Consider the following 144,179-nt stretch of genomic DNA (forward strand, 5'->3'; position numbering starts at 1 on the left):
TTTGACCTGTCATATGACAGGCCGGCGCCATTTTGTTTTTTTTGTCCCCCGACGTCAGGAGCATAGGAGATCGCTCCCGGACCCCCGCTGGACCCCCAGGGACTTTTGGCCAGCTTGGGGGGGCCTCCTGACCCCCACAAGACTTGCCAAAAGTCCAGCGGGGGTCCGGAACGACCTCCTGCAGTCGAATGGTGTTGCCGAATGGCCGGCGCCATTTTGCGCAAAATGGCGCCGGCCATTCGGCAACACCATTCGACTGCAGGAGGTCGTTCCGGACCCCCGCTGGACTTTTGGCAAGTCTTGTGGGGGTCAGGAGGCCCCCCCAAGCTGGCCAAAAGTCCCTGGAGGTCCAGCGGGGGTCTGGGAGCGATCTCCTACGCTCCTGACGTCGGGGGACAAAAATAAAATGGCGCCGGCCTGTCATATGACAGGTCAAAGGTAGCTCCGGCGCCAGTTTGTTTCTACAACGCACGGAGATCCGAGGTCCGAGAGTAAAAGATCACACCGGGACCTTTCCTCTGGACCCCAGGTAATTTAAGGCATTTTGGGGGGGTTCGGGAGGGTGGGGGATTTATTTTAAAGGGTCGGGGTGGGTTTTAGGGTTGTTTTAGTGTGCCGGTTTTCCCGCCCTCCCCCTTCCCCTGATTTACGATTTTTTGACGATAAATCGGGGGAATTGTTATTGTATCGCGGCTCTAACGATTTTTGACGATTTAAAATATATCGGACGATATTTTAAATCGTCAAAAAACGATTCACATCCCTAGTTGTTACATCCAACTGTTTGAGATCTTTATCTGGCCAGTCTACTATTCCAAAACTGTAGAAGCGTGCAGGGATTGCAAGTTGATTAGTAGCAAGTTTCTTATTCCATGCTATTAAAGCACTTTTCAATATCATTATCAATCTCCTATAGTATTCTTTACCGGTCTTTTCTCTCAGTTACTTGTGCTGAATTGTCCTTTGTCTACCTCTACTTATTTTTATACATCTTCCTGCTCAGGCTCTTTTATGCTACAGTCCTCAGTCTAAGGTAAGTTTGAAGTTGTGCTTAGTTTTCCCTTCCTGAAGGATGTTTATTCTGCTGGTGGGTATGGGGGTGACTGGTGAGAGGGTAAGTGATTGGGGTGACTGTATGGGGTGACAGGTGGGAAAGAGACTGGTTGGAGAGGTGAGTGGTGACTGGTGAAAAAGAGTCAGCCTGGTGTGTGTGTAGGGGTGGGGGGGTGACTGGTGAGACTGGGGTGACTATATGGGGTAACAAGTAGGAGAGACACTGGTTGGGGTGGTGACTAGTGAGAGAGAGGCAACCTGTTATGTGTGTGTGTGTGTGTGGGGGGGGGGGGTGACTGAAGAGACGGAGCGTGATTAGGGTGACTGTATCATGTGACTGGTTGGAGAGAGGCACCCCAGTCACTTCCCCTCTCACCAGTCACTCCCCACCCACCCACATACACACACACACCAGAGGAATTAAATGTATGCTTATCCCAAAATACCAGGGCCCCTTTCCTAAAATATAAAGGGATTGACTAATTTAAAATATGCATTTGCATTACATGCTTTTGCTGATTAGAACTTGATACTATTATTAATTACATCACTTGTTTGTTTTAATGGGGGATTTGTAGGAGATTTGTTTATCGATGTGACGTTGTCTATTCATAGACTGATGTAAGGAATCCCTCGGAAGCCTACTGAAACATTTGTAAACAGTTCCCGTGGAGTGATGCAGTGAAAACAGTTGTGCGGCAGTTTGAATATCTATTAATAGAGAGTGTATCACGCCGGAGCAAGTGTTAGACTCATCCCCTGAGGCAGGCGGCAGGGACGCCGCCGAAACGTCATCGCGTCGGGCGCGGCTGCAGGAAGTTGAATGGGAATTTATAGTTCGTTCCGGCAGAGCATGCACATGTTCAGGAGCCGGTGAGCTCGTTGGGGCACGTTTCAGCATTGGGGCTGTCTGAGGTGGGAAGGAGGCCCTATAACGTGAAGAGTCAGCACAAGACGAATGGGAACTTTTAAAAGAAAAAATACACAGGCTCGATTTAACGCTGGCTATGCCGTCGTGAAGAAAGAGGAGTTCTTTGCATCCTGTGAAATAACATTACACATTTATATTGAGGACTGCGAGTAAAAAAACGATATTGGGTCTTGATGGACCGCCATAGGGATTCTTTAGTAAATGTTGTGGGCTATTGAATGCTAGAATGGGATAACAGTGTATTCTTTTATAATCGGGATGTTTTCTATGTGAGTGATGAATGCATGAGAATGTGTGGAATGGTAAGTAGGTGAGCGTTTGGGGGGAAGGTTTTTGAGATACTTTTGTAATAACGTTTTGAATTGAACTGTGAATGGGTTACAAAGGATTCGGAGTAAAAATAAAAGTTCTTTTGAAAACTGAAAAGAAGAATGTAGTGAGATATTTCAAATATGAGCATAAATAAGTAGACTGTCTTGGTATAGTTTTGCTGTTTACATTTGTTACCAGACACTGCCATTCCCCCCACAAAAACCACCTTGCAACCTTAGCAGCACAAACAAGTAACTAAGGAGACAGACAATTTGAATGCAGAGCCAAACCTCTAGCTAACAAACTGCTCCCCAATTGACACTTTTTAACTTAATTTTCACATTTTCAGTTAGTGCACACTAAGTCCCGTTAGCGTGAACTAAAAACGAAATTAGGGAAATCTGAAAAAACACCCCCCCCCCCCCTAATCTGAAACAAAAACATGAAAAAAAAAATCAATGCTCACCTTTAATTTCTATATTGTGCCTACCAGTTTTAAAAGAACAGTGAAAGGTGGTTCACAAGAAAATGAAATACCAATACAACATAACATTTAAAAAATTAAAAAACATCCGTATCCTCCCAATCTCACCTCAAACCATAATAGCTCTTTTGTAGTGCACACTTTTTACCCCAATCCTTCATAAGAACATAAGAAATTGCCATGCTGGGTCAGACCAAGGGTCCATCAAGCCCAGCATCCTGTTTCCAACAGTGGCCAATCCAGGCCATAAGAACCTGGCAAGTACCCAAACACCAAGAAGAACCCATGCTACTGATGCAATTAATAGCAGTGGCTATTCCCTAAGTATAATTGATTAATAGCCATTAATGGACTTCTCCTCCAAGAACTTATCCAAACCTTTTTTGAACCCAGCTACACTAACTGCACCAATCACATCCTCTAGCAACAAATTCCAGAGCTTTATTGTGCGTTGAGTGAATAAGAATTTTCTCCGATTAGTCTTAAATGTGCTACTTGCTAACTTCATGGAATGCCCCCTAGTCCTTCTATTATTCGAAAGTGTAAATAACCGAGTCACATCTACTCGTTCAAGACCTCTCAGCCGTCTCTTCTCCAAGCTGAAAAGTCCTAACCTCTTTAGTCTTTCCTCATAGGGGAGCTGTTCCATCCCCTTTATCATTTTGGTTGCCCTTCTCTGTACCTTCTCCATCGCAATTATATCTTTTTTGAGATGCGGCGACCAGAATTGTTCACAGTATTCAAGGTGTGGTCTCACCATGGAGCGATACAGAGGCATTATGACATTTTCCGTTTTATTCACCATTCCCTTCCTAATAATTCCCAACATTCTGTTTGCTTTTTTGACTGCTGCCTACTGCTACCTGTTATCATTAAAAAAAATGGAAGAGAGAAAAAAAGAAAGAACTGACATTTCGTTAAGAGCTTACCTAACCCGCTCAACTACTCTTACGGCTGATAAAAAAGCTCCAATATCACCTTCTTTCTGAAGGTCCAAGTAATTCGTCTCCACATGACTCCCCAGGCCTCTTACTGAAAAGGCCCTCCTGCACTTATCTACCTCGCGCATTTCTCTCCCAGGTGGAATCAGGAATTTGGAAGCCGAGCCATGGAAAACTGTAAGATTGCATTTGCTGGAAAAATGTTCTTCATTGACATCCTTCAGCCACTCTTTATATTCAAACTTTAAATCCTTTTATTTTTGTGAGGTTACATCCAGTCGCTTATCCCAATATCAAACAGCCTTCACAGGTTTAGTGGATGCACCACTCGGTCTTTGCCCGTAAAATCATTTTAAATACATTTCCAAGTGTTGGGGAAGGCTTGAAGGAATGCACATAATATAACAAGCAAATTAGTTAAAATGAAGTCATGCTGCTTGGGCCTTATACAGGAAGCATAATGGGCACAGGTAGAGCTGACCCCTGAGGGACCGTTCGGACATTATTCCAGCAACACAAAGCTGTTAAGGCTGGGAATCTAAATAGGAAGAAAGCCACGAGAGCAGCTGGCCCTCGGTACCCGCCCGCTGGAAAGGGCACACAAGACGCTCATGAGAAACAGTATCACAAGGCCAACGTGACGTCGAGAAGCGGTGCCTGAAACAGCTGCCTCAGGCTCAAACTGCGTGCTGGACAGATGTTTGGAATATTACCCTATTTTTTAAAGAAAATAAATAAATAAAACGCATCGGCGCTGTCTGAATTCCCAAGCGGGCGCATGGAATAAACCGCACGGAGCAGCTGTTGCTACCTTAAGAAGCTTCCTGCTCAGGCCTGGGTGCAGCATTTGGTCCTTTTCTGCCGTCACGGCCATGTTTATAGTCCCTGTCAGCCCATGACCCTTAAGACCCCCACCGGTCTAGTAGTCTTTATTTTATAGCTTGCACACCATCCGCGGCAGGGGACCCTGCCCTAATTTCAAGTTAAAATCCAGGAACGTCCATGCCCTCCCAGACCTCTCCCTCTCTTTGGCGCTTTTCATTGGTGCGCGCGGCGGTAACTGTGCGCGTATCCGGGCGGCTTTCAGAATCCGCTCTGCGTGGGCCGGCGCACCTTGTGCGCATGTCTCCCGGTTATGGCGCGCACTGGGATTTAAAATTCACCTTTTGTGTTTTTTACTTTGTGTAGATTTACGGTAACTCGCTAAATTATGGGTAATCTGGTTCTGCAGTTTGAAAGCAGTGCAGATCCTGCAGAATTCTGCTGCCCGTGTTGTTACAGAGAGGCAGGGGTCTGATCATCCTACCCCCACACTGAAGCAGCTTCTCTGCTTACCGGCTCCGCAATGTGCCAGATTAAAACAGAATGGACCCCTGCGCTGGACGCCCTTCTTAATCCCATTCCTCCCCGCCATTCCAGTGGGAAACATTTACTGGGCGCGCCCCACCTGGCCAGTGCCCGTCCGCGGGCCTTTGCTTCGGGCCTGTGTGCTGGAAAGCCTCGACTGATGATCTAGCAAAACTTTTGGAACAGTTTAAGACTATTACTTTTCAGGCAGCCTTTAATTAATTCATTGTATGGTTGCATTATTTAAAAAAAAAAAAAAGCTTTATTTTGTTAATGTCTGTGGGGGGGGGGGGGGGGGGTTTATTGTTAAATTTGTCTGTTTTCAAAGGTTGCATTGATTTATGCTTTTGTATTCCGCTTAGCGCTGCAGTGTTATAGGCGGACAATAAATATTTTAATGAATAAATAAATACACATTGCAAATAAAAGTGTCAGGAAATCCCAGTTAAGAACAACATGCCGAAGTAAGACAGGCAGTGCCTGCTGCTGAGGCCTAAAGCTCTTCGCGTTGGGCAGCCACAGGATACGCCGAAGCTCATTTAATCACTCCCCAGCCGGTCAGAGAACATATTTCACCTGTTCCCCAGCAATTACATCGGCTCCCTATCCAGTACAGGATTCACTTAAAATTGATGACCTTGGTTCACAAAATCCTTTCCTCTGAAGGCCCAGTCTGTCTGACCCATAAATTGCGAGATGTGTTCCTCCGAGCTCCCCGGGATCGGCAGATAAAGACCTACCAAGTGTTCCCACTGCTTCAATCTGTCAGCTGCAAAGCACTCGCTCCAGAGCCTTTTCTGTCCCTCTGCAGGAGAAACACTGCTGACTCAAGGTCTTTAGAAAACACAGGTAAACGTCACTCTTTCCAGGTGGCCTTCGCTGAAATCTCGTGTGGTTTACTTTTTTGTTCTCATGTAATGCTATGTTTACTCTTGAATTGGCTTTGTTATTTATGTCTGCTTTGTATTTCTTGCTTTTGTTAGCCGCTCAGTACAGTCCTCAGATGCAGGCGGTAAAGAGAAGTCTTGTAAAAGAAAGAAATAATTGAAATTTAGCCGTAAGACATTATTTTAGGAAAGCTCCCACCTTCAGTAGCTGAGCCTTCGCCCACCCTCAGGGGGCGTCCTTCCTTTTCTTGGTCGTAGGCTTTCATCGGATGGTGCCCCGGGCGTTGTGCGTTCCTTCCCGGATTTGGGATTCTCCTGGAATTGCTTGTGACTCGGTCTTCTGAACGCCAATCCTACGATTTAGGAACTCTTGCCCGATGTTTAAAAACCTCATTTCATTTTGTTAGAAAGTGAAACACAAAACTGGCATCCAAATCATCCCCTTTCCTTTCAAAAACAGGGAGGCTCCCCCAGCAAGCTGGCAGGGCTGAAATGTAAAAATTACCCCCCCCCCCCACCCGATAATGCCCCGTCTGTGAGGTCAGAAGCAGGAGAAATACTTGGAGGGTGGGGCAGGAGCGAGCCCCGGTCACTCCTATTGCCAGATGTTGCCAGATGTTGTCTGGGATTAGAACCCGATGGCAGAAGCCATTTTGATAGCAGGACCGGTGGGGCAGGAGTGACCCCATTGCCTGCTTCATGAGCTTGGGACCCCCCACGGAGAGAGTACGAATAATCTGGGGACGCTGGGGGGAATGAAGGGTCCGGGGAAGGGGGGTGTTGTAATTTGGTGGCTCTTAGGTTTTTGGCTGCGGTGGAAAGAGAACAAACGCCCCTTCCTTTTGTGTGTTTTCTTTCCATTTTTCATTTCAACTAAACAAAATGAGCAGAGACAAACATCAGAAGAAATGAAAAACAACAATTTTAAAAAAGGAAATGAAAGAAAAGCATTTTGGGTGCAGCCTGCTACACCGGAAGTGCAGAATTGAGAGCAGCAGCAGCCGGGGGACCAAGGGTCAGGGAACGTAACAACAAGATTTTCTAATCCCTACGAAGAGCCCCCCACGTTTCTCTTACCCTGTACCCCTAAGCAGGACCTGCACTGCCGTACAAGAAGCCAGCCCCCGCTGCCGGTCTCGAGGTCAGGGGAGAGGAGCCAGCCCCCGGCTGCCGGTCTCGAGGTCAGGGGAAGAGCCAGCCCCCGGCTGCCGGTCTCATGGTCAAGGGAAGAGCCAGCCCCCGCTGCCGGTCTCGAGGTCAGGGAAGAGACAGCAGCCCCGGCTGCCGGTCTCGCAGGCAGGGGAAGAGCCAGCCCCCGGCTGCCGGTCTCATGGTCAAGGGAAGAGCCAGCCCCCGGCTGCCGGTCTCATGGTCAGGGGAAGAGCCAGCCCCCGGCTGCCGGTCTCGAGGTCAGGGGAAGAGCCAGCCCCCAGCTGCCGGTCTCGAGGTCAGGGGAGGAGCCAGCCCCCGGCTGCCGGTCTCGAGGTCAGGGCGGAGCCAGCCCCCGGCTGCCGATCTCGAGGTCAGGGGAGAGCCAGCCCCGGCGGCCGATCTCATGGTCAGGGGAAGAGCCAGCCCCCGGCTGCCGGTCTCACGGTCAGGGGAGAGAGCCAGCCCCCGGCTGCCGGTCTCGAGGTCAGGGGAAGAGCCAGCCCCCGGCTGCCGGTCTCACGGTCAGGGGAAGCCAGCCCCCGGCTGCCGGTCTCGAGGTCAGGGCAAGAGCCAGCCCCCGGCTGCCGGTCTCGAGGTCAGGGGAGGAGCCAGCCTCCGGCGGCCGGTCTCATGGTCAGGGGAGAGCCAGCCCCCGGCGGCCGATCTCATGGTCAGGGGAAGAGCCAGCCCCGGCAGCCGGTCTCATGGTCAGGGGAGGAGCCAGCCCCCGGCGGCCGGTCTCATGGTCAGGGGAAGAGCCAGCCCCCGGCGGCCGGTCTCGAGGTCAGGGGAAGAGACAGCCCCTGGCTGCCGGTCTCGTGGTCAGGGGAGGACCCAGCCCCCGCTGCCAGACTCATGGTCAGGGAAAGAGCCAGCCCCCTGCCGGTCTCAGGTCAGGGGAGGAGCCAGCCCCGGCGCCGGTCTCGGGTCAGGGGAAGAGACAGCCCCCGGCTGCTGGTCTCGTGGTCAGGGGAGGACCCAGCCCCGGCTGCCGGACTCACTATCTACAAATCTGCGATATGTCCAGAGCTGCCAAGTGGTCCAGTGTCTGGTGGAAGATTTTTGGCTTTTGCCTTAGAATTTTTGCCTTTTGAATTTAGAGCCGAATGCATTTTGCAATCTGTAATCCTGCTTCTTGGATTTTAAACCAACATAAGTGCCAAGATGCCTCAGGATGGAGAGTGAATCAGCCACTTCCCGTGCAGCTTTTCTCTAGAGCCACAGTCTCCTCTAATAGTGGAGCAAGAGGTCTGAAGTCTGACACGAAGGAAGGAAACCTGGAGGCTTCACAACGCTCAATTTCTCAGGGATGGATGAGCAAAGCCCTAAGGTACTAAGAAAACATTAAATACTTGCATAGAAGTGGGAGGAAAGGGAAATCTCTAGAAAAGACTGCATGGGCCGGGATTGAAAGCTCAGGCAAGCAAGGAGACACTGACCAGGCTTGCTGACCTCTCAGTGTCTCTTATGGGACGACCTAAAAGATTTCCCAATTCAATGCTATTTGACTACATTTCTTAATTTTGACCTGAGCTCCTGATAACTCATGGGCTCCCTCCCGACACAGTCTTTTCGAAACATGACCCGTGTTGGGGACCGTTCATTCGCTGATATAAACAGTTTGGCTTCATGCTGACAATCTGATCTTTCCTGTTTGCTCAAATACAATAAAACTTTGCTTTGAACTCTGTGGACATTGCCGAATCTTTGAAGTCCCTCACTTCCTCTTATTGGTTATTCATCCTTGATGGTTGGACTGATGCCTGCTGGTAATAGACAGACCTCCTCCATCACAGACAGAGGAGATGGGAGAGATTTAATGGAGGACATTCACACAATTGCTGTGAAAGGGGAGGTGCTATTGATAGGGGATTTCAATCTGCCAGCTGTTAATTGTCTGTAGTATCTTCTAGAAGCAGGGAGACCCTAAATTATCTGCAGGGAGAACAGTTCTGTCAACTGAACCTACACTGGAGCTGGTGCAGTATCTCTGATGTTGTAGTGGATGATCATCTGGGAGCCAGTGACCACCGGATGGTGTGGTTCAGTATTAGGACGTAAGAAATGAAGTTTGATTCTAAGGAGAGGGTCCCAGACTTCAGGAAAACTAACTTTCTCAAAAGGGGGAGCACCTCAAGGAGTCGTCAGCTGGTGGGAAAATCTAGGGGAAGTAGAGGGGCAGTGAGCAAATCTAAAGGAGATATCATAATGGCAACTAATCTTTTTGTTAGGAAAGTAAATAAAACAAGAGAATAGAGAGGCTGTTATGGTTCTCCATAGAAGTAGCTGAAGAGGTAAAGGAGCAAAGGTTAGCGTTCATGAACTACAGAGATCGAAGAAAGAGGGAGACAGGCGACAACATCTGGAAGGCTAAGAGAGCTGGGAAATAGTCAGGAAGGCAACAATTCAAAGGAAGAAAAAAATAGCAAATACGGTAAAAATTGGGAGAGAAGACTTTTTTATATTATTTAACTGATAGAAGGAAAAGCAAACGTGGCAGTGTGAGACTCAAAAGTGAGGAGGAGGAGGAATATGCAGAGGTTGATGAGGAAAGAGCAAAACTGCTTAACAAATCTTTCTGTTCGGTGTTCACTGTGGAAGGGCCTGGAGCAGGAGCACATCAAGCAAACACCAATAAGATAGGAAGTGAGGTGAACCTCAAATGATTTTCAGAAAAGTGCTAACTAAACTTAAAGGGGTAGATATTCAACACAGCTGACTACCTAAGGACCTCATTCACTGAGCAATTTTCCCATAGAAAAACCTTAGTAAATCCGGCCTTAAATTAGCCAAATAGACGTATCTGGCTAACAAACAGGGTCATTCATCAAAATGTGTTATGGCATTAATGCCCGCGATAATTGCGGTACTGCTTGGTACAAATGTACATTTTTCAAAGGAATGGGATTGAGGAGGAGTTTGGGTGGGATTAGTGAAAATGAGGGGCAATATTGCACTGTGTGATAGCATTACACATAATATTGTACATTTTTATGCTGGAAATAACTACACCTATTTTCCTGGTGTTAACCTGTGCGATATGCTCGAAATGGCCATAATGCAATTTGTGATAAAGATTGTAAATTGCATTGTCGCCATTTCTGGGCTTCAGGAGGAGAGAGGGAGAGGGAGTGGAGAGAGAGCTCTGGGAGGAGGGCCAGCTAATAACTCGAGGTGAGGTTTTGCTGGTGGCTTAGGGTTTTGGGGGGCCAGTTCTTCATGGAGAGTGAGATGTACGAACAGCACAGTACACCTCGGTGAAGATTTGACGTCATTTGGAGTGAGGAAAGTCTCACAAAGATGAGATTTCTACAATGTTCTCTCGCCCTAGTTTGATGGACTATAGTACGTAAGAAGGCCAAACAGATGGATAAGCCGATGGTAAAAGCCAGAAAGCTGCTTGGCCACATAGGGCGAGGAAAGGTCTGCAGAATAAGGGAGGTGATATTGCCCCTGTGTAGGTCCCTGGTGGGACCTCACTTGGGATACTGAGTACAGTTCTGGAGACCTCACCTTCAAAAGGATAGAAACAGGATGGAGTCGCTCCAGAGGGGGCTACTAACATGGTCTTTGTTCTGAAGCACATGGGGATAGACTTAAAGATCTGAATGTGTACACCCTAGAGGAAAGGTGAGATAGGGGAGATAGGACAGAGACATTCAAATATCTCAAAGGTTTCCATACAGGAGGGGAGCTTTTTCAGTGGAAAGGAGGCTCTAGAACGAGGGATCATGAGATGAGATAGAAAAGGGGAAGGCTCAGGAGTAATCTTGGGAAATATTTCTTACCAGAGGGGGTGGTGGATATGTGGAACAGCCTCCCAGTGTGAGTGGTGGAGACAAAATTGGTATCTGATTTCAAGTTTGCATGGGAGAAACACAGGGGATCTCTGAGGGGGTGAAGGCAAATGTAAAATTAAATTAATTAGACAGATGGGCAGACTGGATGGGCCATGCGGTCTTTTCCTGCCGTCATGTTTCTATGTTTCTATTCTAAGGAAGTGATGGGAATTATAAAGCTAAATTAATTGGATGGATGGGCAGACTGGTTGGGCCATGTGGTCTTTTCCTGCCGTCATGTTTATGTTTCTATTCTAAGGAAGTGATGGGAATTATAAAGCTAAATTAATTGGGGGGATGGGCAGACTGGATGGGCCATGTGGTCTTTTCCTGCCGTCATGTTTCTATGTTTCTATTCTAAGGAAGTGATGGGAATTATAAAGCTAATTAATTGGATGGGATGGGCAGACTGGATGGGCCATGTGGTCTTTTCCTGCCGTCATGTTTCTATGTTTCTATTCTAAGGAAGTGATGGGAATTATAAAGCTAAATTAATTGGATGGATGGGCAGACTGGATGGGCCATGCGGTCTTTTCCTGCCGTCATGTTTCTATGTTTCTATTCTAAGGAAGTAATGGGAATTATAAAGCTAAATTAATTGGATGGATGGGCAGACTGGATGGGCCATGCGGTCTTTTCCTGCCGTCATGTTTCTATGTTTCTATTCTAAGGAAGTGATGGGAATTAAAGCTAATTTAATTGGATGGATGGGCAGACTGGATGGACCATGCGGTCTTTTCCTGCCGTCATGTTTCTATTCTAAGGAAGTGATGGGAATTATAAAGCTAAATTAATTGGATGGATGGCAGACTGGATGGGTCATGTGGTCTTTTCCTGCCGTCATGTTTCTATGTTTCTATTCTAAGGAAATGATGGGAATTATAAAGCTAAATTAATTGGATGGATGGGCAGACTGGATGAGCCATGTGGTCTTTTCCTGCCGTCATGTTTCTATTCTAAGGAAGTGATGGGCATTATAAAGCTAAATTAATTGGATGGATGGGCAGACTGGATGGGCCATGTGGTCTTTTCCTGCCGTCATGTTTCTATTCTAAGGAAGTGATGGGAATTATAAAGCTAAATTAATTGGATGGATGGGCAGACTGGATGGGCCATGTGGTCTTTTCCTGCCGTCATGTTTCTATTCTAAGTAAGTGATGGGAATTATAAAGCTAAATTAATTGGATGGATGGGCAGACTGGATGGGCCATGGGGTCTTTTCCTGCCGTCATGTTTCTATGTTTCTATTCTAAGGAAATGATGGGAATTATAAAGCTAAATTAATTGGATGGATGGGCAGACTGGATGGGCCATGTGGTCTTTTCCTGCTGTCATGTTTCTATGTTTCTATTCTAAGGAAGTGATGGGAATTATAAAGCTAAATAATTGGATGGATGGGCAGACTGGATGGGCCATGTGGTCTTTCCTGCCGTCATGTTCTATGTTCTATTCTAAGGAAGTGATGGGAATTATAAAGCTAAATTAATTGGATGGATGGGCAGACTGGAGGGTCATGCGGTCTTTTCCTGCCATCATGTTTCTGTGTTTCTATTCTAAGGAAGTGATGGGAATTATAAAGCTAAATTAATTGGATGGATGGGCAGACTGGATGGGTCATGCGGTCTTTTCCTGCCATCATGTTTCTGTTTCATTCTAAGGAAGTGATGGGAATTATAAAGCTAAATTAATTGGATGGATGGGCAGACTGGATGGGCCATGTGGTCTTTTCCTGCCGTCATGTTTCTATGTTTCTATTCTAAGGAGGTGATGGGAATTATAAAGCTAAATTATTGGATGGATGGGCAGACTGGATGGGCCATGCGTCTTTTCCTGCCGTCATGTTTCTATGTTTCTATTCTAAGGAAGTGATGGGAATTATAAATCTAAATTAATTGGATGGATGGGCAGACTGGATGGGCCATGTGGTTTTTCCTGCCGTCATGTTTCTATTCTAAGGAAGTGATGGGAATTATAAGCTAAATTAATTGGATGGATGGGCAGACTGGATGGGCCATGTGGTCTTTCCTGCTGTCATGTTTCTAAATGCCTTTTTATTTTGTTTTAATCCCACAGACTTTTGTCCCTTGCTGCTTCCTTTTCTGCTTTGTTTCCAGAAATGAGAGTTGTAAATGAGAGACAGAGTCATTCCCTTCCTTTGCCTTTGTACTCAGTACAGAGTGCCAAGCAACCATCACAGCAAGCTTGAATTAGCCAAACTGTTCTGGAATAATGTCTGAATTATTCATGGACTTAATCATGCATATTCATGAATAACACATGAAAATGCTCCATTATTTATGTCTCACAAAGCCCCGGGCTCAGAATCTGTTCCTTCCTGTGCTGGCTCCTGTGCATCCCGCAACAGATTTTGTAAGCAAAGAAAGAGGGGTGCAGAGACCTGCAGAGGTCCCCCCTGCACTCTCTCTCTTGTCAGCGGGAGGAAGCGCTGGGATGGGTGGGGGATGCCTTCCTCCTCTCCACGCGTGCTCTTCTGCATCCCATTCGCTCTTTTTCACCCTCTCCCTCCCTCCCTCTCTTTCTCCTTTTCTGGTTTCTGAGACTTGGCCTTAGCACGATTGCTTTTGTGGGGTGCGAACAGATGAGGGAAGAGCGCAGGTGCAGGAATGGATGCGAATGGCGCTGTGGTCCCCGCGTGCTGGAAACTGCCCCCAGGCTCCTCCCGCTCCGTGTCCCAGCCCATGCACCGCCCTCCTCTCCAGCCTTCCTGCTACCCTGTCTGTTTCACTGCAGGGAAAGGCAGCTGGAGCTGGAGCTTTGGCCGTGGCCTGATGAGGCGTATTTGGAGGACACCATCTCATGGGGGTCTGATGAATGGTAGTGAGAGCAAGAACTCAGACTGGCCCTGAATAAGGCCCTGGTGACAGCAGCCCGGCAAAGTCTGGGGAGGAAAGAAAAGGAGCAGTGCAGGGAGCAGAGACCACAAGAATTCTTTTCCTGTCGGAGATTTATAAATGGGGGAGCAAGGCCCGGCGACAGCAGGTGTGCAAACCGTGCACTTGTACAGGGCGGCTCCCCAGGTGGGGGCGGCATCGGGAGCAGGGATAGGCCCGTGGTGCCGCCAGCGGGATCAGGTCCACCGGCGGCAGAAAAAAGTCACCTCCAGGTGCTCCTCCTCATTCCTGTCTGCGCAGCCCCAGAAGAAAAATGTTGCCGGAGCCGCACAGGAGGCAGGGCATCAGCCGCGTAATGAAGAGGAGCAGCATTTGTGTCAGGGCCACTTGCAGCCATCCGAGAACAGGAGACCCCAGCAACAGGGCCACCTCAGATCCCTCCTTGCTGTGGCCCGAGAAGATCAAGGTCACCATAGAACCCACCCTGCAGTGACCTGAGAAGTGGAGGTCCAGAGGTGAGAGAGAGGCTGAGACAATGTAGAGTGTGTAGGTGTGCATGAGAGTGAGTTGAGAGACAGTGTGTGGGAGTGAGAGACTGTATGATTGAAAAGACAATAGTGAGAGCCTGTGTGTGATGTGTGAGACAGTATGCGAGAGGAGCTTGTCTGGGGTGTGTGTATGTATGTGAGAGAGAGAGAATGGGAGCTGCCTGGGTTGTGTGTGTGTGAGAGAGTGGGAGCCTGCCTGGGTTGTGTGTGTGTGAGAGAGAGAGAGAGTGGGAGCTGCCTGGGTGGTTTGTGTGTGAGAGAGAGAGAGTGGGAGGTGTATGGTTGTTTGAGTGTGTGTGAGAGAGAGAGAGAGAGAGAGAGAGAGAGAGAGAGAGAGTGGGAGCCTGTCTGGGTGTATGTGTGTGAGAGAGAGAGAGAATGGGAGCTGCCTGGGTGGTGTGTGTGTGAGAGAGAGAGAGGGAGGCCTGGGTTGTGTGTGTGTGTGAGGAGAGAGAATGGGAGCTGCCTGGGTTGTGTGTGTGTGAGAGAGAGAGAGAGAATGGGAGCTACCTGGGTTGTTTGTGTGTGAGAGAGAGAGAATGGGAGCTGCCTGGTTGTTTGAGTGTGTGTGTGTGTGTGAGAGAGAGAGAGAGAGAGGGAGCCTGCCTGGGTTGTGTGTGTGAGAGTGGGAGCCTGCCTGGGTTGTGTGTGTGTGAGAGAGAGAGAGAATGGGAGCTGCCTGGGTTGTTTGTGTGTGAGAGAGAGAGAATGGGAGCTGCCTGGTTGTTTGAGTGTGTGTGTGTGTGTGAGAGAGAGAGAGTGGGAGCTGCCTGGGTTGTGTGTGTGTTGCGTGGTGTTGTGTGAGAGAGAGAGAATGGGAGTTGCCTGGGTTGTGTGTGTGTGAGAGAGAGAGAGAAATGGGAGCTACCTGGGTTGTTTGTGTGTGAGAGAGAGAGAATGGGAGCTGCCTGGTTGTTTGAGTGTGTGTGTGTGTGTGAGAGAGAGAGAGAGTGGGAGGAGCCTGTCTGGGTTGTGTGTGTGGGAGAGAGAGAGAGTGGGAGCCTGCCTGGGTTGTATGTGTGTGAGAGATAGAGAATGGAGCCTCCCTGGGTTGTGTGTGTGAAAGAGAGCAAGAGTGGGAGCCTGCCTGTTGTGTTGTGTGTGAGAGAGAGAATGGGAGCCTGCCTGGGTTTGTGTGTGTATGAGAGAGAGAGAGTGGGAGCTGCCTGGATTTTGTGTGTGTGAGAGAGAGAGAGAATGGGAGCTGCCTAGATTTTGTGTGTGTGTGTGAGAGAGAGGAAATGGAGCTGCCTGGGTTTTGTGTGTGTGAGGAGAGAGAGAAAACAGGGTGGTGCAGGTGGATTCCAACCTGCCAGCAGCTGAAATGAAGATGAGGGCTTGGGGCTTCTGGTAGATCCCAACCAAAGAAGAGCTGGAGATGCCTGTGAGTTTGTCTGAGAGGGAGTGTGGGTGTGCGTGTGTCTGTGTGTGTATGTGTGTAAGAAAAATTAGGCCCTCCCCTGCGCGCGGGGATTATAAATTGGTGCATCCTTGTGTGCGCGCCGGGAAGCGCAGGCGCACGTTATAGTGTCTACCCCGTGTGTGTGTAAGAGAGAGAGGAGACAGCGTGTAAATCTGCTGCCCAGAGCCGCTGCACCTTCAGGACAGGGTGGAGAAGATGCAGGCCAGGCTGACAAACTGCCGGGACAGAATGAAGCAGCTCTTCCTCCTGGCAGGACCCTCCGCCAGTGCCAGTTCCAGAGGTGCAGGGGAGGATTGGGTGGAATCAGAGATGTCAAACTCATCCTGGAGGGCAGGGAAGAGGAAGATAGCAGCTGTTCCCCCATCGTATAAGAATGACCTCAGCAGCGTAAATCCGCCTCCCCGCATTCTTCAGCCGCTCGGATCGTAAAGAGAGGAGAAAAGCAAAGGGCCCGCACCTCTCAATATGCAACCCCTTACATGCAGCCCTCCACCTCTTATTAGTGGTACAGGCTATGAGGGGGCAACTGCGACAAGCTCTCCTGCCCTCCACCCTGAGGGGAGCCCGAGAGAGAGAGGGGCTACAAGATGCACGCCCTCCGCCCAACGTCTCTCACGGGCCAGCCCCGGCCTGGTGAAACCCCGGTATCTGCACTGTGACTACGCCAGGCAAACGGGCGGCCCGCAGGTCCGGAAAAGCCATCCTGCCCCGCCTGGGGCCTGCACAGCAGCCTTCCCCTCCCAGAGAAACTCCAGGAGCGAAGAAACCGTTTAAGGAGATGGGCGCTGGGAGTTAGGGAGAGCAGCGTCCGTTCAACACTGCGGCATCACATGACCCTTCCAGTTCAGTTTCTATCTGCGCGTTTGTATTTCTGCTTTCTGGTTGCACTGTTCTGTATTTGCTGAGGATCTGTTATGTTCTGCGTGTGTGACTGAGGGGAGATCATTCTCCTAATAGGAAGTGTATTAGTGTTTTAGGGCTTCCGGAGGGTCACATCACAATAGGCCCAATACCAGACGGGCTCCAGGTTTCTTTCCTGCAGGGACTTCTGGTTGGCATCACAGTGGTGCATGTGAATATAATGTAAGGGATAGTTTTACCTCAAAATACGGCACTTTGATATTTTTCATGTAAAACATAAATGCATAACTCTTACCTGGGTGTGTATAATGGGGCAGGGGGCGTTGTGCAAGGCTTGTGTACAATTCTGGTCGCCGCATCTCAAAAAGATATAATTTCGATGGAGAAGGTACAGAGAAGGGCAACCAAAATGATAAAGGGGATGGAACAGCTCCCCTATGAGGAAAGGCTGAAGAGGACAGGGCTGTTCAGCTTGGAGAAGAGATGACTGAGGGGGGATATGATAGAGGTCTTTAAGATCATGAGAGGTCTTGAACGGGGGTAGATGTGAATTGGTTATTTACACGTTCGAATAATAGAAGGACTAGGGGGCATTCCATGAAGTTAGCAAGTAGCACATTTAAGACTAATCGGAGAAAGTTCTTTTTTACTCAACGCACAATAAAGCTCTGGAATTTGTTGCCAGAGGATGTGGTTAGTGTAGTTAGTGTAGCTGGGTTCAAAAAAGGTTTGGATAAGTTCTTGGAGGAGAAGTCCATTAACTGCTATTAATCAAGTTTACTTAGGGAATAGCCACTGCTATTAATTGCATCAGTAGCATGGGATCTTCTTAGTGTTTGGGTACTTGCCAGGTTCTTGTGGCCTGGATTGGCCTCTGTTGGAAACAGGATGCTGGGCTTGATGGACCCTTGGTCTGACCCAGCATGGCAATTTCTTATGTTCTTATGGCTATAAGATTCGCCTAGGGCACCCAATACCCTTGCACCAGTCATGGTGGAGGGCGGGGGGGGGGGGGGTCAGTTTTTAAAGTTGCTATCACTGAAGGAAGCTGGGTTTTTGTTTTTTTTGCTGGGCCCGGGACAGAGAATGAATGAACAGAGGGGAAGCAGGGCAGCACAGTAATTTTTTGCACAGGGAAGCAGAAAAGCTAGCACCGGCCCTGGAGGAGCAGTCATGCCACATTATCTCCGCTTTAGGAAGGCCCCTATAATCTAGGGGAATGGGTCGATGCAGACAGAACTGAAGACATGAGGGCTCGGTTCAGGGGATGATCCTATTCAGTATTTCTGTTACCGCTGTGGCCGATGGCGTAGAGAAGACTCTTGTACAATGCGTAGAGGATACTGAGGTGGGAGCAGCTCCAGCTGCAAACAGCTGTGAAGGCTATTTTGACAAATGGGATTATACTTTGTGGGATGTGATCTATTATCCTCCAATGGGCTGAAGAGGCAGCAAGGCAGATTAAAGTTAGACTCTTTCTAACCATGAGGGGATCAGATTGCAGGAAAAGGTCCCAGAGAGGTGCTGCAGTCTTTGTCACCGGAGGGTTTAAGACCAGGTCAGACCCTTCTGTCTGGGTTGCTTTAAGTACAGCAAATCCTGGTAATTAAAAACAAAAAAACGGGGGATGGAGAGGGGAGGTGGACCTGGGGGGGGGGGGGGGTCAGGAGCGACTGAGGATCACGTCTGCCCTCATTTGGACTTCAGAGGCTCCATGGAAGAAGTAAGAAGTGTGTGTGTGTGTGTGTATAGGGGAGAGTGTGTGGGGAATGGGAGTGGGCAGTGTGTGTGTGTGTGTATAGGGGAGAGTGTTGGAGGGAATGGGAGTGGGACAGTGTGTGTGTGTGTGTGGTGTGTGGTAGGTGAGAGTGGTGGGGGGAATGGAGTGGGACAGTGTGTGGTGTGTGTGTGTGTATATTTGGGGAGAGTGTGTGGGGGAAGGGAGTGGGGCAGTGTGTGTGTGTGGTATATTTGGGAGAGTGTGTGGGGGGGGAGTGGGGGGGGGTGTGTGGTGTATAGGGGAGAGTGTGTGGAGGGAATGGGAGTGGGGCAGTGTGTGTGTATAGGGGAGAGTGTATGGGGGGAATGGGAGTGGGACAGTGTGTGTGTGTATAGGGGAGAGTGTGTGGAGGGAATGGGAGTGGGGCAGTGGTGTGTATAGGGAGAGTGTATGGGGGGAATGGGAGTGGGACAGTGTGTGTGTATATAGGGGAGAGTGTGTGGAGGGAATGGGAGTGGGACAGAGTGTGTGTTGTGTGTATAGGGGAGAGTGTGTGGGGGAATGGGAGTGGGGCTGTGGTGTGTGTGTGTGTATATGGGAGGGGGGGGGGGAATGGGAGTGGGACAGTGTGCGTGTGAGGGGGAATCCTGGTTTTGTGTGTGTGGAGGGGGGAATGGGAGTGGGACATAAAAGAACTTATATCACCTATTATATCACGGCTAGTTAACTCATCACTCAAATCTGGTTCTTTTCCATCCTCTCTCAGGAAAACGTCCATTTTACCTATAGTAAAAAAGAAACAACTGACCCTTTAGAAGTAAATTAACATCCAATTGCCTCTCTCAGAAAATTAGTAAAAATTATCAAATCTGTTGTAGTTCACCAACTATCTGAATACAAACCAACATGGTTTTCATAAGGGACATAGCACTGAATCTCTTTTGCTGTCACTCTTCAACACTACCATACGTGGCTTTGACTCCCGCATTGATGATGTCCAGTTCATAGTACCCTATACATCCTATACACCCTATACATCCATTGATGATATCTAGTTCATAGTACCCTATACATCTTCCTGGACGCACACATTTTCATGAATTCATGTATAACCTAAAAGCCATCAACACATGGCTATCATATAATCGTCTAAACTTAAATACCTCCAAAGCTGAAATGGTTTACCTATCTTCAATATCCCACTCCTCATCTCCCCACCCTCTGAATTCATATACGAAAACAGTACTGTTCCGATTGTGCATCATGCTCGAAACCGAGGGAGAATAATAGATTCCAATCTATCTGTCAAAATACATTTCTACAATAGTAAAAAAATCTTTTTAAAAGTACATTTACTAAAAAATGAACGCCTTTACCGTACGCCACTGATGTTCATCCTCTTCTTCAAGCCTTGATTCTAACGGGACTAGATTACAGTAACTCTCTGAACGTTGGCCTTCCTGATACTGCTCTTCCTCCGTTGCAGTTAATACAGAATACTGCTGCCCGCCTCATTTCTAACACGAACCGCAGTGATCATATTATACTCCAACTCTTCAGTCATTACACTGGCTCCGCATCCAACAATGCATACAATATGAAGTCTTATCAACTGTTCTCAACCTCATTTACAACCCTTCATCTATTTCGCTTTCTTCCTTTCTCAGACCTTTCCACCCGGCTCGACAACTCTGTTCACAAGGTAAATGTTTACAGGACATTCCAACAGTCAAAGTGGCAAGACTAGATCCAAGAAGAGACCATGCTTTCTCAGCTGCAGCCCCCCTGTTATGGAACTCCCTCCAACTCATTACGACTATTGCCAAACATTAAAGAGCTCAAAAAGGCTGTGGAAACACAGCTATGATCCTGATTCCTGCAAAACCATAACATTTTTACACACTCCTTTGCACCTAAATCCCATTTACACACTGGTGCTTGCTAAATTATGTTAATCTCCTTACTGCTCTTATTTTTAATAATTTATTTTACCTTTCTACCTCTCCCATACATTCCTAACATATATGATTTATTTTATTCTTTTAATACTTAATGTTATGATTTATTTTATTCTTTTGTTTTATTGTTACTGTATTTTTGATTGTTTTTGTAAACCACTTAATCTTATATTATTTATAGGCGGTATAGAAATATTGTAAATAAATTAAATAAAGTGTGTGTGTGTATAGGGGAGAGTGTATGTGGGAATGGGAGTGGGGCAGTGTGTGTGTGTATGTGTTAGGGGAGTAGGAGTGTATCCCTTGGAAGGCGTATAATGCATCTGTGTGTGTGTGTGCGAAAGTGAGAGAATAAGTTTGTCCCATTTACAAATTGGGATCCAGTAGGGCAGGTGACTGGGGATCATTCTGCCCATTTTGGACTGAAAGGGGTTAAAAGCTGTCCTGGGGGCAGGGAGTCACAAGGGAGGGTCTGAGATTTTTTTTTTTTTTTTTCATTTTGGCAGTACTTAGTTTTTTTGTGGTAGGGAGACCAGGCTGGAGTGGGCGTCTGCTATTTTTGAAACAAAATGAAAGCTCAGCAAATTTAATTGGGGATTATGTTTTTACTTTTGAAAAGAGGAGTAATGAAACAGCTGTTTGGTTGCATTTTTCACGTCCTTTCAAAATGAATGTGCACTCCTACGCCCATACTGGAATAGCAGAGGTGCTGTAGAGCAGGAATAAGATGCACTGGCAGAGCTGTGTGTGAGGGTCTCAGTACTGAATAGCAGGAGGTGCTGCAGGGCAGAGCTGTGTGTGAGGGTCTCAGTACTGGAATAGCAGGAGGTGCTGCAGGGCAGAGCTGTGCGTGAGGGTCTCAGTACTGGAATAGCAGGAGGTGCTGCAGGGCAGAGCTGTGCGTGAGGGTCTCAGTACTGGAATAGCAGGAGGTGCTGCAGGGCAGAGCTGTGTGTGAGGGTCTCAGTACTGGAATAGCAGAGAGTGCTGCAAGGCAATAGTAAGGTTCTGGGGCTGGTATTAAATTTGCAGTGTTAAAAAGTGTGTGTCGGGAACATGGCAATTTTTTGCTTTGGGGAACATAAGAACATTAGAAATTGCCATACTGGATCAGACCAAGGGTCCATCAAGCCCAGCATCCTGTTTCCAACAGTGGCCAATCCAGGCCATAAGAACCTGGCAAGTACCCAAAAACTAAGTCTATTCCATGTAACCATTGCTAATGGCAGTGGCTATTCTCTAAGTCAACTTAATTAATAGCAGGTAATGGACCTCTCCTCCAAGAACCTATCCAATCCTTTTTTAAACCCAGCTACACTAACTGCACTAACCACATCCTCTGGCAACAAATTCCAGAGTTTAATTGTGCATTGAGTGAAAAAGAGTTTTCTCCTTTTAGTTTTAAATGTGCCACATGCTAACTTCATGGAGTGCCCCTAGTCTTTCTATTATCTGAAAGAGTAAAAACCGATTCAAATTTACCCGCTAGACCTCTCATGATCTTAAAGACCTCTATCATTCCCCCCTCAGCCGTCTCTTCTCCAAGCTGAACAGCCCTAACCTCTTCAGCCTTTCCTCATAGGGAAGCTGTTCCATCCCCTTTATCATTTGGTTGCCCTTCTCTGTACCTTCTCCATCGCAATTATATCTTTTTTGAGATGCGGCGACCAAAATTGTACACAGTATTCAAGGTGCAGTCTCACCATGGAGCGATACAGAGGCATTATGACATTTTCCGTTTTATTCACCATTCCCTTTCTAATAATTCCCAACATTCTGCTTGCTTTTTTGACTGCCGCAGCACACTGAACCGACGATTTCAATGTGTTATCCACTATGACACCTAGATCTCTTTCTTGGGTTGTAGCACCTAATATGGAACCCAACATTGTGTAATTATAGCATGGGTTATTTTTCCCTATATGCATCACCTTGCACTTATCCACATTAAATTTCATCTGCCATTTGGATGCCCAATTTTCCAGTCTCAGAAGATTTTCCTGCAATTTAACACAATCCGCTTGTGATTTAACTACTCTGAACAATTTTGTGTCATCTGCAAATTTGATTATCTCACTCATCGTATTTCTTTCCAGATCATTTATAAATATATTGAAAAGTAAGGGCCCCAGTACAGATCCCTGAGGCACTCCACTGTCCACTCCCTTCCACTGAGAAAATTGACCATTTAATCCTACTCTCTGTTTCCTGTCTTTTAGCCAGTTTGCAATCCACGAAAGGACATCACCACCTATCCCATGACTTTTTAGTTTTCCCAGAAGCCTCTCATGAGGAACTTTGTCAAACGCCTTTACATGGTTAAAAGACAGGAAACAGAGAGTAGGACTAAATGGTCAATTTTCTCAGTGGAAAGGGTAAACAGTGGAGTGCATCAGGGATCTGTACTTGGACCGGTACTTTTCAATATATATATCAATGATCTGGAAAGGAATACGATGAGTGACGTTATCAAATTTGCGGATGATACAAAATTATTCAGAGTAGTTAAATCACAAGCGGATTGTGATACATTACCGGAGGACCTTGCAAGACTGGGCATCCAAATGGCAGATGAAATTTAATGTGGACAAGTGCAAGGTGTTGCATATAGGGAAAAATAACCTTGCTGTAGTTACACGATGTTAGGTTCCATATTAGGAGCTACCACCCAAGAAAGAGATCTAGGCGTCATAGTAGATAATACATTGAAATCGTTGGCTCAGTATGCTGCAGCAGTCAAAAAAGCAAATAAAATGTTAGGAATTATTAGGAAGGGAATGGTTAATAAAACGGAAAATGTCATAATGCCTCTATATCGCTCCATGGTGAGACCACACCTTGAATACTGTGTACAATTCTGGTCGCCGTATCTTAAAAAAGATATAGTTGCAATGGAGAGGTACAGAGAAGGGCAACCAAAATGATAAAGGGGATGGAACAGCTCCCTATGAGGAAAGGCTGAAGAGGTTAGGGCTTTTCAGCTTGGAGAAGAGACGGCTGAGGGGGGATATCATAGAGGTCTTTAAGATCATGAGAGGTCTTGAACGAGTAGATGTGACTTGGTTATTTACACTTTCGAATAATAGAAGGACTAGGGGCATTCCGTGAAGTTAGCAAAGTAGCACATTTAAGACTAATCGGAGAAAATTCTTTTTCACTCAACGCACAATAAATCTCTGGAATTTGTTGCCAGAGGATGTGGTTAGTGCAGTTAGTGTAGCTGGGTTCAAAAAAGGTTTGGATAAGTTCTTGGAAGAGAAGTCCATTAACTGCTATTAATCAAGTTACTTAGGGAATAGCCACTGCTATTAATTGCATCAGTAGCATGGGATCTTCTAGGTGTTTGGGTAATTGCCAGGTTCTTGTGGCCTGGTTTGGCCTCTGTTGGAAACAGGATGCTGGGCTTGATGGACCCTTGGTCTGACCCAGCATGGCAATTTCTTATGTTCTTATGTTCTTATGGCATTTACATGTGATGAGTGGTATTAGCTATGCACGAGTTTGGACACACATTTTGGATGCTTATTGCATCGAGAGTTAACCTAGTGCGGCCAATCCCTGGTTAAGCTGTGCACTAGCCTCAGCGCACAGTATTGCATCAGCCCCTTTGATTCCTCTGTGTCTCTGACCACAGTGCGGCTAATTCTTTCTTTAAACCCAGCAAAACCCACCACTGGTCTCTTAACAATCTGGGTGCCCTCCTAAACCCTTGCACCATTTATTTATTTATCCGGCTCCCCAATAATCATTTCAGCAAGCCTCAGTTCAGTCAACAAAGAAATTCTTTTTAATTAGTTGTTTAACCTTTAACCAACTCGACGCATCTTTGACCACAGTTGAGACAGCTTCCAAAGCTGTGGTACACAGAGGAGAGAGATGCTTCGCTCTCGCTTTAACTTGCTTAGAAAAGAGGATTCCTGGCCAATTAGCGCTGGTAGGAAATTACAAGCCCTCACCAATTAATGTTGGGGACATTTCGGAAGCAGGTGGGAGGTGTTGTTCCAGGCAAAGCAGAGTTAGCCACATAAGACATTTGGAGTTAGCCTTTCATCTATGTGGCTAATTCTGGCCTGGCCTCTGGGCCCCCAAATTGAACAGATTGGACATAAACAGCTAACTGTAAGATAGCTGGGTATATTCAGCAGAGCGACCCAGCTGCTTAGCAGCTGAAATGGACCCCTGAATGTTTCAGGATGGATGATTGAGAAAATTGTCCACGTGAAAGCTAACTTTGTCCACATAAGCATCTAAATGCACCTGACATCCCTTTTATATAAGACACAAAAAAAAATTGGTTGCCATTAAGTTTAAATTTGTTGGTTTATTTCTTTCTCTTTATTGGTTGAAGATATACATTGTTGAGATAGTTCATGCACTCTTTTTTGGATTTAGATTCAATATAGGAGATTGTCTTGTATGCTATGAGGACCTGCAGGCAGTCCTGGAGGATCTGCGTTAGTTACAATGTAGGGCAGAATTTCCTGCTCTGTGAGATCCTGAAGGAACAACTGCTGATCTGCATTAGATACAATGGAGAGCCCAGTGTCTCTTGTGCTGTAAAATCCTACAGGAACATCTGCTGATCTGCATTAGATACAATGGAGCCCCGGGTCTCTTGTGCTGTAAAAATCCTACAGGAACAACTGCTGATCTGCATTAAATACAATGGAGCCCAGTGTCTCTTTGTGCTGTAAATCCTACAAGAACAACTGCTGATCTGCGTTAGTTACAATGGAGTCCCAGTGTCTCTTGTGCTGTAAAATCCTACAGGAACATCTGCTGATCTGCATTAGATACAATGGAGCCCGGTGTCTCTTGTGCTGTAAAATCCTACAGGAACAACTTGTAATCTGCATTAGATACGATGGAGTATACTGTCTCCTAGGGATGTGAATCGTGTCCTCGATCGTCTTAACGATCGATTTCGGCTGGGAGGGGGAGGGAATCGTATTGTTGCCGTTTGGGGGGGTAAAATATCGTGGAAAAATCGTGAAATCGTTAAAAAAATCGAAAAATCGAAAAATCGAAAAACCGGCACATTAAAACCCCCTAAAACCCACCCCCGACCCTTTAAATTAAATCCCCCACCCCCAAATAACTTAAATAACCTGCGGGTCCAGCGGCGGTCCGGAACGGCAGCGGTCCGGAACGGGCTCCTGCTCCTGCATCTTGTCGTCTTCGGCCGGCGCCATTTTTCCAAAATGGCGGCGGCCATAGACGAAAAAGATTGGACGGCAGGAGGTCCTTCCGGACCCCCGCTGGACTTTTGGCAAGTCTCGTGGGGTCAGGAGGCCCCCCACAAGCTGGCCAAAAGTTCCTGGAGGTCCAGCGGGGGTCAGGGAGCGATTTCCCGCCGCGAATCGTTTTCGTACGGAAAATGGCGCCGGCAGGAGATCGACTGCAGGAGGTTGTTCAGCGAGGCGCCGGAAACCCTCGCTGAACAACCTCCTGCAGTCGATCTCCTGCCGGCGCCATTTTCCGTACGAAAATGATTCGCGGCGGGAAATCGCTCCCTGACACCCCGCTGGACCTCCAGGAACTTTTGGCCAGCTTGTGGGGGGCCCTCCTGACCCCCACGAGACTTGCCAAAAGTCCAGCGGGGGGTCCGGAAGGACCTCCTGCCGTCCAATCGTGTTCGTCTATGGCCCGCTGCCATTTTTCGGTGCCATTTTGGGAAAATGGCGCCGGCTGAAGACAACAGATTCAGGAGCAGGAGCCCGTTCCGGACCGCTGCCATTCCGGACCGCCGCTGGACCCGCAGGTTATTTAACTCATTTGGGGGGGGGTTCGGGAGGGTGGGGGATTTAATTTAAACTGTCGGGGGGGGGTTTTAGGGGGTTTAATGTGCCGGTTTTGCGATTTTTAGATTTTTCACGATTTTCACGATTTTTCACGATATTTTACCCCCCCAAACGGCAACAATACGATTCCCTCCCCCTCCCAGCCGAAATCGATCGTTAAGACGATCGAGGACACGATTCACATCCCTACCTGCCACTGCTCTTACCCTTTAAGATGCCTTAAGCTATTCGGGGCACTTTTGGAACCACTGTGGCACAATCGTGGCGCCTTGGCATTCTCTTCCCCATTCTGATATTGTTTAACCATAAGCTTCATTAGAACAGATTAGAAAACCTCCAATGCTGAAGCTCAAAATAGCTGCATTGCTTTCCCCATTGACTTTGATTGTACACAAATGAAACGAATAAAGAAAATTTGTTTTTCATCCGAAACTAATGAAACAAATGGATGTGACCTAGGAAATGATTAAATGAATTGAAACAAAATTTTGCCTCTGCCTATCCCTAAGGTACAGTCAGTGCTTCAATACTAGAATAATGCACTTTAATGTATCCTATCCACTCTCAGCACTTCAGAAATGAAATATTATTTTCTGTTGTACCTCATACACTGCCTGTGCTATATAATAGGAGTAATTTTCTCTTTTGTTGTCAGGGATGGCAGACCTACAACAGGAAGAGCTGAATCTGAAGAACAAGGTGCAGCGGCGGGAAGCAGTTCAGCCCCAGTGCAGCACACCAAGGAGCAGCTACAGGAAGCCACCCTCTTCCATGCCAAGGTCAGCACAGCCTGCAAACTATTCACCCAGAGCCGCTCCATCACAGGGCGCCATGATGGACGCGAGAAGCATGAAGGCCGTCTGCATCATGCTGCTCACCTCAGTGGCACGGTTATCACAGAGAAAGTCCAGAACATGCAGAAAGCATTTTGCCAGAAGTTCAAGAATGCAGGCATATGACTTCTTAACCCTGTCTGATATGGATTGGACAATGACCTCCATATCCTAGTCCGCATCTCTGTCTGGGACTCTGCTGCACAGCCATGCACCATTCGCTCTTCGTTCCCTCTCCACTTTTAGGTACAGGGCTGGTATTGTTGAATGTCCTTTCGTGGATTGCAAACTGGCTAAAAGACAGGAAACAGAGAGTAGGATTAAATGGGCAATTTTCTCAGTGGAAGGGAGTGGACAGTGGAGTGCCTCAGGGATCTGTATTGGGACCCTTACTGTTCAATATATTATAAATGATCTGGAAAGAAATACGACGAGTGAGATAATCAAATTGCAGATGACACAAAATTGTGCAGAGTAGTTAAATCACAAGCAGATTGTGATAAATTGCAGGAAGACCTTGTGAGACTGGAAAATTGGGCATCCAAATGGCAGATGAAATTTAATGTGAAAAGTGCAAGGTGATGCATATAGGGAAAAATAACCCATGCTATAATTACACGATGTTGGGTTCCATATTAGGTGCTACAACCCAAGAAGAGATCTAGGTGTCATAGTGGATAACACATTGAAATCGTCGGTTCAGTGTGCTGCGGCAGTCAAAAAAGCAAACAGAATGTTGGGAATTATTAGAAAAGGAATGATGAATAAAACGGAAAATGTCATAATGCCTCTGTATCGCTCCATGGTGAGACCGCACCTTGAATACTGTGTACAATTCTGGTCGCCGCATCTCAAAAAAGATATAATTGCGATGGAGAAGGTACAGAGAAGGGCTACCAAAATGATAAGGGGAATGGAACAACTCCCCTATGAGGAAAGACTAAAGAGATTAGGACTTTTCAGCTTGGAGAAGAGACGACTGAGGGGGATATGATAGAGGTGTTTAAAATCATGAGAGGTCTAGAACGGGTAGATGTGAATCGGTTATTTACTCTTTCAGATAGTAGAAGGACTAGGGGACACTCCATGAAGTTAGCATGGGGCACATTTAAAACTAATCGGAGAAAGTTCTTTTTTACTCAACGCACAATTAAACTCTGAATTTGTTGCCAGAGAATGTGGTTCGTGCAGGTAGTATAGCTGTGTTTAAAAAAGGATTGGATAAGTTCTTGTGGGAGAAGTCCATTACCTGCTATTAGGTTCACTTAGAGAATAGCCACTGCCATTAGCAATGGTTACATGGAATAGACTTAGTTTTTGGGTACTTGCCAGGTTCTTATGGCCTGGATTGGCCACTGTTGGAAACAGGATGCTGGGCTTGATGGACCCTTGGTCTGACCCAGTATGGCATTTTCTTATGTTCTTATGTTCTTAATGATTGGATGACGCACGCTTGTCAGGAACTGGAGGATCCAATGCTGGATATGCCAGGGTAAGCACGGTGGCTGGCACCTCAGATGGCTGGTACGGCTTCTCCTGGGGTATAGACAGAATAGTGCTCATCCTGTCATAGCCCAGATCAGTATGTTTCATTTGGTTTCTGGACTGATTCTAAGATCATCAAATCCTTTCTTCTATGCTTTTGGCTTTTCAGAGGGGCTCCAGTCTCATGTCTTAAGAGCTTTCATGCACCCACCTTCCCTGATTTGTTCCGATGCACTTATTTATTTATTTTTTACTTGCCATCTACAAAAGATCAAGGTGAAGTACAATAAAAAATTTGTGAAATTTAAGAGGCAGTTGAAATAAAGAAATGATAAATGAAATTCAATCGATTTCCAACTGCTCTACAAAGGAAAGTCATCCCTCGAAGGACCAGGCACTATTCCACTCCCAAGAGAAGTGCAGACCATTTCTCGCTCTCTTGTCAAGGCTGAAAGGTTGAGTGAAATCCGATATCTTTCAGTTAAGTCTATGGGAAAGGGGAGGCAACAGTGCAGCTGTTACGCGTGCCGCCCGCGGCAGACCCGCGGCGCGGCCCCCTCACCTTCTCAGACAGACTCCAGCTCCTGGTTCCTCCTCGCTGGCGGTGGTGGGCTGCCGCTCCGATCTCGGGCCGCCCCCGGTGACTCCGGCTCGGCCATGGTCCCCAGTACTGCAGCTCAAGATGCCACTGCTCGTCGGGCCTCTTCGCGTGACCTGCGGAGAGACGCCACTGCCGGCGCCGTGCCCCTCCCTAGGCGTGTGCATGTGCGTCGCTGATCCTTATGAAGGGCCCGCGGTGGGAACTCTGCCGCAGCCCCGGATGATGACGTCAAATTCTTCAGTATATTTAAGCTCAGGCCTCACTCCATAGCGTTGCCTTTCAACAGGTGTCCTCGTACTTCGTGTGCTCGTTGCTGATCCTAGAATCATCTCTTTGTTGACTCCTTCATTCCTGTGGTTCCCAGTTCCTGTTCCCTTCATTCCTGTCTTGTCTATGTGTTGGACTGAGTCTTGGAATTTGACCTTCGCTACGCCTGAATACACTTTAGCTTCTCTCCAGTCCCGGATCTCCGCTATACCTGACCACTTCTACCTTCTCCGCCCCCTGACCTCTGCTACACCTGACCACTTCTGCCTTCTCTGCCCCCTGACCTCTGCTACACCTGACCACTTCTGCCTTCTCCGCCCCCTGACCTCTGCTACACCTGACCACTTCTGCCTTCTCCGCCCCCTGACCTCTGCTACACCTGACCACTTCTGCCTTCTCCGCCCCCTGACCTCTGCTACACCTGACCCCTTCTGCCTCCTCCGCCCCCTGACCTCTGCTACACCTGACCACTTCTGCCTTCTCCGCCCCTGACCTCTGCTACACCTGACCACTTCTGCCTTCTCCGCCCCCTGACCTCTGCTACACCTGACCACTTCTGCCTTCTCCGCCCACTGACCTCTGCTACACCTGACCACTTCTGCCTTCTCTGCCCCTGACCTCTGCTACACCTGACCACTTCTGCCTTCTCTGCCCCCTGACCTCTGCTACACCTGACCACTTCTGCCTTCTCTGCCCCCTGACCTCTGCTACACCTGACCACATCTGCCTTCTCCACGCCATGACCTCCGCCTTGATTGACTACAGACTCCTTCATGTCCAGAGTCTACGTTGCTTGCCACGACCACTGCTTGCCACCAGCTCCGATCCCAACCTGTCAGAGACGCTTCTCTCGCCTATCCTCTGTACGTGGACTTACAAGGCCTTGGCCTTTCTTTACTTAGGTGCCTCCTGCCTTCTCCTGTTCCTTCGGCGCCTAAGCTCCTGTACCGAATCCAGTCCACCTATTGACTGCTGTCTCTGGGCTGAACTACTTGTCTCTCTTAACTACTCTGGAGGCCCACCTAAGTCCTGCCAGCCCCGGCACCCAAAGGCTCGACCCGAGGGGGACGAGGGCTGGTATAAGTGAAGCTCCAGCAGCCTCTAACCTCAGCCCACTCCATCTGCCGACGGTGGAGACCCATAGGTCCTTACCTACAGGTTGCATCAACCCCACCTCGACCCAAGGGTCCTGCTCCGACTCAACAGCAGCCAATCAATTCAGGAACGCTGGCTCCCCAGCCTTTGAGCAGGAAGGAGTTTGTGTCAGGTTACGTGTTCAAGGTAGGGATTCTCAGTCAAGGTCAAACAAGAGAAAGTAACTGGAAGTGGCCTGCGAAGGTGGAACGAAGGGCAGGAAGCTGGCTGCAGCGTCCATTGTGCGTTTCTATCAGCGATGGCGGAGCTTGCGCCCGGATGCCAGTGCACTGATGCTGTTTGAAGAACACACGTTTCCTTGCATTGCTTTGGATTTTTTTGTATTCTTGCTATTTCAAACACTGAAAGATTGGGTGGCTTTGTAACTATCAGTGTCTGCACTGAATCAAATGAACAAATGTGGGATTGAAGCTGTGCCAAGACGAATTTTGGATTTTCCTAATCTAATTCCTGGTTTTCTCTGGTTCAGTTTGGATTATCTGAGTTCCCATTGCTGTCAGTTCAGATCTAAACCAGCCTTGTTAGTGGTACTCGTCTACGACCAGTACAGCACAATGATCTTGGTGTCCTAATATCACAGAGTGCTCCCAGATCTTAGACAATAAAATGAACAAATACAGTACAAGTGCGTGCAACTTTGTTCAATATCCCCATATACATGAGAACCTAAGAACCCCAACAGGAAAATAATCAAAATCCTCTCTCACCCTCTGACAGCAAATGCAATGTCAATGGCCTGACTGTGGTGCATAGGTGGACCCTTGGCACGAGGTGGAGTTGATGCTACCTGTGGGGACACCCCCACGGGTCCTCTCTGTTGGGAGGCGGAGCAGAACGGGGAAGCAGAGGCCAACTGGAGCTTCGCCAATACCAGCCCTCGTTCTTCTGCAGGTTGAGCTCTTGGATACCGGGGCCGGCTGGTCTTAGGCGGGCCTCCAAGTAGTTGATCCCATGAAGGATGTTCAAGGCAGGGAGTCAGGAAGCAATGGAGACACAGGGTCCAAAGGAGCTGAGCTCGAGACAGGGCCTGGATCCAGAAGCCTGGACAGGCAGAAGCAGGCTAGAGTACAGGAACAGATTTAAGTCTGGGCTTGTAAGTAGGCAAGAGCCTAAGAAATGCCAAGTCCAAGTAGACAGCTGGAGGCAAAGTCAGGGCAGGCGGCTGGAGACAAGGTCATGTGCAAGCAAGGGTCAGAGCCAGAGAATCCGTCCAAAATGTGGTCAGGTGCAAGCGAAGGTCAAAGCCAGGAATCCGTCCAAAAGGTAATCAGAACAAGTAGAAGGTCAGGAACAGGAAACTGGAACTCGGGAACTGGAACAGGAATGCAGGACTGGAACAGAACAAGCACAGAAACAGGAACACGAAGGAGTAGCAACTAAGTACACGACAGGAAGCGTGAAGACCTGTTGCCAAGGCAAAGACTGGATGGTGGGGCCTGCCTTAAGTAGCAGGGCCCGGTGATGTCATCATCCAGGGCTGTGGGAAAGTTTCCACCACAGCCCTTTAAAGTTGGGGAAGGCGCGCATGTGCCTAAGGCATAAGAACTAGAACTACGTGATGGCGGTGTCTCTCCTCCGCGCATGTGGAGAGACCTGACTGGGACCGGAGGAAGCCGCAGAGCTGCCAGAGGTACCTGGGAGCTTGGTAGGAGCACGAGCACGTAGGCGGCTGCCTACCGCTGCGAAAGAGGAAGGGCCAGGTCCGGGACCCAGGCGTCGGGGGTGAGTAGGGCCGGTTGCGGGCCTGCCACAGTCGTGACACGCAACAGACTGATGCTGCTCATCTCCAGTCCTGACTCCCACATGTTGCCAGTTGTTCATGTGCTTCTCCTGTTCTCCTTCATGCTTTCTCTACATGGGAAACATATTTTAGTTCCTTTTTACATCACATTCACAGCCTGTTGTGATTGGTGTTGCGACCATCGCTGTTCGACATCCTCACTCTGCCCTCTTTACCTCTGTGGCGACTCCCTCCGGCTGCCGTGACGTCTCCAGGCCGTCTCCTTCTGGCGTCCCCGGACCGGCTCGACGTTGCAGATCCGCCATGTTGCCTGAAGACCTAGGGTGCATGCGCTCTGATTGCAGTACCAGTAAGAGCACGAACCTCAGGGGCGTCCCCCTGAGATGACATCGTCTGCTTCCAATATTTAAAGGTCTCTGTTATCGCTAACAAACTGAGTTAGCAAGGACTCGCTTCGGCTGTCTAAAGCTACTCTGCCTGGGGGATTGCTTCGGCTACACCTCCCAAGCTACTCTGCCTCCTCGGACTTACCAGAGGTACCCGCTCCTCGGGGGCCTCGCTCTTTTTCTTTACTTTCAGATTACAGATAGGAACCAGTACTCGCTCCTCGAGGGCCCATGTTCCTGGACACTCTGAAGATTCTCTTCTGCCTGGAAGCTATCGCTGCTACAAACATTTGTGAGTTACCATCGCTCTCTCAGAGCTTTCCCTGGAACCGGTACTCGCTCCTCGAGGGCCTAAACCTTTCCAGCTCCTGAGCTTCCTTGAGACCTTACATGAGTTTTGTCATCTAGTTCTGTTCATGAACTCAGCCTACTCTGCCTACTCACTTTCTACAGTTTCTCAACAGCTCAGCCATCCTGGGATCGTTATTCCAGTATCTGAGGGACTACAGCCCTGCCGGGCATATCAGCTCACTACTGCCACCTCTGGTGGTTTCTAATAACCTGTTTAATAAAAGAACTAATGTGTGTCTGTCTCCATACTCCGGCCTAGCCGGTGGACCCTCGCGGGGTATCCTCCCGAGGGCGTAGTCATCTGCCATCGGCCCAGGGATCCACCCACAACTATATCAGATTCATTCCAGATTGCTACTCCTAGCAAGACGATATCTGAGACACTACAAGATTGCTGACTCCTCCTCCTTTAGGAGCCCGCTACACAGATTCTAACAAGATTGCTAACTCCCAGCTCTAACACAGAGCTTTCCTAACAGATTGCTAACTCTTATCTGATTGCTCCTCCCATCAGATAGCGGAACATAACAGATTGCTAACTACTAGCACCAGATCCTGAATAATTGGCTATTGCCCGATTGTTGATTTCATGTTTTTGTTCCCTTTTGACATCACATTAACAGCCTGTTTTCATTGGCTACTGCCCGATCGTTGATTTCATGTTTTTATTCCCTTTTGACATCACACTCACAGCCTGTTGTGATTGGCTACTGCCCGATTATTGATTTCATATTTTTTTTCCTATTCACATCACATTCACAGACTGCTGTGATTAGCTATTGCTTGATTATTGATTACTTCCATAGAAACTATTTTCTGATTTTTGCATTTCAGCTTCTTTTATGAAAAAGTAAAAAGAATTCCCAGCATGCACTGGAGGTACGTCACAGGAAGATTTCCTGCAGTTTTGTAAACTTTCAGCAAATAAGATATAAGCAGAAAAAAGGGAGAGCAAAAAGTGGACACCCAGGGGCCCTCTCCAGTGATCCAATCTGTCCCCTCTCTCCAGTACTGAAGTCACTGCACCTGTTCTATAGTTATGTCACTGACTGCCTGCCCTTTCAGAGCCTCGTATGTCTGTTATTAAGCCATCGAGCAGTATCTCACAGCAGAAATCAGAATCCTTTCCTTGAAAAGCAATCACTGGAATACAGTTTATATATAAATATATATAATTCTATATCATTATACCATGTGTTGACAGACTCTGTATCCCTGCTCCCATCCCCTGATCTCTCCAGTCCTAGAGGTGACAGGCTCTGTATCCCTGCTCCCATCTCCTGATCCCTCCAGTCCTAGAGGTGACAGGCTCTGTATCCCTGCTCCCATCCCCTGATCCCTCCAGTCCTAGAGGTGACAGGCTCTGTATCCCTGCTCCCATCCCCTGATCCCTCCAGTCCTAGAGGTGACAGGTTCTGTATCCCTGCTCCCATCCCCTGATCCCTCCAGTCCTAGAGGTGACAGGCTCTGTATCCCTGCACCCGTCCCGATCCCTCCAGTCCTAGAGGTGACAGGCTCTGTATCCCTGCTCCCATCCCCTGAGCCCTCCAGTCCTAGAGGTGACAGGCTCTGTATCCCTGCTCCCATCCCCTGATCCCTCCAGTCCTAGAGATGACAGGCTCTGTATCCCTGCTCCCATCCCCTGATCCCTCCAGTCCTAGAGGTGACAGGCTCTGTATCCCTGTGCTAATCCCCTGAGCCCTCCAGTCCTAGAGGTGACAGGCTCTGTATCCCTGCTCCCATCCCCTGATCCCTCCAGTCCTAGAGGTGACAGGCTCTGTATCCCTGCTCCCATCCCCTGATCCCTCCAGTCCTAGAGGTGACAGGCTCTGTATCCCTGCCCCATCCCCTGATCCCTCCAGTCCTAGAGGTGACAGGCTCTGTATCCCTGCGCCCATCTCCCGATCCCTCCAGTTGGTGACAGGCTCTGTATCCCTGCGCCCATTCCCTGATCCCTCCAGTCCTAGAGGTGACAGGCTCTGTATCCCTGCACCCATCCCCTGATCCCTCCAGTCCTAGAGGTGACAGGCTCCGTATCCCTCCAGTTGGTGACAGGCTCTGTATCCCTGCTCCCATCCCCTGATCCCTCCAGTCCTAGAGGTGACAGGCTCTGTATCCCTGCGCCCATCCCCTGATCCCTCCAGTCCTAGAGGTGACAGGCTCTGTATCCCTGCGCCCATCCCCTGATCCCTCCAGTCCTAGAGATGACAGGCTCTGTATCCCTGCTCCCATCCCCTACGCCCTCCAGTCCTAGAGGTGACAGGCTCTGTATCCCTGCTCCCATCCCCTGATCCCTCCAGTCCTAGAGGTGACAGGCTCTGTATCCCTGCTCCCGTCCCCTGATCCCTCCAGTCCTAGAGGTGACAGGCTCTGTATCCCTTCACCCATCCCCTGATCCCTCCAGTCCTAGAGGTGACAGGCTCTGTATCCCTGCTCCCATCCCCTGATCCCTCCAGTCCTAGAGGTGACAGGCTCTGTATCCCTGCTCCCATCCCCTGTTATACATTAGCAGATTATTCCTTTCAATGGACTTACAATGTACCTTTGTCTGTAACTTGGCTTCTTGCTTAAACAGAATGTTGGGAATCATTAGAAAGGGAACGGTGAATAAAACAGAAAATGTCATAATGCCTCTGTATCGCTCCATGGTGAGACCGCACCTTGAATACTGTGTACAATTCTGGTCGCCGCATCTCAAAAAAGATATAATTGCAACGGAGAAGGGCGACCAAAATGATAAGGGGAATGGAACAGCTCCCCTATGAGGAAAGGCTGAAGAGGTTAGGTGTTGGGGAGCGCTAGGAGAGCGATCCCACTCCTGGGTGATGTGTGTGTCCTTGGGCCACGGCTCGAACCCAGAGGGCTCTGAGGAGGTGCCGCGGGAGGCGTGGCATGCCCGAGCATGGGCTGGACGGAAGCAGGGCTGGAGTGACAGGGAAGACAGGCCCTCCTCCGGACCTGCACGCTTCGGAAGACCCAACAACGCAATGTTGGTCTTGTGAACGGTCCTCCGACCGTTCCCAGCCCTTTCGGACCTGCCGCAGGGTACGGCACGAAGCGGCAGGCCAGATGGAGGCCAGGACAGTGAAGACTGGAACATGGATTCAGACGAGACTCAGGAACGACGTAGACTCAGGCATAGACGTGGACTCAGGACGAGGTGCAGGATCCATAGACGTGGACTCAGGCATAGATGCAGGATCCTTAGACGTGGACTCAGGCAAAGACGTGGACTCAGGAATGGATGCACAGAGGTGGAATCAGGAACGAGGGCTGAAGGTAGACATGGGTACTGACCCTCAGGGCGCCCTACTCAGGCCACCCGCGGGACTGAGTCGCGGACCACCCTGTCCCATGCGCGCCCTACACAGCCCTGGAAGGCTGGTCGCGGACCACGCAGAGAGCGGGGGAGCACAGGAAAGAGGAAGCAGGTTCGCTGCTCTCCCGGCAGCACAAGGCAGGAATACGCTGCTCTCCCGGCAGCAGGAATACGCTGCTCTCCCGGCAGCACAAGGCAGGTTAGGCATCAGGATCAGGAACAAGGATATCAGGAACATCAGGACTGGAACACATATACTGGAATAGGAGACACACCTCTAGGCTGGAACATGGACATCAGGACTGGATCAAGAGACAGACCTTGGGACTGGAACGGCAGGCAGACATCAGGACTGGAACACTGAAGACATCAGGACTGGAATGGCAGGCAGACATCAGGACTGGAACACTGAAGACATCAGGACTGGAACAACTTGACAAGAAGCTTCAACGGGAAACATGGAACACTGGACCTTGCAGAAGGCTGGAATACAAGGCATCTCCTGGAACGAGGATCTCAGGAGTGACCAACTCCTTGCAAAGGCAAAGATACACTGAAAGCTGAGCCCTTTAGTAGGGCTGAGGTGGACAACGCCCAGGGAGGGGTCAGCAGGGGGCCACACCTGGCTGGCCCTTCAAGAGGAGCAAGGAGGTGCGCGCTCGCGCCCTAGGAGGCTGGAGAGAAGAGCTGGCAGCTGGTGGCGTCCTCAGCCACGTGGAGGGCCCAAGGAAGCCGCGGAGCAGCCCTGGACTGGAGCTGGGTGAAGGCAGGTCAGTGGAGCAGCTCCCAGCTGCAAGGTCAGAAACAAAGAGAGGCAAGGCTGGCTGCGGGGGAAGGGCTGACTGCAGGAACGGCTCCATGCCGTGAGGACAGCCCCAGGAGGAGAGGTAAGACTGCAGGGAGAGTAGAGAGCTGTAGGCACCGGCAGAGAGCAGTGCTGGCTGCAGGGAACTGTGAGAGACTGCAGGCACCGGCAGGGACGGCTTCCCTGCTGGGCAAGGACCCGGACTAAAGCAGGCACTGGGAGAGACGGCCTGCTCGCTGAAGGTCCCGGGATCGCAGCAGCCGAGGAGCAGACCACATGGCAGCAGCTGTGGAAACTGCCCCAGCTGATTCAGGGAGAAAGCAGCAGCGTCAGCAGCCCGGCTGGCTGTGGCTGTGAGAGGTAAGAACCTGCACACGCTTCTTGTGGGCAGGAGCATAACATTAGGGCTGTTCAGCTTGGAGAAGAGATGGCTGAGGGGGGATATGATAGAGGTGTTTAAAATCATGAGAGGTCTAGAACGGGTAGATGTGAATCGGTTATTTACTCTTTCGGATAGTAGAAAGACTAGGGGACACTCCATGAAGTTAGCATGGGGCACATTTAAAACTAATCGGAGAAAGTTCTTTTTTACTCAACGCACAATTAAACTCTGGAATGTGTTGCCAGAGGATGTGGTTAGTGCAGTTAGTATAGCTGTGTTTAAAAAAGGATTGGATAAGTTCTTGGAGGAGAAGTCCATTACCTGCTATTAAGTTCACTTAGAGAATAGCCACTGCCATTAGCAATGGTTACATGGAATAGACTTAGTTTTTGGGTACTTGCCAGGTCCTTGTGGCCTGGATTGGCCACTGTTGGAAACAGGATGCTGGGCTTGATGGACCCTTGGGCTGACCCAGTATGGCACGTTCTTATTTTCTTATCCGCATATAGGAAGTGGGGGAGGTCAAGATTGGAGAGGAGTTGGCAGAGGGGAAGTAGGTATATATTAAAGAGGGTCGAGGACAGTGAGGAACCTTGGGGTACGCCTCTGTGGAGATGGATGGGTTTAGATTCATAGTCATCTATTTTAACTTTATACAGTTGTTGGTATGGTACGATTTGAACCATGGGAGGGGGGTGTCAGAGATGCCAATTTCCTTGAGACGTGTTAGGAGTATGCTGTGGTTTACCATGTCAAAGGCCACGGAGATGTCAAGTAGTGCCAGCAGGTATGAGTGACCTTTCTCAAAGCCTTGTAGAATGGTGTCAGTGAGGGAGAGAAGGAGGGTTTCTGTGTTGTATAGTTTACGGAAACCAAATTGAGAAGGGAAGAGGATGTTATGTGTCTCAAGGTGGTCAGAGAGCTGTGCATTTATTACTTTTTCGAGTACTTTGGATAGAAAAGGAAGGTTGGAGATGGGTTGGAAGTTGGAGAGGTCATTAGGGTCGAGCTTGGATTTCTTAAGTAAGGGTTTGCTTAAGGAGGTCAGGTATAATTCCCGAGGACAGCGAACTGTTTATGATGTCAGCAATAGGTTTTGCAATGGTGTTGGGGATAGATAGTAGAGCTTTGGTGGGTATGGTGTCTGAGGGCTGTCGGACTGGTTTCATTTTTTTTGAGTATCTTTTCTGTTTCAGTGGACGAAGTCAGTTCAAAGTTGTTAAAGGGAGTTTGTGCGGAGCAGTGAGGGGTGTGGAAGGCAGGGATGGGGGGGGGGGGGGAGCGTTGTATGAGTTTAGCGATTTTTTTCACTGAAGTAGAGGGCAAGTTTATCGCCTTTTGATTGTGTGTCTGAGCTTGTCGAGGTGGGACTGGGGGCTTTAGTGAGCTCAGTTACATAGGAGAAGAGGGCTTTCACATTAAATTGTAGGTCATGTATTCTGATCGCACAGAAGTCTTTTTTAGTTTTAAGGATAACAGTACGGTATTTGTGTAGGGCAGTCTTGTAGTTGGACAAGAGGGATGGGGTAGGGTCTTGGCGCCATTTCTTTCTAGGAGTCTCAGGGCCTGTTTAAGTTTCTGAGTTCGGAAGTGTACCAGGGTTTTTCAGTGTTGCTGGATGTGTTTAGGGTTTTAGTGGTGGGGGGGCATATCGAGTTGGCAATGTTGGAGGTAATCTCGTTTCAGGATTATATGGCAGTTTCGGTGTCAGTGAGGTCAAGTTTAAATTAAATCACGGGTGTGGCCAGCTTTGTGGGTGGGAGTGTTTATCATCGCCTTGTTCCCAAAAAGGGACCGAGGCGGTTTACATAATAAAATAAAATGCAGCTGTGTAACGGAGACTACAGTAATGTGGCTATGAAAAGATGAGAGAGGAACCCAGGAGAAAGGGCGGGGACCTCAGCTGGTGAGCTCCGGGAGGATAGGGATGCAGTACCTGGATGTAATCTGCCGAAAAGCAGAATATAAATCAATAAAATGTTGTACAGTAGACCTGAATGTTATTTATTTCTGCACCAGGCACTCCCAGCCCCTGCACAGGAGGAATGATGGAGGCACGGTCCTTGCTTAGGTGTGACACAGCAATGCACGTCGTCCAACACAACATCTGAAACACTGGAAATACAAAATGCATCAACAGAAAGACATTAGCACAATCTGATCCTGCCCTCACGCTCCCGAGGGAGCTGGAAGGAACTGTGCAGGAGCATGAAAGCAATAACGTCCTTCCGAACCCTCTCACTGAGAAAACAGAGCATTCATGTACAGTTAAACAACCCCTGCCAAGCAGCTACAACCCCCTTAATAAGGAACAATCCCAAACACCTGCCCCCACCCCACTGCTCCCTCTCAGCCCCTAGGGGAGGGCAGATCGCTGCCTGGTGACATCGGTGGGGCTGGCAGGGCAGAGAGGACAGGCCTGGGTAGGGGCAGCTGGAAGAGGAGGACATCAGGAGGGGCAGGCAGGCTCGATATTCCTATAAAGAAGATAGATCACACCGGTTTACAATGGGACGGAACATTCGCTGGGAGGCGATACACTGAGCATGAACATGAACCACTGAACATTTAACAGTTAGAATTAACGAACAATAGAGATAAATAAATGGTGAATACATAGTAAAATAAAATAAGAATAAAATAAATGAATAAAGTGATAATCAATATAGTACATTATTTAAAACTAGAATGTGTCCTTGCAGGGCTGAAAAGAGAGAGACCAGAAAGTCCACGAATGATAGTCAGAGGCCTTGCATTCATGTTTTTAGATCTGCATCAAGGAGAACCAGGCTTTTTCATGGAAAGTTTGATTCAACAGCCAAGTTTTTAGGTCTTTCTTGAAGGTTAGGAGACGGAGGTCAGGAGGGAGAGTGTTCCAAAGAGTGGGCCCAGATGTAGATAAGGCTCTTTTGCTTAGAGAGGATTTAGTAGGGGGAACTTGCAGAGAAGCCTCTGTAAGCTCTTCTGATTGCTCTGTCAGAGGAGTGAGCATGGAATTGATGGCACAGGTTGAGAGGGGCGGTGTTATGAATGTCTTTATGAACCATCATGCATATTGATGGCCCTATTAGCAGTAGTTATTACTGTTAACTGTGAACCGGAGTGATATGTATTGTATACAGGAACTCCGGTATATAAAAAAAACCATAAATAAAAACCATAAATAAATACAGAAAGTAAAATGTGCAGCCAAGCCACACATTTTACTTTCAGAAATTAGCGCTGACCCAAAGGTCGGCGTTAATTTCTGCCGACGCCGGGGAAGTGCACAGAAAAGCAGTAAAAACTGCTTTTCTGTGCACCCTCCGACTTAATATCATGGCGATGTTAAGTCGCAGGTCCCGAAAGTTTCCAAAAGTAAAAAAAAAAAAAAAATTTGAAGTCGGCCGGCGGCTTTAGGGTCGAAAACCGGACACTCAATTTTGCTGGCGTCCGGTTTCCGAGCCCATGGCTGTCAGCGGGTTTGAGAACCAACGCCGGTAAAATTGAGCGTCGGCTGTCAAACCCGCTGACAGCCGCCGCTCCTGTCCAAAAGGAGGCGCTAGGGAGGCGATAGTGTTGCTAGCGCCTCCTTTTGCCTGTTTTAACTGCCGGGCCTCATTTGAATAGAGAATTGCACGCACAGGAGAGTGGCCTGTGCGCACGCCGGGAGAGCGGGCGTTCGCCCGCAGACTTTACTGTAACGGCCTGCCTGTGAGCACACCTGGACCCTGCTACTCCGCTCCCTAGCCTGAGGTCCTGCAGGGAGTTCTTAAAAATAATAAAAACATAACATTAGGAAGGATGTAAGCCTTCAAGGGCAGATCAGAGAATCACAGTCAGTCAACAGGGGCAGGTGGAACTAAAGCAAGTCAGCAGCACAGGCAGAGCTGAGAAACCTGCAGCAGGCTGCAGCTCCTCTCCAGCAGCACAGGCAGAGCTGAGATACCTGCAGCAGGCTACAGCTCCTCTCCAGCAGCACAGGCAGAGCTGAGATACCTGCAGCAGGCTACAGCTCCTCTCCAGCAGCACAGGCAGAGCTGAGATACCTGAGCAGGCTGCAGCCCCTCTCCAGCAGCACAGGCAGAGCTGAGATACCTGCAGCAGGCTACAGCTCCTCTCCAGCAGCACAGGCAGAGGTGAGATGCCTGCGGCAGGCTGCAGCTGCTCCCCAGCAGCACAGGCAGAGGTGAGATGCCTGCAGCAGGCTACAGCTCCTCTCCAGCAGCACAGGCAGAGGTGAGATGCCTGCGGCAGGCTACAGCCCCTCTCCAGCAGCACAGGCAGAGGTGAGATACCTGCGGCAGGCTGCAGCCCCTCTCCAGCAGCACAGGCAGAGCTGAGATACCTGCGGCAGGCTGCAGCCCCTCTCCAGCACCACAGGCAGAGGTGAGATACCTGCGGCAGGCTGCAGCCCCTCTCCAGCAGCACAGGCAGAGCTGAGATACCTGCAGCAGGCTACAGCTCCTCTCCAGCAGCACAGGCAGAGCTGAGATACCTGCAGCAGGCTACAGCTCCTCTCCAGCAGCACAGGCAGAGCTGAGATACCTGAGCAGGCTGCAGCCCCTCTCCAGCAGCACAGGCAGAGCTGAGATACCTGCAGCAGGCTACAGCTCCTCTCCAGCAGCACAGGCAGAGCTGAGATACCTGCGGCAGGCTGCAGCTCCTCTCCAGCAGCACAGGCAGAGGTGAGATGCCTGCGGCAGGCTGCAGCTGCTCCCCAGCAGCACAGGCAGAGGTGAGATACCTGCGGCAGGCTGCAGCTCCCCCTCCAGCAGCACAGGCAGAGGTGAGATACCTGCGGCAGGCTGCAGCTCCCCCTCCAGCAGCACAGGCAGAGGTGAGATACCTGCGGCAGGCTACAGCTCCTCTCCAGCAGCACAGGCAGAGGTGAGATACCTGCGGCAGGCTGCAGCCCCTCTCCAACAGCACAGGCAGAGGTGAGATACCTGTGGCAGGCTGCAGCCCCTCTCCAGCAGCACAGGCAGAGGTGAGATACCTGCGGCAGGCTGCAGCGCCCCCTCCAGCAGCACAGGCAGAGGTGAGATACCTGTGGCAGGCTGCAGCGCCCCCTCCAGCAGCACAGGCAGAGGTGAGATACCTGCGGCAGGCTGCAGCTCCCCCTCCAGCAGCACAGGCAGAGGTGAGATACCTGGGGCAGGCTGCAGCGCCCCCTCCAGCAGCACAGGCAGAGGTGAGATACCTGCGGCAGGCTGCAGCTGCTCCCCAGCAGCACAGGCAGAGGTGAGATACCTGCGGCAGGCTGCAGCTCCCCCTCCAGCAGCACAGGCAGAGGTGAGATACCTGCGGCAGGCTGCAGCTCCCCCTCCAGCAGCACAGGCAGAGGTGAGATACCTGCGGCAGGCTGCAGCCCCTCTCCAGCAGCACAGGCAGAGGTGAGATACCTGCGGCAGGCTTCATCTCCCCCTCCAGCAGCACAGGCAGAGGTGAGATACCTGCGGCAGGCTGCAGCGCCCCCTCCAGCAGCACAGGCAGAGGTGAGATACCTGCGGCAGGCTGCAGCGCCCCCTCCAGCAGCACAGGCAGAGCTGAGATACCTGCGGCAGGCTACAGCTCCTCTCCAGCACCACAGGCAGAGGTGAGATACCTGCGGCAGGCTGCAGCCCCTCTCCAGCAGCACAGGCAGAGGTGAGATACCTGCGGCAGGCTGCAGCGCCCCCTCCAGCAGCACAGGCAGAGGTGAGATACCTGTGGCAGGCTGCAGCGCCCCCTCCAGCAGCACAGGCAGAGGTGAGATACCTGCGGCAGGCTGCAGCGCCCCCTCCAGCAGCACAGGCAGAGGTGAGATACCTGCGGCAGGCTGCAGCCCCTCTCCAGCAGCACAGGCAGAGGTGAGATACCTGCGGCAGGCTGCAGCCCCTCTCCAGCAGCACAGGCAGAGGTGAGATACCTGCGGCAGGCTGCAGCCCCTCTCCAGCAGCACAGGCAGAGGTGAGATACCTGCGGCAGGCTGCAGCTCCCCTCCAGTAGCACAGGCAGAGGTGAGATACCTGCGGCAGGCTGCAGCGCCCCCTCCAGCAGCACAGGCAGAGGTGAGATACCTGTGGCAGGCTGCAGCCCCTCTCCAGCAGCACAGGCAGAGGTGAGATACCTGCGGCAGGCTGCAGCGCCCCCTCCAGCAGCACAGGCAGAGGTGAGATACCTGTGGCAGGCTGCAGCCCCTCTCCAGCAGCACAGGCAGAGGTGAGATACCTGTGGCAGGCTGCAGCCCCTCTCCAGCAGCACAGGCAGAGCTGAGATACCTGCGGCAGGCTGCAGCCCCTCTCCAGCAGCACAGGCAGAGCTGAGATACCTGTGGCAGGCTGCAGCTCCCCTCCAGCAGCACAGGCAGAGGTGAGATACCTGGGGCAGGCTGCAGCCCCTCTCCAGCAGCACAGGCAGAGGTGAGATACCTGTGGCAGGCTGCAGCTCCCCTCCAGCAGCACAGGCAGAGGTGAGATACCTGTGGCAGGCTGCAGCCCCTCTCCAGCAGCACAGGCAGAGGTGAGATACCTGTGGCAGGCTGCAGCTGCTCCCCAGCAGTGAGGGCCTTGCATCCTCTTTTTATGGCTCACGTGGATATCCATGAAGGCTGAGCCGAGGCTCGCTTTATTAAGCATTCAAAACCCTAGAGAGCTCAGACTCTCTATTTCATTAAGAAGGGAGGAAAAATTGTATGAGAGATAAATCTCATGCAGATTTCTGGGACTTCCTTTAGTGCCACTTTTCATAGCATCTAATGAGAACGGAAGGAACAGTCAGTTCTGCCTGTCCATGAAAATAGCTTGAAGGAGCCGCTCAGGAACCGAACCCAAAACTGCTTCTGGGATGTGAATGATTTCCAGCCAGTCCCTCCCCAGTACCTGGCCTGCCATCTTCTGACACCTCCACCTCCCAGTTCAGCCTTAGCAGGATTTTCAATGCCTGCACTTTGGAGCTCAGTTTGAAAAATTGTACTGGAGCCTGCTGGATATTAATAGCACAAATCAGAGCTAGTGAAAGATGTACTCTTATGTTTTCAGTTTTCTCAGGGCTTTTAAACCTAAGTCGCTACTCCTGCACTGCTATACATCGAAACAATCTCATTGCTAAATACTTCATGTGTAAAATATTTCCCTTTAATCCAATTTACTGAACTCTACTGCTCATCAAAATGACAATGGAATAATATATCCAGTAACACCATACATAATGCAGACAAAACAAACAAAATACGCTCTGCTAATGCACCTTACTCCTACTCTGCAACGCCCCTGCTATTCCAGTACTGAGACCCTCACACACAGCTCTGCCCCGCAGCACCTCCTGCTATTCCAGTACTGAGACCCTCACACACAGCTCTGCCCTGCAGCGCCTCCTGCTATTCCTGTACTGAGACCCTCACACACAGCTCTGCCCTGCAGCGCCTCCTGCTATTCCAGTACTGAGACCCTCACACGCAGCTCTGCCCTGCAGCACCTCCTGCTATTCCAGTACTGAGACCCTCACACGCAGCTCTGCCCTGCAGCACCTCCTGCTATTCCAGTACTGAGACCCTCACACACAGCTCTGCCCTGCAGCACCCCCTGCTATTCCTGTACTGAGACCCTCACACGCAGCTCAGCCCTGCAGCGCCTCCTGCTATTCCAGTACTGAGACCCTCACACACAGCTCTGCCCTGCAGCACCTCCTGCTATTCCAGTACTGAGACCCTCACACGCAGCTCTGCCCTGCAGCACCTCCTGCTATTCCAGTACCGAGACCCTCACACGCAGCTCAGCCCTGCAGCACCTCCTGCTATTCCAGTACTGAGACCCTCACACACAGCTCTGCCCTGCAGCGCCTCCTGCTATTCCAGTACTGAGACCCTCACACACAGCTCTGCCCTGCAGCGCCTCCTGCTATTCCAGTACTGAGACCCTCACACACAGCTCTGCCCTGCAGCGCCTCCTGCTATTCCAGTACTGAGACCCTCACACACAGCTCTGCCCTGCACCTCCTGCTATTCCAGTACTGAGACCCTCACACACAGCTCTGCCCTGCAGCTCCTCCTGCTATTCCAGTACTGAGACCCTCACACACAGCTCTGCCCTGCAGCAGCTCCTGCTATTCCAGTACTGAGACCCTCACACACAGCTCTGCCCTGCAGCACCTCCTGCTATTCCAGTACTGAGACCCTCACACACAGCTCTGCCCTGCATACTATAGGATGCATACTATCCGGTCCAGGTGATTTGCCACTCTTTAGTTTGTCAATCTGGCCTACTACATCTTCCAGGTTCACAGTGATTTCGTTTCGTACAGTTCGTACTGTACTTCTCCATGAAAACATCCCTGGTGTTGCTATTAGGAACAATACTTTTAAAGTTATGGCCTTTGCGGACAATCTACTTTTCTTCCTTGTGGATCTGGAAACTCATCTCCTTATTTTGTTACAGATGATTTCGCAATACAATACCATAGCTGGTTTGAAACTAAATATGGATAAGTCCGAAGCTATGGCTACTGGCTATTCAAAAAAGCCTATTATCAATAAACTGAGTTCTACAATATACCTTTCAGATTATTTCTACAGACACTCTTATATTGATTTTCTTTTTTTTTTTTACAAAGTTTTACTTGGTTTTATATTCATGCAGTTATGATGTTATATTGTAAAGCTATATGCTGAATTAATGTTTGAATGTAAACCGAGGTGATGTTTCTTACGGACCCCGGTATATAAAAATCCTTAAATAAATAAATAAATAAATATTGGTTGCTGGAGCATGCACGACTGGGTAGGCACTTTCCCTTTAAAATGGACAGAACACAAACCAAAGTATCTAAGTATTTGGATCCTGGCGGATCTTTCCTCCCTGTATGCGATTAATGTTACTATTTTACTACAGGCCACTACAACTAGTCTATGAAAATGGACACCATTAACTCTATCTCTTGCGGGATGAATCTAATTGTACAAAATGACCATTTTCCCTAGATGCCTCTATACTTTCAGTATTTTACATTTAATTCTCATTGGAAAATATATTCGTAGCCTACACAGGGTACTCTGTCAATATCTGAGGCAGGGAAAAAGCCTGGATACCCATAACCCAATTGATGAATATTAGTAATCAGGATGGGATAGGCTTACCTGATAATTATGGGGCTAGTCTTCGGCATATAGGGGGCTGGCTTATGGCCATGTCTTTTTACTGTGATTAAGCATCTATTACTTTTCCCTTACAAGTTTGTTTTATCCTGCATGCTAAAAGATCGCAGATTTTTTCCTGTTTGAAGACTCATATCCTTCTGGCACCTGCTCGCAGAGCTTGGCGCTGGATTTCATCTAAAATGGTTCTAGCATATACGGTTTCTCCTTTTTTACCTATGCTTGGGAACTTGGCCTTTGAACCGGGGCTGGAGAGTAGGCTTTTTGCCACCTGGTCACATCAAGGGTTTTTCTTTTGTCACATGCTCTGGATGACCGGTGGAAAATGCTCTCTTTTGATTCTATGCAAGAAAAATGTCCAGAGCTCACTATGTTGCCATTTCATTTTTACAATTGTGACATTATGTGAGGTCATTAGATATGAATGCTCTTGCGGCTGAAAGATAAGAGGTGCTTCAAGATTGGTTTGACTTAGACGACCCCTCCAAACATTCGCTCTCTTCTTTCCACAAATCTTTGAAACTCTCTTTTTGGTGCCATCTCTCTAGAACCTGTATGGTCCAAATGGACCCAAGAACTACATGCCCCTATTTCTTTGTCAGACTTTAAGGCTTGCTTTGGGCATCTTTCTAGGGTCACGCAAAATGCACAGCTGTGTGAAATGCAATTTAAAATGCTTGTCCAGAGCATGTATATATCCCAGCGGCAAGCTTTTCTTACGAGGTTAGCTGATTCTGATTTATGTAATAAATGTAAGGTTGCTGTGGGTGCATTGGGTCGTTCATTTTGGTATTGTTCTAATGTCCAAGCTTTCTGGAAACAGGTTTTTGACTATCTCGATGCTGTTTTGTCTATACGTTTACCTTTTTCTGTACACCTTGCTGTATTTGCGCTTTTTCCATTAGCGAGAGTCTACAGTGATCAACAAAGGATGTAGGCGTCGAAGGTCTTGCTGGTTGCACGTTCTACTATTTTGCACTTCGGGAGACGAGACGTGGATCCTTCCTCTGCCTTTTGGAGAAATGCTATCCATCGCCTCTTAATTATGGAATCGATGGTGGGTAAAAGGAGTCACTCTACTAAGAAATGAAGATTTTTTAATATATGCTCCCTTATCTGGAGTCTCTACCTACACGGGCTAGAAGCTTGCTTCTGAACACCTATTAATGGTCATGGACCTTTGTTGGTTGATTCTGTACTCACATCTGTGGGGAGGGTCATTGCTCATTTCTATGCTGTTGATTTTTTTGCTCAGAATATATTATGCACCTGTTGTGTTCAGAGTCAAAACCAATGGGTTGCACGTTGTTCCTTTATAACTTGCTCTGTTGGAACTCCTTGTATATTGATTCTTTGTTAATGATAATATTAATAATAATAAAAAGGTTTAAACATAAAAATGTTATGGAGTAAAAAAGCCAGATTAAGATTTGCACATGCGCCCATGCACACCCACACAGTCTGGACAGAGAGGTGCAGTTCTTTCAGGGTTTTCCTGGTTGAGCTTTCTACTTTGAATTCCACTTCTCTGGGACACGTGGCAGTCAGAGGTGGGCAAGCTTGCAGGTGGGCAGTGCGTCACTCTCATGAATCATTGATCACAAAGCTGAGAAGCCATGCTGCTGATAGGCAATTAACTGGCGGCCACACATGGAGACAAAACGAATATTTTCTAGCTGACACGATCAAAGCACAGAAAACAAGCTTTGATATCAAGAAACTTCCCGAGGAATTGGCCAGTTTGTTTGTGAGTAGCCTGGGGGTAAATTTTCAAAGGTGTAGGCACCTCATATGCAGGTTATAAATAGATTTAAACATCCGAATCAGCCAAGTGGTGTTACGATCCTGCTCGCTGAGCCCATCCCACGAGCAGGCCCTCTGCCTGCCACTCACCGCTGCCGGACATCCGACCACTGGCACGACACCGCAGGACTCCTGTTGCGGCCTTTGCCGCCCTGGCTCGCCGCGGCCGCTCCCATGTGGCCCAACGCCGCCGTATGCGGCAGGAGGGGCCACTGCCATTCCTCTTCGCGGCAGGAGCCGCTGCTGGAATGCATCTTCGCGGCCCTAGTACTGCCATCAGTTCTCCTCTTCGCAGCCTGAGTGCTGCTGCCAGGATCTCCCAAGTGGCAGGAAACCGCCGCCACCTCCACCTATGTGACCTATGCGCTGCCGCCAGGACCTCCCTCACAGCAGGAAGCCGCCTCTGGCCTTGTCCTCTTCGCGGCCCTGGTGAAGCTACCAACTCATCTCATCTCCCGGGATCCTCTAGGCATGGACATGCACCTCTTCTTGATATTTAAAGGGCCAGCGGCGGGAAAAGCCCCGCAGTCCCAAAGATGATGTCATCAGTCTTCGCCCCAGTCCAGCCCTATAAAAGGGCTCAGCTTCACTTCCTCAGGTCCTTCGAATCAGATTCCATGGTTGTCCATGTTGCTCTTCTCCGGTCAAGGTGTTCCGTGGTATGCTTTTGTCCAGATGGCTCCATGTTCCGTGTTTTTCATGTTCCTGGTCTCCTTCGTCTGATGTTCCTGGTCTTGCCCCTTGTCAGAGCTCCTTCATTGCCTGTTCCTTGTCCTGGTGTTCCTCGCCCAGAAGCCCCGATATTCCAAGTCCTGATGTTCCTCCTCCAGAAGTCCTGATGTTCCATGCTCCGTGTTCTAGACATCCCTGATGTTCCGTGTTCCAGTCCTGGTCCTGATGTCCTCACCTCCAGCCCTTTGTCCTGCTTCCAGGTTCCTTGCTAATCTACCTTTCCGGGCGTGCCACCGTCATGGTCTGTAACCAGCTCATGGGGGGCTGTGTAGGGCGCCTCATGGTATAAGGCCTACCTTCATGACTGCAGCGCAAGCCTCTGGAAGGCTCCTGTTTTTAATGCCAAGTTCCTGAGTCTTGAATCCTGTCCCGGTCTTTGGAGTACCTTGTGCCTGCTTCCGTCCATGCCCAAGACTCTGCCAGATCCTGCTTCGCTTCAGCGTGGTCCATGACCAGCCAAAGGCGACTTGTAGGGCGCGCCTTGGTGCAGGCCTCTCCTGAATCTTCAACATGTTCCCGGTCTCAAGTTCCACTGCTTTGCCTGGAATCTGCTTCGCTTCCGGCGTGCTCTGCAACCAGCCATGGACGGCTGTGTAGGGCGTGCTGCGATGCAGCACTCACCCAGTACTAATGCCTGTATTCAGGAACTTGGAATCCTCAGACACAGGATTCCAAGTTCCTGAATCCTTGTCCGAGTCCTCCAAGTATCCTGAGACTTGTCTGTATATTCCAAGTATCCTGAGTCTTCCAAGTGTCCTGAGTCTTCAGTTCTCAGTTCCATGTCTCGTCTTGTTCCTGCCCTCAGCCTCCGTCTAGCCTCACGCCCTTGTTGTTCCCAAGCGGTGGGTCCGGAAGAACTACCGAGTGGCCGGAGGGCTACCCCTGAGACCAGCATTGTGTTGCTGGGTCTTACTGGTGCATATAGGTCCAGTGGAGGGCTGAGCCTGCCTTGTTCCAGTTCCTAATGTTCCTTGCCTTGCTTCCAGTCCGGCCTTGTTCCTGCTTTGCCCGTGCCTGTATACACTCACCTCCCATGGTGTGTCTTGGGGCTCCTCCCTGAGCTGTGCCGTGGCCAATGGGCTCACAATCTCCCAGGAGCAGGCTACCGCGCCTCCGCATCCTCAACAGGATTCGAAGGCCCCGTGGTCGTAACAAGTGGATTTGTAACTGCCTGTAAGCATGCACCTATTTTTGGCAATATAGAAAGAGTAAAGAGATGGGAGAATGGAGGAGAAGGGGCTGTGAAGGTGTGTTTGAAAACTATCTGTGTACCTGTTGCGGAAGTGGACCCTTAGCCCGAGGTGGAGTTGACGCTACCCGTAGGGAAGCCCCCATGGGTCCCCACCGCCGGGAGGCAGAGCAGAACAGGAAGTGGAGGCCAACTGGAGCTTCGCCATTACCAGCTCTCATTCCCCGCAGGTTGAGCCCTTGGGTACTGGGGCCGGCTGGTCTTAGGTGGACCTCCAAGTGGTTGATCCCATGAAGGGTGCTCAAGGCAGGGAGCCAGGAAGCAGTGGAGACACAGGGTCCAATGAAGCTTGGTTCAAGACAGGGCCTGGAACTAGAAGCCCGGACAGGCTGAAGCAGGCTAGGAGTCAGGAACACGTTAAGTCTGGGCTTGTAAGTAGGCGAAAGCCTAAGAAAGGCCACGACCAAGTAGTCAGCTAAAGGCAAAGTCAGGTACAAGCTGGAATCAGGGCAGGCGGCTGGAGACAAGGTCAGATACAAGCAGAAGTCAGGACAGGCAGCTGGAAACAAGGTCAGGTACGAGCAAGGGTCAGAGCCAGAGAATCCGTCCAAAGCATGGTCAGGAACAAGCAAGGGTCAAGCTAGAGAATCTGTCCAAAGGGTAATCAGGAAACAGGAAGCTGGAATTGAAGTACATGGACTGGAACAGAAACGCAGGACTGGAACTAGGTCAGATACAGGAACAGGAACAGGATCACGACAGGAACACGAACAAGCAGCAACTAAGCACATGACTGGAAGCGTGGATGGCGGAGCCTGCCTTAAGTAGGAAGGGAAGGTTTCCTGCCGCGGCCCCTTTAAAGTCAGGGAAGGCAGAGAGACTGAAACTAAGTGGTGGCAGTGTCACCCCTCAACGCACCTGGGGAGACCTGACTGGGACCAGAGGAGGCCACGGAGCTGCCAGAGGAACCTGGAGGCGTGGCAGGAGCGCAGGTGCATAGGCGACTGCCTACCGCTGCCAAACAGGAAGGGCCAGGGCAGGGACCCGAGCGTCAGGGATGAGGGGAGCCGGCCGCGGGCCTGCCACGGCCAGGATACGCAACAGTACCTCAAAATGTATTTACTTGATGTAGCACTTTCATAAACCGCTTCCTTGATCACACAGTGGCTGCCCACATTTTCACAAAACTACCTGTAATGTAGGCCTGCTGCTAATGCACTGGAAGAGGTGGTGAAGACAGGAGCAGTCATGGAAATCAAAAGGGCCTGGGATAAGGACAGAGGATCCCTAATACTGAAGGATAGGAATTGAAGAAAAGGGGTTAACCTGCACAAACCTGTAGTTACTGCCCTTAGAAGAAGGCACAGGGTTACCCTGCATGGAGTGGAAGTTACTAACCTAAAAAACCCAATTTGCTAGGCAGACTGGATGGACCACTTGGGTCTTTTTCTGCCGACATGTCTCTTGTCACCGTGTTAGGTCATCCTTCCAGCTACATGTAAGCGACTCTGCATGCGTTTCAGGAGGGCAGTGTCTCCAAATGGGTCACTTTTTGCAAATACCATACAAGGAATTCATTTCACAATTTCACTCGTATTACCAGGGTACGTTACCTACGATCTCAATCTTCCAGTCTCCCTGCACTCCGTTTCTGATTATGACGGTTGACCTTCATACTTCAGCATTATTTGAGCATTAGGGTCTGTATTAGGTAGGCTTGCGGCTCTGTAACAGCAGTTCTAGATTTATAATCTATTTCTGTTAGGCCTTGGCCACCTTCAGCTCTTGGGATGTACATCTCAGCGTTCATTGATTCTCATTGGCTACTTCCTGGTCATGGAGGAGTTTCTTGCTCTTACATCCAACTGTCTGAGATCTTTATCGGGCCGCTCTAAAATTCCAAAACTGTAGGAGAGTGCAGGGTAGCAAGTTGATTGGTAGCGTGAATCTTATTCAATGCTGTTAATGCACTGAAATATCATTTTCAGTCTCCTGACCTATAGCATTCAGTGCTATTAACAACTTGACACTCAAACGCAATGTAGAGACGGTACCTGCCTTGTATCTGAAAGTCAGCTAGGTTTGTGTGGGTTTAAAGTATTGTGCACTTTGGCTCTTAAGCGTCTATTAAAATTTTACCGTTTAATGTGAATAAAAATCTCTTATGAGCAGGAAAGTGACTGACCTCATAATCACAGGAAGGAAATCAGGAAACACGTTATTTTTTCCAGATCTCAGAAGAGAAAGATGCAATTTGTAGTCAGCCTAGAGACAAGCATTAAGTTGGCGATACCTTTGGAGTGCATCCTTATAGGACCTTCAAGCAATAGCTTTCAGCTACAGAGGTTCAACCTTCTTCAGACCACAGAGATTTAGGGATTAAGTGACTGTATTGATCCTTGTATAACTGAAGCCACTTGTGATCCGCTGGTGAAAAATCAGCAATAAGCAGTTATGGGAGCAAAGACGACAATGTACGTATTCAAAAGCCATTTAGAAGAAAAACGGGAGATTTACCTGTCTAAATGGATTAGCTGCATTTTTAAAATGCTTCCCCAGCTAAATTATCCGGCTAGAATTTAGCTGGGTAAGTCTGGGGCACTTCTGGAGTGGGAGGAGCTGAGTTAGCCGGTTTAGTTAACTGGCTACCTCCGATATTCAGAATTAGACGTTTAACTTAACCGGCTAACTCTAGATGTGCCATAGGATATGGGGGTCTGGCTAACCTAACTAGCCACTTGGTGGCTGAATATTGAGCCCCTTCTTACTAAAGATGACTCTGCTAGTAACCATTCTCAGCACAGGGCAGTGATATTCACTTCCAGTTTTCAAAGGCCGCCAATGGGTCGGGTTTTCAAGATAGCGCTAAGGAATACGCATGAGATAGATTTGCATGCAGACCTCTCTCATGCATATTCATTAGGTGCGTCGTGAAAAGTGAAGCTGTTTGCAGTCCTTCAGCACTTTTTAGTGAATGCCACTGGCACAGGGAGTCCCCCTCCTTCCTTCTAATCTCAGTAGCTCTGGAAGAGACAAGCTCCTGATAAGTGACGTTTATAGCAGATTGGGGTTATTCTAAGCGCCTTAGAGTGGGCGCCTGTGACCCGAGCTGCAGATTGCGCGGAATGGAAGACGCCATGGGAGGAAGTGAAGCAAGAGAGAGAATTCTGCCTCTGCCCATAACTACTAATGAACCAGAGATCAAAAACCTCCAGAGAGCACAGAGACTCTAAAGGGATCTCAGCTGGCACTTACTATCTCATCCAATTCATGTTATGGCTTTTTAAAAATAAAACTCATCCCAAAGTGTCTGAGCTGGACTGCTGAGTTGTTACACTTCCGGCTGCTGCACTGCCTCCCCTCCACCAGGGGACGCCCGCGAACCCTGCTTGGAATGTGCTCTCCAATACGCCTCCGATCTCCGGCCTCGGCCTGCTGTACTACCTCCCCTCCACCAGGGGATCGTCAGGAGCGCTTCCCTCAGGCTCTCCAGGACCCTCTCTCCTGCCTCTCCTTTCCCTTATTTATTTATTTATTTATTTAGAAACTTTTATATACCGGTATTAGTGGGGACATCATACCGGTTCACATATTAACAGAAGGCTTGGAAAATACATTTCAACAGGGAAGGAGAACTGGGCGGGGGGTTAACCTGAGGCAGTATGGAAGAATAGATTAAAACAACAAGAAATCATAACAAGAAAGTAACAATATACAAAGTAATTATTTCCTTAATATAAGGAAAGGGCGGTCAAAGTCAAAGTCAAAGAAAAGGGCTACTCCGCTCCTTGCTCCAGCCACCTCTGCTTTGCGGCCTTTCCATGCCACCGGGCCCTCTGCTATCTAGCTTGCCCTGTTTTGTCTTGAGGCCCCTGGCACTATGATCTTTGTCCCTGTCCTGTGGCTTCCCAGCCTTCTGCTCTGTCTGGCCTAGCCCTAAGGCCTCCCTAGATGTCTTTCTGATTCTAGGCCTCTCTCTGTTCCCTGCTAGCCCTGTGACCTCCCTAGTTCTCTTCTTTGATATTAGGCCTCTGTCTGCATTGCCCTTCGGGGCCTTTTTGCCTATGCTGTCTACGGGCTTTATGTATCATGGTCTGTGTTGTCATTGTCCTCTCCTGTCTGAGTCCTCTGTTCCAGTTTGTACCTGAGTTCACCCTTACTCCTATGCACCTTCAGTTTTGTTCCTGTGTTCCATTTCCCTCTTACCTCCATGCAGCTCCAGTCTGTTCCAGTTCCCTCTTACCTCCATGCAGCTCCAGTTCCCTCTTACCTCCATGCAGCTCCAGTCTGTTCCAGTTCCCTCTTACCTCCATGCAGCTCCAGTCTGTTCCAGTTCCCTCTTATCTCCACGCAGCTCCAGTCTGTTCCAGTGTTCCAGTTCCCTCTTACCTCCATGCAGCTCCAGTCTGTTCCTGTGTTCCACTTCCCTCTTACCTCCATGCAGCTCCAGTCTGTTCCAGTGTTCCAGTTCCCTCTTACCTCCATGCAGCTCCAGTCTGTTCCAGTTCCCTCTTACCTCCATGCAGCTCCAGTCTGTTCCAGTGTTCCAGTTCCCTCTTACCTCCATGCAGCTCCAGTCTGTTCCACTTCCCTCTTACCTCCACGCAGCTCCAGTCTGTTCCAGTGTTCCAGTTCCCTCTTACCTCCATGCAGCTCCAGTCTGTTCCAGTTCCCTCTTACCTCCATGCAGCTCCAGTCTGTTCCAGTGTTCCAGTTCCCTCTTACCTCCATGGAGCTCCAGTCTGTTCCAGTTCCCTCTTACCTCCATGCAGCTCCAGTCTGTTCCACTTCCCTCTTACCTCCACGCAGCTCCAGTCTGTTCCAGTGTTCCAGTTCCCTCTTACCTCCATGCAGCTCCAGTCTGTTCCACTTCCCTCTTACCTCCACGCAGCTCCAGTCTGTTCCAGTGTTCCAGTTCCCTCTTACCTCCATGCAGCTCCAGTCTGTTCCAGTTCCCTCTTACCTCCATGCAGCTCCAGTCTGTTCCAGTGTTCCAGTTCCCTCTTACCTCCATGCAGCTCCAGTCTGTTCCAGTTCCCTCTTACCTCCATGCAGCTCCAGTCTGTTCCAGTTCCCTCTTACCTCCATGCAGCTCCAGTCTGTTCCAGTTCCCTCTTACCTCCATGCAACTCTAGCCCAGCCTCAGCTCTTTTCCTTAGCCTCCCCCCAGTCTGCACTCTGTTCCTGAGCTTCACTCCAGCCTAATCTGCACTCCATTCCTGGGCTTCAGCCCTGCCTGCACATCATCCCTTGCTCCAGCCTCACCGGACCATCCACACCTAATTCCTGCCTTGCCATCCTGCACTGCTCTGGAGGTGGTGCTCACAACACTCCCTCTATAGAAGTTCCCACAACCGGATGCTGAAGACAACCTCTGCTTCCAGGTGTGGAGGCAGGACCCTGAACCAGCTAGGTGAGTCCACCTTTAAGAACAACATCTGTGCTACTCAGCAAACCTTTTCCTGTAATTCCTGTCAGACTTTAAACCTTCTACACTACAGTGAATGTTTAGCTTGTCAGTTCCTAGACCTCAGCTCCTGGGTATGTAGTACATGTGGGGAAAAAAATGTTTTTTTTTAATACCATAATTGCTTGAACTGTAAAAGCCCTTTTCCAGGCTGGTGGTAGTGACTATGTATTCCTAGCCTTCTGCCTCCAGGCAGGGCATGCCCCATCTGCACTGCTAGCAGACCAGCTGCTCCTCATCTACCGGCCATTAGAGACGGCTACAGGGATTTAAAATGTGTTTCTGTAAAGACTACTGCAGCACAGAACATTCATTGAAAGCCAGCTGCTAAAAGGACTTTTACAGCAGTAAGGAAAACCTCTGCTTCTCCGCCTAAGTTAAATCCAGTCCTTAACACTGAATCCCTTTCTGCAAATCAATTAAAACCTTCACCAGGAAAAGAACTAATTACTACTGTAGTTACTATTGTAAAACCTGCCCAACTTCAGCAAAAAGGACTGATACCAAGCTGGTTAGTAGTATTCCTGCAGGTTCCTTGCTTTGCTCCAGACTGTTGTTACTCTAGAACAGAAGGCACTAATGAAGCCGAGGAGAGCTCAGTCTTCCCCACCTGCATTCCAGCACAAGCTAACGAGCTCTGCAGGGAGGCGTTTCAAAGCAGTATGTGCTTTGAGTAACCTGGAGGTTCATACATAACCTTTCTATGGCCAGACTCAGAAACGCTCTGTCTCCAGCAACCAGTGCCCGCTAAAAGGCTCTGTCTACACTCTCATCCCAGTCTATACTTCCCGGTTCACTTCTGAGGCACTTAGCCCTGCACCAGACTCTCGCTCACTCATAACCAGCCTAGACAAGGGCCCCTGCATCCAGTTGATTCTTCCAGCAGAAGATACCCGCTCTCAGCAAGTTCACCCAGCAGGAGATGCTTACTCTCAGCCAACTCATCCAGCAGGTGGCACTTGCTTTCAGCCAGCCTGCCCTGCAGGGGATGCCTGCTTGCAACCAGGCCACCCAGAGGGGGGTGCTTTTCTCCATCCAGGCTACTCAGCAGTGGGCCCTGGCCCTCTTGAGTCTAGTTCAGCCTTGCTGCTCCAGGAGGGGTCCAGTTTAGCCATGCCACCCCAGGAGGGATCCAATCAAATTGTGCTGCCCCAGGAGGGACTCCGTTTAGCCTGGCTGCCCCAAGAGGGGTACATTCCAGTCAAGCAGCTCCAAGAGGAGCCCCAGTCATTCAAGCAGTTCCAGGAGGAGCCCCGACAACTTCAACCAGCAAGGGGCCCTGCTCTCAGCCAGCTCATCCCTCAGGAGGCACCTGCTCTCAGCAAGGTCACCCAGTAGGAGGTGCCTGCACCCAGTCACTTCGACCAGCAGCAGGCTCCTGCACCCAGCTAGGTTTTCCAGCAGCAGGCGCCTGCATATGGCCAATTCATGTAACATCAGATGCCTGCCCACAGCCAACTCATCCAGCAGGAGATACCTGCCTACTGCCAGCTCACCCAGCAGGGGATGCCTTCTCACAGCCAGCAGGGTATGCCCACTCTCAGTCAGATTGGCTAGTGGGCGATGCCTGCTCATAGTGTCTATCCTCAGTCAGCCAGCCCAGGAGAGGGCATTTGTTTCCAGTCAGCCAGCCCAGAAGAGGGCGTTTCTCAGTAGTCAGCCCAGAAGAGGGCATTTGGCCTCAGTCCACCAGTCAAGAAGAGGGCATCTGACTCCAGTTAGCCATCTCAGGAGAGAGTGTCTGTCCCCAGTTAGCCAGCCCAGGAGAGGGCGTCTATTCCCACTTGACCAGCCCAGAAGAGGACATTTGTTCTCAGTCTGCCAGCCCAGGAGAGGGGATCTGACCCAGATGGCCAGCCCAGAAGAGGGCATCTTTCCCCAGTTGGCCAGCCCAGAAAAGGGTGCAGTTCTTAGTCAGCCAGCCCAGTAAGGGGGACCTGCCCACAGTCAATCCACCCAACAAGAAGTATGCACCAAGCTTTGCCTTGCCCTCGCAGCCAGGACTCCCAAGAGAGGTGGGACCCAGGAGGAGGGGGCCTTGAAGGGGGGTACTGTTACAGTTCTAGCTTCTGCACAGCCTCCCCTACACCAGCGAATCCTGGCAAACCCTGCTTGGGTTCTCTGTTCTCTGGCCTCTGCTTGCTGTATTACCTCTGCTCCACCAGGGGATTGCCATGAGCGCACCCCTCAGGCTCTCCAGGCCCTTCTCTCCTGCCTGCACCACACTCAGACTCTTGCCTACTTAATTCTACCTTTCCTTTCCCGCAAGGCTTCAGCATCTCTCTCTGAAGAGAGAGCTGTTTTAAGTGGTGTACCGCAAGGATCGGTGTTGGGACCGGTCCTGTTCAATATCTTTGTGAGCAACATCGCAGAAGGGATAGAAGGTAAGGTTTGTCTTTTTGCAGATGATACTAAGATCTGCAACAGAGTGGTCACGCTGGAAGGAGTGGAGAGAATGAGACGGGATTTAAGGAAGCTGGAAGAGTGGTCGAAGATATGGCAGCTGAGATTCAATGCCAAGATGTGCAGAGTCATGCATATGGGGAGTGGAAATCCGAATGAACTGTATTCGATGGGGGGAGAAAGGCTGATGTGCACAGAGAGGGAGAGAGACCTTGGGGTGATGGTGTCTAATGATCTGAAGTCGGCAAAACAATGTGACAAGGCGATAGCTAAAGCCAGAAAAATGCTGGGCTGAATAGAGAGAGGAATATCGAGTAAGAAAAGGGAAGTGATTATCCCCTTGTACAGGTCCTTGGTGAGGCCTCACCTGGACTACTGTGTTCAGTTCTGGAGACCGTATCTCCGAAGAGACAGAGACAAGATGGAGGCGGTTCAGAGAAGGGCGACCAAAAAGGTGGAAGGTCTTCATCAAATGACTTATGAGGAGAGATTGAAGAATCTAAATATGTACACCCTGGAGGAAAGGAGGAGCAGAGGTGATATGATACAGACTTTCAGATACTTGAAAGGTTTTAATGATCCAAAGATAACAACAAACCTTTTCCGTAGGAAAAAAATCAGCAGAACCAGGGGTCATGATTTGAAGCTCCAAGGAGGAAGATTCAAAACCAATGTCAGGAAATATTTCTTCACGGAGAGGGTGGTGGATGCCTGGAATGCCCTTCCTGAGGAAGTGGTGAAGACGAGAACTGTGAAGGACTTCAAAGGGGCGAGGGTTAGACACTGTGGATCCATAAAGTCTAGAGGACGTGAATGAAGAGTGGGTGGCTCGCGGGAATGACGGCTACTACCTGGAGATAATACCCTTATTCAATAATCACACACACGGTTAATGCGACAACAACATTGCTCTAAGCTTCAACGGCAAGAAGAAATGTGGAAAAAAGGATTTGCATTCACAAAAAAGCGGGGAGTAGCTTGCTTGTACGGCGGTTACTACCCCAAACCAAATAAGCCTGATACTCTCTCTGCTTCAACGGCAGGGGAGAAAGACCGATACTTCACGCATATCCAGCATAGCTCTCTGCTTCAACGGCAGGGGAATGAAGAAAAGTGGATCTATATACAGATAACCAACAAGGACTGAATAACATAGGCGGGGTAAACAAGCATGGGTGTAACTTGCTTATTGCGGCAGTTACTACCCCTGACTAATTAAGCTAGATATTTCACTTAGATGCAGTTCCAGCACTGCTCTCTACATTAATGGTGGGGGTGGAAGGGAAATAGAACCAAAAGGTTAATAAGAGCCAAGAGAAACAGATAAGTATGAGAAAAAAAAAAGTATGAACCTTGCTGGGCAGACTGGATGGGCCGATTGGTCTTCTTCTACCGTCATTTCAATGAGATGCAGCGACCAGTAAAGATTGACGGAAAGAATTCATGTAATCTCTCTGCTATGAGAGATAAAATGACCATCTCTAGGTCACAGTGAGTTTCCATGGAGAAGTACAATCTGAAACCACATCTCCTGGGGGCCAGTCCAATATTCAAACCACTAGGTCACCTGCTCTCTCCATGCCTGTCATATTCTCCTGAGCACAGCTCTGCTAAATTTCTCTTAATTGTGCCATTCTTTCTATGTTTCACAGGTTTCCACTTGCCAATACTGATTTTGAAGAAAGAGTAGGGCATTCGCAGCTCTGTATGTGTATGTTTCTCAGAAGTGGAAATGCAAGGGGTACTGCATGGAGGAATGAGGTGCACTGGCAGAGCTGTATATGAGGGTCTCATTACTAGAATAGCAGTGGATGCTGCAGAGCAGGAGTGAGATGCACTGGCAGAGCTGTAAATGAGAGTCTCATTACTAGAATAGCAGTGGATGCTGCAGAACAGGAGTGAGATGCACTGGCAGAGCTGTAAATGAGAGTCTCATTACTAGAATAGCAGTGGATGCTGCAGAACAGGAGTGAGGTGCACTGGCAGAGCTGTAAATGAGAGTCTCATTACTAGAATAGCAGTGGATGCTGCAGAGCAGGAGTGAGGTGCACTGGCAGAGCTGTAAATGAGAGTCTCATTACTAGAATAGCAGTGGATGCTGCAGAGCAGGAGTGAGGTGCACTGGCAGAGCTTTATATGAGGGTCTCATTACTAGAATAGCAGTGGATGCTGCAGAGCAGGAGTGAGGTGCACTGGCAGAGCTATGTGTGGGGGTCTCATCACTAGAATAGCAGTGGATACTGCAGAGTAGGAGTGAGGTGAACTGGCAGAGCTGTATATGAGGGTCTTATTACTAGAATAGCAGTGGATGTTGCAGAGCAGGAGTGAGGTGCATTGGCATAGCTGTGTGTGGGGGTCTCATTACTAGAATAGCAGTGGATGCTGCAGGGTAGGAGTGAGGTGCACTGGCAGAGCTGTATATGAGGGTCTTATTACTAGAATAGCAGTGGATGCGGGCGATGCCAAAGGTTGCTGAGGATTCTTGAACCAATGCTACATCAGGTTCTCTCTGCTTCCAGGCCAATTCTTGTCTGATTTGGTGAAAGTAGCCTACATCCTGTCTCTGCTCGAGGGGAAGGCGTTGAATTGGTTCTCACCAATGTGGGAGCGCCAGGATCCCTTGTTGCACAACTTACAGCCGTTTGTTCTTAGTTTCAAACAAGCCTTCGATGAACCTGCACGCCTGCCCACAGCAAAGTCAGAGCTGTTACAGCTGAGATAGGGATCTCGGTCCCTGGCAGACTATGCTATCGAATTTTGCACACTCGCTATGGAAGTGGGCTGGCGCGATGACAGCTTGCGGGGAGTCTTTCTGGAGGGCCTGTCGGGGCGCATCAAAGATGATTTGGCCACCAGAGACATTCCGGATAACCTCAATGAAGTGATTGATTTGGCCCTCCAGCAGAGGGCCAAGGAGGGACGTCCGTTACGTCATCTCATATCACTACCCCCAGCCTTCTTTAGACCCATGACGACACCCTCTGGTCAGAAGGCGGCACATGCAGATCCGTCAGCTGAAGAGCCTATGCAGATAGGCCGCACGCCACTGACGGCTGAGGAGAGGCGAAGACGCCACACGCTGGGGCTAAGTTTATACTGTGGCGGTAAGGGCCACTTTCTAGCCCAGAAAGAGCGTCCGGAAAACGCCAAAGCCTAGGCAGTATGGAGGAGCTACTCCTAAGCTGTGTTAATTCTGCTCCTCAATGTACAGTTCTGGTGACATTGGAGTACCCAGGAGGGTCTTTCCACAGTTTGGCCTTTATAGACTCTGGAGTGGGAGGGAATTTCATTTTATCAGATTTGGTGCAACAACTACAGCTACCTACAGTTCCCCGGAGCCCTCCACTACGCATCACGTCTATTTGAGGGACAGTCCTTCCCAGGAGTATTTCTGATTGCACAATGCCTCTAACTCTTCGGACTGGAGCGCTGCACTTGGAAGAAATATCCTTCTTAATTTGGAAAAAGCAGTGCATCCAGTGGTGTTGGGGTTGCCATGGTTACAGCAACACTCCCCCATAATTCATTGGGACACTCTACAAATAGCACAATGTAGTTCCTTTTGCTTTTCCAATTGTCTCAAGGTACCGGGACCTCCCACGGTATCCCTGCTAAGCACTTCCGTATTGCCTCCCACACCTTACCAGGATTTTGCAGAGGTCTTTTCGAAAAAGAAGGCAGAGATTCTGCCATATCATCGACCCTTTGACTACGCTATAGACTTGCTGCCTGGCACCACGCCACTGCGTGGCTGAGTGTATCCGTTATCCCTGCCGGAGACACGCGCTATGTCTGACTACATCACTGAAAATCTCGCCAAAGGATTTATCCGTCCTTCTCGATCCCCAGCCGGAGCGGGGTTTTTCTTCGTGAGAAAGAAGGATGGTACACTCAGACCATGTATTGACTACAGAGGCTTGAACACCATTACTAAATGGGATCGCTACCCACTTCCTTTAATCCCAGAGCTCCTAGACAGATTGCAAGGAGATAAGTTCTTTACCAAGCTCGATTTGCCGGGGGCTTACAATTTAGTTCGCATCTGTCCTGGAGACGAATGGAAGACTGCCTTTAACACAAGAGACGGGCATTATGAATACCTAGTAATGCCATTTGGGTTGTGTAATGCTCCGGCAGTCTTCCAAAATCTTATGAACGAAGTATTAAGAGAGATGCTGCACTCATATGTCATAGTATATTTGGATGATGTTCTAATCTATTCCCGAGATCTAGAGTCTCACCGTCAACATGTCAGACAAGTGTTGCAGGTCCTGAAGGACAATCAATTGTACGCCAAGCTCGAGAAATGTATGTTCGAGTGCGAGTCGCTTCCCTTTGTGGGTTATATCGTATCGTCTACTGGGTTTCAAATGGACCCAGAGAAGGTATCAACGATCACCAACTGGCCCCGCCCCATGGGGGTGAAAGCTTTGCAGCGGTTCCTTGGATTTGCGAACTTTTATAGATATTTTATTCCTCGCTATTCTCCGAAAGTAGCGTCGCTCACCGCTTTGACTCGTAAAGGGGTGGATGCTAAAGAATGGCCGGAAGCGGCTTGTCGAGCCTTTGAAGAGTTAAAACAGGCTTTCTTGATGGACACTTGCTTGTATCACCCGGATCCACAACACCCTTTTATTGTAGAAGTAGATGCGTCTAGCATTGCCATAGGAGCGATACTCAGCCAGCACTCAGATTCGGGCCAATTGCTCCCATGTTCCTATTTCTCCAAAAAATTCTCTCCAGCTGAGTGCAATTACAGCATTGGGGACAAGGAACTCCTGGCAATCAAGCTAGCCTTTGAGGAATGGAGGCAATGGCTTGAGGGTGCAATTCATCCAGTCACAGTCTACACCGACCATAAGAACTTAGAGTTCCTGTGTCAAGCACAGCGGTTAAACCCCAGACAAGCTAAGTGGTCTGTTTTGTTTAATCGATTTGACTTTACCCTTCGCTATCATCCAACAGCTAAAAATGTACGTGCAGATGCTCTGTCTCAAACTTCTGAGGTAGAGGAGGAGGAGGAGGAGCGTCCCCAATACATCCTGGATCCTGCCAAGATCAGCTTGGCAGTGGTAACTGTAAGTTCACAAGGGAGAACAGTAGTTCCCAAGCTTCTCCGGAAGAAGGTCCTCAGCTGGGCCCATGATTCCTTGTCCGGAGGCTATGCCGGTCGGGACAGGACGCTGGATTTACTGAACCGCTATTACTGGTGGTCAAACATAAGACGAGATGTTCTTACCTTTGTGAGTTCCTGTCCCACGTGTGCCAAACAGAAGCCGTGAATTGGTCATCCTTGGGGGTTATTGCAACCACTGCCAGTCCCTACCGAGCCCTGGACTCATATAGCTACGGACTTTGTGGTTGATTTGCCTTCATCCAATGACAAGACAGTTATCTGGGTCACGGTGGACCGCTTTTCTAAGATGCCATTTTGTGCCATTGACCAAACTACCATCTGCACCAGAACTAGCACTACTGTTTGCACAACACATCTTCCGTATCCATGGACTTCCGCAGGACATTGTCTCAGATCGAGGTCCGCAGTTTAAGGCCCGATACTGGAAGGCTCTATGTAAAAAGTTTGAAGTGCAACTCAGTTTCTCTACAGCATTTCATCCCCAGAGCAATGGTCAAACAGAGCGTATGAATTGCTCCCTAAAGACATTTCTTCGGACTTTTGCTAATGACAAACAAGACAACTGGGTGGAGTTGTTACCCTGGACCGAGTTTTCCAATAATAATAACCAAATTCACTCTGCTACTGGGAAATCTCCTTTTCAAGCAGAATATGGGAAACAACTTAAGCCACTACTACCCTTGCCTGTGTCCATATCATCATCAGCATCCCAGTTGTCGGCTCAGCAGTTACATGAACTCTGGAATTCCATTCAGAGTAAACTCACTACTGCGGCCAAAACTGCTAAAAAGCATGCCGACCGACATCATCAACCAGCACCCGTATTTCTTCCAGGGGACCGAGTCTGGCTCAGCACAAAAAATGTCCACTTCAGGCTGCCTTCTAGGAAGCTAGCGCCTAAATATTGTGGACCATTCCGAGTGGCAGAACGAATTGGGATGGTATCCTATCGCTTACGCCTGCCTACTACGTTTCGCATCCACAATGTATTCCATGTCTCTCTCCTTAAACCGGTAGTTCTCTCTCGGTTTCATCGAAGACCTCCTGATGCGGTGGCGACCCCTACTGCTGATGATCCCACATACCAGGTTCGAGAGGTCCTTGACATTCGTTTCCTCAACCGTTGCTGGGAGTACTTGTTGGCTTGGGATGGTTGTGGTGCTGAGGACAACACCTGGGAGCCTGCTCGCAACATCCTAGACAAGTCTCTCCTGCGACAATTCCACTTGGATCATCCTGGTAAACCGGGTCCCTTGAAGAGGGGGCGTAAGGGAGGGGGTACTGTTGCGGTCCCGGTCGCTAGCCTAGCGACTGGGTCCTTACCTGGTTTCCTCCGCTCCAGGCCGTGTCGGGAACTGCCGTGTTCCAGGCCTTCTGGGCCACGTTGCAGTGGCGACTCCACGAGGGAGATGCCGCTGAGGCCCGATCCTGACTCTGCCCCCTCTGACACACAAGGGATTTCTACCCATAAAGATTCAATTTTGTATTTAGTCTCATGCAGGATGTTTATCCTGTTGGACTCTATGCCATCCCGGACATAAAATGCCACACCTCCTCCCGAGTGCTCCTCTCTGTCATTGCGATATAATTTGTACCCCGGGGTATAGCGCTGTCCCATTGGTTATCCTCCTTCCACCATGTCTCTGAGATGCCAGACTTCTCTCGTGTTCACTTTGTTCCGCTGTGCTGCGGCCTCCCTAAAAAAAAAGGGTCGGGAGGCTAAGGGGGGTCGATTTAAAGGGTCGGGTGGGTTTTTTTTTTTATCGGGCCATCGGCGCCATTTTAATTAGTGGCAGCCAAAATGGCGCCGATGGCCCGAGAGCGGGAGATCGCGCCAGGACCCCCCCCCCCCACTGGACCACCAGGTAACTTAACATTTTGGGGGGGTTCGGGAGGGTGGGGAAGGGTAAGGAATTGGTTTTAAAGGGTCAGGTTGGGTTTAGGGGTTGTTTTGGTTGCCGGTTTTCCCGCCCTCCCCCAAATAATTCCCGTGCCCTATTTAACGATACAATACAAATGCCCCTGACGATAAATCGGGGGCAATTGTATTGTATCGTGCACTCTAACGATTTAGAATGATTTTAAAATTATCTGACGATAATTTTAATCGTTCAAAAACGATTCACATCCCTACAGCTCGGTTCGTTGCACCGAGCCCTTGATCTCACCATAACTTCAGCGATTGTGCAGCTCGGTTCATTGCACTGAGCCCTTGATCTCACCATAACTTCAGCGATTGTGCAGCTCGGTTCATTGCACTGAGCCCTTGATCTCACCATAACTTCAGCGATTGTGCAGCTTGGTTCATTGCACTGAGCCCTTGATCTCACCATAACTTCAGCGATTGTACAGCTCGGTTCATTGCACTGAGCCCTTGATCTCACCATAACTTCAGCGATTGTACAGCTCGGTTCGTTGCATCGAGCCCTTGATCTCACCATAACTTCAGCGATTGTACAGCTCGGTTCATTGCACTGAGCCCTTGATCTCACCATAACTTCAGCGATTGTACAGCTCGGTTCATTGCACTGAGCCCTTGATCTCACCATAACTTCAGCGATTGTGCAGCTCGGTTCGTTGCACTGAGCCCATGATCTCACCATAACTTCAGCGATTGTACAGCTTGGTTCATTGCACTGAGCCCTTGATCTCACCATAACTTCAGCGATTGTACAGCTCGGTTCATTGCACTGAGCCCTTGATCTCACCATAACTTCAGCGATTGAACAGCTCGATTCGTTGCACTGAGCCCTTGATCTCACCATAACTTCAGCGATTGTACAGCTCGATTCGTTGCACTGAGCCCTTGATCTCACCATAATTTCAGCGATTGTGCAGCTCGATTCGTTGCACTGAGCCCTTGATCTCACCATAACTTCAGCGATTGTACAGCTTGGTTCATTGCACCGAGCCCTTGATCTCACCATAACTTCAGCGATTGTACAGCTCGATTCGTTGCACTGAGCCCTTGATCTCACCATAACTTCAGCGATTGTACAGCTCGGTTCATTGCACTGAGCCCTTGATCTCACCATAACTTCAGCGATTGTACAGCTCGGTTCGTTGCACTGAGCCCTTGATCTCACCATAACTTCAGCGATTGTGCAGCTCGGTTCATTGCACTGAGCCCTTGATCTCACCATAACTTCAGCGATTGTGCAGCTCGGTTCGTTGCACTGAGCCCTTGATCTCACCATAACTTCAGCGATTGTACAGCTCGATTCGTTGCACTGAGCCCTTGATCTCACCATAACTTCAGCGATTGTGCAGCTCGGTTCATTGCACTGAGCCCTTGATCTCACCATAACTTCAGCGATTGTACAGCTCGGTTCGTTGCACTGAGCCCTTGATCTCACCATAACTTCAGCGATTGTGCAGCTCGGTTCATTGCACTGAGCCCTTGATCTCACCATAACTTCAGCGATTGTGCAGCTCGGTTCGTTGCACTGAGCCCTTGATCTCCCCATAACTTCAGCGATTGTACAGCTCGATTCGTTGCACTGAGCCCTTGATCTCACCATAACTTCAGCGATTGTGCAGCTCGGTTCGTTGCACTGAGCCCTTGATCTCACCATAACTTCAGCGATTGTGCAGCTTGGTTCGTTGCACTGAGCCCTTGATCTCACCATAACTTCAGCGATTGTGCAGCTCGGTTCGTTGCACTGAGCCCTTGATCTCACCATAACTTCAGCGATTGTGCAGCTCAGTTCGTTGCACTGAGCCCTTGATCTCACCATAACTTCAGCGATTGTACAGCTCGGTTCGTTGCACTGAGCCCTTGATCTCACCATAACTTCAGCGATTGTACAGCTCTGTTCGTTGCACTGAGCCCTTGATCTCACCATAACTTCAGCGATTGTGCAGCTCGGTTCATTGCACTGAGCCCTTGATCTCACCATAACTTCAGCGATTGTACAGCTCGGTTCATTGCACTGAGCCCTTGATCTCACCATAACTTCAGCGATTGTGCAGCTCGGTTCATTGCACTGAGCCCTTGATCTCACCATAACTTCAGCGATTGTACAGCTCGATTCGTTGCACTGAGCCCTTGATCTCACCATAACTTCAGCGATTGTACAGCTCGGTTCGTTGCATTGGGCCCCTGTTTCACTTTGCTTTCACGGAGATAAAACCAGCGCTCACAATGAAATACCAGCAATGCTGGCCAGCAATTTGCATCAGGGCTACAACTGAATAAAACCGTTTTGAGAAGAGAACCATATTATAAAGGTCCTCTGGATTCTGGCAGGAAATCTGCAGGCTTACGATGTATAGAGGTCAGCAGTTTTACAACGGAGCTTCTGCTCTCAATGCGATCACATAAAGTACCCACATCGGGCCTGCAAGTGACCAAATCCTTAAGCGAGGGCAGCAATGTTACAGCGCAGGCTGGGGTGTGACATTCACATCTGATCATTTACTGACTCATCTTCAGATGTTTCCCCTTAAACCTCATCACAGCAATGGCAGCGACTCATTCTGTCACAAAGTCTTACCAAGAGTGGTTTCTATTTTACAGTGACTTTAAGTCTACAGAGCCTTACTGGGTCTCTACTAAAATGTTTATTCCATTTTTGGGGACAGAAACAGTTTGGCAGGCGTTGCTCCCCCATGTGGGAGGCTGCGGTGGTGGAGTCCTGAGGGGATAACAAGCAGAGCCACCATTGTGCAGCGAGGATTTTTCGTTACTTCTCCCAGGAGGCAGGGCGTTTCTGTTACTGCTCCCAGGGTTTCCGTTGTGTTTCGTTTGGGAAAGGATCCTTAGACCTCCAGGATGGAGGCCTGGGACTGCAGAAGGAGAAAGGGTGCAAGGTTTTCTCCCTGTTGAGTGTGCGTGGGAAGGAAGTTTTCCCACCATTTTTACCTGGGCTCCTATGATCGGGGGACTCTGGGTTTAACATTTGAGAGGAGTCTGGGGGTCTCTCACCCTGAGAGGTGCATGGGCCTTTGAAAGGCCTCTGAAGAAATAAATCTCTCTTCGTTCCTGGGAGGAGCAGAAGTGGCACCGATCCGGCGTTAGCCACGAGTATATCACCTGTGTACTGAAGAGAGAATATAAGAACATAAGAACATGCCATACTGGGTCAGACCAAGGGTCCATCAAGCCCAGCATCCTGTTTCCAACAGAGGCCAAACAAGGCCACAAGAACCTGGCAATTACCCAAACACTAAGGGGCGGATTTTCAAAAACTACGCGCACGGGTACTTTTGTTCGCACCACCGACGCGAACAAAAGTACACCAGATTTTATAAGATACGCGCGTAGCCGTGCGTATCTTATAAAATCCAGGGTCGGTGTGCGCAAGGGGGTGCATATTTGTGCAACCTGCGCGCGCCGAGCCCAGCGCGGCCTGCCTGTTCCCTACAAGGCCGCTCCGATTTCGGAGCAGCCTCGGAGGGAACTTTTCTTCGCCCTCCCCCCACCTTCCCCTCCCTTCCCCTACCTAACCCACCCCCCCGGCCCTATCTAAACCCCCCCCTTACCTTTGTCAGCAAAGTTACGCCGGCTGAAAGCAGGCGTAACTTTGCGTGCGTCGCCGGCAGCCCTGCTCCGTCCTCTGGTCCCGGGGGCGTGGTCCGGAGGCCTCGACCACACCCCCGGGCCGGCGCCAAGCCTCCGGGTCCGCCCCCGAAATGCTGCGTCGTTTCGGGAACGCCCCGGACACGCCCCCTCCCTCCCCGTTTCGAAAGCCCCGGGACTTACGCGCGCCGGCGGCCTATGCAAAATAGGCCGCCGGCGCACGAGGGCCCTGTGCGCGTAAATCCTGCCGGATTTACGCGCGCAGGGGTTTTAAAATCCACCCCTAAGTCTATTCCATGTTACTGTTGCTAATGGCAGTGGCTATTCCCTAAGGGGCGGATTTTAAAAGCCCTGCTCGCGTAAATCTGCCCGGATTTACGCGAGCAGGGCCTTGCGTGCCGGCGCGCCTATTTTCCATAGGCGCACCGGCGCGCGCAGAGCCCCGGGACTCGCGTAAGTCCCGGGGTTTTTTGTCGGGGGCGTGGCTGATCGATGCGGCGCTTTGGGGGCGGGATGCGGCGTTTCGGAGGCAGGCCCGGGGGCATGGTTTCGGCCCGGGGTGGTCCGGGGGCGTGGCCGCGCCCTCCGGAACCGCCCCTGGGTCGCGTCTCGGCGCGCCAGCAGCCTGCTGGCACGCGTGGATTTACGTCTCCCTCCGGGAGGTGTAAATCCGTGGACAAAGGTAGGGGGGGGTTTAGATAGGGCCGGGGGGGTGGGTTAGGTATAGGAAGGGAGGGGAAGGTGAGGGGAGGGCGAAAGAGAGTTCCCTCCGAGGCCGCTCCGATTTCGGAGCGGCCTCGGAGGGAACAGAGGCAGGCTGCGCGGCTCGGCGCGCACCGGCTGCCCAAAATCGGCAGCCTTGCGCACGCCGATCCTGGATTTTAGAAGATACGCGCGGCTACGCGCGTATCTACTAAAATGCAGCGTACTTTTGTTTGCGCCTGGAGCGCGAACAAAAGTACGCGAACGCACCGTTTTTAAAAATCTACCCCTAAGTAAACTTAATTAACAGTAGGTAATGGACTTCTCCTCCAAGAACTTATCCAATCCTTTTTTAAACACAGCTACACTAACTGCACTAACCACATCCTCTGGCAACAAATTCCAGAGTTTAATTGTGCGTTGAGTGAAAAAGAACTTTCTCCGATTAGTTTTAAATGTGCCCCATGCTAACTTCATGGAGTGCCCCCTAGTCTTTCTATTATCCGAAAGAGTAAATAACCGATTCACATCTACCCGTTCTAGACCTCTCATGATTTTAAACATCTCTATCATATCCCCCCTCAGCCTTCTCTTCTCCAAGCTGAAAAATCCTAACCTCTTTAGTCTTTCCTCATAGGGGAGTTCTTCCATCCCCTTATCATTTTGGTAGCCCTTCTCTGTACCTTCTCCATCGCATCTATATCTTTTTTTTTTAGATGCGGCGACCAGAATTGTACACAGTATTCAAGGTGCGGTCTCACCATGGAGCGATACAGAGGCATTATGACATTTTCCGTTCTATTAACCATTCCCTTTCTAATAATTCCCAACATTCTGTTTGCTTTTTTGACTGCCGCAGCACACTGAACCGACGATTTCAATGTGTTATCCACTATGACGCCTAGATCTCTTTCTTGAGTGGTAGCACCTAATATGGATAGTGGGAGGTAGGGGCAGGGTGGGGGAAGACAGGGCTGGGGGTGAGTTATAGTGACTTGCTGCATCACCTTTGTTTTCTGTGCAGAGGGGGAAAGCACTGTTGAAAGTTGCTGGTGGGCGTGGCCTCTGGGCGCTCATCCTGAGGAACAGGACCACGGGCATCGCGTCACTCGCCTGCCACCCTGTGGCTGCTTTCCACAATTGCAGGAGGAAGTGAAAGAGACTTCATTATTTCGCTTAGGATCAGGGGGCACGAGCTGAGGAGCAGCCCTTCTTGGCTTTTTGACTGTGACCCCGTGTAATACAGGAGGTTACCTCTCCCCTGATCCTTCCGCAGATATCATTTCTCCTAGGGCCAAAGCAGGAGGAATAAAGTGCGTACTGCAAACCGTAAAACGACTCCTTGGCATCTGAAATCAGGCAGCCAGTGAACGTAGGACACTGTTATTGCGAGGGTTGCACAAGCCTGCTTACAGCTAATGTCATGTAAGCGCATTCTGCGGAAGGGGGAAGTGCTGACCCTTTCCCAGCTAAAGGGTTTCTCAAGTATGGCCGGGTTCATTTTGCAAGCGGAAGGAAGAGAGTAATATAAAAAGCTAATGGTGGTGGGCTGGGGCAGATAGTGCAGGTAATAACCCTTGCCTAGGGTCTGCTGGAGGTGCGAGATGGCCCAGGTGAATGCCACGCCCAGATTTACCAGGGCTTTCTTTCTAGAAGAGGATGCTCGTGGTCTTGGCTGCCTGCGCATTCTTTCAGAGAAAATGCACAGACAAATACTCAGTCAACAAAGTCTTCACCCAGGTCGGGGCTCGGACTTTTGCAGGAAACAAAACCCTTCTGTCATAGAAAAATGGATTGCAGGAAGAAAAATCGCATTTTTTCCCTCCCTGTAGAAGCAGATCTAGTAGAACGTCTCTGCTGCACGTGCATTCTCCGTGTGCCCTGCTGGGCGCGCAGCTCCTCCCGTTCAGCACACAGGGACAGTTTGTCTCCTTTTAACATTGCTCCGTTCATTTGGGACTGCAGATTTATCCCTTTGAAACATGGCTTATGCCAAACCTCTGCTTCTGCTTGCTGTAATCCTGTTGGGGGGGATCGTTCTGTCAGCACATGACATCGCTGAAGACAGGAGGGCATTTCCTTCATGCCATGGGCAGAGCTGTGTTTTATAGAAGGATCACTTCAGGGGCGCTGGGTGGGCCCTCTATGATTTTTTTTTCCTTGTTGTTAACCATTCTCCCTCGCCTCCCACCACCTAGGACTCGCTTCCTTCCCTCTCCCTTTATTTATCTAAAATTTGTAGATCGCCTATCAACATTCCTAGGTAATTAACAAAGTACCATTCCTAAAATACACAGAAAACAAGCAATACCCAAGGCAAATGCAATTAAATAGCAAAGAGAAACTATACTAATGCCTAAATTGCATAAACATTAACTGAAAACAAAAATATTAGTTAAAACTGCAAACCTTAATGAACTCAAGAAAAAAATAAAATCATAAAACCCAAATAAATTAATCTGGGAAGGCAGTTAAAAAAAAACAAACCCTGCTGCCAGCCTTCCCTGCAAGGCATACAGTCATCAACTGATGGCTTGTTAGACTAAAATGCCTTTAACATCACCCTGCTGCCATGGGTGGATTGGCCTATTGAGCTTTGGGCAATGCATGCCCTGGTGGACCGGTAGGCCCAATCATGTGATGTGGTTGGTGTTAGTCGCAGTGGCCCCATGCCTTTGCCACTGTGTCCAACATCAGCCCGTATCAGACTCAGCTGCTGGCCACCACCAGACACCAAGCTGGCAGAGCCAAAGACCAGATCCACTGGCCGCCACCGGAGACCAGACCAGTGGGGCCAAAGACTAGAGCTGTTCAGCTGGGGGACAGTCTGTGTGTATGTACATATGTGAGAGAAGGAGGATGCTTCTGTGTGTGTGTGTGTGTGTGTGTGTGTGGTGTGAATGTGAGAGAGGGAGGGTGCTTTTGTGTGTGTGTGGTATGTAAGTGAGACAGGGAGGGTGCTTGTTTGTGTCTGTGTGTGGTATCTATGTGACATAGAGAGGGTGCTTGTGTATGTGTGGTGTGTATGTGAGAGGGGAGAGTGGATGTGTGTTTGTGTGTGGTGTGTATCTGAGGGGTAGGGTGCTTTTGTGAGTGTGGTGTATATCTGAGGGGGAGGGTGCTTGTGTGTGTGGTGTATATGTGAAGGGGGGTTGTGCTTCTGGGGTAGTGTGAATGTGAGAGAGGGAGACTGCTTCTGTGTGTGTGTGTGTGTATATGTGAGAGAGGAGAATTGGTGTGTGTGAGAGAAAGATGGAGCATGTTTGTGGATGGCTGTGGCCATGAGAGAAAGAGGGGGTACGTGTGTGAGAAAAGGAGATTGCTTCTGTTAGGGTGTATGTGGGTAGGTGGGAGGAAGGGAGGGAGGAGAAAGTTTGTGCATCCACTCTCTCTTGCTAATATATGACAATCTTACGATGACTGAAAATTGAACATTCCCAGGTATGAAGAGCACAAGATTTTTTAAATCCTTATTTTTAATTGTTGGATGTTAATTGATGTGTCTTCCAAACACCAAAAATATATTTCAAAAAAGTAAATTAAAAGAAATTATTATTGGATCTTCTATTTGTCAGCCATTTTGAAATATTTGATCATTACTATAGTATGGTTTTACTATTGTATTTTATATTTCTTAGTTTTATTGTTTGATTTTTTATGTGGAATGGCTACTGTTTATTCTTTGTTGCACTGCATACAGAATCTGGCTTGTTGCAGTTTCCAGTTCAGTTTTTGTCTGCACATTTCTGTTTATACTCTAAGGTGCCTTTATTCTGTATTTGATGAGGGCCTGTAGCAGACCGAGGTGAGCCAGATATCCCGTGGGGACTGGTTTTGAAAAAATCCCCTGGGCTGATATTTTCCTGCAGTCCGCCCCTGCCTGCTGCTAACCTTCACTGCAGCACATGGAATCACAAGCTGAAGGTTGGCTGAAATAAAAATGCCTTTGACAGCTCCCTGAATCTTTAGCAAAGCATTTTCTCTTTTAATGCATGGAGGTAGTGTCTTCCATAATGTTGGATCCTGGACACAGAATAAACATTTCCTTGACTTGTCCAAGTGAAGTACTTTAAAGGAAGGCACCTCTAAAAGTTGTTGGGAAGCTTTCAAAGCCGCCTCAAAACTATGGGGAGCCAGGCCGTTAATTCCCTTGAACACCAGCATCAATGCTCTAGACTCGTGGTGGCGAGTTGGGATCTGAGGAACGGTTCTTGCCATGGAATTGTGGAGACCCTGCAAAGCACGTAAAGTGCGTTTAGGTACAATAACCTATAGGTGAGACATAAGCAAAGAAGGAATGTGATGCTGCTGTCCCTCTGCCTCTTCCTGCTGCCCTCCTGCCCACACGGGCCTCTGTAAGGGTGGCGTAAGGGCGTCTTCATTCTTCCAGCCTGTGCGCCTGACACAAATGCAGCGTGTTAAGGACTGGCCTGGCAGAAGGATCCCCGGTTCCCAAACCCGTCCTGGAGAGCTCCCAGTTAATCAGGACCCACACAATGAATGTGCGCGAGATATCTTTGCACGCACTGGTATCGTGAAAACCGGACTGGCTGGAGGTTCCCCGGGACAGGTGTGGGAATCTCTGCCCTAGGCAAACCTTCAGCCTTACTTACCCCCACCCAAGTTAACTCTCAGGCCCACAGGAGCTCCACCCTCCGCGAGACTTTGATCATTAAACTCAGTCATTATGACTGCCACCCTCCCAGAATAATTCAGTAATAACACAGTTTGAAAAGACAGAATATCCACTGCTTATAAAGAAATAAAATCATACCTTTAATTATTAAACATTGTTTCATTTATGTGTATATATTCTTATTTATTTATACATTTATGTGTATATATATATTCTTATTTATTTATTTATACATTTATGTGTATATATTCGTATTTATTTGTTCTTATATTCCACAAACTCCGCTATATGTGTATGCATAATACAAATGGTTCAGAAATCACGTCACAGTGTCTGAATACATCATCTGTGAGTTTTGGAGGTGGTTGGAAGAAAAATATCACATACGTACATTTATAAATGAAAAGAAATCCATACTGCATTGGTTGAAGGTAATCGCTGAGAAGGCTGGCAGGGCTGGACAAGGATGTTTTGTCTTACTGCTCGCCAATAGGAAAGAAAGATCAAATCCTGATGTCAATTCAGTAACAGCAACAAACTCCCGCCATTACCAGACACTTTGTGAAGTAGCACAAAATCTTGCAAACATGCCCTCAGATCCCATAGAGCAAAGCTGCCAAACCAAAATAGCACTAACTCCCAGAATGCAAACAGCAACAACTTAAATGAAAAGGCAACACTACAGATATCCTACCGGGCCCTAAAACACCAATACACCTCCTATTGGGGGAAAAAAGAACAAGCTGGAGTGCTACAGAGCTGTACACAGAGCGTACACGCCAGCAGAATCCCTCACCTTGGTCACACATGCGGAACACAGACAGCGCCTCACCAAGTACAGAATAAGAATTAGAAATATGCAGACTAAAATGGAATTGTTTGCTCTGCTGTTCACGCCAGCTTCACCCCTTCCTCCTGTTCCCTACAGACAGGAGGAGGAGAGGAAGAAAAAACGAGGAGTGGCTGGATTAGGGTTACCTTTTGCTGTTCAGTGCCAGTTCCAGCTTCACCCCTTATCTCCTGAATGACAAGAAAGCAGGGGCCGGGATTAGGAAGCAGAGTGGCTCTTCTTTGCTCTGCTCTGTCTGCTCCAGGCTCAGCCTCTCTCCTCCTGTTCCCTGCGTGATTTCTGGGAGAGGAGGGGCTGGGGGTGGAGGCAGGTTTCTGCTTCTTGAGGTTGGGGGCACTGGTGCTGATGCAATGGGCCCCCGCTGTGACTTGCAGGGCCCGGGGCAGCTTCCCCCTTTTACCCGTAGGTAAAAGCAGCACTGAGAAGGGTGCGGAGCAAATACCAGCGCAAGGAGCTCTGCGCACTAAGCCTCGGGTCAACAGCAAAAATATGCCTGACTCATGGATACCGGATCCGAACCCTGCACAAGCACATGCAGCCATTTCTGGGGCGCATGCTCTGGCTTTTCAAAGGCGGGAAGCAGGAAGGAGCAGTGCCCCTTATTATTAGGGCAGAGCTCGAGGTCACCAGCTTGTGTCCCCGGAGGCTTCCTGCCCAAACTCTCTCTCCCTGTTCTGCAGTAGAGAAGTGAAGGAGGCCTTTCCACCAGTAAACTTCCAAGTGCCGGGGGGGGAAAGAAAGTTCCCTTAAATGACGAATTTCCTGCTTCTGCCGTTCTGCAGCCCTGGCCACCTCCGTAAGTGAATTGCAGGTAGGACCTGGCTTTGCGGCTGAAACGGGTTTGGAGGATCCTGAGCTCTCCTTGCCGTGGGGCTGCTGACCGGGTGCAGGACGGCTGAACTGAGAGAGGCATCAGAGGAGGAGCAGCAAGAAATCTCGGCTTGTGGGTTTCACAGGAAGAAGCAGGAGGAGCGAGACTGAGGTTCTCCTCGTGGAAGAGGCAGGGGAGCTGCTTATTCATCTTTCAGGGCCATGGGGACATCCTGCTGAAGAGCAGAAAAAGTAAGTAAGAAATCATCTCAAATCCGCAGGCTTTGGCTCACTTATAACCTGTCGGCTCAGACCTAGGGCCGGATTCGTTACGGCTTTTCTCCCTCTGTCAGGCCGATGCAGTATCGCGCACGTTAAATGGGCGCTCATGACTGAGCCAATCCACCTCTCCCGGGCACCCGATTTAATATTTAAATCAGCTGCCGCGGTAAAAAGGAGGCGCATGGGGAAGGTGCGTGACCCTGGCGCCTCCACGGCAGCGGGCGCCCAGGAGAGGGGGTCGTCAGCGGGTCAGGAAGACACGCGCTCGTTAAGTGAGCCTCCCTTTTCCTAACCTGACTGCCGGCACACTTTTTAAAAAAAATCTTGTATTGGGGTTTTCCTTTTTCACTTCCTCTGACTTAATGATAATAAATTGGAGGAGCTACAGAAAAGCAGTGTTTTCTCCTTTTCTGTAAACCTTTAGGGCTTCTCCAGAATTAATTCCTACTCCGGGACTGCTGTTAATTTCTGAGGGTAAGAAGGTGTACATCGGGTGCATATTTATTGTTTGCATCCGGGGGAGATAGTTAATACCTCATCAACACGAATGCACGTGCGATGCGCGCTATTAGCGACGCGCACAGTGGGACGTGCATTTTGGCTGCACTAACCCCCGTTTTGCATCAGGGTTATGGATGCGCATCCAGAACACACGTTCAATCACGTGTCGAGCCGTGCGCTGCGGCCAGCTCACGGTATTGCATCGGGCTGTTTGGGTCTATGGGAAAAGCCCTTAGTGAATCAGATGCTTAAGATGTTAAGTTCCTTGGGGAAGGCATGCGATAAGCATGTAAATTATTATACGCATTAATGACAGCTTACAAAGTACTATAAACATTAGTAGCCAAGCTTTCAGTACTGTGCGCGGTACACTCTTTGTGCACGTATGTGGTCCTGCAAAGATTTATGAATGGTGTGGCCAGAGCTGCACAGTTTATAACACATCGAGGCTAAGTACCACTCACCCGGCTAAGTGGCATCACTGAATATCCAGCTAAGGTCAGTGGGGGCCGCTTAGCGGGATAAGTCACTAGCGGATGAAATGGGGAACAGCTGAGTTAACTGAAGAATTTATCCTGCTAACTCTGGTCAGGTCACAGGGATGTCCTAAAGTTAGCTGGATAAACTTTAGGACAGCCGGGTATCTGCCTCACCGCTGAATGGACAGCACTAGTTAGCCAGATAAATGTATCCAGCAGATGAATGTGGACTCACTCTGTATTCGTACCCTAAATGTCCGCGCACAATTATTTGGAATGCAGGAAAACGCATGCTTTCTCTACCCATTTAAAAAAATATATGCATGAATTTTTGGGGTAGATTTTCCACTGGCTGCGTGCGTAAATGCCGGCCGTTACACGCGTGGCTGGGCCTTGTACGCGCCCAGCCAATTTTCCACAAGGCCCGGCCACGCGCTTGGGAGCTGAAGTAAGTTGCAAAAAAAGAAGAAAAAAAGGAAAAAAGGTAGGGTTTAGGGAGTGGGGAGGAGAGGGGAAGGGGAAGGGAGATTAGGTAGGGGGGAGAGGGAACTGGGGAGCGTGGCCGCACGGAAATTGCAAAAATCCACACCCCCTTGCGCATGCTGTGCTTGTGTAGAAAATCTACCCCTTTATGTGCATTATCATTTTAATGATTTGTGCACAATAACCCAGAATTAAATGCGGAAACAAGTATTTTATAAAGTCTGCATCTACTCCCCTTCTGAAAATAATTACTTGCACATGGACTGGAATCACCAGTTTGCTGAAAATGCCAGCAGTTCACTTACACCCTCCAGCACCATCCTTTTCCTTCAGCAGTTCACCCAGACCTCCAACCCGAAAACCACAACCAAAAAGCAGTGTGCGTCATATGGTCAAGTCAGTTAGCAGGTCTGAAAGTGTTCAGACAAGAATGTCCGACAGCGCTTATACAAGAGTAACCTGTGCACACACTTCCAACACCTCCCCTGCAGAATGCCTCTGAACTGCCCTTTCTTCCTGTTCACAATCTCGCGTGGTACTCTTAAGATATATATATACAATGTATGCACAAAGACTACATACATATGCATGTGATACTGCTTGTACGCCCGAGGTTTCTAAAATATGCTAGAGACATGTAGTTCTTGGATGTAATAAATGACTGCTTCATGGAGCAATTGGTTCAGGAACTAATGAGAGAGGGAGCTATTTTAGATTTAATTCTTAGTGGAACGCAGGATTTGGTGAGAGAGGTAACGGTGATGAGGCCCCTTGGCAATAGTGATCATAACATGATCAAATTTGAACTAATTGTCATGGACCCTGCCTGTGGGTCTCCCCGCGAGCAGACCCTGCTCACCTTGCTTCACCCGATGCGGCTGGTGCCGCTGCTGTCGGGCCTTCCGGTGCGGCTGGAGCCGCGGACTGAAATTCCTTCCACGGCCCGGAGGCCGCCCCTGGTAGCAGTCTTCACCGCGGCCAGTGCCGTGGACCTTTCAGCGTCCTCTTCGTGGCACGGAGCCGCCGCCGACGTCACCGTCTTCCTCCGGGGCTGCAGGCCATATCCCCGGGCTGGATTGGCGGCTGGAGCCACCCCCGGGGTCTCCTGCAGCGCCTGGAGCCGCTGCTGTCATCGGGGCCTGCTTCTCATGCCGGCCCTGCTGTTCCGGCGTTGACGTCCGAGCAGGCCGCTGTCTGTGGTCCTGCACAGCTCCTTCCTGCTGCCTCTAGGCATGAGGCCGCGCCTCTCTGCTGAATTTAAAGGGCCAGACACAGGAAGTGTGCTGGCCCCACCTAAGATTGGACTTCCTGCTCCAGTCCTATAAAGAGCTGCTCCGTCACTTCAGTCTTCGCCTTGCATCGGAGTTACTTCACTCTGGAGGCTCCTGTCTGCCAGAGCTCCGTCAGGTCTTCTTCGTGGAGCTCCTCTTCGTTTCATCTTCTTGTTGTGTCAAGTCAAGTCAAGTCTTCATGCCTGAGGTCCTCGTCCAGGTGTCCTGGTGTCTTGTCTTGATCTTCTGTTTCCTGATGTCCCAGGTTCCTTGGTGTCCTGCTCCTGTGTCTTCAGCACTCCTGAGCCTTTTGGTTCTGTCAGGCTGTGCTCTCTCGGATGACGTCTTTCCCGAGTGTGGAGTTGCCTACAGGTGGAATTTGTTCCTGTGCTCCTGAGCCGTCTTGTCTTGCCAGCCTTTGTGGAGCTCCAGATGATTTATGGCTCCGTCGTCGAAGTTCTGCCTCGGCTGGATTCTTCCCTGCGCTCGTCCTGTTCTCAGTGTGGTCCATGACCAGCCTTCTCGGGCTGTGTAGTGCGCGCAGTGGGACAGGGTGGTCCGTGACCAGTCCCGCAGGTGGATTGTTTAGGCGCCCTGAGAGACAGTGCCAATGTCCTTCCGCCCAGCTTCTCGTCTTGTCTGGACTTTGTCAAGTTCCTCGTCTCATCCTGGATGCCGTTGCATCAGTTTTGGTATCATGTCAACGTCTTGCTCCTGATGTCATCGCATCAATCCTGGTCTGGGATGCCGTCGCATCGACCATTGGTCCGTGATGTCTTCGCATCAGCCTTGGTGTCATGTCTTCAGCTACCTTGGTGTCATGTCTTGTGCCAGCCCTTGTCTCTGATGCCGTCCACATCAGCCTTGGTGTCATGTCTTCGTCTGCGATGCCGTAGCATCGATCTTGGAGTCATTTCTTCATGTCAAGGCCTGTCTGCCCTCGACCTCAGGCCAGGCCTGCTGCTCCATGCCGATTCAAGTGGCAGGTCCGAAAGGGCTCGGAATGGTTGGAGGACCATTCACATTCCAATATCATCATGTTGTTGGCCTTGGGAGCTTGCAGGCCTGGCAGAGGGTAAGCCCGTCAGCCATGCTGGAACACGCTGTCAACCCTCGGTTCGGTCCTGGATCCGTCTGGGGTCGGGCTGAGGCCCAAGGGCACACCAAAACACCCTCTTCTTAACAGACTGCAAGGCCTTCCGAGGCTGCTTACGTAACACTAATAACTGGAAGGGGGACAATAAGTAAATCTGCAGCTCTAACACTAAACTTTCAAAAGGGAAACTTTGATAAAATGAGGAAAATAGAAAAAAACTGAAAGGTGCAGCTGCAAAGGTTAAAAGTGTTCAACAGGCATGGATATGCTTTAAAAATATAATCTTAGACGTGCAACCAGATATATTCCAGGCATTAAGAAAGGTGGAAGGAAGGCAAAACAATTACTGGCATGGTAAAAAGGTGAGGTGAAAGAGGCTGTTTTAGCCAAAAAAAATCCTTCAAAAATTGGAAGAAGGATCCATCTGAAGAAAATAGGAAAAAGCATAAGCATTGTCAAGTTAAGTGTAAAACATTGATAAAACAGGTGAAAAGAGAATTTGAAATGAAGTTGGTTGAAGAGGCAAAAACTCATAATAAAAACTTTTTAAAGTATATCTGAAACAAGAAACCTGTGAGGGAGTCGGTTGAACCATTAGATGACCGAGGGGTTAAAGGGGCTCTTAGGGAAGAGAAGGCCATTACAGAAAGAATAAATTAATTATTTTCTTCTGTATTTACTAATTAGGATATAGGGGAGATAATAGTTCTAGAGATGGTTTTCAAGGGTAATGAGTCAGACGAACTAAACCAAATCACTGTGAACCTGGAAGATGTAGTAGGCCAGATTGACAAACTAAAGAGTAGCAAATCACCTGGACCAGATGGTATGCATCCTAGGGTTCTGAAGGAACTCAAAAATGAAATTTCTGATCTATTAGTTAAAATGTGTAACCTATCATTAAAATCATCCATTGTAACTGAAGACTGGAGGGTGGCCAATGTAACCCCAATACTTAAAAAGGGCTCCAGGGGTGATCTGGGAAACTACAGACCAGTGAGCCTGACTTCAGTGCCAGGAAAAATAATGGAAACTATTCTAAAGATTAAAATCATAAAACATATAGAGAAACATGGTTTAATGGAACACAGTCAACATGGATTTACCCAAGGGAAGTCTTTCCTCATAGAAGTATTGAGGTGAAGGTAACTATTTGGGAATACTATTTAGTGTGTTTGTGCTTTTAATAGTCAGTAAGGCAGCAAATAAACAGAAGTTAGACTGTTTGTATTTTTAAATAGTCAGTAAGGCAACTAGTAAGCAGTAGTTAGTGTGTTTATATTTAATAGTCTGTAAGGCAGCTAGTAACCAGACATTAGACTGTTTGTGTATTAAAAACAAAAAAAAAGAAAAAAGTAGCCAGAAGCTAGAAATAAGCTAGGAGCAGTGTATACCTAAGTAAAACGGTTGAAAAGTTCAGTTCAGTTACTCACCTTGGAAAAGTGTTGAGGTAGTGTGATTTGGTTTGATTAGGTACCAACATTTGTTAATCAAGAGAGCAGTGAGTCACTCTGGCTGACTAACTAAAGTTAGACTGTTTGTATTTCCCTCGCCCACCCACCCCTAGCTCATCCTTTAATTTATAGGCAGGTGCTACTTTAAAACAAAAAAACCCCAACACTTTATTGAGAGTTTGATCAATCCAATGTAGGCCACTACCAGACATACCGGGGCAAATTTTAAAAAAGTATGCCCACGCGTACTTTTGTTTGCGCGACCGGCGCAAACAAGAGTATGCCAGATTTTAATAGATACGCGTGTAGCCGTGCATATCTTTTAAAATCTGGGGTCGGCGCGCGCAAGGCTGCGCAAAATCGGCAGCCTGCGCGTGCCGAGCTGACGTACTTTTGTTTGCGCCGGTGGCGCACGCGTATGTTTTTAAAATCTACCGCAGCATTTTTTGAATTAAAAGATTTTTTGAAGGTGGATGATTAGAAGACCGGTTGGTTACTATTAAAGTTAAACAACGTCAGGCTTGCTGACACCTTCAGGGCTAAGATATATATAATATTTTGGTTTCTACTGTGTTGTTTTGATTATAATTTGTGGTTAACCACTGACTCCCTTTGATTAGGATTTCAATTCCCCCAATATTGACTGGGTAAATGTATCATTGGGACACGCTAGAGATATAAAGTTCCTGGATGAAATAAATGACATTTTAATAGAGCAATAGGTTCAGGAACCGACGAGAGAGGGAGCAATTTTAGATCTAATTCTCAGTGGAGCACAGGATTTGGTGAGAGAGGTAATGGTGGTGGGGCCGCTTGGCAATAGTGATCATAATATGATCAAATTTGAATTAATGACTCGAAGGGGGACAGCAAGCAAATCCATGGCTCTCTTGCTAAACTTTCGAAAGGGAAACTTTGATAAAATTAGAAAAAGAGTTTAAAAAACTGAAAGGAGCAGCTACAAAGGTAAAAAGTGTGCAAGAGGCTTGGACATTGTTAAAAAAATTCCATCCTAGAAGCACAGTCCAGATGTATTCCACACATTAAGAAAGGTGGAAAAAAGGCAAAATGATTACCAGCATGGTTAAAAGGGGAGGTGAAAGAAGCTATTTTAGCCAAAAGATCTTCATTCAAAAATTGGAAGAAGGATCCAACAGAAGAAAATAAGATAATGCATAAGCATTGGCAAGTTAAATGTAAGACATTGATAAGACAGGCTAAGAGAAAATTTGAAAAGAAGTTGGCCATAGAGGCAAAAACTCACAGTAAAAACTTTTTTTTAAATATATCCAAAGCAGAAAGCCTGTGAGGGAGTCAGTTGGACTGTTAGATGATCGAGGGGTTAAAGGGCACTTAGAGAAGATAAGGCTATTGCGGAAAGATTAAATGATTTCTTTGCTTCGGTGTTTACAGAAGAGGATGTTGGGGAGGTACCTGTAATGGAGAAGGTTTTCATGGGCAATGATTCAGATGGACTGAACGAAATCACGATGAACCTAGAAGATGTGGTAGGCCTGATTGACAAACTGAAGAGTAGTAAATCACCTGGACCGGATAGTATACACCCCAGGGTTCAGAAAGAACTAAAAAATGAAATTTCAGACCCATTAGTAAAAATTTGTAACCTATCATTAAAACCAACCATTGTACCTGAAGACTGGAGGATAGCAAATGTAACCCCAATACTTAAAAAGAGCTCCAGGGGTGATCCGGGAAACTACAGACCGGTTAGCCTGACTTCAGTGCCAGGAAAAATAGTGGAAAGTGTTCTAAACATCAAAATCACAGAACATATAGAAAGACATGGTTTAATGGAACAAAGTCAGCATGGCTTTACCCAGGGCAAGTCTTGCCTCACAAATCTGCTTCACTTTTTTGAAGGGGTTAATAAACATGTGGATAAAGGTGAACCGGTAGATATAGTATACTTGGATTTTCAGAAGGCGTTTGACAAAGTTCCTCATGAGAGGCTTCTAGGAAAAGTAAACGTCATGGGATAGGTGGCGATGTCCTTTCGTGGATTACAAACTGGCTAAAAGACAGGAAACAGAGAGTAGGATTAAATGGTCAATTTTCTCAGTGGAAAAGGGTAAACAGTGGAGTGCCTCAGGGATCTGTATTGGGACCCTTACTTTTCAATATATTTATAAATGATCTGGAAAGAAATACGACGACTGAGGTTAACAAATTTGCGGATGATACAAAATTATTCAGAGTAGTTAAATCACAAGCGGATTGTGATAAATTGCAGGAAGACCTTGTGAGACTGGAAGATTGGGCATCCAAATGGCAGATGAAATTTAATGTGGATAAGTGCAAGGTGATGCATATAGGGAAAGATAACCCAGGCTATAATTACACAATGTTAGGTTCCATATTAGGTGCTACCACCCAAGAAAGAGATCTAGGCATCATAGTGGACAATAAATTGAAATTGTCAGCTCAGTGTGCTGCGGCAGTCAAAAAAGCAAACAGAATGTTAAGAATTATTAGGAAGGGAATGGTGAATAAAATTCAAAATGTCATAATGCCTCTGTATCGCTCCATGTTGAGCCCGCACCTTGAATACTGTGTACAATTCTGGTCATTGCATCTCAGAAAAGATAAGAGTTGCACCGGAGAAGGTGCAGAGAAGGGCAACCAAAATGATAAGGGGATGAAACAGCTCCCCTATGAGGAAAGGCTGAAGAGGTTAGGGCTGTTCAGCTTGGAGAAGAGATGGCTGAGGAGGGATATGATAGAGGTGTTTAAAATCTTGAGAGGTCTAGAACGGGTAAATGTGAATTGGTTATTTACACTTTCAGTTAATAGAAGTTCTAGCGGGCACTCCATGAAGTTAGCAAGTAGCACATTTAAGACTAATCGGAGAAAATTCTTTTTCACTCAATGCACAATAAAGCTCTGGAATTTGTTGCCAGAGGATGTGGTTAGTGCAGGATGTGGTTAGTGGGTTCAAAAAAGGTTTGGATACGTTCTTGGAGGAGAAGTCCATTAACTGCTATTAATCAAGTTTACTTAGGGAATAGCCACTGCTATTAATTGTATCAGTAGCATGGGATAGATTTGGTGTTTGGGTAATTGCCAGGTACCTGTGACTTGGATTGGCCTCTGTTGGAAACAGGATGCTGGGCTTGATGGACCCTGGGTCTGACCCAGTATGGCATGTTCTTATGTTCTTATCATATACAGTATATACACAAATGCTGTACATGTGCATGTTGCTGGTTGCACTCCCAAGGTTTATAAAATATCAGTGCAGTGCATGCACAAATGCTACAGACATGCGTGATGGTGCTTGTTCTCCCGAGGTTTCTAAAATATCATACACAGCACACACGCAAATGCTACAAACACGCGTGTATGCTAATTTTACGCACGCAACCCCGCATGACTTTTTAAAAATGACCTCCCCTGTGCAGTCTCATTCTGAAAGTGTCCTTTCTCCTCAGCGCTCTGTAGGACTGAGCTCAGGATGCCATGTGCCAGTAGGTGGCAGCAGTGCCATACTGGGCCGGCAGAGCAGGACCTGGGGATGCGTTGTCTGCCTGCCTGGTTCCTTTCACCTCCTTCTCCTCTGGCTTGCACAGACTGACTCTGATGTGGATAGCAAGAGTAGAGTAATCCAAGGTCTCTTGTCTCTGGCTCTGTTCTAGCAGCTCCAGGGGTAAAGCCAGGCCAAAATCTTTAGCCTGCACCTAACCAGACGTGTGCTTCTGCTGGTCTCTATATTATTTCTAAGGACTGCTCTAAGTTTTGCTTGCGAATTCACCCTGAACATCAATAGGATAAATTGAAATACACTGTGTATTAGAAAGCTCATCATTTCCTCTCTTTCGGTAATTATTAGATTTTTTTCTACTAAGAATGTAAGTCAGGGCAGTTCCTCTGCAGCTCTGTGAGGGCGAGGCTGGGAGCTTGCATTAACTGTAAAGTGCAATTTTATTCTGTCTCCAATTAAAGAAAAATACAGCAAGATGCAGAGGGGAGAAGAGATAACCAGGGTGGGAAACAGAGCCAGATCAGAAGGCGAGGGTGAAGAGAGGCCCCCACACGTCCTCTCACACCGTGGAGCTCGTTTCACCTTGTCCTGGCAAGGTTGCAGTTTTGCATTTTCATGGTAAATGTGTTTACCGAGCTGTTGTTGAAATTCCAGAGGCAGAGAAAATGCATTTGCTACATAACCTTTCCGGATCTGACAAGTCCCATAAAATTTATTAAAGCCTTTAATGAAATCTCTGCTCGGAGACGGCTCCCGTGAATTAAGGCGGAATCAGAATTTAAATTAAAATGCTGTTTTGTAAGCTGAGTGCAGGCATTAAAGGGGCAGAGTGCTCTGTTTACTTATTTGTTAACCTTTTTCTGTCTTCAAATAGAAGCCTAGAGGACGAAGAGGAAGGCTCCCCTAAAATGCTCCCTCCCTACAGGCTCGGGGCACGCTAGGTTTTGTAGGCTGGGACTTATTGAACCAACACAAGGGAGGTTGTGGTATCTGAGTCCTGAGCACAGTCTGCCTTGTCCTCCAGGACTCACAGATCTGGGCTTATTCCTTCATTGTCAGCCACCGACTCACTGCTTCCTAACGAGTCCTAACTTCAGAGCAGTAAGCTAATGGGATGGGAACACATCCGGAGTTTAAACAGTGCGCTAGCCCAAAAATGTGAGCACACAGGCTTAGGGGCGGGTTTTAAAAGGGTTACGCGCGTAACCGCGAGTACTCAGTCCTGCGCACGCCGAGAGTATTTTGCATAGGCCTGGCAATGCGCGCAAGCCCCGGGACACGCGTATGTCCCGGGGCTTGAAAAAAGAGGCAGGGAGTGGGCGGGGGGAGGTCCAGGGGTGGGGCAGGGGTGGGACTGAGGCCTCCGGCACAGCGGTCGTGCCGGGGGATCGTGCCCCGGCACTTGGCCGGCGCGCGCAACCTACGCCTGCCCGGAGGCAGGCACGACTTTAAAATCAAAGGTCAGGGGGGCTTTAGGTAGGGCTGGGGGGTGGGTTAAATAGGGGAAGGGAGGGGAAGGGGGGGGGGGCGGGGGTGGAAGGAAAGTTCCCTCTGAGGCTGCTCCGGTTTCGGAGCGGCCTCGGAGGGAACAGGGAAAGCCATCGGGGCTCCCCTAGGGCTGGGCGTGCGCAAGGTACACAAGTGTGCATCCCCTTGCGCACACTGACCCCGGATTTTGTAGCATGCGCGCGGCTGCGCGAGCATGTTATAAACGCCGGGTTGCACGCACAAATCTAAGCCCGCGAGTACCTCTTAAAATCCGCCCTTAGTGCACATAAAAATAATATTTATGCATACAGACCATATTTTCTGTATAGAAACCCCGGGGTCAGCCCCAGAGACTAGCACTGGCCACGGGAATGTTACTCCATCTTAGACTAGGAGTTACGTTTCCTGCGCTAAGAAAAGATGAGATAAGCCAGCACATGTGCCTGCATTGGGGGTAACAGCTAATGCCATCATTAGCATTTATTTATTTGCTCTTACATTCTGCAATTTCCATTATTTTGTTCAAAGCAGATTGCAACATTCACAATATTAAAACAATAAATCAGTAAAATGAAATATAAAAAATTATTTAAAACAATATATACCACAAGTTAAAATGCAGAACTTGACAATTTCAATTAAATAAAATTAAGTAAAAAACTGCTAAAAATATTGCCTTCAGTTTTTCCATAAACCACAGGTCATTGGTTAAGGTGTTTCAATGTCTAGGAGCAGCAGCTATTGCTTTGGATTTGCAAGGAGTAATATTTTGTCTGCAAATGCTAGAACACAGCAGTGTGCAAAATGCCTTGTCAAACTGAGAGAAAAGTTCTGCACCCAGAAAGGAGCAAATACAGCTCGGCACACCTGACATCTGCTAGAGGTGCCCAGAGTCCCTGTTGTAAGAGTGCACACAGGCCTCCATCCAGAGGATTGCACACTGAATGCCAGGCTCAGCGTAGCCACCATGAGTACACATGGGTTCAATATGCACTTACAGGGTTCCCAAGGTATGCAACTCTATCTCACGCTTAAAACTGGGCTTTATGTGTGTAAGTGCACTTTACATATGTAAGTGGGCTTTTACAATATTTGCTACTGAATTGTCTCCTTAAGTGCACTTAGAGTGGGTAAATGGGCATTTGAAAATTGCTAGGATGGCATCTCACATTTACCTGCGTGACCCCTTGCTTATAATGGACGTTTGCATTGTATGCAACTTTGTAAAATGTTTAAATAACACAGGACGTGGTATAAAAGGATGGATTCATGAATGCATAGGGTGAAAACCGGACGGGAGGTGAGGGTGCCCTGTCCTGCCCTGCTGCACCCCTTAAAGCAGCAGCTGAAACTGGGGGGGGGGACAAACTCAGGTCCCCTCCGTATCCCCCTTGCATGCCAAAAACGGGAGGAGGGAAGCGTACGAGAAGGCGAGGGGTGGGGCAGGGCTGAAGCCAGCTCGCCCTTTCACGAGGAGGAGGAGGCCACTGCGGTTTAACTCCGATAAATTCAGGCGCTCTCTCCCCCATCTGGCACTTCCCGGTGCCCTCCATGAATACTAATGGCGAGGGGCTGAATGCCTGAATACAGCGCCGGAGCTGCAGCTGTCCGAGGCTTGCACACAATCCAGCAACAGCTGCAGGGCCCAGACAAAGTCCGGCAAGGAGACGAGCAGGTGCCACCTGAAGGAAGTCCAGAAACTCGCCCGGAATAAAAGGCCCGAAGTCTGAAATAATAAAAAGGAAGTGAAGGGCTGAAAAGCCTGAATGTGTTCCGAGAGAGATTACGGCGCGCACAAGAAGTTTCCGGGATTTACTCATCACTCCCTTCTCTCTCACTTACTATTTCCCGAGTTTTCTTTTCATTCTCCCCCTCTGTCTTCTTTTGCCTTCATTCCAGCCTTCTCCACTTTTTCTTTCTCAGTGTCTCCTACCTAATCCTTCTCTCTCTCTCTTTCCCTCATCCTTGCTCTCTCTCGTTCTGTAGTTAATACTGACAGAGGAAATGATGACAAATAAACACCAAAATGTTCCATCCAGCCTCCCCAGCAAATTATTTATCGGTGTAACTACCGCTCTGTGCAGGTTACCCCTCACCTTCTGTTTAGGGATGTAACTGCCGCTCCATGCAGGTTACCCCTCACCTTCTGTTTAGGATTGTAACTACCGCTCTGTGCAGGTTACCCCTCACCTTCTGTTTAGGGATGTAACTGCCGCTCCATGCAGGTTACCCCTCACCTTCTGTTTAGGATTGTAACTGCCGCTCCATGCAGGTTACCCTCTCACCTTCTGTTTAGGATTGTAACTGCCGCTCCATGCAGGTTACCCCTCACCTTCTGTTTAGGGATGTAACTGCCGCTCCATGCAGGTTACCCCTCACCTTCTGTTTAGGATTGTAACTGCCACTCCATGCAGGTTACCCTCTCACCTTCTGTTTAGGATTGTAACTGCCGCTCCGTGCAGGTTACCCCCTCACCTTCTGTTTAGGGATGTAACTGCCGCTCCGTGCAGGTTACCCTCTCACCTTCTGTTTAGGATTGTAACTGCCGCTCCATGCAGGTTACCCTCTCACCTTCTGTTTAGGATTGTAACTGCCGCTCCATGCAAGTTACCTCCTCACCTTCTGTTTAGGGATGTAACTGCCGCTCCATGCAGGTTACCCCCATGTTTCTGTTAAGGGTAGTAACTGCCGCTCCATGCAGGTTACCCCTCACCTTCTGTTTAGGATTGTAACTGCCGCTCCATGCAGGTTACCCTCTCACCTTCTGTTTAGGATTGTAACTGCCGCTCCATGCAGGTTACCCCTCACCTTCTGTTTAGGGATGTAACTGCCGCTCCATGCAGGTTACCCCTCACCTTCTGTTTAGGATTGTAACTGCCGCTCCATGCAGGTTACCCTCTCACCTTCTGTTTAGGATTGTAACTGCCGCTCCATGCAGGTTACCCCCTCACCTTCTGTTTAGGGATGTAACTACCGCTCCGTGCAGGTTACCCTCTCACCTTCTGTTTAGGATTGTAACTGCCGCTCCATGCAGGTTACCCTCTCACCTTCTGTTTAGGATTGTAACTGCCGCTCCATGCAGGTTACCTCCTCACCTTCTGTTTAGGGATGTAACTGCCGCTCCATGCAGGTTACCCCTCACCTTCTGTTTAGGATTGTAACTGCCGCTCCATGCAGGTTACCCTCTCACCTTCTGTTTAGGATTGTAACTGCCGCTCCATGCAGGTTACCCTCTCACCTTCTGTTTAGGGATGTAACTGCCGCTCCATGCAGGTTACCCTCTCAACTTCTGTTTAGGGATGTAACTGCCGCTCCATGCAGGTTACCCCATACCTTCTGTTTAGGGATGTAACTGCCGCTCCATGCAGGTTACCCCTCACCTTCTGTTTAGGGATGTAACTGCCACTCCATGCAGGTTACCCTCTCACATTCTGTTTAGGGATGTAACTGCCGCTCCATGCAGGTTACCCTCTCACCTTCTGTTTAGGATTGTAACTGCCGCTCCATGCAGGTTACCCCTCACCTTATGTTTAGGGATGTAACTGCTCCTCCATGCAGGTCACCCTCTCACCTTCTGTTTAGGATTGTAACTGCCGCTCCATGCAGGTTACCTCCTCACCTTCTGTTTAGGGATGTAACTACCGCTCCATGCAGGTTACCCCTCACCTTCTGTTTAGGATTGTAACTGCCGCTCCATGCAGGTTACCCTCTCACCTTCTGTTTAGGATTGTAACTGCTGCTCCATGAAGGTTACCCTCTCATCTTCTGTTTAGGATTGTAACTGTCGCTCCATGCAGGTTACCCTCTCACCTTCTGTTTAGGATTGTAACTGCCGCTCCATGCAGGTTACCCCTCACCTTCTGTTTAGGGATGTAACTGCCGCTCCATGCAGGTTACCCTCTCACCTTCTGTTTAGGTTTGTAACTGTCGCTCTATGCAGGTTACCCCTCACCTTCTGTTTAGGGATGTAACTGCCGCTCCATGCAGGTTACCCCTCACCTTCTGTTTAGGATTGTAACTGCCGCTCCATGCAGGTTACCCTCTCACCTTCTGTTTAGGATTGTAACTGCCTCTCCATGCAGGTTACCCTCTCACCTTCTGTTTAGGATTGTAACTGTCGCTCCATGCAGGTTACCCCTCACCTTCTGTTTAGGGTTGTGACTGCCGCTCCATGCAGGTTACCTCTCACCTTCTGTTTAGGATTGTAACTGCCGCTCCATGCAGGTTACCCCTCACCTTCTGTTTAGGATTGTAACTGCCGCTCCATGCAGGTTACCCCTCACCTTCTGTTTAGGATTGTAACTGCCGCTCCATGCAGGTTACCCCTCACCTTCTGTTTAGGGATGTAACTGCCGCTCCATGCAGGTTACCCTCTCACCTTCTGTTTAGGATTGTAACTGTCGCTCCATGCAGGTTACCCCTCACCTTCTGTTAAGGGATGTAACTGCCGCTCCATGCAGGTTACCCCTCACCTTCTGTTTAGGATTGTAACTGCCGCTCCATGCAGGTTACCTCTCACCTTCTGTTTAGGGATGTAACTGCCGCTCCATGCAGATTACCCCTCACCTTCTGTTTAGGGATGTAACTGCCGCTCCATGCAGGTTACCCCTCACCTTCTGTTTAGGATTGTAACTGCCGCTCCATGCAGGTTACCCTCTCACTTCTGTTTAGGGATGTAACTGCTCCTCCATGCAGGTTACCCCTCACCTTCTCTTTAGGGATGTAACTGCAGCTCCTTGCAGGTTACCCCTCACCTTCTGTTTAGGATTGTAACTGCCGCTCCATGCAGGTTACCCTCTCACTTCTGTTTAGGGATGTAACTGCTGCTCCATGCAGGTTACCTCCTCACCTTCTGTTTAGGGATGTAACTGGCGCTCCATGCAGGTTACCCCTCACCTTCTCTTTAGGGATGTAACTGCCACTCCATGCAGGTTACCCCTCACCTTCTGTTTAGGGATGTAACTGCCGCTCCATGCAGGTTACCCCTCACCTTCTGTTTAGGGATGTAACTGCCGCTCCATGCAGGTTACCCTCTCACCTTCTGTATAGGGATGTAACTGCCGCTCCATGCAGGTTACCCCTCACCTTCTGTTTAGGGATGTAACTGCCGCTCCATGCAGGTTACCCTCTCTCCTTCTGTTTAGGGATGTAACTGCCGCTCCATGCAGATTACCCCTCACCTTCTGTTTAGGGATGTAACTGCCGCTCCATGCAGGTTACCTCTCACCTTCTCTTTAGGGATGTAACTGCCGCTCCATGCAGGTTACCCTCTCACCTTCTGTTTAGGATTGTAACTGCCGCTCCGTGCAGGTTACCCTCTCACCTTCTGTTTAGGGATGTAACTGCTGCTCCGTGCAGGTTACCCCTCACCTTCTGTTTAGGATTGTAACTGCCGCTCTATGCAGGTTACCCTCTCACTTCTGTTTAGGGATGTAACTGCCGCTCCATGCAGGTTACCCTCTCACCTTCTGTATAGGGATGTAACTGCCGCTCCATGCAGGTTACCCCTCACCTTCTGTTTAGGGATGTAACTGCCGCTCCATGCAGGTTACCCTCTCTCCTTGTGTTTAGGGATGTAACTGCCGCTCCATGCAGATTACCCCTCACCTTCTGTTTAGGGATGTAACTGCCGCTCCATGCAGGTTACCTCTCACCTTCTCTTTAGGGATGTAACTGCCGCTCCATGCAGGTTACCCACTCACCTTCTGTTTAGGATTGTAACTGCCGCTCCGTGCAGGTTACCCTCTCACCTTCTGTTTAGGGATGTAACTGCTGCTCCGTGCAGGTTACCCCTCACCTTCTGTTTAGGATTGTAACTGCCGCTCTATGCAGGTTACCCTCTCACTTCTGTTTAGGGATGTAACTGCCGCTCCATGCAGGTTACCCTCTCACTTCTGTTTAGGGATGTAACTGCCGCTCCATGCAGGTTACCCCTCACCTTCTGTTTAGGATTGTAACTGCCGCTCCATGCAGGTTACCCTCTCACCTTCTGTTTAGGATTGTAACTGCCGCTCCATGCAGGTTACCCCCTCACGTTCTGTTTAGGGATGTAACTGCCGCTCCGTGCAGGTTACCCTCTCACCTTCTGTTTAGGATTGTAACTGCTGCTCCATGCAGGTTACCCTCTCACCTTCTGTTTAGGATTGTAACTGCCGCTCCTTGCAGGTTACCTCCTCACCTTCTGTTTAGGGATGTAACTGCCGCTCCATGCAGGTTACCCCTCACCTTCTGTTTAGGATTGTAACTGCCGCTCCATGCAGGTTACCCTCTAACCTTCTGTTTAGGATTGTAACTGCCGCTCCATGCAGGTTACCCTCTCACCTTCTGTTTAGGGATGTAACTGCCGCTCCATGCAGGTTACCCTCTCAACTTCTGTTTAGGGATGTAACTGCCGCTCCATGCAGGTTACCCCTCACCTTCTGTTTAGGGATGTAACTGCCGCTCCATGCAGGTTACCCCTCACCTTCTGTTTAGGGATGTAACTGCCACTCCATGCAGGTTACCCTCTCACCTTCTGTTTAGGGATGTAACTGCCGCTCCATGCAGGTTACCCTCTCACCTTCTGTTTAGGATTGTAACTGCCGCTCCATGCAGGTTACCCCTCACCTTCTGTTAGGGATGTAACTGCTCCTCCATGCAGGTTACCCTCTCACCTTCTGTTTAGGATTGTAACTGCCGCTCCATGCAGGTTACCTCCTCACCTTCTGTTTAGGGATGTAACTACCGCTCCATGCAGGTTACCCCTCACCTTCTGTTTAGGATTGTAACTGCCGCTCCATGCAGGTTACCCTCTCACCTTCTGTTTAGGATTGTAACTGTCGCTCCATGCAGGTTACCCTCTCACCTTCTGTTTAGGATTGTAACTGCCGCTCCATGCAGGTTACCCCTCACCTTCTGTTTAGGATTGTAACTGCCGCTCCATGCAGGTTACCCTCTCACCTTCTGTTTAGGATTGTAACTGCCGCTCCATGCAGGTTACCCTCTCACCTTCTGTTTAGGATTGTAACTGTCGCTCCATGCAGGTTACCCCTCACCTTCTGTTTAGGGATGTAACTGCCGCTCCATGCAGGTTACCCCTCACCTTCTGTTTAGGATTGTAACTGCCGCTCCATGCAGGTTACCCCTCACCTTCTGTTTAGGATTGTAACTGCCGCTCCATGCAGGTTACCCCTCACCTTCTGTTTAGGGATGTAACTGCCGCTCCATGCAGGTTACCCCTCACCTTCTGTTTAGGATTGTAACTGCCGCTCTATGCAGGTTACCCTCTCACTTCTGTTTAGGGATATAACTGCCGCTCCATGCAGGTTACCCTCTCACTTCTGTTTAGGGATGTAACTGCTGCTCCATGCAGGTTACCCTCTCACCTTCTGTTTAGGGATGTAACTGCCGCTCCATGCCGGTTACCCTCTCACCTTCTGTTTAGGGATATAACTGCTGCTCCATGCAGGTTACCTCCTCACCTTCTGTATAGGGATGTAACTGCCGCTCCATGCAGGTTACCCTCTCACTTCTGTTTAGGGATGTAACTGCTGCTCCATGCAGGTTACCCCTCACCTTCTGTTTAGGGATGTAACTGCCGATCCATGCAGGTTACCCTCTCACCTTCTATTTAGGGATATAACTGCTGCTCCATGCAGGTTACCCCTCACCTTCCGTTTAGGGTTGTGACTGCTGCTCCATGCAGGTTACCCCTCACCTTCTGTTTAGGGATGTAACTGCTGCTCCATGCAGGTTACCCCCTCATCTTCCGTTTAGGGATGTAACTGCCGCTCCATGCAGGTTACCCCCTCACCTTCCGTTTAGGGATGTAACTGCCGCTCCATGCAGGTTACCCTCTCACGTTCTGTTTAGGGATGTAACTGCTACTCCATTCAGGTTACCCTCTCACTTCTGTTTAGGGATGTAACTGCCACTCCATGCAGGTTACCCCTCTCACTTCTGTTTAGGGTTGTGACTGCCGCTCCATGCAGGTTACCCCTCACCTTCTGTTTAGGATTATAACTGCCTCTCCATGCAGGTTACCCTCTCATCTTCTGTTTAGGGATGTAACTGCCGCTCCATGCAGGTTACCCTCTCACCTTCTGTTTAGGGATGTAACTGCCGCTCCATGCAGGTTACCCCTCACCTTCTGTTTAGGGATGTAACTGCCGCTCTATGCAGGTTACCCTCTCACTTCTGTTTAGGGATATAACTGCCGCTCCATGCAGGTTACCCTCTCACTTCTGTTTAGGGATGTAACTGCCGCTCCATGCAGGTTACCCTCTCACCTTCTGTTTAGGGATGTAACTGCCGCTCCATGCAGGCTACTCCTCACCTTCTGTTTAGGGATGTAACTGCCGCTCCATGCAGGTTACCCTCTCACGTTCTGTTTAGGGATGTAACTGCTACTCCATTCAGGTTACCCTCTCACTTCTGTTTAGGGATGTAACTGCCACTCCATGCAGGTTACCCCTCTCACTTCTGTTTAGGGTTGTGACTGCCGCTCCATGCAGGTTACCCCTCACCTTCTGTTTAGGATTATAACTGCCGCTCCATGCAGGTTACCCTCTCACCTTCTGTTTAGGGATGTAACTGCCGCTCCATGCAGGTTTACCCTCTCACCTTCTGTTTAGGGATGTAACTGCCGCTCCATGCAGGTTACCCCTCACCTTCTGTTTAGGGATGTAACTGCCGCTCCATGCAGGTTACCTCCTCACCTTCTGTTTAGGATTGTAACTGGCGCTCCATGCAGGTTACCCTCTCACCTTCTGTTTAGGATTGTAACTGCTCCTCCATGCAGGTTACCCTCTCACCTTCTATTTAGGATTGTAACTGCTCCTCCATGCAGGTTACCCTCTCACCTTCTGTTTAGGATTGTAACTGCCGCTCCATGCAGGTTACCCCCTCACGTTCTGTTTAGGGATGTAACTGCCGCTCCGTGCAGGTTACCCTCTCACCTTCTGTTTAGGATTGTAACTGCTGCTCCATGCAGGTTACCCTCTCACCTTCTGTTTAGGATTGTAACTGCCGCTCCTTGCAGGTTACCTCCTCACCTTCTGTTTAGGGATGTAACTGCCGCTCCATGCAGGTTACCCCTCACCTTCTGTTTAGGATTGTAACTGCCCCTCCATGCAGGTTACCCTCTCACCTTCTGTTTAGGATTGTAACTGCCGCTCCATGCAGGTTACCCTCTCACCTTCTGTTTAGGGATGTAACTGCCGCTCCATGCAGGTTACCCTCTCAACTTCTGTTTAGGGATGTAACTGCCGCTCCATGCAGGTTACCCCTCACCTTCTGTTTAGGGATGTAACTGCCGCTCCATGCAGGTTACCCCTCACCTTCTGTTTAGGGATGTAACTGCCACTCCATGCAGGTTACCCTCTCACCTTCTGTTTAGGGATGTAACTGCCGCTCCATGCAGGTTACCCTCTCACCTTCTGTTTAGGATTGTAACTGCCGCTCCATGCAGGTTACCCCTCACCTTCTGTTAGGGATGTAACTGCTCCTCCATGCAGGTTACCCTCTCACCTTCTGTTTAGGATTGTAACTGCCGCTCCATGCAGGTTACCTCCTCACCTTCTGTTTAGGGATGTAACTACCGCTCCATGCAGGTTACCCCTCACCTTCTGTTTAGGATTGTAACTGCCGCTCCATGCAGGTTACCCTCTCACCTTCTGTTTAGGATTGTAACTGTCGCTCCATGCAGGTTACCCTCTCACCTTCTGTTTAGGATTGTAACTGCCGCTCCATGCAGGTTACCCCTCACCTTCTGTTTAGAATTGTAACTGCCGCTCCATGCAGGTTACCCTCTCACCTTCTGTTTAGGATTGTAACTGCCGCTCCATGCAGGTTACCCTCTCACTTTCGGTTTAGGATTGTAACTGTCGCTCCATGCAGGTTACCCCTCACCTTCTGTTTAGGGATGTAACTGCCGCTCCATGCAGGTTACCCCTCACCTTCTGTTTAGGATTGTAACTGCCGCTCCATGCAGGTTACCCCTCACCTTCTGTTTAGGATTGTAACTGCCGCTCCATGCAGGTTACCCCTCACCTTCTGTTTAGGGATGTAACTGCCGCTCCATGCAGGTTACCCCTCACCTTCTGTTTAGGATTGTAACTGCCGCTCTATGCAGGTTACCCTCTCACTTCTGTTTAGGGATATAACTGCCGCTCCATGCAGGTTACCCTCTCACTTCTGTTTAGGGATGTAACTGCTGCTCCATGCAGGTTACCCTCTCACCTTCTGTTTAGGGATGTAACTGCCGCTCCATGCCGGTTACCCTCTCACCTTCTGTTTAGGGATGTAACTGCCGCTCCATGCAGGTTACCCCCTCACCTTCTGTTTAGGGATGTAACTGCCGCTCCATGCAGGTTACCCCCTCACCTTCTGTTTAGGGATGTAACTGCCGCTCCATGCAGGTTACCCTCTCACCTTCTGTTTAGGGATGTAACTGCCGCTCCATGCAGGTTACCCTCTCACTTCTGTTAGGGATGTAACTGCTGCTCCATGCAGGTTACCCCTCACCTTCTGTTTAGGGATGTAACTGCCGATCCATGCAGGTTACCCTCTCACCTTCTATTTAGGGATATAACTGCTGCTCCATGCAGGTTACCCCTCACCTTCCGTTTAGGGTTGTGACTGCTGCTCCATGCAGGTTACCCCTCACCTTCTGTTTAGGGATGTAACTGCTGCTCCATGCAGGTTACCCCCTCATCTTCCGTTTAGGGATGTAACTGCCGCTCCATGCAGGTTACCCCCTCACCTTCCGTTTAGGGATGTAACTGCCGCTCCATGCAGGTTACCCTCTCACGTTCTGTTTAGGGATGTAACTGCTACTCCATTCAGGTTACCCTCTCACTTCTGTTTAGGGATGTAACTGCCACTCCATGCAGGTTACCCCTCTCACTTCTGTTTAGGGTTGTGACTGCCGCTCCATGCAGGTTACCCCTCACCTTCTGTTTAGGATTATAACTGCCTCTCCATGCAGGTTACCCTCTCATCTTCTGTTTAGGGATGTAACTGCCGCTCCATGCAGGTTACCCTCTCACCTTCTGTTTAGGGATGTAACTGCCGCTCCATGCAGGTTACCCCTCACCTTCTGTTTAGGGATGTAACTGCCGCTCTATGCAGGTTACCCTCTCACTTCTGTTTAGGGATATAACTGCCGCTCCATGCAGGTTACCCTCTCACTTCTGTTTAGGGATGTAACTGCCGCTCCATGCAGGTTACCCTCTCACCTTCTGTTTAGGGATGTAACTGCCGCTCCATGCAGGCTACTCCTCACCTTCTGTTTAGGGATGTAACTGCCGCTCCATGCAGGTTACCCTCTCACGTTCTGTTTAGGGATGTAACTGCTACTCCATTCAGGTTACCCTCTCACTTCTGTTTAGGGATGTAACTGCCACTCCATGCAGGTTACCCCTCTCACTTCTGTTTAGGGTTGTGACTGCCGCTCCATGCAGGTTACCCCTCACCTTCTGTTTAGGATTATAACTGCCTCTCCATGCAGGTTACCCTCTCACCTTCTGTTTAGGGATGTAACTGCCGCTCCATGCAGGTTACCCTCTCACCTTCTGTTTAGGGATGTAACTGCCGCTCCATGCAGGTTACCCCTCACCTTCTGTTTAGGGATGTAACTGCCGCTCCATGCAGGTTACCTCCTCACCTTCTGTTTAGGATTGTAACTGGCGCTCCATGCAGGTTACCCTCTCACCTTCTGTTTAGGATTGTAACTGCTCCTCCATGCAGGTTACCCTCTCACCTTCTATTTAGGATTGTAACTGCTCCTCCATGCAGGTTACCCTCTCACCTTCTGTTTAGGATTGTAACTGCCGCTCCGTGCAGGTTACCCTCTCACCTTCTGTTTAGGGATGTAACTGCCGCTCCATGCAGGTTACCCTCTCACCTTCTGTTTCGGGGTGTAACTGCCGCTCCATGCAGGTTACCCCTCACCTTCTGTTTAGGATTGTAATTGCCGCTCCATGCAGGTTACCCTCTCACCTTCTGTTTAGGGATGTAACTGCCGCTCCATGCAGGTTACCCTCTCACTTCTGTTTAGGGATGTAACTGCCGCTCCATGCAGGTTACCCTCTCACTTCTGTTTAGGGATATAACTGCCGCTCCATGCAGGTTACCCTCTCACCTTCTGTTTAGGGATGTAACTGCCGCTCCATGCAGGTTACCCCTCACCTTCTGTTTAGGGATGTAACTGCCGCTCCATGCAGGTTACCTCCTCACCTTCTGTTTAGGATTGTAACTGCCGCTCCATGCAGGTTACCCTCTCACCTTCTGTTTAGGATTGTAACTGCTCCTCCATGCAGGTTACCCTCTCACCTTCTGTTTAGGATTGTAACTGCTCCTCCATGCAGGTTACCCTCTCACCTTCTGTTTAGGATTGTAACTGCTGCTCCGTGCAGGTTACCCTCTCACCTTCTGTTTAGGGATGTAACTGCCACTCCATGCAGGTTACCCTCTCACCTTCTGTTTTGGGGTGTAACTGCCGCTCCATGCAGGTTACCCCTCACCTTCTGTTTAGGATTGTAATTGCCGCTCCATGCAGGTTACCCTCTCACCTTCTGTTTAGGGATGTAACTGCCGCTCCATGCAGGTTACCCTCTCACTTCTGTTTAGGGATGTAACTGCTGCTCCATGCAGGTTACCCTCTCACTTCTGTTTAGGGATGTAACTGCCGCTCCATGCAGGTTACCCTCTCACCTTCTGTTTCGGGGTGTAACTGCCGCTCCATGCAGGTTACCCGTCACCTTCTGTTTAGGATTGTAACTGCTGCTCCATGCAGGTTACCCTCTCACCTTCTGTTTAGGGATGTAACTGCCGCTCCATGCAGGTTACCCTCTCACCTTCTGTTTAGGGATGTAACTGCCGCTCCATGCAGGTTACCCTCTCACTTCTGTTTAGGGATGTAACTGCCGCTCCATGCAGGTTACCCTCTCACCTTCTGTTTAGGAATGTAACTGCCGCTCCATGCAGGTTACCCCCTCACCTTCTGTTTAGGATTGTAACTGCCGCTCCGTGCAGGTTACCCTCTCACTTCTGTTTAGGGATGTAACTGCCGCTCCATGCAGGTTACCCTCTCACCTTCTGTTTAGGGATGTAACTGCCACTCCATGCAGGTTACCCTCTCACTTCTGTTTAGGGATGTAACTGCCGCTCCATGCAGGTTACCCTCTCACTTCTGTTTAGGGATGTAACTGCCGCTCCATGCAGGTTACCCTCTCACCTTCTGTTTAGGGATGTAACTGCCGCTCCATGCAGGTTACCCCTCACCTTCTGTTTAGGGATGTAACTGCCGCTCCATGCAGGTTACCTCCTCACCTTCTGTTTAGGATTGTAACTGCCGCTCCATGCAGGTTACCCTCTCACCTTCTGTTAGGATTGTAACTGCTCCTCCATGCAGGTTACCCTCTCACCTTCTGTTTAGGATTGTAACTGCTTCCTCCATGCAGGTTACCCTCTCACCTTCTGTTTAGGATTGTAACTGCTGCTCCGTGCAGGTTACCCTCTCACCTTCTGTTTAGGGATGTAACTGCCACTCCATGCAGGTTACCCTCTCACCTTCTGTTTTGGGGTGTAACTGCCGCTCCATGCAGGTTACCCCTCACCTTCTGTTTAGGATTGTAATTGCCGCTCCATGCAGGTTACCCTCTCACCTTCTGTTTAGGGATGTAACTGCCGCTCCATGCAGGTTACCCTCTCACTTCTGTTTAGGGATGTAACTGCCGCTCCATGCAGGTTACCCTCTCACTTCTGTTTAGGGATGTAACTGCCGCTCCATGCAGGGTTACCCTCTCACCTTCTGTTTCGGGGTGTAACTGCCGCTCCATGCAGGTTACCCGTCACCTTCTGTTTAGGATTGTAACTGCTGCTCCATGCAGGTTACCCTCTCACCTTCTGTTTAGGGATGTAACTGCCGCTCCATGCAGGGTACCCTCTCACCTTCTGTTTAGGGATGTAACTGCCGCTCCATGCAGGTTACCCTCTCACCTTCTGTTTAGGAATGTAACTGCCGCTCCATGCAGGTTACCCCCTCACCTTCTGTTTAGGATTGTAACTGCCGCTCCGTGCAGGTTACCCTCTCACCTTCTGTTTAGGGATGGAACTGCCGCTCCATGCAGGTTACCCTCTCACCTTCTGTTTCGGGGTGTAACTGCCGCTCCATGCAGGTTACCCCTCACCTTCTGTTTAGGATTGTAACTGCCGCTCCATGTAGGTTACCCTCTCACTTCTCTTTAGGGATGTAACTGCCGCTCCATGCAGGTTACCCTCTCACTTCTGTTTAGGGATGTAACTGCCGCTCCATGCAGATTACCCTCTCACCTTCTGTTTAGGAATGTAACTGCCGCTCCATGCAGGTTACCCCCTCACCTTCTGTTTAGGATTGTAACTGCTCCTCCATGCAGGTTACCCCTCTCACTTCTGTTTAGGATTGTAACTGCCAATCCATGCAGTTCACCCTCTCACCTTCTGTTTAGGGTTGTGACTGTTACACTTTTGCCTTTGTAACTGCTGCCCCATGCAGGTTACCCCTTGCCTTCTGATTAGGGTTGTAACTGCCACTCAATGGAAGTTACTCTCATGCAGAAATGTTACACCAAATGTTACCACAGTTTCTCCCATTTCTTCATTTCCATCTTTTATTTAATAGGGATCCTCTGTGCTTATCCCTCGCCCCTTTGGATTCTGTAACTATTCTCGTCGTCACCTTTTCCTGTGGGAGGTCATTCCATCATGATCTGGAAAGGAATATGATGAGTGAGGGAGTCGGTTGGACCATTAGATGACCAAGGGGTTAAAGGGGCTCTTAGGGAAGATAAGGCTATTGCAGAAAGACTAAATGAATTCTTTGCTTCTGTATATACTAATGAGGATGTTGGGGAGATACTAGTTCTGGAGATGGTTTTCAGGGGTGATGAGTCAGATGAACTGAACGAAATCACTGTGAACCTGGAATATGTAGTAGGCCAGATTGACAAACTAGAGTAGCAAATCACCTGGACCGGATGGTATGCATCCTAGGGTACTGAGGGAACTAAAAAATGAAATTTCTGATCTGTTAGTTAAATGTGTAACTTATCATTAAAATCATAAATTGTACCTGAAGACTGGAGGGTGGCCAATGTAACCCCAATATTTAAAAAAGGCTCCAGGGGCAATCCGGGTAACTATAGAGCAATGAGCCTGACTTCAATGCCAGGAAAAATAGTGGAAACTATTCTCAAGATCAAAATAGTAGAGCATATAGAAAGACATGATTTAATGGAACAAAGTCAACATGAATTTACCCAAGGGAAGTCTTGCCTAACAAATCTGCTTCATTTTTTTGAAGGGGTTAATAAAAATGTGAATAAAGGTGAACCGGTAGATGTAGTGTGTTTGGATTTTTAGAAGGCGTTTGACAAAGTCCCTAATGAGAGGCTTCTAAGAAAACTAAAAAGTCATGGGATAGGAGGCGATGTCCTTTCGTGGATTACAAACTGGTTAAAAGACAGGAAATAGAGAGTAGGATTAAATGCTCAATTTTCTCAGTGGAAAAGGGCAAAGGAGAGTTCAGAGAACAGTAATTTAATGTTTGGAGTCCCCCGAATCTGTATCTTTTTCCATTTTGGGTGGGGGAGACCCAAGACTTCCTGTTGCTTGAGGTGTTGAAAAACTGCACTAGTGAGGGGCGACCACTGCATGGCACTTGGTCTGCTACTGAATTGTTGGGTTGTGGTTGGCGCCTTGTGTGGGGGCATCTGAGTGTTAGTGTTTTGGGTAACGTGGTGTTCCTTTCAGTTTATGGGAAGTTGTGATTGGTGAGGAACTGTTCCGGGAAGATGTAAACCCTCGATCAAATTGTTGGGAGGCCTCCTTTCTAGGTTGGAGTTTGGGGAGAGAGGAATCTTCAGGGTATAGAGAGCCTGTGGGCAGGTGGGCTCAGGGATGCTCCCAGAAGGAGGAGGGGCACTGCAGGGCTATTTCCCCTTAAGAGAAATGGCCCAATGCCAAAGAGTGGAAAACAGATGATGCCCCCACCCTTTAGGAGAGCACCATGGAGGTGATAAAGGGGTGTCCTGAGCCAAGGGGGACCCCAGCCAGAGCTGGAGGAGAGCAGGGAAGCCTGCACATTGCTGGAATGAGAGGCACCGGATGATGGTAAAGAAGGTGCCTGAGACTGAGAGGTTGTGAGTAGCTCTGGAGGGATCAGGTGTGAGTGACCCCAGAGGGGTGACTGGGATTTGAGCTCCATGTCCCACAACTAAAGGGAGAGAGAGGAAGAAATGTAGAGCATGGAAAAATGAGTCTGTGATAAGGAGGGGGACTGATGGATCTTATTTCTGTTTGAGTGCGGACAGAGAGTATGAAGGTGGATTTTAAAAGCCCGACGCATGCATTAATTAGGGGACGTGCAACTATGTTGGGCTCGTGCATGCCAAGCAGATTTTAAAAGCTGCCGAGGTACATGCGTATCTCGAGGAGTGCGCACATCTCAGAAGTTTTCAAAAGGGGGCGGGGCTTGGGAATGGTGTGGGTGGGGCCTGGGCATTTCAGGGCGTGAACCTGAGTTCTGCGATTCTGTGCGCGTGGCCCCATGACATGGAACTTCACTTCTGCTACGAATGACACGCAAGTTAAAAAAATAAAGAAAAATAGGAAGATCTGCGGGGTTTTAAGGGTCGGGGCTATCTGGGGGGAAGTGAAGGCAATTAAACTGGGGAGGTTTGGAGGACCTCTCTCTTAACTGGGCAAACTGGGGATGAACCGCTAAAACTGTGAATAGTGGCGTGTACCCTTTTTTAAAATCAATGACTTAAGCCTCTCAACCTTCAAGAAAAGACTCAAGACCTGGATTTTCATGCAGGCTTTTCCATAACTCCAATTTTATTTAACTCATAACAATTCAACACACATCACCATCAATATCACTATTAACTACCTCTTACAATGTAATTATATGTAATTATCTGGTTTTCCTATTCCTTTTTTCCTTCTTACTCCAAGTTCTATTTCCCCTGTTACATGTAACTGCTTTTTCCGCACAATTGTTCAAGTTTAAGCTTATTTTGCACTCCTGTTTCATGTGAACCAGCATGATGGGACTATTGTCTTGAATGTTGGTATATAAAAAAAACTTAAATAAAATAAATAAAAATTATGCATTAGAAGCGGCATTTGCGTGCAGTTGCGCGCACCCACTTAAAATGTCGTACACAGGTGCGCGCAACTAGGCTATTTTATAACATGCACAGACATGTGCATGTATGTTATGAAATGGCTGCGTCCCTGGCTGCGGGCTGACATACGCAGGTTAATGTGCACCCGCATAGCAGTTTGAAAGTTACCATCATGGTGTTCAATCCTTGGGGTATCGGTTGGCTTTCAGGTATGTTTTACCCTGACTGTATATATTCCATGAGCTCTAAGCATTCAGCATTAAGTGCGTACCCTATAATAAAATGTGTTGAGTGGCTTCTTGTTAAATCCAGAAATAAAGTTAAAAGACTTCATCTATTATAGAAACATAGAAACATAGAAATGACGGCAGAAGAAGACCGAACGGCCCATCCAGTCTGCCCAGCAAGCTACGCACTTTATCCTTTTTTTAAATTTTTTTTTTAATCTTTTACTCTCTCCCACCTGTTACTCTTGGCTTCCAGTACCCTCCAGCCCTAATTCCCCTCCACCCCACCACCAATGTAGAGAGCAGCGCCGGATCTGCATCCAAGTGAACATCCAGCTCAATTAGGGGTAGCAACCGCTGCAATAAGCAGGCCACACCCCTGCCCCATACTCTTACCCACCCCTGTTTTTTTTTTTGGAGATGGCAGCCCTCCATCCTTCCGCTCCGTGAAGGTGGAACACCAACCACTGGCATCCCGCTCCGTGAATGCCTCTGTGGCTACTGCCGCTCCATGCAGTGTTTTGCTGCCTCCTCTTTATTCATGTCCTCTAGACTTGATGGATCCACAGTGTTTATCCCACGCCCCTTTGAAGTCCTTCACAGTTTTAGACTTCACTACTTCCTCCGGAAGGGCATTACAGGCATCCACCACCCTTTCCTTGAAGAAATACTTCCTGACATTGGTTCTTAGTCTTCCTCCCTGGAGCCTCAGCTCGTGACCTCTGGTTCTACTGATTTTTTTCTGACGGAAAAAGTTTGTCGTAGTCTCTGGATCATTAAAGTTTTTCAAGTATCTGAAAGTCTGAATCATATCACCCCTGCTCCTCCTTTCCTCCAGGGAGTACATATTTAGATTCTTCAATCTCTCCTCGTATGTCATCCGATGAAGACCCTCCACCTTCCTGGTCGCCCTTCTCTGTACCGCTTCCATCTTGTCTTTGTCTCTTTGTAGGTACGGTCTCCAGAACTGAACACAGTACTCCAGGTGAGGCCTCACCAAGGACCTGTACAAGGGGATAATCACTTCCCTTTTCTTACTCGATATTCCTCTCTCTATGCAGCCCAGCATTCTTCTGGCTTTTGCTATCGCCTTGTCGCATTGTTTCGCAGACTTCATATCATTAGACACTATCACCACAAGGTCTCTCTCCTGCACCGTGCATATCAGCCTTTCCCCCCCCCCCCCCCCCCCCCATCGAATACAGTTCATTCGGATTTCCACTCCCCATATGCATGACTTTGCACTTCTTGGCATTGAATCTCAGCTGCCATATCTTCGACCACTCTTCCAGTTTCCTTAAATCCCGTCTCATTCCCTCCACTCCTTCCGGCGTGTCCACTCTGTTGCAGATCTTAGTGTCATCCGCAAAAAGACAAACCTTACTTTCTATCCTGTCCGCAATGTCGCTCCAGCACTATTAGAAAAATTTAGGGCTTTTTATCCTTCCTCCGGAAATGATGTATCATCTCAAGTAGTCCTCCATTAGGTCGTCTGTAATTCACCTCGGTTAATATCCGGCAGCGATAAAACATCTCATATGGTCTTCAACAAGGTCGTCTCTCCTTAATCACAAAAGGCGCCAAAAACAAAAAATCTTAACCAGTCTTCAACCAGGTCATCTAATTGTATATTTCACAATTTTACATTTCCAAACGGGCCGGTCCACCAACCGGCAGACCCACGGGGCCTTGTATCTCACCTCCAGAAAAAATTATTATACCACCTCAAAAAGTCCTTTTCTACTCCACCGCGATGATACTCAGAAATATTAAAGCATCTATTGCAGTCTTCAAAAAGGTCATCTCTCCTCGATAAAGGGAGATACCGGAAACCATCTCACATCTCAACCAGTCTTCAACCAGGTCATCTCATTAAATCATTCTCGATTCTACAATTTGAACAATTTTTACTCCATCCGATACATCCATTTTGAATCTGTAGATACATTGATATCCCCAAGATGTAAACCTCGAACAACAAATTAAAGAATACCAATTATTATTTTCATTTAGACCCTGAGGATGTACTGAATGTAATGTGAAGATCCAAAAATGTTCGTGTTTATTGAGACGAGCTTGAATATCTCCCCTTCTGGTCCCCTGTTGTAGTTGTTCCAAAATCGACCATTTAATGTCTGTGAAGCTGTGATTGGCCTGTAAACAATGTTGTACCAAAGGTGCAATCAATTTAGAAGTTTTGATACAGCTTCTATGTTTAATTAATCTGCTACGAATTTTTCTCTTTGTCCTCCCTATATATACCAAATCACAGGTGCATTGTATCTTGTATATAACGCATTCAGAGTCACATGTAGTTGATGCTGTCAAATCCACTGTAATATCTAAATTTGGAGACTTCCATTGATGTCCAGTCATAGTTTGAGCACACATTTCGCACATCCCACAACTGTGGAGTCCCCAACCCTTGATCTTAACGGTGTAGAGTACAATGCAGATCTCACGACAAGGTCCCTGATGTTCTGTGCTCTCGAGAATGCAAATCTCGGTGCTATTTGAAACACTTTATGTAGTGCCAATACTTGCCAGTGGGACCTTATGATATTGACTACTTCCTTTGTGTCCGCAGAATATTTCATCACACATTTCAAATTTTGACAAAAAGGGTTCTGTTTATATTGAAGTAGCAGATCCATGTTCACAAACAAAGCTCGTTTAAAAGCTTTTTTTAAATCACTGATTTAGGATATCCCTTTTGGGAAAATCTTGTACTAAAATCGGATGCTTGTTGATGGAACTCCACTTCATTTGAACAGATTCTTTGTAATCACAAAAACTGGGAAATCGGTAATCCATCCTTCAGTTTTATGGGATGATAACTGGAATAACATAAAAAAATGATTCCGATCAGTCTCCTTCCTATACAAAGTTGTCTTAATTTTATGACTTTCACGTACCAACAAAATGTCTAGAAAAGCAATAGAATGTTGATGATATTGCGCTGTAAATGTAAATGTGAATTCTGTTTGTTCAACCACTGTAAATAAAATCTCTAGATCTTCTTTGGAGGAAGTCCAAATACACAGTATGTTGTCAATATATTATTTCCACAACGCGATATTATTAAACCACTGCGATGAATTTAAATGCTGTTTTTCAAAATTGGCAACATAGATATTAGCAATGTCTGGGGCTACCATTGCCCCCATCGCCACACCCTGTGTCTGGTCAAAAAATTCATTGTCAAACTTGAAGAAAGTTTTATAAAGCACCAACTTTAAGAGCTCCAAAAGAAAACTTGTAGGAACCTTATGTGGGCAAGGTTGAGATTGAAAAATATCACATACTAATTCAAACACTTCCTCTTGTGGAATATTTGGGTATAGAGGCAATGCTGGTTTGTCACGTTGGTAAATCTTGTAACAGAGCTGGTAAATCTTGTAACAGAGCTGGTAAATCTTGTAGCAGACGTAACATATGAGAAGTATCTTGAAGAAACGATGGAGCTTCTTTGACATATGGTTTGAGAAAAAAATCAAGATAATCTGACAGGGGTTCTAAGATAGAGCCCTTCCCTGCCACAATAGGGCATCTTGGTGGCAATGATATATTCTTATGGATTTTTGGCAATGCATATAATACAGGATGCAAGGAATGTATTCTTTTTAAAGCCCATGCTTCACGGGAGGTTAGAAATCCTTTAAAAAGACCTTCCATAACTAATTCTTGGATCACATCTGTTAGCTCCTCGGTCAGATCTATCATCTTCCGATAATACACAGGATCTCCCAATTGTCTATGGATTTCAGTTATATAATCCACAGTATCCTGTATAACAATTGCACAACCCTTAGCGGCAGGTTTCACAACTACATCCTGATTTTCCCCCAATTGTTTTAATGCACAGTATTGATTATAGGTCCATCCTGGAGAAGAATTATTTCTATCTCTCAAACCTGAGTCTTCCAACAACGAAACATCTTTTAATACCAACTGCATAAAAGTTGCAATAACTGGATCTACAGGTCCCGGTGGGATCCATGTAGATCTGGGAGTGACAATAGAATCACCAGCAAAATCCATCTGTGAATTTTCAAAAAACAACTTCAATTGTAAACATCTGAAGAAACGATGGAGATCAATCCGTACTTGAACGGGATTATACTTACTGAAGGGCACAAACGACAACCCTTTCTCTAATGCTGTATATGTCTCTTCTGAAAAATTTTTCTTAGAGAGATTCAATATAGCTGTCGACTCCCCAAAACAATGATCTTGTGGAGAGTTTAATATAACTGTTGATTCCATTGTTGCGCTCTTGTTAACGGCCCTACCCAATCCGTTGGTCTTGTCCGTGTCTGTCCTCTGAATGGACGGGGACCGTATGTTTCCCGGGATTGGTCGAAAAAAGGCTGTGAGTGTTTCGTTTTATCCTCATCACTAGAGATGTGAATTGTGAGCCCGATCGTCTTAACGATCGGGTTCGGCTGGAGGGAGAAAAAAATCTGATCGCTGGAGATGTGAATTGGAATCGGTTCCGATTCACATCGTTAATTTTTTTTTTAGTGAGGCCCGACCCTTTAAAATTGACCCCTTACCTTCCCCCCCCCCCCGAACCCCCCCAAAACCTTTTACGAGTACCTGGTGGTCCAGTGGGGGCGCAGGGACCGATCTCCCGCTCTCGGGCCATCGGTGGTGGCCATCTTTAAAGATGGCACCAGCCAGCCAGTGCTCCTACCATGTGACAGGGGCCGGCCAATGGCATGGATAGCCTGTCACATGGTAAGGGCAAAGGGCCATCAGCGCCATCTTTATGATTGGCAGCCGATGGCCCGAGAACGGGAGATCGCTCCCGGGACTACCACTACAGCACCAGGTAATTTAAAAATGTTTTGGGGGGATCGGGAGGGTGGGAGAAGCTAAGGGGTCATCTTTAAAGGGTCGGGTGGGGGTTTTTTTAATCGGGCCATCGGAGCCATTTTTGAGTGGCAGCCAAAATGGCGCCGATGGCCCGAGAGTGGGAGATCGGTCCCCGCACCCCCACTGGACCACCAGGTACTCGTAAAAAGTTTTGGGGGGGTTCGGGGGGTGGGGGAAGGTAAGGGATTAGTTTTATAGGGTCGGGGTGGGTTTAGGGGTTGTTTTGGTGTGCCGGTTTTCCCGCCCTCCCCCCAAATAACTCCCGTTAGTGGACACTAATGGGAGTAATGATTTTTCACAATAAATCGTGAAAATTTCTATTGTATCGTGCACTGTACCGATTTTTGACGATTTAAAAAATATCGGACGATTTTTTTAAATCGTCAAAAAACGATTCACATCCCTACTCATCACTGCTACTATTTGATTCTTCTGATGAATCCTGAAAGGTAACCCGAGGGTGCTTCATAGATTCTATTTTATTATTCCAGAAATATGTTATCATTCTTATAATCGTTCTCATCCTATGGAACTTCTGGATTTTAAACTGTTTTAATTGATTTTTAAACTGCACAATCGTCTGTTCCAACTGTTTTTGAGAAGCTTCCACCATCTCCAGACTATTTGTCGTTTGTAGCTGTAATCGTATTTCCTCTACCTCTTTACTACTCTTCTTAACTGAAATGGCAGTACGTTCTACTATCAAAACTATTAAATCCTGGGAGCATTTATTCAAGATGGATGTCCATCTAGACACGAATTCCAAATCCTCCTGGAATACTAAGGGCCCTTTCTGCATTCTAAGGCCCAAGGAATCATCTGTTGCTTTATGTACTCTACCATGGTAGCTTGATGTAGCTCTGCCTGAGCTAATTTCTTAGATGCTGCAGTCAAATCTGCCCAAGTATTCAATGTCTCATTAATTTCTCCTGGATCAAATAATGATGTTTGTTTAACTACCGCTGCTACTTGCTCATCAGAGAAACTAAGGATGTTCTTCCATTCCCTCTGTAAGGTCGCCATGAGGGCAGTATCGTATGATATCAATCACAAAAAATAGCCCAAATACACAATGTAGTGTATTCCAGAAACCTTCTAGTACTAATACAGAGATGCAATTAGTTTCACTGGTTTTGCTTTCATATCATTTAAATTAGCCACATAGTCAATCAAATCGCTAACTTTTATAATTAAATTTGTAGGACCCATACGCAAGGAGTTTGTCTGTCAGTCAAACTCACAGTTCCTCATAGGTCACATTACTTTATTCTTAACTCCAATATTTTTTGGTATTTACTTCATTTTCTATAAAAGTCACTTGCAATGATCATGGGAACATCCAAAAAAGTCAATAATATGAGTGCACAAAGTCACCTCCTCTATATATTTTCCAAATGAAACAATACTCATCTCAAAACAGAAAACAGTTCCAATTCAATTTCCCGACGCAATCACGTTTCGAACCCAAAGGTCCTGCTTCAGGGGAATTATCCAATCCAAACTTTTCTGCTTTCCATCTCCAAATCAGATCTTTCCTTTGTTCCCACGGCACAAAACTGGCTTATCTCATCACTTTTTCTCGCAGTCTGAACTCAGACTCGCAATTTCAAAAACATGGCGAACCCACAGGGCTTTTTATCCTTCCTCCGGAAATTATGTATCATCTCAAGTAGTCCTCCATTAGGTCGTCTGTAATTCACCGCGGTTAATATCCAACAGTGATAAAACATCTCATACAGTCTTCAACAAGGTCGTCTCTCCTTAATCACAAAAGGCGCCAAAAACAAAAACAAAACATCTCAACCAGTCTTCAACCAGGTCATCTAATTGTATATTTCACAATTTTACATTTCCAAATGGGCCGGTCCACCAACCGGCAGAATCACTTGTATCTCACTTCCAGAAAAAATTATTATACCACTTCAAAAAGTCAGTTTCTACTCCATCACGAAGATACCCAGAAATATTAAAGCATCTATTGCAGTCTTTAAAAAGGTTGTCTCTCCTCGATAAAGGGAGACACCGCATCTCAACCAGTCTTCAATCAGGTCATCTCATTGCATCATTCACGATTGTCTCATCACAGCCAGTCTTCAACCAGGTCCTCTCATTAAATCATTCACGATTCTACAATTCGAACAATTTTTACTCCATACGATACATCCATTTTGAATCTGTAGATACATCGATATCCCCAGGATGTAAACCTCGAACATCAAATTAACGAATACCAATTAATTTTTTCATTTAGACTCTGAGGATGTACTGAATGTATTGTAAAGATCCAAAAATGTTCGCGTTTATTGAGACGAGCTTGAATATCTCCCCCTCTAGTCCCCTGTTGTAGTTGTTCCAAAATCGACCATTTAAGGTCTGTGAAGCTGTGATTGGCCTGTAAACAATGTTGTACCAAAGGCGCAGTCAATTTAGAAGTTTTGATACAGCTTCTATGTTCAATTAATCTGCTACGAATTTTTCTCTTCGAACTCCCTATATATACCAAATCACAGGGGCATTGTATCACGTATATACCATGTTTCTCTGATAATAAACCCTACCCTGAAAATAAGCCCTAGCTTGATTTTCAGGATTTTTGGAGTAGGGCTTGAAATATAAGTCCTACTTCAAAAATAAGCCCTAGCATTTAAGTGGACGTGCGGTTCCATCCCAAGACTTGCCCGACCTCCCCCTCCTCACCAAGACTTACCGAAAGTCCCGGGGGGGGGGGGGGGGGCTCGAAACCCAGGGGTGGGGCAGACGGGGGGGGGGGGGGTGGGGGCTGTAAGAAAAAAACCAAATCCACCCCAACCCTTCAAATTTACTTCATTGCACCCTCCCCCAAAACTTGCCGAAATTCCCTGGTGGTCCAGTGGGGGTCCCAGGAGCGATCTCCTGCTCTCGGGCCGGCGGCTGCCAGTAATCAAAATGGTGCAGATGGCCCTTTGCCCTTTCCATGTGACAGGCTATTGGCGCCATTGGCCGGCCTCTGTCACATGGTAGGAGCAATAGACCGCCCATGGTCCTCAGTGTTGCCAGCCAAGATGTCCCTGCTCATCGGGCCTCTCTGCGTGGCCCATGGAAAGATGCTGCCATCTGTGCCATGCCCCTCTCTAGGCGCGCGCTCGCGCATTGCTGATTCTTTTAAAGGGCCCACGGCAGGAACCTGGCTGCGGCCCCGGATGCTGACGTCAGACTCTTCAGTATATATAAATTCAGGCATGCTCCATAGAGTTGCCTTTCCAACAGGTCTCCTCGTACTCAGAGTACTTGTTGCTGATAGAGAATCGTCTCTATGTTGTGTTCCTGTCTCCTGTGGTTCCCGGTTCCAGTCTTCCTTGTTCCTGCCCTGTCTATGTGTTGGACTGACTTCCTGGATTTCGACTCAGCTTTGTTTGACTACTCTTCAGCCTATCTCCAACCCAGGACCTTCGCTACGTTTGACTAATCTTCAGCCTATCTCCAACCCCCGGACCTTTGCTACATTTGACCACGCCTGCCTTCTCCGTGCCCTGACCATTGCCTTGCTTAACTATGCCTGCCTTCTCTGTACTCTGACCATTGCCTTGATTGACTATGCCTGCCTTCTCTGTGCTCTGACCATTGCCTTGATCAACTATGCTACAGATTACTCCGTGTCCACAGTTTTTCATTACTTGCCATGACCTTCGCTTGCCAGCCCTGACTCCAGCCTGTCAGTGACGCCTTTTCCAGCCTATTTCCTGGACGTGGACTTACAAGGCTTCGGCCTTTCTTTGCTCAGGTGCCTCCAGTTACCTCCTGTTCCATTGTTGCCTGAGTTCCTGTTCCGAACCCAGTCTACGGTAGGAATACGCCACCTATCGACTGCTGTCTCTGGGCTGAACTGCTTTACTTCATGAACCAACCTCGAAGCCCACCTAAGTCCTGCCGGCCCCAGCACCCAAAGGCTCAACCCGCGGGGAATGAGGGCTGGTATAGGTGAAGCTCCAGCGGCCTCTCTCTTCAGCCCACTCCACCTGCCAACAGTGGGGACCCGTAGATCCCTACCTATGGGTTGTATCAACCTCAACTCGGCCCAAGGGTCTACCTCTGATGCAACAGGTTATAAAGGCCATGAACTTGGTGGAGCCGCGTGCCCTCCAGGCCATCCCAGGCCTTGCCTCTAAGGTACAAGAACAGCATCAGTTTCTTGAGGCACTGGCCTCTTCCATGGATCGTATCCACACCCGGCTTGATGCCATTACAAATAACCCAGTTCCTCTTACAGCTCCTCCTCATCCACAGCCACCTCCATCGATGCCTCAAGCCTTGTTGGCACTTCCAGCGCCCCCACACTTCAATGTTGACTCTCGACTCTGCAGAGGGTTTATACAGCCCTCAGTCTTCCAGGATGAGCTGACTAAAGTCACCGTTATCCTTTCCCACCTTGAAGGGAAGGCACTAGCCTGGGCTTCTCCCCTGTGGGAACGCTCGGACACTTTGCTGAAAGAACTGGCTCAATTTGTGGCTGTATTCAGATGAACTTTTGATGATCTTGGGCGACATGCCGTGGCAAGCACCAGCTTACTACACCTTTAACAAGGTCAAAGAAATCTCTTTGATTATACCATTGAGTTTCGAACTTTGGCTACTGAGCTCACTTGGCAGGAAGACTGTCTCAGAGCTATCTACCTGGATGGATTCTCCCCGCAGCTCCCTTCCTCTTTGGAGGACCTTATAGACTTGGCAGGCCGAATCAACCATTGTCTTCAAGAGCGTCACTACGAGAGTCGGATGCCCAAGAAACCTACACGGGTTCGCTCCTGTTCACCATCCATTTCCAACCCTGATTTCGGCAGTGATACCAGAGTGGTCATGACGGAAGAGTCTATGCAGTTGGGTCATGGGTGGCTGACACCGGAAGAGCGCCTCCGGCAGAGACAAACCAGTCTGTGTCTGTACTGCAGAGTACCTGGCCACCATCTACAGACTTGCCCTATCCGTCCAGGAAACTCCTTGGCCCAAGTTCAGTAGAGGTCCTGAACTTGAGTGCGACTTCTCCAGCCCCTCAGTTATCTGGGATTCTCGATCCTTCCAGGTTCTTGCTCTGGTAGACTTCGGAGCAGGAGGTCTTTTTATTCTCAAAGACCTTGTTCAGCTTCTGGGTATAAAGACCCATTCACTTGACACATCACTATGCATTGCTTCTATCTATGGAGAGCCGTTACCCAGCCAAAATTCCTTGACTACAGAACCCGTCCAGTTACGCACTGGGGCTTTACATACCGAGGAATTTGAATTACTAATATTGGAGAAATCCATCCATCCTATAGTGCTTGGACTCCCCTGCCTACAGAAGCATTCTTCCCAATTCAACTGGGGTTCGTTGCAACTGGAGGAGTGACGCCTCCTCCAGCCTTCTTCCTGGATGTGGACTTACAATGCTTTGGCCTTTCTTTGCTCAGGTGCCTCCAGTTACCTCCTGTTCCATTGGTGCCTGAGTTCCCGTACCGAACCCAGTCTAGGGTAGGACTATGCCACCTATTGACTGCTGTCTCTGGGCTGAACTGCCTTACTTCACAAACCAACCTCGAAGCCCACCTAAGTCCTGCCGGCCCCGTCACCCAAAGTCTCAACCCGTGGGCAACGAGGGCTGGTATAGGTCAAGCTCCAGTGGCTTCTCTCTTCAGCCCACTCCACCTGCCGATAGTGGGGATCCGTAGGTCCCTACCTACGGGTTGCGTCAACCCCACCTCAGCCCAAGGGTCCACCTCCGATGCAACAAGACCTTGACATATTCTGAATGTGGTAAAGGTTTTAGTAGGAAGAGAAACCTAATGGAACACCAGAAAATTAACAAAGAGAAGAGATAGTTTTCAGTTACAGAATATGAGAAAAGATTTCTTAATAAAGCAAACTTCATAAATTACCAGGAAAGCCACGCTGATGAGAGAACATTTATATTTTCTGATTGTGACAAAGTTTTAATCGGAAAGAAACCCAAGATTCCACCCAGCAGCAGGATCGATTTCAAGTAAGGCACGTAATAAAAGCTGATGTCACAAACGTGATGCTGATGACAGATCATTCTCTTGTACTAAATCTGACAAGTGGAAAATGCTTCAACAGGAGGACAGACATCTATCAAGACACTCTGCATTGCTGCTATAACCCTCATGCTATAGTTTTGGGTCTTTCTGCTGCTCTGCCTTGCTTCCATACTCCAGACTCTACACCTTGGAATGTTCTTGTCACTGGGGAATGAGGGCTGGGGGTGGGCTGATGTTGCCTTGATCTCTTGACGCCACTCTTTCTTCTGCTTTGTCCCTTTGTTGGAACCTTGGGGGTTTTCCTGCCAACTTTTCTGCTTTCTTCCCCTTTCATGGTGCCTTAAGATGTTGATGCCACTCTCAGTGCCTTCTTGCCTCTCATGCTGCCTCATGCTCTCATGTCACTGTTGTTGGTGCCCTCTTTTGAAGCCTTGGCGTGTTCTTTCCCCTCTTGCTGCTGCGTTGTTCCTCGGACAGTGCCTTGGGGGAACTCCTGCCACTGCTGGTACCCCTTTGCTCCTTTATGGTGCCTTAGGCTATTCATGCTACTTAATAAAGAAGAAATATTGTGTTTGCGTGCACAGAAAGTGCTAAGCAAAAAATAAACTGGGGTATTCTTTATGACTCACAAGAAGACTTTTTCTTGGAGAGCAGGGGCTGGAGTGGAAGAATATGCAATTTTATTACTCAGAAACTCTTCAAAAGTAACAGGTTACTTTATAGCACTGGAAAAGGGATCTTCTGTCAGCTTTTGGTTGATGTGAGGTTTTTTTTAAAAGCTTTATTTCTAAGTAAAAGAATCCAAAGCTAATAATGTGACATTTCTCATTCATGTGATTTTAGGTGATATCTGCTCCCTGACCTTCTCTGCCTGTGCAGTTTGTGTTACACTTAGCTATGGCTAATTTGTACCGAGCTGTGTACATCCTTAGTGCTATGAAAAAACAAAAGAACAATAATTATAAGACTGATTTCTAATCACTGACTGGTTAAATTAAATCAAATGTAATTGATCTGGGATCATTCACGCTATCAGAATCTTGTCCTTACTCCTTAGCATCTTTCTTTAATCTTTTCTTTTTCCAATTATTCTTTTGCACTCGGGTGGCTGCCTCTTGTGCAAGCCTAGCAGAATTCAGGATGAAAACTAAAAACAAAGGTTAAAGAATCAGAAAAGTACAGCCAAGGTGTCTGAAAGCATCAAAGAAGAAACATAGAAACACAGAAACGTGGATATGATGGCAGAGAAGAACCAAACGGTCCATCCAGTCTGCCCAGCAAGGTCATGGCAGCATCTGCCGCGCCACACAATTCCCCCCAGTCCTAACAGCCTCCCAGATCATCAACCCAAGGGTCTTGTTGATTGCTGTTTGAGTCCAATTTCCCATCACCTCTTTCCGTTGAAGCAGAGAGATTGATGGAGTTGCATCAACAGTATCAAGGCTTTTTGATTAAGGGTAGTAACCACCGTAACAGCAAGTTACCCCCATGCATTCTTTTCCTCATTCCCATCCTCTCTCCTTTAGGGATCCACAGTGTTTATCCCATGCCCCTTTGAAGTCTTTGATTTAGTCTTCACCACCTCCTCCGGAAGGGCGTTCCAGGCATCCACCACCCTCTCAGTGAAGAAATATTTCCTGACATTGGTTCTGAGTCGTCCTCCCTGGAGTTTCATTATGTGACCCCTAGTTCTTTTTTTTTTTTAATCTTTTTTTTTATTATGTATTAAAGCCATACATATTCAAGGACAATGTACATCTGAATAACCATGCCATCCTAATAAGAAAAGAACACGAAGATACATGAAACGCTAGGACCAAGCATAAAACATTTTCCAAACTACATTGCCTGCTTGCTAGAAAATAATAGAAATGTTGGCATTAAAAGAAACAAAGGAAAGAGAAAAAGAGAGAAAAGAGAAAAAAAGAGAGAGTGACTCATCATATCCAGTAGGCAGAAAAAGGGACATCTATCCTGTAGAATTAAAGGGTGGAAGTAATATAAACACATCCAATGGTTTCCACACTTGTGACCATGCGGCTAGCCGGTTAAATTTAATAGCCATAGCCTTTTCATATTTAATATACAAGCAAACCAAGTTCCACCATAAATGCTCCGAAAGCAAAATGCTCCGAAAGCAAAGAGAGAATATTATGCTGGGCAACAGTGAGAAGAAAGTCTAGTAATTTGCATTGAGGGGTAGAGAGTGAAAAAGATGTGTGGGCACCTTTTAAAATAATTATAGAATACGTGAGTGGAGTGTTCAGCTTTATGATAACGGATGTGGTTGTCCAGTGTCCATACCTGTGACCAAAAGCTGTAGGTAAAGGGGCAAGAGTATAACGTATGTTGTAAAGTGGCTTTGCGCGCTGAACATGACCAACAATTATGAGAGGGAGTTAATCCGGCTCTACGGAGCTTCCAAGGGTTCCATAGCACCCTATGCATTATAAAATATGCTGTTTGAGTTAAACTGGAAGAAAGTGATATGCGAACGTAACATTCCATACATATTGCCAGGTCACTAAAGAAGGCGCGATCGCCAGGTCTTCTGACCATACTCTATATAAAGCTGATATAGAAGCTCCTTGTGACAGTCGCTTAATCACTGAGAGGAGAGGATCACCTTGCTGATGGCTGAAAGGAATCAGTAAGTTTTTGCTTGGGACATTGTCTTTCTTAATAGTATTGGGGCAAAGTTAACTATTTGGGAATATTATTTACTGTGTATGTGTGTGTGTTTGTGCCTTTAATAGTCAGTAAGAAAGTGAATAAACAAGACGCTGAATAAACAAGTTAGACTGTTAGTATTTTTAAATAGTCAATAAGGCAGCTAGTAAGCAGTAGGTCGTGTGTTTATTTTTAAAAGTCTGTAAGGCAGCTAGTAAGCAGAACTGAGTGTTTGTATTTAAAAACAAACAAACAAACAACAAACAAAAAAGTAGCCAGGAGCAGTGTATACCTAAGTAAAAAGGTTGAATAGTTCAGCTCAGTTACTCACCTTTGAAAGGTGTTGAGGTAGTGTGACTTGGTTTGAATAGGGACCAACATTTGTTAATCAAGAGAGCAGTGAGTCACTCTGGCTGACTAACTGAAGTTAGACTATTTTTATTTCCCAACCCGCCCACCCACCCACCCCTAGCTCATCCTTTAATTTATAGGCAGGTGCCACTTTCATTAAAAAAAAACAACCCAACAACAACAAAAACTTTATTGAGAATTTGATCAGACCCCTGAAGGCCACTACCAGTCATATAGTGAATTCACTAATACATTTGAAGTACATTAATTAGACATATTCCTACTCCCATAGCAACCTAAAACTTAACTAGGAACTGATTAAAATTGAGATGAAGGCAGCAGTCCAGCAGCAAGAGGGGGGCTTCCCAGTCTTTTGCATAGAGTGTCACATGTATGAATTTTTACCCACCGGTGAGAAGTTGTACATGTGCATGCGATGCAAAGAGCTCCTGGCTCTCAGAGAACGAGTCCGATCTCTGCAGGCTAGAGTGGCAGACCTGGAGGAGCTGAGGCAGACAGAGAGGAATATAGATGAGACCTTCAGGGACATAGTAGCCAAGTCCCAACTTCAGACTGGCAGCCCTGGTGCTGCCTTGGAAGAAGAAGGTCTCATGATTGGAGAGCACCAACCTGGTGTAGCAGGAAAGGATCCTGTAGCAAGGACCTGCTCTCCAGGTGATGCATTGTCCTTTCGCACTGAGAATATCTCCCCAAGGCCTACTGCCCAGGAGGGAAGGGTTAGGTCGGCTGTCATAATTGGTGATTCAATTATTAGGAATGTAGACAGCTGGGTGGCTGGTGGGCGTGAGGATCGCCTGGTAACATGCCTACCTGGTGCGAAGGTGGCGGACCTTACGTGTCACCTAGATAGGATTTTAGACAGTGCTGGGGAGGAGCCAGCTGTCTTGGTACATGTGGGCACCAACGACATAGGAAAATGTGGGAAGGAGGTTCTGGAAGCCAAATTTATTTATTTATTATTTATTTAAAGCTTTTTTATACCGGCTTTCATGATAGGATCACATCATGCCGGTTTACAGGAAACAAGGGGGTGATAACCTAGAACATTTAACAGGTGACAAGAAGCAAAAAAGTTACAATAAAACAGGGGAGGAGGAACTGGGAGAAGATAAGAGGCTTGAAAGGTTTTTAGGAATGAGAACAAAAAACAACAAGGATAACTATTTACATAGAACTGGAATGTAACTTAGTGGTTGTAGAAGTCAATCCGTTGGGTCTATTGGAGGAGTCCGTGAGGTTCGGGAAAGGCTTGTCTAAATAGCCAAGTCTTAAGTCTTTTTCTAAATGTTAATAAGCAAGGTTCCTGTCTGAGGTCCGGGGGAATTGCGTTCCAGATAGATGGTCCTGCCGTGGAGAAGGCTCGTTCCCTGTAGGTGAGGTGGTGTGTCGCTTTGGATTGGGGGACATGTAACGATCCTCTGTAGGCTTCTCTGATGGGTCTGAATGAGGACTGTAATTTGAGCGGGATTTGAAGGCTAAGAGGGGCTTGGGAATGGATGGTTTTATGGATGATAGTAATGGACTTGTGGAGGATTCTGAAATGTATTGGTAACCAGTGCAGATTTTTGAGAATAGGAGAAATGTGATCTCTTCTTCTGGTGTTTGTTAATATTCTAGCTACCGAGTTTTGGAGCATCTGAAGAGGTTTAATGTAGGAGGAAGGGAGACCTAGCAAGATAGAATTGCAGTAATCTATCTTAGAGAAGATCACTGCTTGGAGAACTGTTCTGAAGTCCTGGAAGTGGAGGAGTGGTTTGACTCTTTTTAGTACTTGCAATTTGTAGAAGCCGTCCTTGGTGGTGCGGTTAATGAATGCTTTTAAATTCAGCCTGTTGTCAATTAAAACTCCAAGGTCTCTTGTTTGGGTGACAAAGATATTAGAAGGTGCGCTTTGTGTGATATTGCTGTTTTCCGGAGAGATGAGGAGGAGTTCTAGCTGCGTTTAGTATCAGACTAAATTTAGACTCTTAGGTAGAAAGCTTAAATCCAGAACCTCCAGGGTAGCATTCTCTGAAATGCTCCCTGTTCCACGCGCAGGTCCCCAGAGGCAGGCAGAGCTCCGGAGTCTCAATGCGTGGATGAGACGATGGTGCAAGGAAGAAGGATTCAGTTTTGTTAGGAACTGGGGAACCTTTTGGGGAAGGGGGGAGTCTCTTCCGAAGGGATGGGCTCCACCTTAACCAGGGTGGAACCAGACTGCTGGCGCTAACCTTTAAAAAGGAGATAGAGCAGCTTTTAAACTAGAACAAAGGGGAAAGCCGACAGTCGCTCAGCAGCGCATGGTTCGGAGAGAGGTATCTTTAAAGGATACTAATGATGCATTAGAATTAGGGCATCCCGACAGTGAGGTTCCAATAATTAGAAAAGTAGTCCAAGTGCCTGTAACTAAAAACTCACCTGAGCTAAAAACATTCTAACTTATCCCTATCAATTAAAAAGCAGAATGAAAATACAAACAAAAAACAAACTTTGAAATGTTTGTATGCTAATGCCAGAAGTCTAAGAAGTAAGATGGGAGAATTAGAATGTATAGCAGTGATAGATGACATAGACTTAATTGGCATCTCAGAGACATGGTGGAAGGAGGACAACCAATGGGACAGTGCTATACTGGGGTACAAATTATATCGCAATGACAGAGAGGAGCACTCGGGATGCGGTGTGGTGCTTTATGTCTGGGATGGCATAGAGTCCAACAGGATAAACATCCTGCATGAGACTAAATGCACAATTGAATCTTTATGGGTAGAAATCCCTTGTGTGTCTGGGAAGACTATAGTGATAGGAGTATACTACCATCCACCTGGTCAAGATGGTGAGATGGACAGTGAAATGCTAAGAGAAATTAGGGAAGCTAACCAAATTGGTAGTGCGGTAATAATAGGAGACTTCAATTACCCCAATATAGACTGGGTAAATGTATCATTGGGACACGCTACAGAGATAAAGTTCCTAGATGGTTAAATGATAGCTTTATGGAGCAATTGGTTCAGGAACTGACGAGAGAGGGAGCCATTTTAAACCTAATTCTCAGTGTAGCACAGGATTTGGTGAGAGAGGTAATGGTGGTGGGACCGCTTGGCAATAGTGATCATAATATGATAAAATTTGAATTAATGACTGGAAGGGGGACAGTAAGCAAGTCCACGGCTCTCGTGCTAAACTTTCAAAAGGGAAACTGATAAAATGAGAAAAATAGAAAAAAAACTGAAAGGAGCAGCTACAAAAGTAAAAAGTGTGCAAGAGGCGTGGTCATTGTTAAAAAATACCATCCTAGAAGCACAGTCCAGATGTATTCCACACATTAAGAAAGATGGAAAGCAGGCAAAACGATTACCGGCATGGTTAAAAGGGGAGGTGAAAGAAGCTATTTTAGCCAAAAGATCTTCATTCAAAAATTGAAGAAGGAGCCAACAGAAGAAAATAGGATAATGCATAAACGTTGGCAAGTTAAATGTAAGACATTGATAAGACAGGCTAAGAGAGAATTTGAAAAGAATTTGGCTGTAGAGGCAAAAACTCACAGTAAAAACATTTTTAAATATATCCGAAGCAGAAAGCCTGTGAGGGAGTCAGTTGGACCGTTAGATGATCGAGGGGTTAAAGGGGCACTTAGAGAAGATAAGGCCATCGCAGAAAGATTAAATGATTTCTTTTCTTCAGTGTTTACTGAAGAGGATGTTGGGGAGGTATCCGTACTGGAGAAGGTTTTCATGGGTAATGATTCAGATGGACTGAATCAAATCACGGTGAACCTAGAAGATGTGGTAGGCCTGATTGACAAACTGAAGAGTAGTAAATCACCTGGACCGGATGGTATACACCCCAGAGTTCTGAAGGAACTAAAAAATGAAATTTCAGGCCTATTAGTAAAAATGTATAACCTATCATTAAAATCATCCATTGTACATGAAGACTGGAGGATAGCTAATGTAACCCCAATATTTTAAAAGGGCTCCAGGGGAGATCTGGGAAATTACAGACTGGTTAGCATGACTTCAGTGCCAGGAAAAATAGTGGAAACTGTTCTAAACATCAAAATCACAGAACATATAGAAAGACATGGTTTAAAGGAAAAAAGTCAGCATGGCTTTACCCAAGGCAAGTCTTGCCTCACAAATCTGCTTCACTTTTTTGAAGGAGTTAATAAACATGTGGATAAAGGTGAACCTGTAGATGTAGTGTACTTGGATTTTCAGTAGACATTTGACAAATTTCCTCATGAGAGGCTTCTAGGAAAAGTAAAAAGTCATGGGATAGGTGGCGATGTCCTTTCATGGATTACAAACTGGCTAAAAGACAGGAAACAAAGAGTAGGATTAAATGGACAATTTTCTCAGTGGAAGACAGTGGGCAGTGGAGTGCCTCAGGGATCTGTACTGGGACCCTTACTTTTCAATATATTTATAAACGATCTGGAAAGAAATACGACGAGTGAGGTAATCAAATTTGCAGATGATACAAAATTGTTCAGAGTAGTTAAATCACAAGCAGATTGTGATAAATTGCAGGAAGACCTTGTGAGGCTGGAAAATTGGGCATCTAAATTGCAGATGAAATTTAATGTGGACAAGTGCAAGGTGATGCATATAGGGAAAAATAACCCATGCTATAGTTACACAATGTTAGGTTCCATATTAGGTGCTACTACCCAAGAAAGAGATCTAGGCGTCATAGTGGATAACACATTGAAATCGTCAGTTCAGTGTGCTGCGGCAGTCAAAAAAGCAAACAGAATGTTGGGAATTATTAGAAAGGGAATGGTGAATAAAACGGAAAATGTCATAATGCCTCTGTATCGCTCCAAGATGAGACCGCACCTTGAATATTGTGTACAATTCTGGTCGCCGCATCTCAAAAAAGATATAATTGCGATGGAGAAGGTACAGAGAAGGGCAACCAATATGATAAAGGGAATGGAACAGCTCCCCTATGAGGAAAGACTAAGGAGGTTAGTATTTTTCAGCTTGGAGAAGAGACGGCTGAGGGGGGATATGATAGAGGTGTTTAAAATCATGAGAGGTCTAGAACGGGTAGATGTGAATCGGTTTTTTACTCTTTCGGATAATAGAAAGACTAGGGGGCACTCCATGAAGTTAGCATGTGGCACATTTATAACTAATCAGAGAAAGTTCTTTTTCACTCAACGCACAGTTAAACTCTGGAATTTGTTGCCAGATGATGTGGTTAGTGCAGTTAGTATAGCTGTGTTTAAAAAAGGATTGGATAAGTTCTCGGAGGAGAAGTCCATTACCTGCTATTAATTAAGGTGACTTATATAATAACCACCGCTATTATTAGCAATGGTAACATGGAATAGACTTAGTTTTTGGGTACTTGCCAGGCTCTTATGGCCTGGATTGGCCACTGTTGGAAACAGGATGTTGGGCTTGATGGACTCTTGGTCTGACCCAGTATGGCATATTCTTATGTTCTTATGTTCTTAATTTATATAAGCGGGAGGCAAGATGACCTTTGGGACCATGTTCCATGTATATCTCAAGTAAGAAAGGGATTTTGTCAGAGAAAATTGTTCGTCCCTCAGAGAATAGTAGAGCATCTCTAAGCTGCAACCAGGCATAAAATTGAGACGTGGGAATATGAAATCTATCTTGCAGCAGCGAAAAGGAACTAAGCTCATGATTGTGAAAAATATCTGAGATAGACCAAATATTGGCAGTGCGCCAGACAGGTCAATGGATAAGCTGGTTATCGATTTGAAGGAGGGAGTTACCCCATAAGGGGGCGTGTTTGGAAGACCGCCATGAAGAAGTCAATGGTGGTCGCACATTTTCCAATTCCCCAAACGCTCTATGGAGGGAGCGTAGCAGTGGATTGGGAGCAATGCTAGAGGCAAGATTATACCTGGAAAAGATTCCATAGGGAGGGGAGAAAGTAGATATCTTTCTATGCAAAGCCAGCATGGATGTTCCAACTCAGGAATGAAATGGGTAAAATAATAATAACCTTGCTGTAAAATAAAAGAACATAAGAACATAAGAAATTACCATGCTGGGTCAGACCAAGGGTCCATCAAGCCCAGCATTCTGTTTCCAACAGAGGCCAAAACCAGGCCACAAGAACCTGGCATTTACCCAAACACTAAGAAGATCCCATGCTACTGATGCAATTAATAGCAGTGGCTATTCCCTAAGTAAAATTGATTAATAGCCATTAATGGACTTCTCCTCCAAGAACTTATCCAAACCATTTTTGAACCCAGCTACACTAACTGCACTAACCACATCCTTCCCTAAGTAAACTTGTTAAATAGCAGTTAATGGGCCTATCCTTCAAAAAACCTATCCAATCCTTTTTTAAACCCAACTACACTAATATTTGCGCAATTGCTCTCCTTGGATTCAGCTCAGTATATCATAGGAGGCGATTTTAACCAGCCTAAGGACCCTGTCCAGGATAAGAAAACTTTGGCTAAACCTCTCATTTCCAAATCCACGATGGCATTGAGGCATCTTGTCCAAAGCTATGGCCTATCAGACCCTTGGAGGCTACTCAACCCTACTGGTATGGATTATACCTTCTTCTCTTTTCCTCACTCCTCCTACTCGAGGATAGACTTTTTTCTTGTCTCTAATAAAATGATTCCTAGACTTCACTCAACTAAAATCCACCCAGTCCTGATCTCGGATCATGCAGCGGTATCCATGGTATGTGATTTTCAGACTCCTGTGCATGTGGATTGTCAATGGCGCTTCAATTCTACCCTTCTATTGGACCCAGCCTTTCAAGATATACTTACCAGTAAAATCTCGGAATATTTTTGGTTTAACAATTCCTCAGATGTTTCCGTCCCTATGATATGGGCAGACTTTAAGGCCACCATCAGGGGGGAAATAATCAGCTACTCCATCCGCAAGCAAAAATCCCACAAATCTGCTCTACAAGCATTACATCATGAAGTTGATATGCTGGAACGAGCCCACATTCAAAACCCTACATCTCTCACCTTAACTACATTATTAAAAGCTCGTTACCATTATAATCAATTACTCAGCGTGCAGGTGAAGCTTAGCCTCTTTCAGAATAAGGCCTGCTATTATGCTGAGAACAACAAATGCGGACATCTCCTATCCTCATTATTAAAGAAAAAAATGGATGGATTCAATCTCCAAGGATGATGTAACGTCGAGGGACCCAATATTGACTCCGTTGTTATTTGCGTGCGGAGAGGTGGGGGAAGGATTGGTGGGGAAGCGAAGGAGAATATTGGTGATTTTGTTCTGGAAGTACTTAGCTAGTTCTTCGCATTTATCTTTGGCGTTTTCTTTGTGGGAGGTGGGAGGGGTGGTCTTTGTGAGATCCGCAGCATATGAGAATAGGGCATTTGAGTTGAATTAATAATCATGAATTTTAGCTGAGTAGAAATCTCGTTTGGCTTGGAGAGTGGCCTGATGGTAGGTGTGCAGTGTATGTTTTTAAGCTGTTTTGTGTGAGGGGGAGGGTTGTCTACGCCAGATGCGTTCTTTAGCTCTGAGGTCCTGTTTTATCTTTTTCAGTTCACTGGTGTACCAGGGTTTTCTATCTGTTCACGACAGGGGTATTTCTTTATGGACTATGGGGCAGATTGCATCGGCTATAGTGGTGGTGATGGTATTCCATGAGTGTAGGGCAGCATCTGGATTGGTAAGGTCAAGGTTCTTGGCTACTTTATTAAACGCTAGAGCAAGGTCCTCTGAAGGACAAGATTTGCGGAAGGAGATTGTCTTACTACGTGTTAGTGAATCTGGCAAGGGGGTATTAGTGGTAAGGTGGGCGTTAATGAGGAAGTGGTCGGACCAGGGGATGGGGGTGACTACAGGGGTGTTGGGTGCTGTAATGAGTGAGTTAACAAAGAGGAGGTCGAGGGTGTGGCCTGCTTTATGAGTAGGTACAGAGATAAGCTGTCTGAAGCCCAAGACCTTGAGGGTGTCAAGGAGGATTTCGCATGCAGGTGCGACAGGGTGGACATCAATATGGAGATTGAAATCTCCGAGTATAACTGCAGGGGTGTCTGGTTTATATATCTTGGGAAAACAGAAAAGAAAATGCTTGTAAACTTGCAGAATCCGGTCCCAGGTCCCAGCTCAGATGCACTCTGTTCAGCAGCACTGAGCTATAACCTGCTCATTGATCAGCCCTGGCTTTGCAAATGTCTGCACATTACAGACGTGTGACTTTCAGTTGCTGGCTTAATATCACATTATGTTAACTGGGTGAATGCTGGCAATTTGGTTTTGTTCAGCAGAGCCTTGGGGAGCAGAAGGCTGGACATACGGGCAACAGCCTCACTATTTCTGGCAGTGTGGAATCTCATTTGCTTATCTGCCCGGGATGGTAGAGAAGCAAGGAGGCATAAATCTAAAAGTGGCTTGCATAAGAAGTGGTTTCCTCAAAGTGGACAAGATTTTCTGTCTGGCACTGGGCTATGAACCAGGGAAACCAAGGTTCAAATCCCACTGCCACTCCTTGTGACCTTGGGCAAGTCATTCACAGGTAAATTTTAAAAGGGGTGCTCGTGTGCCCATTGGGCACGCTAGCGAAGATAAGCTTAATTTGATTTTGTGCGTGCAAGTATACATGTACCATTTAAAATATCCCTGCTGCACAAGTGACAAAGGAGCTGATGCAATACAGTGTGCTTAGTGTTGTGAGCAGAGCAGTGGATCCTTGGACTGGCCGGATGGAGAGAAGATGGAAAGGAACTCCGCTGAAGATGGCAGGCGCCACAGAAGCAGAAGACTGATGAACTTCGCCCTGGAAGTCCGAGATCCCCCCAGGAGGAGCCCGTAGGGATCCGGACCGCAGGGATTTAGGTGGCTTCGCCCTGGAAGTCCGAGATCCCCCCAGGAGGAGCCCGTAGGGATCCGGACCTCTGGGACTTAGGCGGACCACGGAGGTTGGAGAGACGAAGAGACGGACCAGGGTCAGGGCAGATGGAGAACAGCACACGAGAAGACAAGCCGGGGTCAAAACCTGAAGACAATCCGAAAGAAGTATACTGGCACCTGGAACTGCAGACAGGAGCAACAGCGGAGCAGCAGCGAGACAGACTCCAGCGACTGGAGCCCCACGAGACTGGGTGCCGGAAGACCAGGAACCGGATCCGAGGCGGGAGTCGGGGAACAAGCAGGAACAAGCAACTCACCACTCACAAGGAGTCGACCACGTTGCAAGGCAGGGATCTTCGGTCAGACGCCGGGTTTATCCCCGTCGGCATCTGACGTCATGGAAAGGGGCTGGCCGCGATTTCGCGCCAGAGGCCCATTTAAAAGGGTTCCCTCTGTGCACGCGTGCCTAAGGGGGAGGAGCCATCGCAGCATTCGGCGGCTGCGATGGCTCCTCCCCTCGTGGAGACGCCGCCGCGGAGGCCTGAGCAGGCCCGGAGGATCCCCGGCTCGCCAGCAGTTCTCCTCGGACGCCAAGGTAAGGACCTGGTTGCGAGGGTTGCGACCAGGACCACAACAGTACTCCCTCTCTTACGCCCCCTCTTCAAAGACCCCGGTTTACCAGGATGTTCATGATGAAAGTAGTGTAGCAGGGATTTATCCAAGATATTGCTCTGCCACGCGAAAAGACCCACAATACCTGGGAGCTAGTTTTCGAGAAGGCACACGAAGGTGGAGATTCTTAGTGCTTAGCCAGACCTTGTCGCCTGGTACAAAGACAGGCGCAGGTCGTTGGTGCCGATCAGCAATCCTTTGTGTGAGTTTTGCCGCCTTGGAGAGTCTGCGCTGCACCGAACTCCAGAGGCTTTGTAATTGATCGGCAGAGAGTTGAGCTGCTGGTGACGGAACGGAGATTGGCAATGGAATGGGAGGTCTGAGCTGTTGACCAAATACAATCTGGAAGGGTGATTTTCCAGTAGCAAAGTGGGTGTGATTATTGTAAGAGAATTCGGCCCATGGTAACAGCGCTACCCAGTTGTTTTGCCTTTCAGTAGCAAAGCTGCGGAGGAATGCATTCAAAGAACAATTCATTCACTCAGTTTGCCCATTACTTTGGGGATGAAAGGCTGTAGACAGGTTCAATTGTACCCCAAATTTTTTGCATAGAGCTCTCCAATATCGAGCAGTAAATTGGGGCCCATGATCTGATATGATACTTTGCGGGAGGCCATGGGCCCGAAAGACGTGTTGTGTAAATAGCTGAACCAACTCGGGAGCAGAAGGTAACTTGGGCAGAGGGACCAAATGAACCATTTTAGAGAAATGATCCATCGTCACCCAGATAACTGTATTCCCTTCGGACGACAGCAGATCCACCACAAAATCAGTAGCTATGTGGGTCCAGGGCTCTACAGGCACAGGCAAGGTTTGCAGAAGCCCCCACGGTCATCCAGTCAATGGCTTCTGTCTAGCACAAGTAGGGCATGAACTTACGTAGATGCGGACTTCTTGCTGCATGTTTGGCCACCAGTAGTAGTGATTAAGGAGATCTACAGTTCTTTCCCAGCCCACATGGCTGCCCATGAAAGAGTCATGAGCCCAATCTAGGACTTTCTTGCGATCTCGATGAGGGATGACAGTCCTTCCTTGAGCACTTACAGTGGTGTCAGACAAGTTGATTTTGGTTGGATCGATGATGTACTGTGGTTGTTCCTCGTCCTCCTCCAACTCCGAGTTGCGAGACAGGGCATCTGCCCAGATGTTTTTAGAGGCTGGTTGGTAGTGAAGTACAAAGTTAAACCGGTTGAAGAACAGAGACCAGCGAGCTTGCCTAGGATTTAGACGCTGAGCCTGACACAGAAACGCCAGGTTTTTGAGATCTGTGTACACTGTGATGGGATGACTGGCTCCTTCCAGCCACTGTCTCCATTCCTCAAAGGCTAGCTTGATGGCCAGTAACTCTTTGTCTCCTATACTGTAATTACACTCTGTAGGGGAGAAACTTCTTGGAGAAGAAAGAACAAGGTCGTAACTGACCGGAACTGGAACTTTGACAAAGCACTGCACCTACGGCAATGTTGGAAGCGTCCACTTCCACAATAAATGGGCGAAGTGGATCCGGATGATGTAAGCAAGTCTCTAGTAGAAAGGCCTCTTTGAGGTTTTCAAAAGCTTGACAGGCCTCTTTGGGCCAAACACTGGCATCAACTCCTTTCTTAGTAAGCGCAGTAAGTGGAGCCACTATACATGAGTACTGAGGTATAAAGTGTCTATAGAAGTTTGCAAATCCTAGGAAGCATTGTAAGGCTTTCAACCCCTTGGGGCGAGGCCACTTCTTTATAGCCGAAACCTTCTCCGGGTCCATATAGAATCCTGTCGCAGAAAAGATATATCCCAGGAATGGCAGAGAGTCTCGCTCAAACATGCATTTTTCCAATTTTGCATACAAATGATCGTCCTTAAGCACCTGCAGTACTTGTTTGACATGTTGGCAATGAGACTTCAAATCACGGGAGTAAATCTACACGTCGTCTAGGTAGACGATTACCGAAGAATATAACATCTCTTGAAGTACTTCGTTCATCAAGTGTTGGAAGACTGCTGGGGCGTTGCATAACCCAAAGGACATTACCAAATACTCATAGTGCCCGTCCCAAGTGTTGAAGGCAGTCTTCCATTCATCTCCCGGTCGAATTTGGACAAGATTGTAGGCTCCTCATAAGTCTAGTTTGGTGAAGACTTTTGCTCCTTGAAGTCTATCCAGGAGTTCAGTGATTAATGGGAGAGAGTACCTATCCCTCTTGGTAATGGCATTCAAGACCCTGTAGTCAATACAAGGTCTCAAGGAGTCATCCTTCTTTCCTACGAAAAAGAATCCTGCCCCTGCTGGTGACTTGGAGAGACAGATGAATCCCTTGGTGAGGTTCTTGGAAATGTACTCCGACATTGCTTGAGTCTCCAGTAGAGAAAGAGGATAGACTCTTCCTCGAGGTGGCGTAGTCCCGGGCAGAAGTTCTATAGCGCAGTCGAAGGGCTGATGCTGAGGTAAGATCTCCGCTTTCTCCTTGGAAAACACCTCCGCAAACTCTTCGTAAGGCGCGGGAGGCAATACGGAGGTGTGAAGCAAGGGTACACGGGGAGCTCAAGGCGTCTGGAGGCAATTATCGAAACAGAACGTGCTCCATTGCGCGATTTGTAAAGTATCCCAATGGATCATCGGAGAGTGTAGTTCCAGCCACAGTAGTCCGAGAACAACAGAATGTACTGCCTTCTCTAGAACCAGAAAGGAAATCTGCTCAGAATGCAAGACTCCGGTATTGAGGGTGAGAGGAACTGTGGTAGTCGAGATGCTTCCAGGAAGAATCGTTCCTCGAATGGATGTGATCCAAAGTGGAGGAGTATGTGGAAGAGTGGGGATCTGAAGTTGTTGCACCAAGTCAGAGAGAATGAAATTTCCCCCGGCACGGGAGTCAATGAAAACTAGAGTCTCGAAAGACCCTCCCGGATACTTCAGGGTAATAGGAACAGTATATTGAGGAGCAGAGTTAACACAGCCTAGGAGTAGCTCCCCTATATCACCTAGGCTTTGGTGTTTTCTGGCCATTCCTTGCATTGAGCCAGGAAATGCCCCTTGCTGCCGCAGAAAAGGCATAGCCCTAAGGCTCAGCGGCGCTGTCTCTCTTCTGCAGACAAGGGGGTATGCCCTAACTGCATGGGTTCCTCTGTTGAGGCCTCCGAATGCGCAGCCCCAGGCCTAGTTGGAGGCATCAAAGGCCTGGAAAAAGCGGGTGCCAAAGGAGCCATTCGGTGGGAGGACGCCCCTCCTTTGTCCTTTGCTGGAGGCGTCGGTCAATACGCCCAGATATGTCAATTACAGCATTGAGATCCTCCGGGAGATCCCTGGCAGCTAGCTCATCCTTTATCTGAGCCGAAAGACCCTCCAGGAATACTCCTCGTAGGCTGTCATCGCGCCATCCCACTTCAAGAGCAAGGGTACGGAATTCTATAGTATAGTCCGCTAATGAGCGAGATCCTTGGCGCAGCTGTAGAATCTCAGAGGTTGCAGTAGCCATGCGAGCAGGTTCATCAAAAGCTTGTTTGAAGTTTTCCACGAACTGAGACAAGTTGTTCAACATGGGGTCGCTCCACTCCCACATAGGAGATGCCCAGCTCAGGGCCCTACCATCCAAAAGAGAGAGAATGTAGGCCACTTTAACCAAATCCATAGGAAACTGACTAGGTAACAAGGAGAACCGTATAAAACATTGGTTCAAAAACCCCTGACAACTCCTCGCATCTCCCGAAAAGCGAGAGGGGGCTGGTAACTGTGTTGGGGTGTTCACACTCACTACTGGAGCTGGCAGTTGTACTAACACTGGATCTGGAGTGTTGGCATCCAGACGGTTAGCCAAACACTCCACTGTAGCAGCCAAGACATACAAACAGTGCTGCTGCTGCTGTAGGCGCTGAGCCATTCCGGGGATGGCTTGAAGGCCCAGGATATCCGCCGGATCCATGGCCTTGCAAACTGTTGTGACCAGAGCAGTGGATCCTTGGACCGGCCAGACAGAGAGAAGTTGGAAAGGAACTCCGCTGAAGATGGCAGGCCGGCAGGCGGCACAGAAGCAGAAGACTGATGAACTTCACCCTGGAAGTCCGAGATCCCCCCAGGAGGAGCCCGTAGGGATCCGGACCGCTGGGACTTAGGTGGACCATGGAGTTGGAGAGACGAGGAGTTGAACCAGGGTCAGGGCAGATGGAGAACAGCACACGAGAAGACAAGCCGGGGTCAAAACCTGAAGACAATCCGAAAGAAATATACTGGCACCTGGAACTGCAGACAGGAGCAACAGCGGAGCAGCAGCGAGACAGACTCCAGCGACTGGAGCCCCACGAGACTGGGTGCCGGAAGACCAGGAACCGGATCCGAGGCGGGAGTCGGGGAACAAGCAGGAACAAGCAACTCACCACTCACAAGGAGTCGACCACGTTGCAAGGCAGGGATCTTCGGTCAGACGCCGGGTTTAAATCCCCGTCGGCATCTGACGTCATGGAAAGGGACTGGCCGCGATTTCGCGCCAGAGGCCCATTTAAAAGGGTTCCCTCTGCGCACACGTGCCTAAGGGGGAGGAGCCATCGCAGCGTTCAGCGACGTCTCCCTCGTGGAGACGCCGCCGCGGAGGCCTGAGCAGGCCCGGAGGATCGCCGGGCTCGCCAGCAGTTCTCCTCGTGACTGGGTCCGCAACACTTAGCCGCACACAGTCGGATGTGGGTTGAATAGGCGCTAACCAATCCCCTAATGCAATAAGGGGATTAGCGCATATTCAATGCACGTCCAACGCAGAGTGAACCTAATAGCGCTCATCACATGCAAATGCACCTGAATGAGGCTATTACTCATTCACTCCGATGCAAAAAAAAAAAGTGCGTCTCGGACCCACATTTACTTTAAAACAAGTACAGAAAAGTAGAAAAAAAACGTGATAGTCGGGTGCAGGAAACGGATGCTCAGCTGACAAGCGTCCGTTTCCTGAACCCCAGGCGTCGGTCTTCCTAACCGGCAGACGGCACCTTGAGGGTGCCTGGGGTGCATTAAGAAAGCGGGTGCTGACAGTTCAATGCCCGCTTTCTATGCACATTTATTGCATCGACCCCATAGAGAGAGAGAGAATCTGACACTCTCTATATATCTCCCACTGTAAGAGGGGCACTTTCAACTCAGGGTGGGGCAGTGTTACAAGGGTCTACAGACCCTTGTGCCCTAGGCTGACCAATGTAACACCCCCCTCCCCCCCAAAAACCTACCCTGAGTTGAAAGTGCCCCTCTTACAATGGGAGATATATAGAGTGTCAGATTATCTCTCTTTCTCTCTCTCACTCTCACTCTCTCTCTCTCACTCTCTCTCTCCCCTTCCCTTCCCCCTTCCCCCTTCCCCTTGTTCCCCTGTTGCAAAATTGGGGGTTATGCACGTAAATCATAGCCCCTTTTCTGCCTCCTTATTCTTGACACGTGCACGAGTATGTACGCGTGTACTTTGTACTTCACGGCTTCTTAAGATTTGCGTTGCTTGCACGTGGCCCACATATTCGTGTATGGGGCCGTTTGCACTACAAATGCTTTTAAAACCCACTTGATAGATTGTGAGCTCTCTCGGAACAAGGAAATTCTTTCAGTACCTGAATGAAACTTGCTCTGAGGTGCCGAAAAGCGGAAAACGAATCCAATAAATGAATGTGCCCTTAGCAGTAACTGGGCAGAAAGGATGGGACACAGATGGTCATTTTCTGCCATCGTTTCCTGTGCTACTGTGAATTCATCAAGAAAACCTGAGCCGAAGCAATTTTTATTGCAAGAATTACTCAATATTTTGTTAGAACTTTCAATGGATTTTCTCTGCAAAATCAAGTGTTGACCAAATTTTCCTTCATTCCAGATCTGATATGAAAAGAATCATTTGTCTTAATCCAAGCGTGAAGTGTCTCAGCCCAGTTTGTGTTCTCACAAGTCACTGGCGTGAGCAGCAGAGCTGCGAGAGGACATCGAGGAGAGCAGTTCTAGTGCTCTGATGTCGCTACATATTTATGTCCCACCTTTCAGCACTTCACAGTGGATTACACTCAAGTACTGCAGGCATTTACCCGTCCCCAGAGGCTCACAGTCTGAGGGGCCGATGCAATACAGTGCAGTCAGCCCAGCGCACTGTATAACCCGCAGTCGGACGGGGGTTCTGTACCGCTAGCTAATCCCCTTATGCAATAAGGAGATTAGCGCCTCTACAACGCGCATCCAACGCGGAGTGAATCGAGTAGCGCTCATCACATGCACAGGCATGTGAAGGAGGCTGTTAGCTATTCACTCCCAATGCAAAAAAAAAAAAAAAGTGCGTCTTGGACGCACATTTAGCGATCAGAAATTAATGACTGCCTGGAGCAGGCGTTAATTGCTGAGCGCTACTAAAACTAGTACAGAAAAGCAGAAAAAAAACTGCTTTTCTGTACTGCCTCCTACCTAATATCGTTGCGATATTAAGTAGGAGGAAAAACATCTTTAAAAAAACTTTAAAAAACAAAGTTTTTAAAAAGTGCCTGCGGTGGGGTTCAGGAAACTGACATTCAGTTAACAAGCGTCCGTTCCCTGAACCACTGGCTGTGCACTGATTAGGAAGACGGATGCTGATAAATTCCGTGTGTTATGACCCGCTGCCCGCAGGCCCCCCCCCCGCGAGCAGACTCACTCACCATGCCGCCTTGCTTCACCCGATGTGGCAGGACACCGCCGTCGGGCCTCCCACGTGGCCGGAGCCGCGGACTGTTTTGCCTACGCGGCCCAGAGGCCACCCCGGATATCCTCCCTCCTGCTCCTCTTCGTGGCATGGAGCTGCTCCAGGCCAGCCTCGCGGCAGGGAGGCTGCCCCGAAGCCTGCCTGCCCGTTTCCTGCTCTCCCTGCGCTGTACGTCGGTGCAGGCCGCTGTCCGCGGTCCTGCACAGCTTCCTGCCTGCTTCTTAGGTGCCGGCGTGCGCCTTTCTGCTTGATTTAAAGGGCCAGGCACAGGAAGTGTGCTGTCCCCACCTAGGGAGTCGGCTTCCTGCTTCAGCCCTATAAAAGGGCTGCTCCGTCAGTTTGTCTTGGCCTTGCATCGGAGTTACTTCCTTCTGGAGGCTCCTGCCTGCCAGAGCTCCGTCAGGTCTTCTCGTCTTCTCCATGGAGTTCCTGTTGTCTCGCCGTGTCAAGTCTTGTCTTCGTTGCCTGAGGTCCCTGTCCAGATGTTCCGTCCAGATATCCTGATGTTCCGTTCCTGATCTTCCAAGTCTAGATGTCTCGTCATGATCTTCCTCGTCCAGATCTCTTGCCATGATCTTATTCGTCCTGATGTTCCTGCCTTCCCGGATGTTCTTTCCTGCGTCTTCGTATGTGCTCCTAAGCCTTCTGACCTGCTGTGCCTTGGAGTGGCCAACAGGAGGGATCCGTCCCTGGGCTCTGGAGCTTCTGTTCCTGCCAGCCGTCGGAGCTTCGGATGTCATTGGTCCCGACATCGGAGTTCCTCCTTGCCTGGATCTTCCCTGCGCACGTCCCGCTCTCCTCGTGGTCCGTGACCAGCCTTCAGGCTGTGTAGGGTGCGCAGTGGGACAGGGTGGTCCGCGACTCAGTCCCGCGGGTGGGCTGAGTAGGGCGCCCTGAGAGACTGTGCAATTGTGTTTCAGCCCAAGTGTCTTCGTCCTCTGGGATGCCGTTGCATCAACCCAAGCGTCTTCGTCTTCTGTGATGCCATTGCTTCAGCCCACGTGTCTCGTCTTTGATGCCGTTGCATCCATCTATGTTTGTCTTTGTGTCAAGGCCTCCAACTGCCCTCAACCTCAGGCCAGGCCTGCTGCTCCATGCTGTTCCATGCAGCAGGTCCGAAAGGGCTCAGAATGGTCGGAGGACCATTCACATCCCAACAACTCCTTGTTGTTGGCCTTGGGAGCCTGCAGGCCTGGAGGAGGGTAGCCCGCCAGCCATGCTGGAACCCACCGTCAACCCTCGGGTCGGCACTGGGTGTGCCTGGGGGTTGGGCTGAGGCCCAAGGGCACACTAAACCCATCCCGCAACAGTATGCAGGCCTTCGAGGCCCTCCATAACTGAATGCAAGGCCCGAGGCCCTCCATAACTGAATGCAAGGCCGGAGGCCTCCATAACTGAATGCAAGGCCCGAGGCCTCCATAACTGAATGCAAGGCCTTTGAGGCCATAACAGTATGCAAGGCCTTTGAGGCCACAACACCGTGTCTGTTCCCTAACCGGAGGATGGCCGACTCCTCGTGGGATCCCGTTCTCAAGGAGGAGCCAGGGACGCGCAAGTGACCCTAGCGCCTCCTTGACAATGCGACCTCTACTCAGGGGCGCGCTTTAATTGCTTCGGCCCCTGAGTTGTAACTGAGGCAACGGAGGGTGAAGTGACTTCTCTAGGATGGCAAGGCGTGGTATTTAAACCCTGGCTTCCCTGCTTTACAGTAAGCGACTCCTCATAGCATAAGAGGTCAGAGCAGAACACATGGCAACACGTTTCCAGCCACAAAGAGGACTTACATGAGACCCGACTCATTGCAGAGCAAAGGAGCAGCAACTGAGACACAAGAAGAGAGAGACAGGAGCAGAAGATATTGCTGCTGGCCTAGTGGACTCCTGCTGTGGAGGTTTATTCTGCAGACAGGTAATAATAACCCCTATGTTTTTTCTCCTGTTACTCACCGAAGACAATGCACTCCGGTTGGGAACAGGCAGGGAAAGTTTATCCTTTGCATGGCTACCCGTCTGAGTGGATGCCTTTGTGTTGCAATGCCCTGGAGATTAGCCAAAGGCTAGTTGTGACCATCTGTAAACGTACTTCTTAATCAGTGCTCCTATTCCCTGAAATGGGAGCTACCGAAGGGGCCAAGACTAGATTTTAGAGAATACAGCGCCAATGGAAGTGAGCTAAAGATCCGTGTCATGCGTTTGCGAGTTCCGGTAAAGCAAACGAGGCCTGAGCATTCCTTTTGCTGTGCTTTGTCCTCGTCCTCGCTTATTATTCATTTTCTGAGAGCCCTCCAGGGCAGGGTGTGCGGTAAGGCATCAGATCCCAGAACATGAAAGAAGCAGTAAGCTGGAGGTGAGCCTTCCACAAAGAGCAGCTCATGAAGATGTTTCCTTGCAGGGAGGATTACAGGAAACTCCACCTCAGGGGGAGCGTGAGGCAGGCTCCCGGAGCAGGCGCTGAGCCGCTGGAATAGAAAGCCTTGCGGGGAATTCCCAAAGAGCATGGATGCGTATATGGAGCCTGCACGCGTGTGCTCGGTATTTTATGAAGAATGTGCACACTTTACGTTTCAGGCACACTCATATGTGTGTTTTCCAGGGCAGGGTCAACAGTTACATGCATAAGTCGCTGTTTTTAAAGGATACCGGAGTGCATACATTTCCCCCCGCTAATTATCTGGTAGAGGTGAGATTGACCGGTTTATTTTGCAGGACTGACAAAGTGGGAGGTCTGGGTGTAGTGGGGGCTTTCAGGCTGAAGACCCAGGAGGCTCTGGGTGAACTGGAGGAGTAACTGGTAAAAAGTGATTAATTTCAATTATGTGTGCATGTGTTAAAAATGCCGACTTACACAAATTAGACCTAGCCTACCTTCACACCTAAAATATATGCATGTACACTTTTTAAATGGGTAGGAAAAATACGTGCATTGGATGCACTGCATGTGTTCAGATGTAAGCATGCATATCATATTCTCCGGGGTGAAGATATGCAAATCTTATAATACCTGGGGCTCATAAAAAACGCCATCCAAGATCTTCATCTGGCCATGCACGCGTGACCGTGAACGTTACCCTCTTAGTGCGAGAGATCACAACTGGAAGGCGACTCGCAGTGCTGTTAAAGGGACGGGAAATGGGAGAGGAAGGGGCAGAGACGCTCCCCATCCCCTGCCCCGAGGATGGGAAGGGCATGCAAGCCCGGCGGCCCCCACGCTAACCACCTCCCTCGCCTCGCTCAGTCCATTTGTGAAGTCAGCTCAGCTCCTCTGCCTGCAGCTGCAGCCCCTGATTACAGAGTAAGAGCTTCTAAAATCACTGCTCCTTTTCAGAATTGAACGTTTGTCCTTCAGCCTTGCTGATTCTTTTGTTGAGGAGAAAATGCTCATTTGGACAAAAAATCAGAAGCTGTTAATATCAACTTTTTCCTCTTAGTGCTCCATTCAAAGAACTCAGAAATAGAAATGGATGGTCACAAGTCCCTGGCATTCACACTGCGGAGGGGCGCAGACACACTTAGGGGCTTTCCTTATTTTATACATTTCTGAAAGGAAAAAGATGTCATTGCTTACATTTAATGCAGCTGGGACTCGGGAGTCATTTGCAGATTCAGTCTACCAAAGGACCTCACTCCCGCCCTGCAGCACCCCCTGCTATTCCAGTACTGAGACCCTCACACACAGCTCTGTCCTGCACCTCCTGCTATTCCAGTACTGAGACCCTCACACACAGCTCTGTCCTGCACCTCCTGCTATTCCAGTACTGAGACCCCCACACACAGCTCTGCTCTGCAGCACCTCCTGCTATTCCTGTACTGAGACCCTCACACACAGCTCTGCCCTGCAGCACCTCCTGCTATTCCTGTACTGAGACCCTCACACACAGCTCTGCCCTGCAGCACCTCCTGCTATTCCAGTACTGAGACCCTCACACACAGCTCTGCCCTGCAGCACCTCCTGCTATTCCAGTACTGAGACCCTCACACACAGCTCTGCCCTGCAGCACCTCCTCCTATTCCAGTACTGAGATCCTCACACACAGCTCTGCCCTGCAGCACCTCCTGCTATTCCAGTACTGAGACCCTCACACACAGCTCTGCCCTGCAGCACCCCCTGCTATTCCAGTACTGAGACCCTCAGACACAGCTCTGCCCTGCAGCACCTCCTGCTATTCCAGTACTGAGACCCTCACACACAGCTCTGCCCTGCAGCACCTCCTCCTATTCCAGTACTGAGACCCTCACACACAGCTCTGCCCTGCACCTCCTGCTATTCCAGTACTGAGACCCTAACACACAGCTCTGCCCTGCAGCACCCCCTACTATTCCTGTATTGAGACCCTCACACACAGCTCTGCCCTGCAGCACCCCCTGCTATTCCTGTACTGAGACCCTCACACACAGCTCTGCCCTGCAGCACCCCCTGCTATTCCAGTACTGAGACCCTCACACACAGCTCTGCCCTGCAGCACCCCCTGCTATTCCTGTACTGAGACCCTCACACACAGCTCTGCCCTGCAGCACCCCCTGCTATTCCTGTACTGAGACCCTCACACACAGCTCTGCCCTGCAGCACCTCCTGCTATTCCAGTACTGAGACCCTCACACACAGCTCTGCCCTGCAGCACCTCCTGCTATTCCAGTACTGAGACCCTCACGCACAGCTCTGCCCTGCAGCACCCCCTGCTATTCCTGTATTGAGACCCTCACACACAGCTCTGCCCTGCAGCACCTCCTGCTATTCCAGTACTGAGACCCTCACACACAGCTCTGCCCTGCAGCACCTCCTGCTATTCCAGTACTGAGACCCTCACACACAGCTCTGCCCTGCAGCACCTCCTGCTATTCCAGTACTGAGACCCTCACACACAGCTCTGCCCTGCAGCACCTCCTGCTATTCCAGTACTGAGTCCCTCACACACAGCTCTGCCCTGCAGCACCTCCTGCTATTCCAGTACTGAGACCCTCACACACAGCTCTGCCCTGCAGCGCCTCCTGCTGCTATTCCAGTACTGAGCCCTCACACACAGCTCTGCCCTGCAGCACCTCCTCCTATTCCAGTACTGAGCCCTCACACGCAGCTCTGCCCTGCAGCACCTCCTGCTATTCCAGTACTGAGTCCCTCACACACAGCTCTGCCCTGCAGCACCTCCTGCTATTCCAGTACTGAGTCCCTCACACACAGCTCTGCCCTGCAGCACCTCCTGCTATTCCAGTACTGAGACCCTCACACACAGCTCTGCCCTGCAGCGCCTCCTGCTGCTATTCCAGTACTGAGCCCTCACACACAGCTCTGCCCTGCAGCACCTCCTCCTATTCCAGTACTGAGCCCTCACACGCAGCTCTGCCCTGCAGCACCTCCTCCTATTCCAGTACTGAGCCCTCACACGCAGCTCTGCCCTGCAGCACCTCCTGCTATTCCAGTACTGAGTCCCTCACACACAGCTCTGCCCTGCAGCACCTCCTGCTATTCCAGTACTGAGACCCTCACACACAGCTCTGCCCTGCAGCGCCTCCTGCTGCTATTCCAGTACTGAGCCCTCACACACAGCTCTGCCCTGCAGCACCTCCTCCTATTCCAGTACTGAGCCCTCACACGCAGCTCTGCCCTGCAGCACCTCCTGCTATTCCAGTACTGAGACCCTCACACACAACTCTGCCCTGCACCTCCTGCTATTCCAGTACTAGGACCCTCACACACAGCTCTGCCCTGCAGCACCTCCTGCTATTCCAGTACTGAGACCCTCACACAGAGCTCTGCCCTGCAGCACCTCCTGCTATTCCAGTACTGAGACCCTCACACACAGCTCTGCCCTGCAGCACCTCCTGCTATTCCAGTACTGAGACCTCCACACACAGCTCTACCCTGCAGCACCTCCTGCTATTCCAGTACTGAGACCCTCACACCCAGCTCTGCCCTGCAGCACCCCCTCCTATTCCAGTACTGAGACCCTCACACACAGCTCTGCTCTGCAGCACCTCCTGCTATTCCAGTACTGAGACCCTCACACACAGCTCTGCCCTGCAGCACCTCCTGCTATTCCAGTACTGAGACCCTCACACACAGCTCTGCCCTGCAGCACCTCCTGCTATTCCAGTACTGAGACCCTCACACACAGCTCTGCCCTGCAGCATCTCCTGCTATTCCAGTACTGAGACCCTCACACACAGCTCTGCCCTGCAGCACCTCCTCCTATTCCAGTACTGAGACCCTCACACACAGCTCTGCCCTGCAGCCCCTCCTGCTATTCCAGTACTGAGACCCTCACACACAGCTCTGCCCTGCAGCCCCTCCTGCTATTCCAGCACTGAGACCCTCACACACAGCTCTGCCCTGCAGCCCCTCCTGCTATTCCAGTACTGAGACCCTCACACACAGCTCTGCCCTGCAGCACCTCCTGCTATTCCAGTACTGAGACCCTCACACACAGCTCTGCCCTGCAGCACCTCCTCCTATTCCAGTACTGAGACCCTCACACACAGCTCTGCCCTGCAGCACCTCCTGCTATTCCAGTACTGAGACCCTCACCCACAGCTCTGCCCTGCAGCACCTCCTGCTATTCCAGTACTGAGACCCTCACACACAGCTCTGCCCTGCAGCACCTCCTGCTATTCCAGTACTGAGACCCTCACACACAGCTCTGCCCCGCAGCACCTCCTGCTATTCCAGTACTGAGACCCTCACACACAACTCTGCCCTGCACCTCCTGCTATTCCAGTACTAAGACCCTCACACACAGCTCTGCCCTGCAGCACCTCCTGCTATTCCAGTACTGAGACCCTCACACAGAGCTCTGCCCTGCAGCACCTCCTGCTATTCCAGTACTGAGACCCTCACACACAGCTCTGCCCTGCAGCACCTCCTGCTATTCCAGTACTGAGACCTCCACACACAGCTCTGCCCTGCAGCACCTCCTGCTATTCCAGTACTGAGACCCTCACACACAGCTCTGCCCCGCAGCACCTCCTGCTATTCCAGTACTGAGACCCTCACACACAGCTCTGCCCTGCACCTCCTGCTATTCCAGTACTAAGACCCTCACACACAGCTCTGCCCTGCAGCACCTCCTGCTATTCCAGTACTGAGACCCTCACACAGAGCTCTGCCCTGCAGCACCTCCTGCTATTCCAGTACTGAGACCCTCACACACAGCTCTGCCCTGCAGCGCCTCCTGCTATTCCAGTACTGAGACCCTCACACACAGCTCTGCCCTGCAGCGCCTCCTGCTATTCCAGTACTGAGACCCTCACACACAGCTCTGCCCTGCAGCGCCTCCTGCTATTCCAGTACTGAGACCCTCACACACAGCTCTGCCCTGCAGCACCTCCTGCTGCTATTCCAGTACTGAGCCCTCACACACAGCTCTGCCCTGCAGCACCTCCTCCTATTCCAGTACTGAGCCCTCACACGCAGCTCTGCCCTGCAGCACCTCCTGCTATTTCAGTACTGAGACCCTCACACACAGCTCTGCCCTGCAGCGCCTCCTGCTATTCCAGTACTGAGACCCTCACACACAGCTCTGCCCTGCAGCACCTCCTGCTATTCCAGTACTGAGACCCTCACACACAGCTCTGCCCTGCAGCACCTCCTATTCCAGTACTGAGACCCTCACACACAGCTCTGCCCTGCAGCACCTCCTGCTATTTCAGTACTGAGACCCTCACACACAGCTCTGCCCTGCAGCACCTCCTGCTATTTCAGTACTGAGACCCTCACACACAGCTCTGCCCTGCAGCGCCTCCTGCTATTTCAGTACTGAGACCCTCACACACAGCTCTGCCCTGCAGCACCTCCTGCTATTCCTGTACCGAGACCCTCACATACAGCTCTGCCCTGCAGCACCTCCTGCTATTTCAGTACTGAGACCCTCACACACAGCTCTGCCCTGCAGCACCTCCTGCTATTCCTGTACCGAGACCCTCACACACAGCTCTGCTCTGCAGCACCTCCTTCTATTCCAGTACTGAGACCCTCACACACAGCTCTGCCCTGCAGCACCTCCTGCTATTTCAGTACTGAGACCCTCACACACAGCTCTGCCCTGCAGCACCTCCTGCTATTCCAGTACTGAGACCCTCACACACAGCTCTGCCCTGCAGCGCCCCCTGCTATTCCAGTACTGAGACCCTCACACACAGCTCTGCCCTGCAGCGCCTCCTGCTATTCCAGTACTGAGACCCTCACCCACAGCTCTGCCCTGCAGCGCCTCCTGCTATTCCTGTACTGAGACCCTCACACACAGCTCTGCCCTGCAGCACCTCCTGCTATTCCAGTACTGAGACCCTTACACACAGCTCTGCCCTGCAGCACCTCCTGCTATTCCAGTACTGAGACCCTCACACACAGCTCTGCCCTGCACCTCCTGCTATTCCAGTACTGAGACCCTCACACACAGCTCTGCCCTGCAGCCCCTCCTGCTATTCCAGCACTGAGATCCTCACACACAGCTCTGCCCTGCAGCCCCTCCTGCTATTCCAGTACTGAGACCCTCACACACAGCTCTGCCCTGCAGCACCTCCTGCTATTCCAGTACTGAGACCCTCACACACAGCTCTGCCCTGCAGCACCTCCTCCTATTCCAGTACTGAGACCCTCACACACAGCTCTGCCCTGCAGCACCTCCTGCTATTCCAGTACTGAGACCCTCACCCACAGCTCTGCCCCGCAGCACCTCCTGCTATTCCAGTACTGAGACCCTCACACACAGCTCTGCCCCGCAGCACCTCCTGCTATTCCAGTACTGAGACCCTCACACACAGCTCTGCCCCGCAGCACCTCCTGCTATTCCAGTACTGAGACCCTCACACACAGCTCTGCCCCGCAGCACCTCCTGCTATTCCAGTACTGAGACCCTCACACACAACTCTGCCCTGCACCTCCTGCTATTCCAGTACTAAGACCCTCACACACAGCTCTGCCCTGCAGCACCTCCTGCTATTCCAGTACTGAGACCCTCACACAGAGCTCTGCCCTGCAGCACCTCCTGCTATTCCAGTACTGAGACCCTCACACACAGCTCTGCCCTGCAGCACCTCCTGCTATTCCAGTACTGAGACCTCCACACACAGCTCTGCCCTGCAGCACCTCCTGCTATTCCAGTACTGAGACCCTCACACACAGCTCTGCCCTGCAGCACCTCCTGCTATTCCAGTACTGAGACCCTCACACACAACTCTGCCCTGCACCTCCTGCTATTCCAGTACTAAGACCCTCACACACAGCTCTGCCCTGCAGCACCTCCTGCTATTCCAGTACTGAGACCCTCACACAGAGCTCTGCCCTGCAGCACCTCCTGCTATTCCAGTACTGAGACTCTCACACACAGCTCTGCCCTGCAGCACCTCCTGCTATTCCAGTACTGAGACCTCCACACACAGCTCTGCCCTGCAGCACCTCCTGCTATTCCAGTACTCACACCCAGCTCTGCCCTGCAGCACCCCCTCCTATTCCAGTACTGAGACCCTCACACACAGCTCTGCTCTGCAGCACCTCCTGCTATTCCAGTACTGAGACCCTCACACACAGCTCTGCCCTGCAGCACCTCCTGCTATTCCAGTACTCACACCCAGCTCTGCCCTGCAGCACCCCCTCCTATTCCAGTACTGAGACCCTCACACACAGCTCTGCTCTGCAGCACCTCCTGCTATTCCAGTACTGAGACCCTCACACACAGCTCTGCCCTGCAGCACCTCCTGCTATTCCAGTACTGAGACCCTCACACACAGCTCTGCCCTGCAGCACCTCCTGCTATTCCAGTACTGAGACCCTCACACACAGCTCTGCCCTGCAGCACCTCCTGCTATTCCAGTACTGAGACCCTCACACACAGCTCTGCCCTGCAGCACCTCCTCCTATTCCAGTACTGAGACCCTCACACACAGCTCTGTCCTGCAGCCCCTCCTGCTATTCCAGTACTGAGACCCTCACACACAGCTCTGCCCTGCAGCCCCTCCTGCTATTCCAGCACTGAGATCCTCACACACAGCTCTGCCCTGCAGCCCCTCCTGCTATTCCAGTACTGAGACCCTCACACACAGCTCTGCCCTGCAGCACCTCCTGCTATTCCAGTACTGAGACCCTCACACAGAGCTGTGCCCCGCAGCACCTCCTGCTATTCCAGTACTGAGACCCTCACACACAGCTCTGCCCCGCAGCACCTCCTGCTATTCCAGTACTGAGACCCTCACACACAACTCTGCCCTGCACCTCCTGCTATTCCAGTACTAAGACCCTCACACACAGCTCTGCCCTGCAGCACCTCCTGCTATTCCAGTACTGAGACCCTCACACACAGCTCTGCCCTGCAGCACCTCCTGCTATTCCAGTACTGAGACCCTCACACACAGCTCTGCCCCGCAGCACCTCC

Source organism: Rhinatrema bivittatum, unplaced genomic scaffold (genome assembly GCF_901001135.1).
Source record: "Rhinatrema bivittatum unplaced genomic scaffold, aRhiBiv1.1, whole genome shotgun sequence".
Lineage (NCBI taxonomy): Eukaryota > Metazoa > Chordata > Amphibia > Gymnophiona > Rhinatrematidae > Rhinatrema > Rhinatrema bivittatum.